The 125,055-nt window shown below is 43.3% G+C and overlaps 2 protein-coding genes across 10 annotated transcripts in view; both read left to right on the top strand.

Annotated features, from left to right (window-relative positions):
• The window catches only part of u2af1 (U2 small nuclear RNA auxiliary factor 1), a 90,336-nt gene extending 74,866 nt beyond the window's left edge, over window positions 1–15,470 (top strand). For 3 of the 5 annotated variants that reach the window (XM_073044738.1, XM_073044739.1, XM_073044743.1), the window contains 3 exons: window positions 6,473–6,565; window positions 9,715–9,798; window positions 15,195–15,470. In XM_073044738.1, the coding sequence (XP_072900839.1) occupies window positions 6,473–6,565; window positions 9,715–9,798; window positions 15,195–15,324 (307 nt within the window). In that variant the 3' untranslated portion in view covers window positions 15,325–15,470. The remainder of the gene's footprint in view (window positions 1–6,472; window positions 6,566–9,714; window positions 9,799–15,194) is intronic. The other 2 variants (XM_073044740.1, XM_073044742.1) reach the window with 1 other exon arrangement.
• Window positions 15,471–63,420: 47,950 nt separating this feature from the next.
• cbsa (cystathionine beta-synthase a) lies at window positions 63,421–124,754 on the top strand. 5 transcript variants are annotated; one of them, XR_012098855.1, is made up of 17 exons: window positions 63,421–63,501; window positions 63,881–63,998; window positions 64,192–64,298; window positions 84,516–84,650; window positions 92,767–92,846; window positions 97,971–98,105; window positions 103,261–103,330; window positions 103,755–103,846; window positions 104,437–104,562; window positions 107,880–107,964; window positions 108,163–108,268; window positions 108,349–108,426; window positions 108,541–108,675; window positions 109,410–109,518; window positions 110,258–110,318; window positions 122,023–122,101; window positions 124,283–124,754. XR_012098855.1 is itself a non-coding variant. In XM_073044737.1 (17 exons), the coding sequence occupies exons 2-16, from the start codon at window positions 63,883–63,885 to the stop codon at window positions 122,057–122,059; spliced, it is 1,509 nt and encodes a 502-aa protein (XP_072900838.1). In that variant the 5' UTR covers window positions 63,421–63,501; window positions 63,881–63,882; the 3' UTR covers window positions 122,060–122,101; window positions 124,283–124,754. The 5 variants fall into 5 exon arrangements, 4 of the variants coding, with proteins under 4 accessions (XP_072900838.1, XP_072900835.1, XP_072900837.1 ...); XM_073044737.1 differs by having other exon boundaries at window positions 110,221–110,318; XM_073044734.1 differs by lacking the exon at window positions 110,258–110,318.
• The last annotated feature ends 301 nt before the right edge of the window (window positions 124,755–125,055 follow it).

Here is a 125,055-nt window from a genome sequence, read left to right as displayed (position 1 = left end):
TCAGCCTTTCACACCAAAATAGTTCCAGTGAATCCTGGGAAAGTTGAAATCCCCACCTGCTCTGCTTTTGTGTGTCTCTATGATCTTTGTCTACATATCTCTGTTCAGAGGGTTATGTGTCTGTGTATACACAGCAAAGTGATTGCCCCTTTCTCCCTACTTTCCATCCATAAGCTTTCATTGGATAAGTTTTCTAGGATTTTCTCCCTCTGTACTGCCACAATCAGTAATGCAATGATGCTGCCTCCGTCTTCAGAGATTCTGTACCCTGCCAGTACAGCAGCAGTATCATGTTTCTGTGTGTTGATCAGTTGTCGGCTGTGCTGGATTGGATGTTGTGCAATGATCTGGAGGTGATAAGAGAGCTTAAGGTTAAGTAACCCTCAAGGAATAGTGATCACAATATGATCGAGTTCACTTTGAAATTTGAGAAGGAGAAACTAAATTCCAATGTGGTGGTATTTCAGTGGAATAAAGGAAGTTACAATGGCATGAGAGGGGAACTGGCCGAAGTTGACTGGAAAGGGAAGTTTGCAGGAAGCACAGCAGAGCAGCAATAGCTGGAGTTTCTGTGAAAAATGAGGGAAGTGCAAGGCAGATATAAGTTCCATGTACCTATCCAGGAGTCTCCTAAAAGAGCTTATTGTATCCCCCTCCACCACTCTTACCAGCAGCCCATTCCACGTACTCACCACTCTCTGCGTTTTTAAAAAAAAACTTACCCCTGATTTCTCCTCTGTTTCTGCTTCCAAGCACCTTAAAACTGCTGTCTTGTGTTAGCCATTTCAGCCCTGGGGAAAAGCCTGTGACTATCCACACGATCAATGCCTCTCATCATCTTGTACACCTCTATCAGGTCCCCTCTCAAACTCCATCACTCCAAGGAGAAAAAGCCGAGTTCACTCGAACTATTCTTATAAGGCATGCTCCCTAATCCAGGCAACATCCTTGTAAATCTCCTCTGCACCCTTTCTATGGTTTCCACGTCCTTCCTATAGCGAGGCAACCAGAATTGAGCACAGTACTCCAAGTGGGGTCTGACCAGGGTCCTATAATAGCTGCAACATTACCTCTCAGCATAGCAGCTTTGAGTGTCCTATGGATTCAGACCCCAAGATCCCTCTCATCCTCCACACTGCCAAGAGTCTTACCATTAATACGATATTCTGACATCATATTTGACCTACCAAAATGAACCACCTCACACTTATCTGGGTTGAACTCCATCTGCCAGTTAGTTTTGAATCCTATTGCTGTCCCACTGTAACCTCTGACAGCGCTCCACATTATCCACAACACCCCCAACTTTTGTGTCATCAGCAAATTACTAACCCATCCCTCCACTTCCTCATCCAGGTCATTTATAAACATCACTGAGTTAGGGGTTCCAGATCAGACCCTGAGGCGCACCACTGGTCACCAGCCTCCATGCAGAATATGACCCGTCTACAACCACTCTTTGCCTTTTGTGGGTAAGCCAACTCTGTATCTATAAAGCAAAGTCCCCTTGGATCCCATGCCTCCTTACTTTTTCATTAAGCCTTTCATGGGGTACTTTATCAAATGCCTTGCTGAAATTCATATACACTACATCTACTGCTTTATCTTCAATGTGCTTAGAAAAAAAAAGTAATTCCATCAGGCTCGTAAGGCACGATCTGCCTTTGACAAAGCCATGCTAACTATTCCTAATCATATTATGCCTCTCTGCATGTTCATAAATCCTGCTTCTCAGGATCTTCTCTATCAACTTACCAACCACTGAAGTAAGACTCACTGGCCTATAATTTCCTGGGCTATCTCTACTCCCTTTCTTGAATAAGGGAACAACATTTGCAACCCTCCAATCCTCCGGAACCTCTCCTGTCCCTATTGATGATCCACAACACCTCATGTAGATGTGCTCAGCGATGGGGAAGGGCTTTACCTGTGATGGACTGGGCCATATACACTACATTTTGTAGAATTTTTTGTTCAAGGGCTTTGGTGTTTCCATTCCAGGCTGTGACGTAGCCAGTCAATATATTCTCCACAACATATCTATAGACATTTGTTGAAGTTTTAGATGTCATGCCAAATCCTCACAACTCCTGAGGAAGTAGAGGTGCTGATGTGCTTTATTCGTCATTGCATTTGTGTGCTGGGCCCAGGACAGGTCCTCTGAAATGATAACACCGGGGTATTTAAAGTTGCTGATCCTCTCCACCTCTCATCCTCTGATGAGGTCTTGCTCATGGACCTCTGGAAGGCAATAGTCATCTCCTTGGTCTTGCTGACATTGAGTAAAAGGTTGTTGTTGGTGTGTTCTTTGTTAAACCTGAAGTAGCTTTCAATACTGAGTCTATATTTCAATTAGTATAGCCTGAGCTGGACATGCCCACTCTTCTCATTAACAACATGACAACATGGCTCACAGCCTTTCCATTAACAACACGGCATCCATAAAAAGTTAAGAGTTAGGCCATTTGGTCCATCATCTGCTTTGCCATTTCATCATTGTCAATCACCTCCAATATTCTGCCTCCTCTCTCTCCCCCCCGCTAGTACCCCTTCATGCCTGACCAATTAAGAATCTATCAACCTCTGCCTTAAATATACATAATGACTCGGCCTCCACAGCTGCCTGCGACAATGAATTCCTCTTCATCTCCATTCTAAAAAGACGCTCCTCTGTTCTGAGGCTGTGTCCGCTGGTCTTAGACTCTCCCACCATAGGAAACATCCTCTTCATATCCACTCTATCAAAGACTTTCACCGTTCAACGGGTTTCAATGAGGTCACCCATCATTCTTCTGAATTCTAGTGAATACAGGTCCTGAGCCATCAGACATTCTTCATAGGACAAGCCATTCAATGCTGAAATCATTTTTGTTAACCTCCTTTGAACCCTCTTCAGTTTCACCACATCCTTTCTAAGGTAAGGGGCCCAGACCTGCTCACATTACTCCAAGTGAGGCCTCACCAGTGCTTTATGAAGTTTCAATATTATATCCTTTTGTATTCTTGTCCTCTTCAAGTGAACACTTAACATTGCATTTGCCATCCAAACCACCAACTTAATCTGCAAATTAACCTTTTGGGAATTCTGCAAAAGGACTCCCAAGTCCCTTTGTGCCTTAGATATTTGAATTTTCTCTCCATTTAGAAAACAGTCTGCACCTTTATTTCTTCTGCCATGCACATTGTATTCCATCTGCCTCTTCTTTGCCCATTCTCTTAATGTCTCAGTCCTTCTGCAGCCTCTTTGCTTCCTCAACATTACCTGCTTCTCCACCTATTTTCGTATCCTCCGCAAACTTGTCCACAAAGCCATTAATACCATCATCCAAATCATTGACATATAACATAAGAAGTGGTCCTACACAGACCCTTGTGGATCACCACTAGCCACTGTCGATGAATCAGAAAAGTCATCCTTCTTTCCCTCTATTTGCCTCCTGGCAAAATCCTGACAATTCTAGACAATGTTTATCACCCTCTGCATGCTCTATCCATGCTAGTATCTTGCATGAAATATCATGGACAGCCTAATGTGTGGCACCTTGTCAAAGGCCTTAAGAAAATTAAAATACAAGATCCATCAATTCTCCTTTTTCTATCCTGCTCATAATTTCTTCAAAGAATTCCTAGAGATTTGTCAGACAAGATTTTCCTTGAGGAAACGATGATGACTGTGGCCTATTTTATCATGTGCTTCCAAATACCCTGAGACCTCATCCTTAAGTAAACAACTCCAACATCTTCCCTACCACTGAGGTCAGACTAACTGGCCTATAATTTCCTCCTCCTTCTGCCTCTCTCCCTTCTTGAAGAGTGGAGTGACATTTGCAATTTTCCGGTCTTCTGGAACCATTCCAGATCTAGTGATTCAAGAAAGATCATTACTGATCCCGCCACAACCACTTCAGCTACCTCTTTCAGAACTCTGGAGTGTACACCATCTGGTCCAAGTGACTTACCGTAGATTCCGTACTGCAGAGCGCACCTGATTAAAAGCCGCAGGCTCTAATTTTAGAAAGAAAATCAATTTTGTACTTGTACAAGCCGCACCGGATTTTAAGCCGCAGGTGTCCCACGTTGTAATATGAGATATTTACACAGAAAGATATTACACGTGAGGATTTTTTAACTTTTAATTAAATCCGTATGGTAACATAAACAAATACATATTGCAAATGCTTTTTTTCGAACCGTGCCTGTAACACGGCTACTTTTAAATATACATACGTATCGGTAACACACAAATTACGTTGCGTATACTTTTTTACTGAACAGTGCACGAACAACATTCCAATATCTCCTAACGACTGGTGAAAAAATATATACTGCAGCCTACCAGGAAAAGTTATTGATCGCCTTTAACTTAAAAGCAGCGTTTTCGCTCGGGTCTAATGCGCTCGCCCCCACCTTTCCGTTTATCGCAAACCGGTATTTCCCACAAGACGCGGCGAAACCGGATGTGACGTCATAGCATCCCGGGATGTAGTACAGAAAACAAATATACTTAAAACACTTCTAACTTTAACTAGAAAATACTAACAAATGAATTACTAAGCAAAAATATTATAAACTAAATAACTGCCATAAAGGCAGCACAATGCTTTTCTTCGAGTGTTTTCCATGTTGATGAGGGTGAGTACAAATGACTGATTTACAATAATTTAATTGTGAAAGTGCGCTTGATTTATCGTACAATTTCATTGGACCTCTGTGAACTACTCATCAATTTTATTGGTCTACTGTTACGAGGCAAAATGTTTTTGGCGGCATGAAAAAAACCATGCATTAGCCGCACCGTAGTAAAAGCCGCAGTGTTCAAAGCTGTTCAAAGCGTGGGAAAAAAGTAGCGGCTTATAATCCGGTATCTACGGTACCTACCTTCATGTCCCCTTACATCTGGAATTTCCGCCATACTGAATACAGATTGTCACCTCTATTATATCCTAGATAATGGACTACCTTACAAGCAGACCACAGTATGTGTGACTTCAGAGCTGTGTGTCAGACATGGCTATAAGCAGCACCGGGGATTGTATTGCCTCCCTCCCTGCTTACCCTGTATACCTCACTGAGTCATGTCATCTGCAGAAATTGAGAATCTGACTCCCGCAATAGAGTGAATGGGAGGATAGATACAGGTCCCGGTGAAGGATTTTGTCAAATGGTGCAAGCTGAATCATCTGTTGCTGAACATCAGTAAGACAAAGGAGATGGTGATGGACTTTAAGAAGACTAAGCCTGCACTGCTCCCTGATACATTTGATGATGTGGATGTGGTGAGGACCTAGGAGTACCTGGAGTGCACCTGGATGACAGACTTGAGTGGAGCACCGGCACAGAAGGGCTAGAGTCACCTCTACTTCCTGAGGAGACTGAGGTCCTTTGGAGTAAGCAAGCCTCTCCTTCACGTGTTCTACCAGGCTATTGTGGTCAGTATAATCTCCTAATCGATGGTGTGCTGGGGCAATGGCATCAACTCAGTGAATGCCAACAGGCTCAATAAACTGTTCTACCCCAGCCTCCAGTGTGTCCAGTTTGACTCCTATAACAGAGACAACCTTTCTAATCAAAGGACCCTGTGGAAAATCCTGATAAACCTAGGATTTTTCTCACCCTCTGCATGCCACCTTAGCTAAACAGGGGAGCAGTTTTACTAATAGACTAAGGCAACTGCACTATATGAAGTCATTCTTATCCTCAGCCATTAGGTTCTATAATGAGTCAACCTACCTGTATATCCAGGAAAGTTATGACCCCCCCCCCCCCACCCCCCATTAGACTTTGTAGTAACTTATTTTTATTCTTTCTACTTTTCTAATATTTATATTTGTGCACTTGTAATGCTACTGTGACACTGCAATTTCCTTTGAGATCAATGAAGTATCTCTCTTATCTAGTGTCTTCCACGGAGAAGACTGATGCATAATACTTATTCAGCTCGTCTGCTATTTTGTTATTCCCCATTACTACCTCCAGCATCGTTTCTCAGTGGTCCAATATCCACTCTTGCTTCTCTTTTAAGCTTTATGTATCTGAAGAAACTTTTGGTATCCTCTTTTGCCTACTTTCATATTCCATCTTTCCCTTCATGACTTCTTTAGTTGCCACTCCTCTTCCTATTAACCACACAGTACCACCTTCCAGGTGGCCCCTGGAAGCCAGCTGACCTAGCAAGTGGTGCAGGTGGAGTTGCTGGCAGTGTTTAACAAGTGTTTAGGTGAGCACTTTGGTTGTGTAGGCATAGCAGGCTACAGGCTTCTATTGGGAGCTGGGATTAATACAGATGGGTGCCAACTGATTGGTGTGGATTTGTTGAGCTGAATGGCCTCTCTTTGCTTGGTATGAATTAGATGGAAAAGCAGGAGGTGGCAGGATAAGGTGAATGGGATTGGAGCATGATGGAGTGAAGGGCTGAAGGGCTTTGACTATACCTGTCTTGATTTTGCTAAGCCGTGTAATGTTTGTTTTACAGGGAATGCACCCGGGGGGGCTTCTGTAACTTCATGCACCTGAAACCGATTTCACGGGAGTTACGCCGTGAGCTTTATGGACGCCGTCGCAAGAGGTCAGTTTTATGTTTTTTTTCTCGTGGCCACTCGTGCATGTGAATGCTGCAAGTGCAGTTTTGGCAGTAGTGCATGTGTGACAGAAGTCTTTGAATCATGTGCAGACACAGTCAGAGGCCCTGCAGTCTGCATCGGGCATACGTGAGGATATAACTATTTAACTGTTATACAAACTCCCCTCCCCTTCCTCCATGCATGCACAAACTGCAGACAGATATGCTGAATGTGTGGAACTGGTCCAATAAACTCAGTACAAATTGCAGTGTGGGAACAACCCAATCTGATAGCCAGTGTTTAACTTTCTGACCAAATAGTCCACATCCATTCATTAGTCACTTTCCCACATTCCTTTGGCCACCTGCCAACTGCAACCTCTGCAAGAGACTCCTTTCCTCTGAGCTCCAAAGACAATACAGCTATCCTGCATTTAAACTTGCCTCTATCTTCATTCTGAACCCATTGTAAACTATCTGCTAACCATTTCAGAATTGTCATTTCTTTGTCATATTGCCCCATAATCTGCATTCTAATAACAGACGCCTCAGTCTTGCGTTTCTGTATTCCAGGCAACATTGCAGTCCATCCCATATCTTCTCTACCTCCAATTCAATACTGAAGTATCTGGTGCCTAAGGATTTAAATTAAGATGTTGCTATCATCAGTATTAGTCTGTCTTGCACTAAATTCACACTTATATCAAGATCAGCTGAATGAGCTGCCCCTTGAAGATAATAGCCATGGCCACTCTCTTCAGACAGTATCTGATCAAATGTGACCTTCCACTGGAACAGGAAAACCCTTGGCGAGTTAAATGTTTGAAGTGAGGGAACGGAATGACTACATGGTGGATGACTGGATAGGCAGTGTGTGGGAACATTAAATGTACAAAGGGATGGTGTAATGGGATAAAATGAACTGGAATGAATTTTGGAATGTAAATGGGACTCAGTCACAGAAAAGTACAGTGCAGAAGCAAGCCTTCCTTTTTAAATGGTAAACCATTTAAACCGCCTAGTTCCATCAACCTGCGCCCAGAGATCATAGCACTCTATACCCCTGCCATCCATGCATGCACCTATACAAATTTCAAGAGAAATGTTGAAATCAAGCTCATATACACCACTTGCACTGGCAGTTTGTTCCATACCCACAGCCCTCTGAGTGAAGAAGATAGTTTCCCTTAAACATATGTACCTTTCACCCTTTACCCATGATCTCTAGCTGTAGTCCTACCCAACCTCTGTAGAAAAAGCCTGCTTGCATTTTCCCCATCTACCCCTTATAACTCTGTATACCTCTATCAAATTTCCTCAATCTTCCACATTCCAGGGGATAAAGTCCTAACAGAATAACTCCAGTCCTGCAGTCCCAGCAACATCCTTGTAATTTTTTTCTGTACTCTTTCAACCTTGTCTACATCTTGCCTGTGACCAAAGCTGCACACTATACTCAAAGTTAGGCCTCACCAACATCTTGTACAACTTCAACATAACATCCCATACACTCAATACATTGATTTATGAAGGCCAATGTGCCAAAAGTTTTCATTAGGACTCTATCTTTTGTGGCACCACTTTCATTGAACAAATGACCTGTATTTCCAGATCCCTTTGTTCTACCACACTCCTCAGTGCCCTACTGTTCACTGTGTAAGATCTACCCTGATTGTTTGTATCAAAGTGCAACCCCTCTCACTTTTATGCATTAAATTCCATCTGCCTTTTTTCCAGCTGATCCAAATCCAACTGCAAGCTGTGATAGCCTCCTCACTGTCCACTACACCCCCAATCTTGGTGTCATCCACAAATTTGCTGATTCACTTAACCACATTATTATCCAAATCATCGATATAGATGTCAAAACAATGGATCCAGCACCAATCCTTGTGGCACTCCACTAGTCACAGGCCTCTTGTCACGCTTTATTACCACTCTCTGGCTTCTCCCAAAAAGCCAATGCCTAATCCAGTTTACTACCTTATTTTGAATGCCGATGGACTGAACCTTCTTGACCAATCTCCAATGCCGGACCTTGTCAAGTGGCCTTGCTAAAGTCCATGTAGACATCTGCCTTGCCTTCATCAACTTTCTTGGTAATTTTCTTGAATAACTGTATTGATTAGATGTGACCTACCATGGTCTTGTATTGGCAACCATTGTTAAATGGTTCAGTCAAGCTTGCTTTGAGAGGTTATGAGGTGCAGAGTGGGTGGAATTTTAGTGACAAGCAACTGGAAGCTTGATTCTGTTCATGCACTAAACACGTTCTACAGACTGGGTACCAAATCCCCATTTGGTCTCAGTAATGTAGAAAATACCACATTGTGAGCAGAGTCAAATAATATCACTGAATGAGGAAGAAAGGTGGGTTGTAGATGCCTGTATTTGTTTTTAGAGGTGCAGTGGGATTTGGGGTGACCGTGTACACCATGGTATTGTAGAAGGAACTGCTCTACAGAACATGGGGTGATGAGGGAAAGGAGTGTCTGCTAGTACTGCAGATTGGTAGTGGTTGGTGATAACAAAGACAGTGAAGAATATTGGATGGAGAACCCTGTTATGTTTCATTGAGGGAAGCGCAGTGGTGAAAGTGCACTTGGAAGTAGGCAGATGTGGTCAGTGATGGGGAAAGAAAGACCTCTAGAATAAGGAGAGCAGGCTAATTCAGAATGGACTGGCATCATGGCATGTTCTGAATGTTTCTGGAGATGGAGGGAGGAGTGAGAGACCAGTCAAGGGGGAGAAGGTGCCAGTAAAGTTGAAAAGTTTGTAGTTCTGATAGAGAGAAGAAAGCAATCATAAAGCCCACTGGTCCTTTAGATAAAAAGAAGGTATACAATGTTTCACTGTCCCAGGGGGCATTGCTTGCACTCATCTGGACTCCAAAGATGGGGTGAATAGTGTTTACTGTGAGGCAGATGGAGGAAGGTGATGGGTGAGGATCAGATCAAGGAAGAAGCAGAGACCTTCAGACTGTCCTGATGAGACGGCAGTTGATGGTGGAAGTCAGATACTTGGACTGGAAAATCGATAGTGAACCTGCCTCTTGCCCCTCTGCTCTCCCACTCATCGAGGCTACCTCCATTCCAAGTGTAATTACTGATGTTATGTTCTAACCACAATGCATCACCATTTCCCATGTATTTCAGCCAGCAGCACGGTAGCCGTGTGACCTCGTCTGGGGACAAACGGCTGCTAACCATCACCCCAAAGCACTTAATGGCTGCCATCAGGTGAGTAAGATCCTTCTTCAGTCTGAATGGCAATGACATGCATCAGACTAATTCCATTCTAGTTAAGTATTTGGGAGGAAGGGAGATGAGTGCCCCTAAAGTGGGTTGGAGATGACTGGGAATCAGACAGTGATCCTGGCTGGCACACCACTCACACTCAGTATGGAGATGCCCGTAGAACCCCTCATTGTCCCAATTTCAGTGATTACTCCCAACTCTGCTGTGTTATGTGTCAGTGAGCACGGCACCGGCCTGTCTCGGGACCGATGCTGTGTTGTGCTGAATTACATGCTTACTGTGGTCCCCTGCTCCACTCTGCTGAGACTACAGGGCGGCGGCTGAAAAGCAGACAGTGAGTGTCTGGGGCTGAAGGGCAGACGGTGAGTGTCTGGGGCTGAAGGGCAGGCGGTGAGTGTCTGGGACTGAAGGGCAGACGGTGAGTGTCTGGGGCTGAAGGGCAGACGGTGAGTGTCTGGGGCTGAAGGGCAGACGGTGAGTGTCTGGGGCTGAAGGGCTGACGGTGAGTGTCTGGGGCTGAAGGGCAGACGGTGAGTGTCTGGGGCTGAAGGGCAGACGGTGAGTGTCTGGGGCTGAAGGGTTGGCAGTGACAGTGGTCCTTTGCTACGCCAGTGCACTGTGTAGGTGAAAGCTTATGGGTGACTTTGATTCCCCTGACTTAAGTATGAATCAGGGCCAGCAATGATGTCCTTGCCTGCCTGTAAGGCTGAGATTCCTGTATCTGAATCAGCCATATTTACATTGAGCATCAGGGAAGCCAACGTGTTTGCTCACTAATGTGATTGAGAGTCTTGAGCAGATTCCCAAGTTCATCAGTGATGGCCTCTGTTGGGAGAGGCAGTGGTGTGGTCTGTTCAGGGACCTTGTGCTTGGAGATTAGACTTCTGGGCAGTTGTGGTTCATGCATGAACTTCAGGAAGGACTTGGGAGTGTGTTCTGGCACTATGCACAAAGTGCTATTTTCATCTCCCCGTTTCCTCCATTATCAAAAGGATATTTCAACTATATGGAATGGTGCAGAGTAGTGTTACTGAGGTGTTAGCAACAATGCAACACTAGAAAAGTTTGAAATCAGATGGGAAGAAATTGAATCAATTCTTGACTGTTTGATGTTGTACTGGAGATGGGATACTTCTACTAAAGGATTTTGGTAGATATCTTGTAAATAGTGTTAGAAATATTCTTGTTCAGAGGTGTAGCAGGAGGTGAAGCTGCTGATATAATGAGTGTGCTTTTCAGTGTAGAGAATGATAGTTGAACCAGGGGAAAATGTGCTTGTCCACAGGGAAAGTACAATGGCATCAGTTTGGGCTATGGATCTGAGACTGAGATGGAAATATTGGAGAGCAGGATACTACCGTTCACCAGCATGCTGTTGCGATGAGAGACCGTTATAAGCTGTATTATTAGCTATAAGGTGGGATTGGCCAAGTCTGAATTGTTTTCTCTGGAGCTTCAAATGCTGATGGGAGACCTGATATTTAATGCAATGCTGTGAATAAAGAAAACATTGGCTGGTGTTTTCTGGGACTTTCAGGTGTGGAGCTGTAAATGTGCTGCCTTGCTGTCTGTACTTGTAGTTGAGGTGATAAGGGTGGCAGATTGTGCCTGGGCTGTGGGCTGTCAGCTAGTGGGCACAGTGGGAGGACAAAGTGCTGTCCTACCTCAAGTTGCAGAATATTTCTGCCCGTCTAACCAGGAAATTGGAATTTGTTCTTTATTGTCACATGTATTGAGATCCAGTGAAAGGCTTGTTTTGCATACTGTTCATAAGATCAGTTCATTACACTGAACAATGGGAGTGGGTAGTACAAGGTAAAACAATAAAAACAGAGAAAGTGCAGGTAAACGATAAGGTGCAAGATCATAATGGGGTATGGCACATGGATGAAAGGAAAACAGAGAACTATGTTGGAGGGAAGTGTTAGAGTAGATCATGGGACAAAGGGCCTGTTCTGTGAGGTAGATTGTGAGGTCAAAAGTCCAAGTACTTGGGAATTATTTAAACGTGTTATAAGCTGTCCTTGTGTATGTGCTTTCAGGCTTTTGTATCTGCTCTGCACAATGGGAGAGAGGAGAACAGAGACTGTCTGAGATGATTGTGGTCTTTGATCATACTGGCTGCTTTACTGACAATAGACAAGTGTCCATATAGGGAAGACTGCAGTTTCTTGTGGTCAGTAACCAAGCAGATACCATACCAAGCCATGATGCATCTGGATAGAATGCTTTCTGTGGTGCATTGATAAAAATTGGAGCAGGTTGACAGGGACAAGCCAAATTTCTTTATCCTTCTGAGGAAGTAGAGGTACTGATGAGCTTTCTTCCTAGTGGTTGGACCAGGAACCAGGACAAGCTCTTGGCGGATGTTCACTTCTCGGAATTTTACAACCTAACATGGGCCGTGGGCATGCCCTTCTGGATGTTGCTTTCCATCACTAACCCCATACCCTATTTCTCTGAGAAATGTCACTCGTAGAGCATACCACATCCATATTGGCCATCTGTCTCTGCATTACCTTGGCAGTCCAAGTGCTTGTTTAGATCTTGCATAGATGTGAGAGTTCCTGCCTCCACCCAACCAGGCAATATGTTCCAGACTGCAATCACCCACTGAGGAATTATTCCTTAGCTGCCCAATGATCCTCTTCCCCATTGTCATCTAGTTTTAGCTGCTTTTAAAGTAGGAATGCTTCCTATATTTACATTATTAATTTCCATTCTAATTCTTCATACAGTACTGTGCAAAGATCTTAGGCACATATATAAATGTGCCTATTCTATTCTATATAAATATATATAGAATAGAACTTTATTGTCATTGCTCGATGAGATTGTGGTGCCAGGGTGCCTAAGACTTTTGCACCATACTGTATTTGTCAGTGTGGAGTGGAGTGAGTCTGTAAATCTGATGGGAGCGAAAGATGTTGGGAATGGCGAAGAGAGGTGGGCAACAGCTGGCAGAAAAGGAGTGCCAGTGATTGGGAGGGTGGCACAGATGCAGACACACTCAGCCCTGAGACACCAGGCAAGGTCATTTGATTAGAAGCAATTGGTTTATTGATCACTACAGAATGTCTCTCTGGCGCTTCTGCTCCCTCTGCTCTCCATTTCCTACTTTCCCAAATATGATTCCCCTCTCCCTGCCCCTTCCCACTCTTCAGTCCATAATAGAGTCCCTTATCTCAATCAGGTTTATTATCACTCACATATGTCGTGAATGTTTTTTTTGTGGCAGTAGTACAGTCAAAGTACATAAAATCACTACAGTACTGTGAAAATGTCTTGGGCACCCTAGCTATATATACAGTTGCATGAAAAAGTTACCTGGTTTTCTGCATTAATTACACATAAAATGTGGTCTGATCTTCATCTAAGTTCAGACAAACACAATCTGCCTAAACTAATAGCACACAAACAATTGTACATTTCATGCTTTTAGTGAACACATTGTTTAATCATTCACAGTCCAGGCTGGAAAAAGTATGGTTACCTTTGTATTTAATAACTGGTAGAATCTCCTTTAGCAGCAATAACCTCCACCAAACGCCTCCTGTAGCTGGTGATCAGACTTGCACAATGCCGATGAGGAATATTAGATCATTCTTCCACAGAAAGCCATCTCAGTTCATTGATATTTCTGGGATACCTTGCATGAACAGCCCTTTTCAGGTTGTGCCATAGCATTAGAGTTGGGTTAAGGTCTGGATTCTGACTTAGCCGGTCCAAAACACCGATTTTCTTCTTTTTAAACCATTTTGTTTTTGATTTACACTTGTGTGTATTTTGGCTCATTGTCTTGTTGCATCATCCAAATTATATTAAGCTTCAGATGATGGACCACTACCCTGACGTTCTCCTGTAAAATGTACTGTTCCCTCAGAACAGGATTGCAAGCTGTCCAAGCCCCGAAGCAGCAAGCAGCCCCAAACCATGATGCTCCTTTCACCATGCTTCACAGTTGGGATGAGGTTTCAGTGTTGGTGTGCATATCTGCCAAGAAGTTCAATCTTGTCCCATCTGTCCACAGAACATTGTCCCAGAAGTGATTTGGAACATCCAGGTGGTTGTTTGGAAAACTTGAGATATGCAGCTGTGTTTTTTTGGAGAGCAGTGGTTTTTTCCGTGGTTTTTCACGAACACCATTCTTGTTCAGTGTTTTCCTTATAGTGGACACATGAACAGAGACTTCAACAAGTTCTAATGATTTCTGCAGGTCTTTTGCTGTTATCATTTAGTTCATTTTCACCTCCTTCAGCATCGAACACTGTGTTCTTGGTGTGATCTTTGCAGGATGCCCACTCCCAGGGAGAGTAGCAACAGTACAGAATTTCTGTCACTTGTAGACAATTTCTCTTACTGTGGACTGATGAACACTCAGGTCTTTAGAAATGTTTCGTAGCCTTTTCCAGCTTCATGCATCTCTACAATTCTTCTTCTAAGGTCCTCTGGAAATTGTTTTGATCGAAGCATTGTGCACATAAGCAGATCTTTCTTGAAAAGCAGGCTCTGTCAGTAACCTGACTTGATCTGTCTTTTATAGGACAGTGTGCCTTGACAACCCGCACCTCCAATCTCATCTCATTGACTGGAACACCTGACTCCAAATAGCTTTTGTAGAAGGTCTTATCCCAGAGCTTCACATCCTTTTTTGAACCTAGACTGCAGTTGTTTGAATTTGTTGACAAGTAGTACAATTATTTGTGTTATTAGTTTAGGCAGATTACGTTTCCCTATTATTGTGACTTAGATGAAGGTCAGACCACATTTTATGATTGATTAATTAATGTAGAAAACCAGGTAATTGTAAAGGTTTCACAAAAAATTTTCTCGCAACTGTATGTATGCCTAAGACGTTTGTGTAGTACTGTACCTGTCTGGTTCTCCCTCAGCTCCATTCCAAGTATAACAAACCCAACCTATCCAGTCCTCCCTTCTAACTGAAATGCTCCACCTAAAGCAACAGTCTTCTCTGCACCCTCTTCAGTGCAATCACATCTTTCCTTTGGTGTGGTGACCAGAATTGTCCACATTTTGTTTTATATGATTGTATTATATTCTGTGCTCCAGATAATGAAGCTAAGTATTTTGTATGCCTTCAACAACACCCTATGCATCTTGCCAACTTTAGAAATAGTTGGGTTTGTGTTCCTTGGTGCTCCCCAGGACCCAGTCCATTATTGTGTCTGTCCTGCCATTACTATTCTTACTTGACTTTGTCATGTCAATTATCAGAATTAATTTCAATCTGCCATTGCTCTGCCCACCAGGGCAAGCATAAGCACTGTTACTGTTTCCAGTCAGCATAGTGACCAGAGTACTTTCAGCATTTTCTGCTTGTTTTGATGTTGTTTTAATGGCTTTGTACTTTGTAATAGACACAGATCAAGATCAAGATCTCGTGAGCGCAAGCGCTCCAGGTCACGTGAGCGTGGAGGCCGCGGTGGCCGGGATCGAGACCGTGATCGTAGGCGTTCCAAGGATCGTGAACGATCTGGGAGGTTCTGAGCATCTGACAACAGTGTGCATGACAGCTCTTATAGAAGGACCACAAACCAAGATGTGATTGGAATTTAATACTTTTTATGTTCAAGTTTAACATAAACCTCAGTTTGTTTCTTTTTGATGTCCAATAAACCTTTTTAAAATAAAAACAGAGCTGATGCTAGCTGATTTGCAATACCAGTTCAGCTTCTTGCTAATAATCTGGTTTTATGTCTGAATGGATATCTAATCCCTCCTGTCTTGTTCTCCCTCCTCAAACTCACCTCCTGTCATTTCTCCCCCTCCCCTCCAGCCATCTTGTCTCTCTGCTTTTGCTGTCTCTCTCTTTCCTCCTTTCTTTCTCTCTCTTCTCTTTCCCTCCCTTGTTCCTCTCCCTCATTTTTCATTTCCTTCCTTTCTCTCCCTGTCCACTCCCATGCCCCTTACAATTAACTGATTGCCTGAACAGGTTCAGGAGAAAGTTTCCCATTTTCTTGGCCTTGCACATAAAGGTCATCCTGCAGAATGGTGGGACCTGATTTGGAAAGTGTGTTACTACTACAACCTGACACCAATCCTCTAATTTTGCTACCTGTACCATTTCCGTAATTAGATGATGCAAAATGTATCCATGCAGGTAATGTAGTCCTGGCAACACACACAAAATGCTGCAGAAACTCGGGACGTCAGGCAGCATCTGCGGAGGGAATAAACAGTCGACGTTTTGGGCCAAGATCCTTCAACATGCCTTCCTTGAGATGCTTGAATAGATACTTGACACTTTGTTGAAGCAATATGTCAGAATTGGAGCTTGAAGTCCAAAGCCGTTTGAATCTGGGGTTTGGCAGCCTACTCACTATATCCCTCTGTATTTGTGTGCACACATGCAACCCAGAGTATCTTGGAGTCTCATTAACTGGCAATTGATATACTAACATCTTAAATGAATGTTGTACAGAAATTAACACGAACAATATGGGTGGGGGGGGGGGGGGGGGGAGACTTACATGATCCCACCAAATACTGGATGTGCTGATAATGTTAACAATGGGTTACTGTGCAGAAGTCTTGGGATCTATGTTTCCAGGATTGATAAATGAGTGTTGACTTGTTGTGGGGGAATTTGAGGTTTATGTTGCACATGTTTCTGGATTCTGGTTACTTTTGTTTTTGAGCAGTTTGATCAGGGCAATGGATATGGACTGGGGTGCTTCAGCATAGAATACCCTACATTGATTAACAGCACAGTGCTGAACTGAATACTACTGGTTTGATGTTTGATATTTGTGTTCCCTTGCTGTTTGCGCAATTTGTTCCTTTTTTCATGTTGGTGTTTGACGTTTTCTTTATGGGCTCCACGGTGTTTCTTTGTTTCATGGCTGCCTGCGGGAGGACAAATCTCAGCGTTGTATTCTGCATACATACTTTGACAATAAATATACTTTGACGTTGACTTCACCCACTAGCAGTTCTTTCCAACATTGGACACAGATCCGTGAGGTCTCACCATTCTTTGCATGTAATAACACCTGGTCAGCTCAGCACACCAGGGCACCAAGTGTTTGAAGTCCTGCAAAACTGTTGGCAAATGCAGACAGGCTCTCCTAGTCCAGAATAATAGTAGTGGAGTGAAGATTGGCTCACTACTGAAAGGCATCCTACAGAGGAGGTGTCTAGCTTCAGTTTTGATGCACCACTTTGTTCTGCTCAATCACTTTGAACTGACTGGATTAGGACTTAGTAATGAACCAGATCAGGTGATCTCTCTCAGTGGGAGACTATTTCAGAGACCGTTTCAACTCCCTGACCAGATGGGAAAATATTTAATTGGGGGAGGGGAATTATTATGCTATTAGGCAGGAACTTGGGGGATAAACTGGGAACAAGTGTACTCGGAAATGCACGGCAGGAATGCAAAGGTTCTTTAGGGAGCACTTGCTGGGGACTCTGCTTCTTCCATTGAGGCGGGGAAAATGGTAGGGTGAAGGAATCGTTGATGAGATGTGGAGCAACTGGTCAAGAGGAAGAAAGTTTATGGTTTAGGAAGCAAGAAGCAGACAGGGTTAGACCATAAGATATAGGAGCAGAAGTAGGCCATTTGGCCAACTGAGTCTGCTCAGCCATTCAATCATGGGCTGATCCAATTCTTCCAGTCATCCCCACTCATCTGCCTTCTCCCCATACCCTTTGATGCCCTGGCTAATCAAGAACCTATCTATCTATTCCCTAAATACACCCAATGACTTGGCCTCCACAGCCTCATGGTAACAAATTCCACAGATTTACCACCCTCTGATGAAAGTAACTTCTCTGCATCTCTGTTCTAAATCCTGGAGCCAGGCCTTTCAACATTTGAAATGTTTCAATGAGATCCACGCTCATTCTCCTGAACTCCAGGGAATACAGCCCAAGAGCTGCCAGATGTTCCTCATATAGTGACCCTTTCATCCCTGGAATCATTCTCGTGAATCTTCCCCTAACCCTCTCCAATGTCAGTATATTCTTTCTAAAATAAGGAACACAGAACTACACACAACGAAGTGTGGTTTCACAATTGCCTTACAGACCCTCAACATCTCATCCCTGCTCTTGTATTCTATACCTCTGGAAATGAATGCAAACTTTGTATCCGCCTTCTTCGCCATCGACTCAACCTGTAGTTTAACTTTTAGGGTATCCTGCACAAGCACTCCCAAGTCCCTTTGCATTTTGAATTCTCTCTCCATCTCAATAATAGTCTGCTTGTTTATTTCTTCCACCAAAGTGCATGACCATACACTTTACAACATTGTATTTCATTTGCCACTTCTTTGCCCATTGACTTAAACTATCTAAGGCTCTCTTTCCTCGACACTACCCACACCTCCACCTATCTTTGTATCATCGGCAAATTTAGCCACAAATTCATGAATCCCATTGCCCAAATCATTGACATGCATCATAAAAAGCATCAGTCCCAACACCGACCCCTGTGGAACTCCACTGGTAACTGGCAGTCAGCCAGAATAGGATCCCTTCATTCCCACTCTGTTTTCTGCCGATCAGCCAATGCTCCACCCAAGCTAGTAATTTCCCTGCAATTCTATGGGCTCTTACCTTGCAAAGCGACCTCATGTGTGGCACCTTGTCAAAGGCTTGAAAATCCAAGTGCACCTTTGTCTACCTTGTAATTTCCTTGAAAAATTGCAGTAGGATTTTCCTTCAGGAAACCATGCTGGCTTTGTCCTATCTTGTCATGTGCCTCCAGATACTCTGTAATCTAATGCAAGCATGGAACGTGTAGAGCACAAGACACAGAAGATGTCCTGGTCATCCACTGTGCCTATTCCCATCTCCAGCCATCTTGGCTCTTGCCACTGGATCCAGATGGGAATTGGGAAGAGAGAGAGAGGCTGATGCTGCGCAATTCTCCCTCACTCAAATCCAAATCATGCGCTAGTTTTGACACCGTTGTCATCACCACCCTCATAACCTTTGAAGTCCTGTGGCGATGGGTGAGTGATGAAACAGCAGGTGTAGGTACACTGGGAGCTGTAGTCACACAACTGCACACAGGCGGCTCAGATCTAATGGTCGTTTTCGCTGACTGAAGCAGTAGTGAAACTTGGCGTCTACCTGGGTGACTGAGCAGCCCTCTTTAGGAATGCAATAGACAATAGGTGCAGGAGTAGGCCATTCGGCCCTTTGAGCCAGCACCGCCATTCAATGTGATCATAGCTGTTCATCCACAATCAGTACCCCGTTCCTGCCTTCTCCCCATATCCCTTGACTCCACTATCTTTAAGAGCTCTAACTCTTTCTTGAAAGCATCCAGAGAATTGGCCTCCACTGCCTTCTGAGGCAGAGCATTCTACAGATCCACAACTCTCGGGGTGAAAAAGTTTTTCCTCAACTCTGTTCTAAATGGCCTACCCCTTATTCTTAAACTGTAGCCTCTGGTTCTGGACTCCCCCAACATCGGGAACATTTTTCCTGCCACTAGTGTGTCCATCCCTTAATAATTTTATATGTTTCAATCAGATCCCCTCTCATCCTAAATTCCAGTGTATACAAGCCCAGTTGCTCCAATCTTTCAACGTATGACAGTTCCACCATCCCGGGAATTAACCTCGTGAACCTATGCTGCATTCCCTCAATAGCAAGAATGTCCTTCCTCAAATTTGGAGACCAAAACTGAACACAATACTCCAGGTGTGGTCTCACCAGGGCCCTGTACAGCTGCGGAAGGACCTCTTTGCTCCTATACTCAAATCCCCTTGTTATGAAGGCCAACATGCCATTAGCTTTCTTCACTGCCTGCTGTACCTGCATGCTTACTTTCAGTGACTGATGAACAAGGACACCTAGATGTCATTGTACTTCCCCTTTTCCTAACTTGACACCATTCAGATAGTAATCTGCCTTCCTGTTCTTGCCACCAAAGTGGATAACCTCACATTTATCCACATTAAACTGCATCTGCCATACAGTTTCCCACTCACCCAACCTGTTCAAGTCACCCTGCATTCTCATAACATCCTCCTGACATTTCACACTGCCACCCAGCTTTGTGTCATCAGCAAATCTGCTAATGTTACTTTTAATCCCTTCATCTAAATCATTAACGTATATTGTAAATAGCTGCGGTCCCAGCACTGAGCCTTGCGGTACCCCACTAGTCACTGCCTGCCATTCTGAAAAGGACCCGTTAATCCCTACTCTTTGTTTCCTGTCTGCCAACCAATTTTCTATCCAGGTTAGTACCCTACCCCCAATACCATGTGCTTTAATTTTGCCCACTAATCTCCTATGTGGGACCTTATTAAAGGCTTTCTGGCAGTCCAGGTACACTACATCCACTGGCTCTCCCTTGTCCATTTTCATAGTTACATCCTCAAAAAATTCCAGAAGATTAGTCAAGCATGATTTCCCCTTTGTAAATCCATGCTGAGTCGGACTGATCCTGTTACTGCTGTCTAAATGTGCCGCTATTTCATCTTTTATAATTGACTCCAGCATCTTCCCCACCATTGATGTCAGGCTAACTGGTCTATAGTTCTGTTTTCTCTCTCCCTCCTTTCTTAAAAAGTGGGATAACATTAGCTATCCTCCAATCCTCAGGAACTAATCCTGAATCTATAGAACACTGGAAAATGATTACCAATGCATCCATGATTTCTAGAGCCACCTCCTTAAGTATGCTGGGATGCAGACCATCAGGCCCTGGGGATTTATCAGCCTTCAGTCCCATCAGTCTAGTCAACACCATTTTCTGCCTAATGTGAATTTCCTTTAGTTCCTCCATTACCCTAGGTCCTCTGGCCACTATAACATCTGGGAGATTGTCTGTGTCCTTAGTGAAGACAGATCGAAAGTACCTGTTCAACTCGTCTGCCATTTCCTTGTTCCCCATAATAAATTCACCCGTTTCTGTCTTCAAGGGCCCAACTTTGGTCTTAACTGATTTTTTCCTCTTCACATACCTAAAGAAGCTTTTACTATCCTCCTTTATATTCTTGGCTAGCTTACCTTCGTACCTCATCTTTTCTCCCCATATTGCCTTTTTAGTAATCTTCTGTTCCTCTTTAAAAGTTTCCCAATCCTCTGGCTTCCCGCTCATCTTTGCTATGTTATACTTCTCTTTTATTTTAAAACTGTCCTTGACTTCCCTTGTCAGCTACGGTGGCCCCCTACTCCCCTTAGAATCTTTCTTCCTCTTTGGAATGAACTGATCCTGCACCTTCTGTATTATTCCCAGAAATACCTGCCATTTTTGTTCCACTGTCATCCCTGCGAGAGTATCCTTCCAGTCAACTTTGGCTAGCTCCTCCCTCATGGCTCCATAGTCCCCTTTGTTCAACTGTAATTCTGCTCTGTAATGCACTGCTCACCTCCGTAGTATGAGGAAGGAGCTAGAATCAGTGCCTTAAACATTGCCTGCTTCATTACACCGTGGTCAGCTTACCGTGGCTGGCGGGGATCCCATCTTGGCGGTCGAACAAACACAACAAAATGCAAGTTGACACCGCTCACCTTTGGCACTTGGAATGTGCACACGCTTTTGGACAACCCTACAGCAAACAGACCAGAGAGAACAGCCTAAGTTGCCAGAGAACTTGCAAGATACCACATGGACATTGTGGCCCTGAGTGAGACTCATCTTGCCAACGTAGGTCAGCTGACTGAAACTGGAGGTGGATACACTTTTTTTTCTGGAACGGTCGCGGCAGCTGAGTGTTGTGTTGCTGGAGTTGGATTTGCTGTCAGGAGTCACCTTGTTCGAAAACTTGCCAGTCTCCCCAAGGGTGTGAAAGACTGGTGCATGACACTACAGCTTCCACTACAGAACAGAAGTCAAGTCACCCTGATCAGCGCCTATGCCCCCAGAATGACCAACCTGGACGAGACTGAAGACGAGTTCTATGAAGAACTGGACGCCCTTCTATCAGTAGTGAGCAGCATTGACGAGCTGATCTTGCTCGGTGACTTCAATGCAGAGTAGGGTGCAACTCTACAGCCTGGCAGGGAGTCATGGAGTGGACAAATGTAACAGGAACGGCCTACTCTTATTGAAGACCTGTGCAGCACATGGCCTTCTCTTCACCAACACAACTTTCCATCTGCCTACCTGTAACAAGACCTCCCGGATGCACCCCCACTCTAAGTATTGGCATCTTATTGACTATGTCATTGTTAGGAGAAAAGACAGGCAGGATGTCAGAGTGACCAAGGCCATGTGTGGCACTGACTGCTGGACAGATCACAGGTTCATTGTCTCCAAAATGAAGCTCCACATCAGACTCAAGAGGTCACCACAAGGACGCAAGGCTGTGAAAAGAATCAATGTGGCCAGGCTGAAGAACCCCAGCATTGCTTCAGCACTGGTTGAAGACTTAGAAACCAAGCTTGCTGACCTAAACCTTGCAGGCAGCGCTGTGGACAACAGGGATGCTGTCCATTCATCTGCACTGAAGATGCTAGGGCCTTCTCCCTGCAAGCAGCATGACTGGCTCAATGAGAATGATGAGGAGATACAGGCTCCACTTGTTGAAAAGCACCACCTTCGTCGTGACCATCAGAACAACCCATCATCAGCTGCCAAGAAAAATGCCTTTACCAGTGCTTACAGGACAGTCCAGAATAAATTGCGTAAAATGCAAGATGCCTGGCTGAGCGCCACGGCAGATGAAATACAGGGATACGCTGACAGAAGTGACTTGAAACGATTCTATGGAGCCCTCAACGCTCTCTACGGACCTCGGTCTCTCGGTTCCCCCTCCTGAGTACAGATGGTGCAACTCTCTTTACAGAGAAGGCTCAGATCCTGCAGAGATGGGCTGAACACTTTGAAGCCATTCTCAACCAACCGTCATCTATTAACAATGAAGTGATAGACAGGATTCCCCAGGTCGACATCACCAGCGCCATGGACGACCCACTGGTGGTAGCCGAAGCCGCGAAAGCTGTCAGCCAGCTATCCAGTGGCAAAGCCCCAGGGGCAGACGCCATACCTGCAGAGATCTACCAAGCCGGTGGTCCTGTACTTGTAGAGAAGCTCACCAAGTTGTTCCAGTCTTTTTGGAAGCAAGGATCCATTCTTCAGGAACTTAAAGATGCATCCATCGTACACCTCTAAAAGAGGAAGGGCAATCGACAAGTTTGCAACAACTACCGAGGAATCTCGCTGATCTCCATCGCAGGAAAAACTCTTGCAAGAGTCCTGCTAAATCATCTGGTCACTCATCTGGAGCTGGGCCTGCTGCCAAAGTCACAGTGTGGCTTTTGCAAAGGCCGCGGGACTATTGACATGATTTCTGCCGTGTGCCAACTTCAGGAGAAGAGTCAGGAGCAGAATCACAAAATCTACACAACTTCTGTTGACCTCATGAAAGCCTTCGACACTGTCTGCCAACAACGCCTGTGGAGGATCATGTCAAATTTCGGCTCCCCCGCCAAATTCATTCAGATGGTACGCCAGTTCCATGACGGCATGATGGCCAGAGTGCTGGACGGCGGAGCATCCTCTGAGGCATTCCCAGTCACCAATGGCGTCAAACAGGGCTGCGTGCTCCCACCCACGCTGTTCAGCATGATGTTCACTGCCATGCTGAATGATGCCTTCCAGGACAGTGATGCTGGAATCAGCCTCAGGTACAGAGTGGATGGGAAGCTCTTCAACCTGAGGAGACTTCAAGCCATTACCAAAGTGAAGGAGACTGTTCTGAGAGACTTCCTCTTTGCCGATGCCTGCGCCCTGTACACTGGTTCAGAGCCAGAGATGCAAGTCAATATGGACAAATTCTCCACAGCTTGTGACAACTTTGGACTCACCATCAATATCAAAAAGACCGGGGTTCCGGTGACGTCATTGTCCAGAATGGCAGCTTAAGTCAATAGCTCCTCCGGAAAAATGTATATTTTGCTCTGTTAATCCATCAAATACAAGATCTTTTGAAAATATCTGAATTGATAAGGGGGACAATAATGGGTAAAATGAATGAAATAAAAAAAGCAAACACGAGGAAATCTGCAGATGCTGGAAATTCAAACAACAACACACACAAAATGCTGGTAGAACACAGCAGGCCAGGCAGCATCTATAGGAAGAAGCGCTGTATCTACAGTGCTTCTCCCTATAGATACTGCCTGGTCTGTTGTGTTCTACCAGCATTTTGTGTGTGTTGTTGAGATAAAAAAAGCATCACTATAGAGCCTGTGGACGAGAGGGGTGCAGCGAGCGGCTCTCCTACCCAAACGTGTGGTAGAAAGGCTGACGATGGGCCTCGTTCAGGTGAAGCGGCAAATATGATAAAAATTCTGGAAGAGATACGGGAGTTCCAAAAAGATATAAAACATCAGCTAAATGATATCAAGTCAGAGCTCGCCAACGTCAATCAAAAAATAGTGGTGGCAGAGACACGAATTGAGAAGGTGGAAGATCGGGTGCGAAATGTGGAACAGATACTAAGTAAGATGATAAAAATATTAAATCAACAAGAAAGTAAACTGATTGACCTGGAGGGAAGATCACAGTGGAAAAATATCAGGATATACAATGTTCCCGAAGGAGTGGAGGGTTTATCTATGACGGAATTTGTACAAAAGTTGCTGCGGGATGCGCTGGGGCTTCACTCGAGTATGGAGCTTGAAATTGAGAGGGCACATCATGCGCTCACCCCGCGGCCTACTGGAGACAGAGATGATAAGCCACGCTCAATAATAATTAGATTCCTTTAGTACAATACCAAGGTGGAGATTCTACAAAGGGACTGGGATAAGAAGAGGGTGTAATTGGACGGTAAATTAATATACTTCGATCAAGATTACCCCCCAGCGGTCCTGCAGAGATGTAAAGAATACTCTGAAGTAAAGCAAATATTAAAGCAAGGGAAGATTAGTGTTCTCGCACAGGTGTAAAAACTCTGAACTAAATACCAAGTATAAACCGGTCACTGAGGCACGATCCCAGTAAGATTAACTGTTTACTGTTCACTCTTCCACATTAACGTATGGTGAAAACTGTTGATAAAACAATACAAAATATATACAGTATTTGTTTCCTTCTTGGCATCACATTTACATCATAAATACTTGCAAAAATAATACTACAACAAACTATATTACATTAAAGTACAACATAGTCAGAATCTACCTACGCCAACAACTGGCTTTAAATACACTTCAACACAAACTATCCACAACTCTTTAAATAACGAAGAACATAAACTTTATCAACCGTCATTACTTTTAACAGAATCAGCATTAACATTTTTACTTCAACATATCGATTATCTTATGAACTTACGGCGTTGCTTCTATGATGTTTCTAGTGCGTAGAAAGAAAACTTTTCTCGCGCTGATCCTGCACACACAAGCCCCCTCCTTCCCGTTTCTCCAAACCGGTATTTTCCCACAGGACGCAGCGAAACCGGGTGTGACATCATCGCATGTCGCGATATATCACAGACAATGAATTTACTTTCAACAACCTTAACTTTAACTAGAAAACGATTACAAAAGAATTACTAAAGCAAAAATATAATAAACTAAACGAATGCCTTAAGCGCAACACAATTAGATTCCAGACTCCATACCCTGCTAAACTGCGAGTGATTTATAAAGATGGAATTCAACTGTATCAGACAGTGGAAGAGGCGACTACAGACATGAAGAGGGTTGCCTGTCAGCGTGATCAAACCGAAGGAAAGCTTGGCTCAGCAGTTATCCCGCTCTGCTGGGGAAATAGTGAGAGAATTGAGAAAGCAGGCGACGGGAGGAGGGCAAGAGAAATATATCAGGAAGAGACCGGGAGTTTTCCGAAGACAGCCCTCACACCCTCCAGAAGAGCCATAAGATTTCGCTAACTTTAAAAGTTTTGAGAAGCTAAACGGAAGCAAAAATAGACGATGATATACCTATCTCGAGAAATACTTATTATAATGTGGATTTTATATTACTCAATTATTCTTTTTTATTTATTCATTCACTCCTTTCTCCCCTCCTAAATGAAAATATATATATAGGAGGAATATACAGGGAAATCTTTTCTGTGTAATGGATATAGATTTGTTCACTTTTATGGGTACTGCAATGGGGGCCCTAAACTCACAGGTAGGAGGGGCCATCCCCCACAGCTAGACGTTTCCTCTAGCTCAACCCAGGGTCATCTACTAGAGACCTCAGCCTTGGAATCACACCTTTGTTGCCTTTTTTTAAATTATTATTTGCATTTCTTGGGTCTTATTTGTTCAGGGAGTAGACCAATTAAGCCTTATTCTGCTAATTTCAATGATACATTGACAGATAAATACACATGACTAAGGACTAAGTAAAATTAATTTCTTTTAATGTCAATGGGCTGTTAAACCCAATCAAATGTAGTAGAACTCTATCCAAAATGAAAAAAGAACAAGCCCATGAAGTATATTTACAGGAAACTCACTTAAGTGATAATGAGCATAGAAAACTAAAGAGAATGGGCTTCATTAATTTGTTTATCTCCTCATATAAATCAGGACATAGGAGAGGAGTTGCTATTCTTATCTCAAACAAGCTAAATTTTGAAAAAGTATTCGAAATGGGAGATAAGGAGGGCAGATATATTCTGGTAAGGGGGAATATAGATGGAAATTCAATTACTCTATTGAATATATACACACCCACATGAAGTGATATTAGTTTTTTTCATAAAATTATTAGTATTATGTTAACGGAAACAGAAGGACTCCTGATATGTGGGGGAGACTTAAATTTACAATTACAACCAAAGTTAGACTCTTCCAATAGAAAAATCTATGAAACAAAATCCTTACTTAAGAAAGTTAATACACTTTTTGAGGATGTTGGTCTAATTGATATATGGAGGGAACTTTCCCCCAACAGAAAGGATTACACTCATTCTTCTGCCTATTCTGTATATACAAGGATAGACTATTTCATAACATTTGGAAAAGACAAAGACAAAATAAACACCTGTGGAATTGGGACAATAGATGTAAGTGACCATGCACCTATATATTTATCTGTTGATTTTGACCTACAACCAAAGAATACTATTTGGAAACTAAATTCAAGCCTACTCAATGATCTGTACTTTAAGGAACAAATTAAAAAAGAAATTGGTCTTTATTTAGAATTCATTGATAATGGAGAGGTTTCACCTCCCATTCTATGGGATACTCAGAAGGCAGAAAATTATAGCAATATCTTCATATAAGAAAAAAATAAGGAATAAAACATTAGAAGAATTACAAAATAGGCTGAAAAAAACACATTGAATTTGGCACAGGATACATTAGATGAAATTTTAAAAATTAGGAATTAAATTAATAGTTTAGCTACTCAAGAAATCAGGAAAAATTTAATGTTTCTGAAACAGAGACATTATGCAAGTGGATCTAAGTCTATGAAAATACTGGCATGGAAAATGGAAAAAAAAGATAGCAGAAAATACAATTCAGAGAATTAGGAATCCAAGAATAAAAATGATTAAAAAAATTCAAGAAGCTTTTGAAGTGTTTTACAAAACTCTATATTCCAAAGTTCCAGGGGGAAGCATCACCCAAATTGACACCTTCCCGAATTCTCTGGAGTTACCCACTTTAAGCAAAGAACAAAATAGAACAATGACTGCTGACATAACTGAAGTTAAATTAAAAGCTGCAATTAGTAGGCTTAAATTAAGCAAGTCACCAGGATCAGATGGGTACACGGCAGAGTGGTACAAAGAATTTAAAAATTAATTAATTCCTGTCTTACTCCCCACACTGAACTGGGCTCTAAAAAAGGCACAAATGCCACCCAGCTGGAAGGAAGCCATAATCTCAGCTATACCGAAAGACGGCAAAGATAAAATGGAATGTAGGTCATTTAGACCAATATCCGTTCTTAATGTAGATTATGGTTTATTTACCTCCATCATGGCCAAACGATTAGAGGAGTTTCTACTCATACTGATACGTAATGATCAGATCGGTTTTATACAACAATGCCAAACACAAGACAATATACAAAGGACACTTCACATTATGGATCATATACAAAAAAAAAATCGAAGCAATAGTGATAAGCGTGGATGCTGAAAAGGCATTTGATTCAGTTAATTGAAATTTTCTTTACAGAGTTTTACATAGATTTGGTTTCCATGACACAATTATTAAAAGTATACAGGCACTATATGACAACCCTACCGTTAGGATTAAAATCAATGGATATTTATCAAATAGTCTTACCCTAGAAAGGGGCACGAGACAGGGTTGTGCATGGTCACTGCTACTCTTTGCATTATATCTGGAACCGTTAGCTCAATACATCAGACATAATGAAGATATCAGGGGAATTACTATTAAAGGGACAGAGCATAAATTGGCCTGTTACGCAGGTGACATTTTGATCTATCTAGGACAACCAACATACTCTTTACCTAAATTGATGCAATCCTTTGAACAATATGTTCAATTATCAGGATACAAGATAAACATAGATAAAACCCAATTACTTTCATATAACTAGAGCCCACCAAGAGAAATTGAAAGTAGATATCCTTGGGCATGGCAAACAGAGCCTTTCAAATATTTGGGCATCATTATGCCAAAAGATTTGGCAAAATTATCAGAATGCAATTATCAGCCTATATATAAAAAAATTAAGGAAGATATAATCAAAAAGATGGAACCTAATTCCTTTTTTTTGGTTTCAGTTCAAGGGTTGAATCTATTAAAATGAATATACTGCCCAGACTATTATATCTCTTTCAAACCCTACCAATAAAGATTAATCAAAATCAATTCAATGAATGGAACAAAATGTTATCAAGAGATATTTGGCAAGATAAAAGGCCTAGAGTTCATCTCAAAACTTTGCAATTAGCCAAGGAAAAGGGGGGATGAGGCTAGAGATTATTATTTTGCAGCACAGTTGAGAGCTGTGAACAACCCATCATATGATGCTCAATGGAAAAACATTGAGGAGCGGGTACTTCCCATCCCCATCCAGGCAATTTTGGCTGATAACAACCTGCAAAGGTACATAAATACTATTGATAACCCATGGGTGAAATGGACTCTTAAAATATGGAAAACTATTATAAAAGAATATAAACTAGAAGGAGTTATTGCAATTCTTAAATGGTGTGCATATGACTCAGATTTTACATTGAATAAACTGGATGCCAGATTTAAGGACTGGACAGCTGAAGAAATAATAATTCTTACAATATAATGAAAGAAGGAACACTGTTCAGTTTTGAAATGCTTAAAGAGAAACACGTATTAGAAAAACAAGTCTTTTATCAGTATTTACAGATGCAACAAAATGTTAATAGGACGGTTAAAAATATAACCAAGGCAAGTACATGTTTGATAGAGCTATTTTGAAAAGCATATAATTCAGGTTACAGTAGTAGAATCATTTCAAGCGTATATAAGGTTTTGTCAAATCTTAAAACACATTTGACTTCATACATTAAAACAAAATGGGAGAAGGAAGGAGGTATACAAACACTAGATTCTACTTCACTATTAAAAATACATTGCAACCTTAACATCTGGAAAGACAATTGGCAATTATATTGTCCTTGCCTTTTATATGAGTTATCATAAGATCATATTCTTGCAAAATCAGACTCCAGTTTAACAACCTTCTGTTTTTGTCTTTTACCTTCATCAAAAACACCAATGGATTATGATCTGTATAAACCACAAGTGGTTTCTGAGCTGGAAAAACAAACATCAAAATGCTGCAAAGCCAGAATAAGTGACAATAACTCTTTCTCTATAGTAGAATAATTTTGTTGATGCTCATTAAATTTCCTTGAAAAGTAAGCTACAGGATATTCAACATCATCATTACCCCTTTGTAACAAAACTGCTCCTGCAGCTTCATCACTGGCATCCATGGCTATAGAAAATGGCTTTGCAAAGTCAGGTGCCCTGAGCACAGGTTGATGACATAAAATGGCTGATCAAATGCCTCCTGACAAAGTTCTGTCCAAACAAACTTTTCACCCGTCTTCAGGAGGTTAGTCAAAGGAAGAGGAATATCAGCAAAGTTCTTATAGAACTTACGATAATATCCAACCATTCCCAGAAACCTTCTAAGAGTCTTTTTACCCGTTGGAATGGGAACTTCAGAAATTGCCTGAACAGGAGCTAATTCACCTTGACCCACCACATAACCAAGATAAGTCACAGTAGCACAGCCAAATTCACTCTTAGCCAAGTTAACTGTAAGGCTGGCCTTGGAAAACCTATCAAACAGCTTTTCTACTGCAGAGATATGAGCTTCCCAAGTGTTATTTCCCGTGACTAAATCGTCAATATGGGCACCTGTGTGTTCTCACCCTTGAATTACAGAATTAATCATTCTCTGGCATGTTCCTGGAACATTTTTCATTCCAAACAGCAAAACATTGTATTCATATATTCTCTACCTCTGTCCATCAAAGGAACACACCAATATCCTTTCAACATATCAATCTTTGTAAGAAACATAGCTTTTCCAACCTTATCTATGCAATCATCCACCCTAGGAATGGGATAAGCATCTGTTTTTGTTACAGCATTCACCATTCTGTGGTGGTGGTGGCATCCGTCGGTCTCGAGAAACCATGGATCTGCACCTGGAGTTTCCAGGGTGCGGGCCTGGGCAGGGTTGTATAGGAGACCGGCAGTTGCCCAAGCTGCAGGCCTTCCCCTCTCCACGCCACCGATGTTGTCCAAGGGAAGGGCACTAGGACCCATGCAGCTTGGCACTGGTGACGTCGCAGAGCAATGTGTTGTTAAGTGCCTTGCTCAAGGACACACACTACCTCAGCTGAGGCTCGAACCAGTGACCATCAGGTTACTAGTCTGATGCCTTGCCCACTAGGCCACTCGCCAACACACACCTTTCTGTAATCAGTGAAAAACCTGATACTACTATCTGGTTTAGGTACCATAACACGTGATGAACTCCAATCTGAAGTTGAAGGCCTAATAATACCATTTTTCAGCATATACTCAATTTCTTGTTCAGCCACTTTACATTTTTCCATGTTCATGAGATAGGGGTGTTGCTTAATTGGTTTGGCATCTCCAACATCCACATCATGTGATGTGACTGTGGTTCGGTTTGGAACATCAGGAAATAAATTTTTAAACTTCAAAATTAATTCCTTCATTTGTTGTTGCTGCTGTGGCTGTAAATGGGCCAACTTGTTATCAATGTTTTCTAAAATAGTCGAATTTGTTAATCTTATGGAGACAATGTTTGTCTTAGAATAAACCTCAGCTGGATCGACTAATTCATTCCCAGTGTTGCTGGACTCATTTGCTTTGACAAAAACACTCACAGATGGTGCCTGCTTGTCAAAATAAGACTTCAACATATTTATATGTACCACCTGTGTTGACCCTCATCGGTCGGGTGTTTTGACAACATAATTTACATCATTCGAGAGACTATTTCATATGGTCCATTGAATTTCGCCTGAAGTGGGTTTGTCAACATTGGAAATAATACCAATACCTTATCTCCTACTTGGAAATTCCTTTTACGAGCCTGTTTATCAAACCAATGCTTCATTTTGTTTTGAGAAACCTTTAAGTTTTGTTTTGCTACCTCGCAAACTTTGTACAGTCTGTCCTTGAATTTCAAAACATAATCTAACCAACTGACATGCATGTCCTCATTAATTCACTGTTCCTTGAGTCAAATTTCCTGAACTCTATGACCAAATACAAGTTCAAATAGGCTAAAGCCCAGTGATTCCTGTACCAATTCTCTGACTGCAAATAAAGCAAATGAACTCCCTCATCCCAATCCTTCTCATTGTCAACACAGTATGTCTTAATCATTGTTTTGAGGGTAGAATGGAATCTTTCTAAAGCCCCTTGTGATTCCGGATGGTACGCAGACGACGTAATCTGCTTTTCTCCCAATTCATAAACTACCTGCTGGAAAAATCCAGATGTGAAATTACTTCCTTGATCAGACTGGATTTCCTTAGGCAAACCAAATAAAGTGAAAAACTTCATAAGAGCCTTTGACACAGTTTTAGCCTTTATATTTCTGAGAGGTATGGCTGCTGGAAATCTGGATGCTGTACACATGATAGTTAGTAAATACTGATGGCCAGCTTTAGTCTTTGGCAATGGGCCAACAAAATACCCAATAACTTTGGATAAGGGTTCACCGAATACCGGTATAGGCTGGAGTGGGACCACTGGGGTGACCTGATTAAGTTTACCCACAACCTGACAAGTGTGACAAGTCCTGCAAAAGGTCACAACGTCTTTCCTCAAATTAGGCCAGTAAAATTATTTCATAACCTTGTTTACAGTTTTATTCACACTGAAATGGCCACCTAAGGGTATACTATGGGCTAAATTTAAAATCTCATTCCTATAAACTTTAGGAACTACAACTTGGTGAATGATTGCCCATTCCCCACTTGCAGGTATAGCAGGTGGCCTCCACTTCCTCATTAACACTCAATCCTTGAGATAATACCCTACTGGCACTTTCCTAATCTCATCATTTGAGAGAGCTGTTTCTCATAAAGCTTCAATCTCAGGGTCTCGGTTCTGTTCTGCTTTAAACTCCTTCCTTGACAGACAGAAATCCTTCACGTCAAATTTAATACCTGAATCCTGATGAAACAATGAAGGCAGAAAAGTCCCTGACAAGTCATCATAACCTGAATCCCGATTTTGGCTGTCATGGGTAGCAGAACCATGCTGCACAGAACTATCTGCATTGACTGACTTTTAGCCATACTTCGAGTTACTGCACAGGAGGGATAAATGGTAGAATCCATCTTTGCATCATCAGTGATTGGCTTAGTTGTCAGCTGCACTGCAGGAACAACTTTACCATCTGCTAGGTCATTCCCTAACAACAAAAAACATCTTCCACTGGTAAACTGGGGCATAGTCCTATCTTAACAGGTCCTGAAACTAACCCTGACTCTAAAGTTACCTTGTGCAGCAGCATAGAAACCATGCCACCCCTGATGCCTTTAATAAGATTTACCTCACCAGTGTCAGTCTCATCACCAAACTTTAGAACATTGTCTAACATAAGTGACTGAGAAGCCCCAGTACCTCGAAAAATTTTCACTGGTACCTGGGTTGGCCTTTTATTCACTGACACAAACCCATCTGACATATAAAGATCGAATCCTTTCCTAACTCAGTCAGACATCTCAGTCCTTAACTGAGCCTCATCAGAATGTGCAGACCCTTGTGGGTTTATAGGGATTTCACAATGCTGAATACAAGCATCTGGGACTGCCTCCTTTTCCTTCTTCTTCAGGATGGACCAATTAGCCATAACATGACTAGCTTTCTTACAATAGTAACAAGTAAGGAAACCACCTCTGTCTGTAGATGGAGTAGCAGTAATTTTGTGCTGTTCTTAGTTTTCTCTCTCTCCCCCTAGTTTAAAATTTGAATTTAAATCTTTTACTTGCTGATTCTTGAAGGGGAGTAATATGTCTATGTCTATGAGGAGTGGGAAGAATCTGTCTGAACCTAGTGACAAAGGTAATGGAAAAGGAAAGATGCCGAAGGAAAGATCTGATGAAGTGCCATCATGGGCTGAAGATAGCGTTCAGACACTGAATTCAATACAAGATCAGAATAGATCAACTAAAGACCAACTGGAAAAGAATAATAATGAAATGAAGTCATTTCTGGGAAAACTTAAAGACGTTGTAACTCAATTTATTACACATAAAGAGGAACTGAAGTTAACTAAGCAAAGATTGTCTGAAACTACAACCCATTTGGAAAGATATCAAGATAAGATTATAGACCTGGAAACTAGGTCTCGCCGAAAGAGCATATGAATAGTTGGATTGCAAGAAGGAGCTGAAGATGGAGATTTAATGGTTTACTTTGGTAAGCTTTTCCAACTCTATTTCCTACTATTTTATGACAGCCACCTGCTATAGAAAGAGCACATAGAGCATTTACTTCGAAATTTAAGGATTCAAGTAGACCAAGATCCATTCTGGTTCATTTTCATCACTTTAAAATTAAAGATCAAATAATGCGACAGGCAAGAAAACAGAGAGTTTTTAGATTCAAGGAGTCTGAGCTCCGTTTTTATGAAGATTATCGGAAAGAAGTAATGGAACAAAGATCAAGATTTGCTTTGGTAATAAAACAAGCATATGATAAGAAACTGTTTCCCTCTTTGTGTTACCCGACAAGAATTAAAGTTTTTCCTCCTAATTCCCCTCCTCGCACATTCTTTGATCCAAAAGTCACACTGGACTTTGTTCAGACTATACCTGCCGCCGCTACTGACGCCACTACCGAATGAACTATCTGAAGAGTTGTTTGATTATCTGTATATTATTTACGTTTTGAAAAGAAGATATATGAAGGTTATTTGGATATTTCATTGAGAGAATAATAAGAGAAGATAAGAAGACTTGTTCATTATTGCATATTATTTGATTTTTTTTGGAAAAAAGATTTATGGTTTAAGTTTGACTGTTTAAATGGCTATTCAGATATTTGACTGAGAAAAGAGGATAAAGGGATTTGTTCCTTTCATCTAATATTTGGTTTGATTTTTTTTGTTGTTTCTTAATTAACTAATTGGTAGTTTTCTCCTATTAATAGGGTTTATTTTATATATTTGAATTTGGGAGGGTTTAATTACTTATATTATTTATTAATATTTTTGCAAATTTAGTTTGGTTAAATATACTATTAACCTTTTTTTCTCTGTTTTATTATAGCATCTTATAACCTAATTTAAAGCTTTTTTAGAGATTTAAGAACTGAAGATGGTGCTGGTTGTTCTCTCTAAGAGATTATATTATTTTGGTTCTTTTTTGTTTAATAGATGATGGAATGTAAATACTTGCTGAGACTTTACTGTCTTACTTACAAGGTCATTTTATTTTTTTGTACTGGCTGGGGGGAGGAACAGAGGAGACCAATAGAGCGGTCCTTGGCTTTGTAATCTATCTTAGTTCGCTTGCCTTTTTATCGGGCTTTCGGGAGGGTGGGTGGGTCTAGAGTTAAGAGTTTTTTCCCATTGGGTGGTTCCAGAGCATGCATGTTTTTTATGTGGTTGTATTCTTCATCACTATTTTTGATCATCCCGTATTGGTATGTGTTCTACGCATGTATAAAGTAAATTAGAATAAAATTATAGTATGGCATATAAACAGATTAATGTAATAAGTTGGAATGTACATGTTTGGAATCATCCTATCAAATGAAAAATGACTTTTAAAATTATTAATCGATTCCAACCTGATATAATTTTTGCTCAGGAGACGCATATCAGGGCGGGAGATCAAAATAGGCTTTTTAGATGGTGGAATGGCTTGCAGTTCCACTCTACTTCTCAGAGTAAAACTAAAGGCGTGTCTATCTTTATTAAATCCAATATATTTATTCAAGAGGATATTGAATCAGATTCTAATGGTAGATTTCTAATTGTTAAAGGAGTGATTTGTAATAGAAAAGTTGTTTTGGTCAATTTGTATGGTTCTAATTTAAATGATCCTTTTTTAAAAAAGATATTTGCTTTATTGCCTGATTTAAATGAATATATGTTGATAATGGGTGGGGATTTTAACTGATGTTTAAATCCTATGGTTGACAAGAGCTCAACTAATCAGCGACTTCCAAATCATTCCGTGTCACTTATTAATTCCTTTTTGATTGACTTTCGGTTGATCGAATTATGGAGGCATTTGCACCGCGATAGCAGAGAATATTCCTTTTTTTTTTGTATTTCTATAAAAAATATTCGAGGATTGATTATATTATAATTGATCCCCGCTTTTTGCCTGGTGTTAAAAACTGTAAGTATGAGCCTATTGCTATATCTGATCATGCGCCTCTGAGTCTGTTTTTTGAATTTGATTATGTCATTCTTGCCTGTCCACCATGGTGCATGTCTCAGACTTTATTGCAAGACTCTGATTTTGTCAGTTTTATTGAAAACCAGATAAAAGAATTTTTTTCTTTTTAATGATATAAGGGGTACGTCGAAATTAATTATATGGGATCCATTTAAAGCATTTTTACATGGTCAGATTATTTCTTATACAGCTAAACTTAAAAAACACACTACAGTAGAATTAGATAAAATTTCAAAACAAATTAAAGATTTAGATAATATCTCTGCGACTTCCCCTAATATTGATTTATTTAAACAAAGGGTGGAACTTCAATCACAATATAATCTATTATTAACTCATCCAATTGAAGGCTATTTGCTTAAGTTAAAGAGCAAATTTTATATGTTTGGAGATAAAAATAACAAACTGCTTGCATCTCAATTAAAAACGGCTGGAGCCAAAAGGCAAATTTTGAAAATCCGTAGAAAGGATGCTACCCTGGCTCGGGAATATGAAGAAATTAATAAGATTTTTCAAGATTTCTATACTGCACTTTATAAATTTCAATGTCCAGTAGATTCTTCTGAAATAAATGGTTTTTTAATGAAAGCTTGCTTTTCCTAAAATTTCTGCTGAGGATCAAAAAACTCTTGATGCCCAAATTACTGAATCCGAAATTCATAAAGCTATTTTTTCAATGCAGTCTGGTAAACCCCCTGGACTTGATGGTTATCCTGTAAAATTTTATTAAAAATTTGGAAAACTACTTTCTCCATATATGTTGGAGATGTTCAAAGATTCTTTTGTGAAAGGTGATTTACCCTCTACTTTTTATGAGGCTTCTATTTCTTTAATTCTTAAAAAGGATAAAGATCCTACTGATTGTGCCTCATACAGACCTATTTCATTATTAAATGTTGATGCTAAGATTCTGTCAAAGATAATGGCCAATCGGTTGGAGAGTACTTTGGGTAAAATTATTTTTAAAGATCAAACAGGCTTTATAAAGGGTATTTATTCTTTTTCAAATGTTAGGAGACTATTTAACATTATATATTCACCCTCTTCAAAAACTCCACAATGCGTTGTATCTTTGGATGGAGTTGAATGGAAATATTTATTTAATGTTTTAGAAAAATTTGGTTTTGGTGCTAATTTTAATAATTGGATTAAAATGATATATAAAACTCCTATTGCTACTGTTGTCACCAACAACTGTAGGTCTCCTTTTTTTCAGCTATCACAGGCAAGATTGTCCATTAAGTTCTTTTTTTATTTCATTTAATATTAGAACCCCTTGCTATTACTCTTCGTGAAGCCAAAAATATTCATGGGATTTTTGTGTATGAGACCATGCACAAGATCTCTCTTTACGCTGATGATTTATTGGTTTATATATCTAAGCCTGACGAATCTATTCCTGCTTTGCTAAAATTATTTAACAAACTTGGAGATTTTTCAGGATATAAATTTTTTTTTAGTAAAAGTGAATTGCTTCCTTTAAATGAATCTGTCTTTATATATAATAATATTCCCTTTAAAGTTACGCATTCTTTTAGATATTTAGGTGTTATAATTACTGAAAAATATAAGGATCTTTATAAAACCAATTTTGTTCGCTTAGTGGGCTTTATGAAGTATTTATTTAGTAGATGGAGTCCACTTACATTTTTACTTGTTGGTCATATTCATATAGTTAAAATGATGATTTTACCAAATATTTTATATTTATTTCAGAATATTCCTTTTTTTTTACTGAAGGTTTTTTGATCAGATTGATTCTATTATTCTATCTTTTATTTGGAATAATAAAAGTCCAAGAATTAGTAAATGTCATTTACAAAAGTTGAAAAAGGATGGAGGTCTTGCTTTGCCTAATCTAAGAATGTATTACTGGGCTGTTAATTTGCAATACATGTCCTTTTGGTTATATTGGGTTGATAGGAATGATCAGCCAGTTTGAGTAGACCTGGAACTGAGAGCTGTGAAACAGTTTTATATATACAATTAGCTAAAGTTGCTAATTTAAACCTATTTGGCTCCAGTTCCACAATTTTTTTAATCTTAGAAAATTTAAACTTTGTAGTTTAATTTATCATAATTACTTTTTTAAACCTTCTTTGAGTGATCCAATTTTTTTACTTTGGAAAAATAAAGGTATTAATTCTATTTTGGATTTATTTAAAGAAGGCAGATTGATGTCTTTTGAACAATTAGTTGATAAATATTCTCTCTCATATTCACACTTTTTACAATACCTTCAAGTTAGACATTTTTTACAAAAATATTTAAGTAATTTTCCTTACATATGGGAGGCTGACCTGTTAGATACTATTATGAGTATGAACCCTTCAATGAAGGGTTCTATTGGAAGAATTTACAATTTATTATTACAATGGGATAAGCATCCTTTATTTAAGATTAAACAGGATTGGGAAAAGGAATTCAATTTGACTTTTATATGGGAGGATTAGGCGTGGATTCTGAACCAACTCTTCTTCAATCTGTGCTAGTAATTCAGTGATTCAATTTAAAATTGTACATCATTACCATTTGATGAAGGAGAAGCTCTCCAAAATATTTCCTAATGTTGATAGTTATTGTGATAGATGTAAAACTGAGATAGCTACATTGACACATATGTTCTGGTCATGTTCAATACTGGAACAGTTCTGAAAGTCAGTCTTTTCGACAATTTCTAAAGCACTCAGAATTAACCTACAACCTAATAAATTGACTGCACTTTTTGGAATAATTCCTCAAAATATCCATGATATTTCTGTATCTGACCAACATGTTATTGCATTTGTTACATTGATAGCTTGGAGGGCCATTTTGTTGAAGTGGAAGGATAAATCAGCTCCTACTTTGTCACAATGGTTCTCTCAAGTGATGATATGTCTTAGTTTGGAAAAAATTAGAAGTCGAACCTTTGAACTTTTATTTGATTTTGAGAAAAGATGGGGCTCATTTGCTCGCTATTATCATTTGAGCTAATTGATAGATCTTCTCCATGATCTAATTGTAAATTTTTTTGATCTATTTTTCTTTCTTGCTGGCGGTTTGATGTCTATTTTTAGAAGCTTTTTGTATGACGCATTGCTCCAGGGTTGTACCCCTAATGGTTTTTCCCCACTTTTTTGATTAGTAGGGTTTTTTTTTATTCACAAAATTTTCAAGCTTTAAGATAATTTTTTTCCTTGAGGCATTGTAAGTGTTGTTACTTTGATGTACTTGTGTTATTTTTTAAAATAATATAATAAAAAGATTTGAAAAGAAAGAATAGTAACAAGTAAGACCAGAATAGTTCTCCTTTACTTGCTTCCCTTCATCCTTACTTTTATCACTAGTCCCAGATTTAGTTTCTGGTTTACCCTGACTATTCATGCTACTCTTTTGGAAACTTTTACTCTGGGTAAACTTAACCTTGTGGGTTAAAGCAAACTCATCTGCTAATTTAGCAGACTCCTGCAAAGTGGCAGCATCCTTTTCATCTAAATATGCCTTTATGTCATTAGGGACACACCTCTTAAATTCTTCAGTTAAAACCAACTCTTTCAAGCAATTAAAATCATCATTCATATTTTTAGATGTGCACCAACAGTCAAAACACATAACTTCTCATCAGCAAATTCCACATAAGTCTGGTTCACAGATTTGTCTATAGGCTTCTGGAACCAATTCATAAGCTTTAAGTAAAGTCTGTTTCACTATCTCATAATCAACTGCCTCTCCAATTGATAAGGCAGAGTAAGCTGGTTGAACCTTACCCTTAATAACACTCTGTAGCAAGAGAGACCAGCTTTCTTTCAGCCACTTTTGACTCTAAGCCACTTTCTCAAAATGCTGAAAGTATTTATCATCCTCAGTCTCATCAAATGGAGGGACCAGTTTAACTTTCTGGCTGGCAATAAACAGTACAACCAGTTCCTTAGAGCCATCAACTTCTTTCTTGAGCCTTAACATATCCAATTCAAATCACCTCTGTCTTTCTGCTTCTCCCCTCTGTTTGTCTGCCTCTCTGGCATCAAACTGCCTCTGTCTTTCTTTTTCCATAGCCTCTGCTTTAAACATATCAAACTTCAATTGTTCCAGTCATAATTGGATCTCCTGTTTCCTCTTTTGATATCAAACACCTGCTGTTATGGTCCAGCAACAATGAATATATGATTAAGACAGGTTTTTTATAACAAATAAAACATTTATTAAACACTGCTAAAAAAAAAACCCCAAAAGTAAACAAACGACTAACTTAACCGGAAGTCAGCTGCGATACAGCAACTCGAACAGTCCTTAAAGTGAGAAATGCAAACTCAGTTTTTTAAAATAGTATTACAAAGAGTCCAAAATGATTTACAGTCTGTTAAAGGAGAGACTTTCCTTGAATTAAATCCTCTTTCACGACGTTACTGCTGATCCCAGCCAAAGCATGCTTTGCCGAGGGATTTACGATTGAAGGAAATAAAGCAGCTTAAAGACACTGACCTTTCCTTGGCGAAACTCTGCATCCAACTCTTTCTGCTCTTTTTTGGCAAAGCAGGAGTTAACACGGACACAGGTTACTAATTCCTTGTGTGAAGATTAAATAAAGGTTGAACCTGCTTCACAGCCGAAATCAACTTTCTTCGATCTTTCAGCTTTCCGAACTTCGATGAATCTTCACTCTCTGACTACTTTAACTGGCAGTATTGTAGCAAAACTGCCAGCAATAACCTTTGAGACTTAAAACAGAAAGTAAAACTCCACTTTTAAATGAAACTATGTCATAACATCGGAATACGCAGCAACATGGAGTCAATGGCGAATTCAGCCACGAACTGCCCCACCTCACAGGGAGGTGTTCTCCTTTTATACCCGGTTGAAAAAAACTATCAGATGACTTCTCACTGGTGGGAAAATGACTTCACTCCACCATCACAAGACCATTACCTCATGTCCAGCATAACTTCAATACATCATGGTCTTGTGACAGGTACGAGATACCCACGGGTACGTAACACCTCCCTCCAAAAAAAAAAAAAATTTTGGTCTGTCAAGAACAAAATTTTAACAATTAACTATTTACAAGAGAAGAAATACAAATGCATAAAATTTACAATGTACACAGTATACATAGTATTATCATATAGCATCTTATAACTTACTATACAGTAGGAGTGTTACAAATGTTAAAAAATATCACTCCATAAAAAATTACATTGTACATTCAACATCAAGATAGACAATCAGCAATCACATTATCTTTACCTTTAATATGAGTTATTAAAATATTGTACTCTTGTAACATTAAATTCCAATTTAATAACCTTCTATTTTTGTTTTTCATCTTACTCAGAAACACTAATGGATTATGGTCGGTGTAGACTATAAATGGTTTTTGAGTTGTACCAACATACACGTCAAAATGTTCTAAGGCTAAAACAAGAGATAACAATTCCTTTTCTATTGTCAAATAGTTTCTTTGATGCTCATTAAATTTCTTAGAAAAGTAAGCTACTGTTTAATCAAACAACATACACAAAATGCTGGTAGAACACAGCAGGCCAGGCAGCATCTATAAGGAGAAGCACTGTCGACAATTCGGGCTGAGACCCTTCGTCAGGACTGGATAATCAACCTCATCACCCTCATTCCTTTGCATTAATACTGCTCCTGCAGCCTCATCGCTAGCATTTACAGCTAATGAAAAAGGTTTTTCAAAGTCAGGTACCTTGAGTACAGGTTGTTGACATAGCATAGTTTTCAATTTCTCAAATGCTTCTTGACAAGGCACTGTCCACACAAACTTTTCATTCTTCTTCAAGAGGTTAGTTAATGGAAAGGCAATATGAGCAAAATTCTTACAAAATTTTCGGTAATATCCTACCATTCCCAGGAATCTTCTGAGAGTTTTTTCCCAGTTGGAGTGGGAATCTCTAAAATTACCCGAACTTTTGCCTGAACAGGAGCTACCTTACCTTGACCCACAACATAACCAAGGTAAGTTACAGTGGCATGTCCAAATTCACTTTTAGCCAAGTTAATAGTTAAGTTAGCTTTTGAAAGCCTTTCAAATAATTTCTCCACCGCAGTAATGTGCGCTTCCCAAGTATCATTTCCTGTCACTAAATAGTCAATATAAACATCTGTATCTTTCAATCCCTGAATCACAGAGTTAATCATCCACTGGAAAGCACCTGGGGCATTCTTCATCCCAAATGGAAGAACATTATATTCATATAACCCAGATGGAGTTACAAATGCAGAAATCTCTCTACCTCTATCCGTTAATGGAACACACCAATACCCTTTCAATAAATCAATCTTTGTAAGGAATTTTGCTTTTCCTACTTTATCTACACAATCATCTACTTTAGGAATTGGATATGCAACTGTTTTCGTCACAGCATTCACCTTCCCATAATCTGTACAAAACCTAATACTATCATCTGATTTTGGCACCATACCACAAGGTGAACTCCAATTCGAGTTAGAAGGGCAAATAATATTATTCTCTAACATATATTTTATTTCTTTCTCAGCAAGTTCACATTTTACCATGTGCATCCTATATGGATGTTGTTTAATGGGTTTGGCATCTCCAACATCTACATCATGTGAAGCTACAGTGGTTCTCCAAGGAACGTCTGGAAACAAATCCTTATATTTAAAAATTAATTGCTTCATCTGTTGCTTCTGTTCTAGCTGTAAATGTGCTAATTACTCATCAATATTTTCCAGAATGGTTGAGTTTGGTAATCTGGCAGAAACAATATAGGGTTTAGAATGAGTTTCAGATGAATCATCTATTATGCTCCTAGTGAGATCAGACTCATTATCATTAACCACAACAGTCATAGTAGCAGACTGTTTCTCATAATATGGTTTTATCATATTTATATGGCAAAGTTGAGTTGGCCTTCTACGATCTGGAGTTTTTATCACGTAATCCACATAATTGATTTTAGACACAATTTCATAAGGACCATGAAATTTAGCTTGTAAAGGATTCGTTTGCACTGGGAAAAGAACCAGCACCTTATCTCCAGGCTTACTTCATCCTAGCTTCTTTATCGTACGAAGTTTTCATTTTCTCCTGAGCCAATTTTAAATTTTCCTTGGCTAAGCTACAAGTTTTATGTAACCTGTCCTTAAATTTTAAAACATAGTCCAACAAATTAGTGTGTACCTCTTTTATTAAGGTCCTCTAACTCTATGCCCAAATACAAGTTCAAATGGACTGAAACCTAATGATTCTTGTACCGAGTCCCTTACTGCAAATATAAGTGTATACCCTCATCCCAATCACTTTCATTTTCCACACAATATGTCCTAATCATAGTCTTGAGGGTAGAATGAAACCTCTCCAAGGCACCTTGCAATTCTGGATGGTATGCAGACCAAGTGATTTGCTTAGCTCCCAATTTATAAACTATCTGTTGAAACAATCCAGACATAAAATTACTGCCTTGATCAGACTTTATTTCCTTAGGCAACTCAAAATAAGTGAAGAATTTTATAAGAACCTTTGTTACAGTTTTAGCTGTTATATTCCTAAGCAATACTGCCTCTGGAAACCTAGATACCTAGATGCAGTGCACATGATAGTCAACAAGTACTGATAACCAGTTTTTGTTTTTGGTAATGGACCTACACAATCTCTAATAATTTTAGAAAATCGTTCACCAAATGCTGGAATAGGTTGCAATGGAGCCACTGGTGTAACTTGATTTGATTTACCCACAATTTGACAAGTATGGCACATTCTGCAAAACATCGCCACATCTTTTCTTAAACCAGGCCAGTAAAAATGTTTTAAAATCTTGTCCACAGTTTTCCTTACCCTTTGCTGTCCACCCAAGGGCACACTATGAGCTAAAGTCAAAATCTCATTTTGATAAACTTTAGGAATAACTACCTGGTAAACTACATTCCATTCATCACTTGCAGGAACTGTAGGTGGTCTCCACTTCCTCATCAATACACCCTTCTCAAAATAATATCCTACTGGCACCTTATCAATTTCACTATCTGGAAGAGCTTGTTCTTTTAATTTGATAATCTCTACTCTGCTCTGCTATCATCTCCTTCCTGGACAGAGACAAATCTTCATAGTCAGACTTACTCCAAGAATCTTGTACAAACAATGAAGGTAAGAAAGTTTCTGACACATCCTCAAAACTCGAATCCTGAGTTGAACGGTCATGGGTAACAACCTCATTCTGCACATCAATCTTTTTAGCCATAGCTCGAGTTACAACACAGGAAGAATCTGTGTTAGAATCCATCCGTGGTTCCTCTGACTCTATTGTCAAATGCACTTTAGGGAAAACTTGTCCACCTGCCAAATCATTACCTAACAATAAAGAAATATCCTTCACAGATAAGCTAGGCTGTAGTCCTACTTTAACAAGTCCTGTAACTAACCCTGATTTTAAATTCACTTTACGCAAATGTACAGGCATAAGGGCACTCCCAACACCTTGTATATAATTTACCTCACCAGTGTCAGACTCTTCATTAAACTTTAACACACTGGCTAACATCAGTGATTCAGAAGCTCCAGTATCCCTAAGGATTTTTATTGGCACTGGAGTAGATCCTTCTTTCAAGGATACAAACCCTTCAGTTATAAAATGATCATATCCCTTCCTAACTTGATCAGACTCTAACAAAACTCCATTTGTGTTTATCAAACCCTGTGATTTTACAGGTGTTTCAGTATGCTGCACACAAGCATCTGGGACTGCTTCCTTCTCCTTCTTTTTTAATCGTAAACAGTTAGCTACTATGTGACCAGGTTTCTTACAATAATTACAAATGGGACCAAATTGTCTTTCCTTCACAGGTTTTCCTTCCTCCTTACCTTTCTCGCTAACTTCTAATTTAATCTCTGGTTTACCTTCATTCACTGTGTTATTTTTCCTTTTAAAAGTTCTGCCTGAAGAAATTTATTCTTATGGATTAAAGCATACTCATCAGCTAATTTAGCAGAGTCCAATGTAGCAATGTCTCTCTCATTTAAGTATGTCCTTACTTCAACAGGGATGTTCCTTTTAACTTCCTCCATTAAAATCAGCTCTTTCAATTTATTATAGTCCCCATTTACACTTTTAGAGGAAACCCATCTCTCAAAACACACAGCTTTATCATAGGCAAATTCCACATAAGTTTTGTCCACAGATTTCTTCAAATTTCTTAATCTTTCTCTATAAGCTTCTGGGACTAACTCATACGCCTTCAATATGTGCATTTTCACAATATCATAATCGAGTGCTTGCTCAGCAGTTAAAGCTGTATAAACCTGTTGTGCTTTGCCTTTAATTACACTCTGTAACAACACTGACCATTTCTCTTTCGGCCTCTCTGAAATCAGAGCAATCGTTTCAAAATGTTGAAAATATTTCTCTACTTCTGTTTCACTAGATGGAGGGACCAATTTAATTCCCTGACTAACAACAAACGTTTTTCTAGAACCAGGAGACTGATTCTCAGACTTTAATTCCACTATCTTAAGTTTAAATTCCCTCTGTTTATCCTCAACTTCTAACCTACATAATTCCAAGTTAGCTTCCAACTGTTTCTTTTTATTTTCAGCTTCTAATCGACTTAGTTCCAAGTTAGCTTATAATTCCTTCTGTTTTAATTCAGCTTCTATTTTTAACTTTTTTAAGGCTACCTGTTCCAAATGTAACTGAATCGTTGCTTTACTCACAGGAAACCGATCTAAAACCGATACATCAAACACACCCGAATCTATATAATGTTCCACAATTTTCCTCTGAACTACAGGCTTTGTTGTATCTTTCAAAATACCTTTAAGTTCCAACCTGCCAGCAATCTCCAATACATCTTTTTTTTTTTCGCCTTCGCTAATAACTCCGCGTCTGGCAAAGCCAGGAAGTCATCAATATTCATTGTTACTGAATACCACTCACAAACCAATCAAACAAAAGAATCGAGTATTCCCCTTTTCCAAAACACCGATCAAAAATTAAACAAGCATTTAAACTCAAAAATGGATTCAGATCCTGGACGAGCCCTCAAATGTTATGGTCCAGCAACGATGAATATATGATTGAGACAGGTTTTTTTTTATAACAAATAAAATATTTATTAAACACTGCTAAAAAAAACCCCAAAAGTAAACAAACAACTAACAACTGGAAGTCAGCTGTGATACGGCAGCTTGAACAGTCCTTAAAGTGAGAAATGCGAACTCAGTTCTTTAAAATAGTATTGCAAAGAGTCCAAAATGATTTACAGTCAGTTAAAGGAGAGACTTTCCTTGAATTAAATCCTCTTTCACAATGTTACTGCTGATCCCAGCCAAAGCATGCTTTGCCGAGGGATTTACGATTGAAGGAAATAAAACGACTTAAAGACACTGACCTTTACTTGGCGAAACTCTGCATCCAACTCTTTGGGAAAGATCAGTTTAACTCATATGAAAATGTTGAATAAATGGTCTCCAGGTTTCTTCAAATTTGACTGAAAATGATACTTCTGATTTTTTCTAAACTCAGACAAGATATAGTTTGGGAAAACCATTGAAATGTAGTTGGGGGGTTAATTTCTTTCCAGTTCAGTAGAATAGATCTTCTAGCCATTAGTGTGACAAATGCAATCATCTGCCGAGCTGAGGGGGATAAACAACTGTTATCCACCATTGGTAAGCCAAAAATTGCAGTAATAGGATGAGGTTGCAAATTAATACTCAAAACTGTTGAAATGATACCAAAAATATCTTTCCAGTATTTCTGCAAGCAAGGGCAAGACCAAAACATGTGGGTCAAAGAGGCTACTTCAGAATGGCATCTATCAATTGGATTAACATGGGAATAAAATCGAGCAAGTTCATCCCTGGACATATGGGCCCTATGTACCACCTTGAATTGTATTAGAGCGTGTTTGGCACAAATAGAAGAGGAGTTAACTAACTGTAAAATTTGTTCCCATTGCTCTGTAGGTAAGAGAAATTGAAGTTCTTTTTCCCATTCATTCTTAATTTTATCTGATATCCCTGGCTGTATTTTCATTATCATATTATAAATGACGGCTATTAAACCCTTCTGATAGGGATTTAAACCTAATTTTTTTTCCGTAATATCAATTGGGCATGAATTCAGAAAGGACTGTAACATATTATTCAAAAAATTTCTAATTTGTAAATATCTAAAATAATGGGCTCTAGGCAAATTATATTTATTAGACAGCTGTTCAAAGGACATGAAACAATTATCTAAAAATAAGTCATGAAAACATGTTACACCCTTCGTTTTCCATAACACAAAGTCTTGGTCCATAACAGAGGGCTGAAAAAGAAAGTTAGATATAATAGGGCTTGATAAAATGAACTTATTCAAACCAAAAAATTTACAGAATTGAAACCATATTCATAATGTATATTTAACTATAGGGTTAGTCAGTTTATTCAGTTTAGAGAGGACAAAGGGGAGTGAAGACCCTAAGATAGAAACCAATGAAAAACCTTGTACAGATGTACACTCCAGATTTACCCATTGTGGACTTTGTATTGCCACTGAGTCCTGTGTCCAAAATATTAAATATCGGATATTAACTGCCCAACAATAAAGTCTTAGGTTTGACAAAGCCAAACCACCTTCCTTCTTAGACTTCTGTAAATATTTTTTACTTAATCAAGGATTTTTATTCTGCCATACATATGAAGATATTTTAGAGTCAATAATGTTAAAGAAGGATTTAGAAATAAAAATTGGTAATGCTTGAAATAAGCATAAAAATTTAGATAGAACTATCATCTTATTAGCATTGATTCGACCGACTAATGACAAAGACAATGGGGACCATATAGTAACGAGTTGTTTAATCTGGTCAGTTAAAGGTAAAAAAAAATTAACTTTGAATAAATCCTTATGTTTCTTAGTAATTTTAATACCCAAATAAGTAAAGTTATCTGTAACTACATTAAATGGTAGATGTTTATAAATTGAAACTTGTGTATTTAATGGGAACAATTCACTCTTATTGAGATTCAGTTTATAGCCAGAAAAGCTACTAAACTGAGCAAGCAGAGATAAACCAGCAAGAATAGATCTCTCAGGGTCAGAGATATATAGTAACAAATCATCTGCATATAACGATAGTTTATATGTCCCTTCCCCACGGGTAATACCAAAAATATTAGGTGAATCACGACTAGCAATGGCTAAGGGTTCCAAAGCAATGTCAAATAGTAGAGGACTTAGAGGACAGCCTTGCCTCGTGCCGCGAAACAACTGAAAAAAGGGAGATCTTTGATTATTGGTAAGAACCGAAGCCAAAGGCATATAATATATTAATTTAATCCACGATATGAATGTTGGGCTAAAATTAAAATTCTGAAGTGTACTAAATAAATATGGCCATTCAACTCTGTCAAACGCTTTCTCAGCATCCAAGGAAATAACACATTCTGGGATTCTAGATGAAGGAGTATAAGCTATATTAATTAATTTTCTAATGTTAAAAGATGAATAACAATTTTTAATAAATCCATTCTGATCCTCAGAAATGATTTGAGATAGTATATTTTCCCATCTGGTGGCCAAAATTTTGGTGAAAATCTTGGAATCCACATTCAGCAAAGATATAGGCTGATATGATGCACATTCAATAGGGTCTTTGTCTTTTTTAAGAATTAGAGAAATGGAAGCGTCATAAAAAGATTATGCTAATTTACCTACAGTTAATGCGTCCTTAAAAATTTTACATAACCAAGGAGAAAGCTAGAAGAAAAAGATTTTAAAAATTCCAGTGTAACCATCCAGACCAAGGGCTTTACCTGAATTCATTGAAAAAATAGCCTCTTTTATTTCAGCTTCCATAATGGGTGCATCTAATGATACACAATTCTCAGCTGATAACTTTGGAATATTCAGTTTCCTTAAAAATTCATTCATTATGGAAGAATTGTCAGAAAATTCTGATTGATATAAAGAGTTATAACATTCTTCAAAGACTTTGTTTATCTCTTTATGATCAACCGTCAGAGTACCATCTCATTTACAGAACTTGATGATCTGATGTTTAACCGAAGCAGTTTTCAATTGATTAGCCAATAATTTACCATATTTATCCCCATATATATAAAACTGTCCTAGTTTTAATTAATTGATTTTCAATTGGAGGATAATAGCAAACTGTGCTCCATTTGAAGTTCAACTCTCTTTTTATAAAACTCTTTACTAAGAGTCACAGAGTATGTCTTATCAATTTCTTTAATCTTATCAACCAACATAACATAAGTATTTCAGTGTTAATTCATTTTCTGACTCCAGTAGAGTATGAAATAATTTGTCCACGGATAAATGCTTTAAAGGTGTCGCATAATATTCCACTAGAAATCTCTTCTGTAGAGTCTGTTGAAAAGAACAAATCAATTTGTTGTCTAATAAAGTTGAGAAAGTCTGAATCCTGAAGTAGAGTTGAACTGCCATGATTTAACACTTGAGGATGAATCCGTTGTCTTAATAGATAGTTTCAAAGGTACATGGTCAGAGATAGTAACAGAATCATAGTTACAGTCAATAATGGCTGTAAGTAAACGATGATCAATAAAGAAATAGTCAATTCTTGAGTAATTATGATAAACATGAGAGAAATATGAAAATTCTTTATCCTTAGGATGTAAAACATTTAATTAGTAACTTTCAAAATCAAAAGATTAGTAATAAAAAAAAGTCTCAAAAAGAAACCAAAAATGAATGTTTACTTGGACATATAAAAAGTAGTTGCACTATCAATCAACACATACAGATCTTCAAATTATGAAAGGTCCGAGTCTATAAGCTAATTGTTAGCTTAAAAAAAATAGCAAAAACAAAAAAGAAACTGTTAAAAACAGATAATAAAACTACAATACGTTAATCAGCTCGCAGCAGAAGGATGATGTTTCTCGAGAAACCTTTGGGCATCAGCTGGAAATTTAAACAGCTGGCAAGAATTATTGGGAAAAACTACTCTCAGATGTGCTGGGAATAACAGCACTTGTTTGAAGCCTTTTCGAAAGAATTCTGACATCACCGATTTAAAAGCCATTCTTTCCCTCAAAACTTCAGGACTAAAATCTTCCACGATATGAAATTTGAATTCTTGAAAGTTGATCATGCCCTTCTGTCAGGCAACTTGAATCAGACAGTCTTTAATATGAGCATAGTGAAGGTGGAGGATAATTGGCCTTGGTTTTTCGCCTGGAGCTGGTTTTAAGCGAGAAATGTGATGTGCACAGTCGATCACTGGAGGGGTATCCAGAACCTTTGAGCCGAACACCTCCATTAAGAATTTAGAGAAAAATTCAACAGGATCGTCTTTCTCAACATCTTCTGGGAGCCCTATTATCCGCAGGTTCTGTCTTCGAGATCAGTTTTCGAGATCAATAGTTTTGGATTTGTAGCGTTCCAACACTAGAGAAGTCGAAGACAGCTTTTGTTCCAAAGTTTCAATTCTACAATCCCTCTGACGAGCGGCTTCATCGAGATCTGAAATTCTTGCTTCTTTTTGTTGTATTTCCAATTTAAGCGATTGGAGACTTATGTCGACCGTCTTTAAAGTTTCGTCAAGCAGGGAAAGTTCTGGGTTAAGTTTTTCCTCCAGTCTCTCATCCAGAAGTTTCCCGATTGCATCCAGAGTTAATGGTTCTTTAGTTGCTTTTGCTTCTTTAGTTTCTCGTGCTCTCCCAGCCATTTTAACAAATTGAAAGTAAAACTCAATAAGTTGAAAAGTATATCTTAAATATCAATCCCTTTAGTGTAGGTGTAAGTAGGTCAGTTAGGGGGTGATTGCAGGTAAGAGAAGTAAAAGGATTGGAGCGAAGCCTAATTCAGCTTCACACCATGAGTGCCATCTTGAGAGACCCCTTTTTTGCTTTTCCTAATGCCTCAGGGGTTGGCTCTTCCAGAAATGACTCATCACTAATATCCATTGCTGCTGATTTCCACACACAAATAAATCAAAAGAGTGGCCAATGAGATTGATAATCAATCAATCAATCAATCAATCAATAAGCTCCAATGTTTGTTTATATCCTGGACAAGCCCCCAATTCTGTTATGAACTGTAACATTGTAGAAACGAACCAGCAGCAATAGACTACACCTGGAGTCTGGTTTTGATGCTAAAAACCACTATCTTTATTAGTAACTACTTAATATAGTAACTTAAACCAAGATAAACAAAAGTTAACAGTGTTATATGTACATATGTGTGTAAATATTACTCCTAAATTATATTGAGCTTAGAGGGGAAACAAGGCTTAGAATCTTGAGACGGTTAAGTAGGGAAAGTTCAGTTCATCCACGGAATAAATGATAGGAGAAAGATATTTGTAATCCAGGGTAAATGTAGAGAGAAGGCAATTACACCAAATTCCACAGGTTCCACAATGGTAAAATGAGATAACAGTCGCCGTAGATTTTATCCGTTGTATCATTCTAAATCCACATACAAATTATCACCAAAAGTGACTTGTCACTGGGATACCGTCTTCCAGGGATTACCACACCACATACCCAGGCAAGGGTTAACACATAAGTGACACGCACAACACGCTGGAGAAACTCAGCAGCTCGGGCAGCATCTGTGGAAATGAGCAGTCAACGTTTCGGGCTGAGACCCTTCATCAGGACTGAAGAGGGAGGGGCAGGGGCCCTATAAAGAAGGTAGGGAGAGGGTGGGATGGAGAAGGCTGGTAGGTGCCTAGTGAAAAACCAGTAAGGGGAAAGATCAAGGGGTGGGGGAGGGGATAGGTAGGAAAGGTGAAGAAGGAATGTAAGGGGAAAGCACTATGGGTAGTAGAAGGAGGTGAAACCATGAGGGACGTGATAGGCAGCTGGAGGAAGCAGAGTGAAACTGGAATGGGGTAAGGGAGGGGGAGGGAATTACTGGAAGTTGGAGAATTCCATGTTCATGTCAAGGGGCTGGAGACTACCCAGATGGTATATGAGGTGTTGCTCCTCCAACCTGAGTTTGGCCTCATCATGGCAGTAGAGGAGGCCATGTATGGACATATCCGAATGGGAATGTGAAGCAGAGTTTAAGTAGGTGGCAACCGGGAGATCCTGTCTGTTGTGGCGGACGGAGTGGGGGTGCTTGATGAAGCGGTCCCCCAATCTGTGTTGGGTCTCACTGATGTAGAGGAGGCTGCACTGGGAGCACCGGATGCAATAGATGACCCCAACAGACTCACAAGTGAAGTGTTGCCTCACCTGGAAGGACTGTTTGGGGCCCTGAATGGTGGTAAGAGAGGAAGTGTAGGGACAGGTGTAGCACTTACGCTTAAGTGCCAGGTGGGAGATTCGTGGTGAGGGATATGTGGACCAGGGTGTCACGGAGGGAACCATCCCTGCAGAAAGCAGAGAGGGGTAGTGAGGGAATGATGTGCTTAGTGGTGGGGTCCTGTCGAAGGTGGCGGAAGTTGCGAATAATGTGCTGGATCCGGAGGCTGGTGGGGTAGTAGGTGAAGACATAGGGAACTCGGTCCCTGTTGTGGTGACAGGAGGATGGGGTGGCCAAAGTGTGGGAAATGGAGGAGATCTGGGTGAGGGCATTATTGATGACAGCAGAAGGGAAATCATGATCCTTAAAGAAAGAGGACATTTGAGATGTCCTGGAATAGAAAGCCTCATCCTGGGATCAGATGCGGCGGAGACGGAGGAAATGGGAATAGGGAAAAGCATTTTTGCATTTGGCAGGGTGGGAAGAGGTATAGTTAAGGTAGTTATGAGAGTCAGTGGGTTTATAGAAGATGACAGTGGACATTCGGTCTCCAGAGAAGGAGACTGAGAGATCGAGAAAGGGGAGAGAAGTGTCCGAGATGGACAAAATGAATTTGAGGGCTGGGTGGAAGTTAGAGGCAAAGTCAATGAAATTGACAACCTCAGCATGGGTGCAGGAAGCAGCACCAATGTAGTCGTCAATGTAGCGAAGGAAAAGTTGGGGAGCAGTACCAGTATAGGTTTGGAGCATAGACTGTTCCACATAACCCACGAAGAGGCAGGCATAGCTGGGGCCCATGTGAGTGTCCATAGCTACACCCTTGGCCTGAAGAAAGTGGGAAGAGCCAAAAGAGAAGTTATTAAGTGTGAGTACCAGTTCCACCAATCAGAGGAGTGTGGTGGTGGTGGGGAACTGCTGAGGTTATTGTCAAGAAAGTAGGGGAGGGCTTTGAGGCCTTCTTGATGGGGAATGGAAGTGTATAAGGATTGGGCATCCATGGTAAAAATTAAGCGGTCGGGACTGAACTGTGGGTGACAAAATGGAGTCCAGGTAGTCAGATACGAGTTTGGTGGGGCAGGAGCAGGTCGAAAGTATGGGTCTACCGGGACAGTTAAGCTTGTGGATCTTGGGGAGGAGGTAAAACCAAGCAGTGCGGGGTGTGGGAATTATGAGTTTTTTGGCTGAGGATGGAAGGTCTCCAGAGTTGATAAGGACAGTGATGGTACGGGAGACAATGATTTGGTGTTTTTTTGGTGGGGTCCTGTTCCAGGGGTAAGTAAGAGGAGGTGTCAGAGAGCTGCCATTTGGCCTCAGTGAGGTAGAGGTCTATCTGCCAAATGGCAGCTCTCTCCAACTTCCGGTAATTCCCTCCCCCTCTCTTCTCCCATGCCAGTTTCCTTCTGCCTCCTCCTCCGGCTGCCTATCACCTCTCTCATGATTCTGCCTTCTTCTACTACCCATAGTGCTTTCCCCTTACATTCCTTCTTCACCTTTCCTGCCTATCCCCTCCCTGCTTCCCCTCCCCCACCCCTTGTTCTTTCCACTGATTGGTTCTTCACCTGGCACCTACAGCCTTCTTCCCACCCTTCCCCCACCTTCTTTATAGGGTTCCTGCCCCCTCCCTCTTCAGTCCTGACGAAGGGTCTCCACCCGAAACATTGACTGCTCGTTTCCACAGATGCTGCCCCACCTGCTGAGTTTCTCCAGCGTGTTGTACGTGTTGCTTTGACCCCAGCATCTGCAGAGTATTTTGTGTTAACACATAATGGTCTCCACAGGATATCCCAAACAAAATCCACTCCTATGGATTATACGAGGTGACCATCACACATTCGTTGTGCACCGTGTGCCAATGATCAACCCACCCTTGTGGGCATAGAAGAGTTCCAGCCCCCAGCTGCAACAAGCTGAAGCTACTGGCTTTTCCAGTCTCTCTCTCTCAGTGTTTTAAATATCCACATCCAACGGTGTCAGCCATACCCAACAGTGATGTCATAGCCCCGCCTCACTTAGACACCAGTTATGGGTTCGTAACAACCATGGAACCAGGCTTAGTGCCCAGACACCCAATCGTTGTGGTCGTCCTCTGTCAGGTCACCCCTCTCAACAGCATCCAAAAAGAGATGACGATTACTGAGGGGTGATGGCCACAGGGGTGCTCTCTACTATCTGAGCTCTTCCCATCCCTTCCCTGACAGTCACCCATTTATCTAACTCCTGCAGCCTCAGGATGACTGACTCCCTGTAGCTCCTCTCTATCTCCTGTTCACACTCCCTAATAAGCTGTAGGTCATTGAGCCACAGCTCCAGATCTCTCCAACTCACGACTGGTGCGTTGGTTATAGCCAAGTTCCCGTGAAGCTTTCCTCTCTTATATTTCGCTCTCGGACCTGCGTGCTGCCTCCTCTCTCATAGCTCTCCAACTCACGATTGGTGCATGGTTATCTCAAAAAATGCAAGGAAATATGAAGAGCACTTGCCCACTTACCCCACCGAAGCCCGAATGAGCCAAAGCCCTACCACTCCGATGATGACTGCTCTGCCAGGTAGTGTCTCCTTGTTAAGCCAGAACCTTCCCTGCTCTCCAACTCACAATTGGTGCGCAGATTATAGCCGAGTTCCCGCGCTGCTCTCCCTTTTAAACTTCACTCCTGCACCTGTGCACTCCTCCTTTATCGTAGCAAGAGAGTAACAAGGTGGCAAGGAAGAGGCTGAAGAATGGACTAAGGAGAGCTGGAAGGAGCATAAGAAGACCTTGGTAAATAGGATTACGGAAATCCCTAGGGCGAAGAACAGGGTGACTAGACTGAGGGTAGGACCGGTCAGGGATAAAAGTGGAAATGTGCCTGGAGTCGGAGGGTGTAGGCGAGATATGTAATGAAAACTTTGCTTAAGCACCCCCCAGTGTGAGGGGCCTTGACGATTCTGAGGACAGTGTGAAACAGATTGATACACAAGAACAGGATAAACGTAGAAATCTACAGCACACTACAGGCCCTTCAGCCCACAATGTTGTGCCGACCATGTAACCAACTTCAGGAATTCCCTAGAATTTCCCCAGTGCTTAGCCCCTTATGTTTCTAAGCTCCATGTACCTATCTAAGAAGCTCTTAAAAGACCCTGTCGTATCCGCTTCCACCATCACCGCCGGCAGCCCATTCCATGCACCCAACACTCTCTGTGTGAAAAACTTACCCCTGACATCCCCCCCACCTCGGTGCCTATTTCCAAGCCCCTTAAAACTGTGTTTCCTCATGTTAGTCATTTCAGCCCTGGGAAAATACATCATCGATGGAGTGATCTGAGGCAGAGTGGTAGGACTTTGGCTTATTTGGGTTTCAGCAAAAACGGTTTGAGGCGAGGTATACCAGTGAGGAATAGAAACAGGAAGTAAGGCTGGTGTTCTGCACTGGGTGTCAGATGTGGGAAGTTTGGGAGACTCCCAGCCTCTCGGATTGCCACATCTGCACCAGGTGCGTTGAGCTGTAGCTCCTTAGGGACCGGGTTAGGGAACTGGAGATGCAGCTCGATGACCTTCACCTGGTCAGGGAGAGCGAGGAGGTGATAGGTAGAAGCTGTAGGCAGGTAGTCACACCGGGGCCTCGTGAGTCAGGTAAGTGGGTCACAGTCAGGAGGGAAGTGGAAGAGTCAGGTACTAGAGAGTACCCCTGTGGCTGTACCCCTTGACAAGAAGTACTCCAGTTTAGGTACTGTGGGGGGGGGGGAACAGTTTACCGGGGGAAGCGACAGTGGCCATGCCTCTGGCACAGAGTCCGGCCCTGTGGCTCAGAAGGGTAGGGAAAGGAAGAGGAAGGCAGTAGTGATAGGGGACTCTATAGTCAGGGGGTCAGACAGGCGATTCTGTGGATGCAGGAAAGAAACGCGGATGGTAGTTTGCCTCCCAGGTGCCAGGGTCCAGGATGTTTCTGATCGTGTCCAAGATATCCTGAAGTGGGAAGGTGAACAGCCAGAGATCGTGTTACATGTTGGTACCAACGACATAGATAGGAAAAGGGAGGAGATCCTGAAAACAGACTACAGGGAGTTAGGAAGGAAGTTGAAAAGCAGGACCTCAAAGGTAGTAATCTCAGGATTATTGCCTGTGTCACGCAACAGTGAGTATAAGAACAGAGTGAGGTGGAGGATAAATGTGTGGCTGAGGGATTTGAGCAGTGGGCAGGGATTCAGATTTCTGGAACATTAGAAACATAGAAAACCTACAGCACAATACAGGCCCTTTGGCCCACAAAGTTGTGCCAAACACATCCCTACCTTAGAAATTACTAGGCTTACCTATAGCCCTCTATTTTACTAAGCTCCATGTACCTATAGCCTCCACCACCATTTCCGGCAGCCCATTCCACGCACTCACCACTCTGAGTAAAAAACTTACCCGTCATCTCCTCTGTACCTACTCCCCAGCACCTTAAACCTGTGTCCTCTTGTGGCAACCATTTCAGCCCTGGGAAAAAGCCTCTGACTATCCAAATGATCAATGCCTCTCATCATCTTGTACACCTCTATCAGGTCACCTCTCATCCTCCTTCGCTCCAAGGAGAAAAGGCTAAGTTCACTCAACCTATTCTCATAAGGCATGTCCCCCAATCCAGGCAAAATCCTTGCAAATCTCCTCTGCACCCTTTCTATGGCTTCCACATCCTTCCTGTAGTGAGGCAACCAGAACTGAGCACAGTACTCCAAGTAGAGTCTGGCCAGGGTCCTAAATAGCTGCAACATTACCTCTCAACTCCTAAATTTAATTCCACGATTGATGAAGGCCAATACACCATATGCCTTCTTAACCACAGAATCAACCTGCACAGCTGCTTTGGGCGTCCTGTGGACTCGGACCCCAAGATCCCTCTGATCCTCCACACTGCCAAGAGTCTTACCATTAATACTATATTCTGCCATCATATTTGACCTACCAAAATGAACAACCTCACACTTATCTGGGTTAAACTCCATCTGCCACTTCTCAGCCAAGTTTTGCATCCTATCAATATCCCACTGTAACCTCTGACAGCTCTCCACACTATCCATAACAGCTCCAAACTTAGTGTCATCAGCAAACTTACTAACCCATCCCTCCACTTCCTCATCCAGGCCATTTATAAAAATCACGAAGAGTAAGGGTCCCAGAACAGATCCCTGAGGCACTCCACTGGTGACCAACCTCCATGCAGAATATGACCCATCTACAACCACTCTTTGCCTTCTGTGGGCAAGCCAGTTCTGGATCCACAAAGCAATGTCCCCTTGGATCCCATGCCTCCTTACTTTCTCAATAAGCCTTGCATGGGGTACCTTATCAAACGCCTTGCTGAAATCCATATTTACTACATCTACTGCTCTTCCTTCATCAATGTGTTTAGTCACATCCTCAAAAGGTTCAATCAGGCTCATAAGGCACAACCTGTCCTTGACAAAACCATGGTGACTATTCCTGATCATATTATACCTCTCCAAATGTTCATAAATCCTGCCTCTCAGGATCTTCTCCATCAACTTACCAACCACTGAGGTAAGACTCACTGATCTATAGTTTCCCAGGCTATCTCTACTCCCTTTCTTGAATAAAGGAACAACATCTGCAACCCTCCAATCCTCCGGAACCTCTCTTGTCCCCATTGATGATGCAAAGATCACCGACAGAGGCTCAGCAATCTCCTCCCTGCCCTGCCACAGTAGCCTAGGGTACATCTCATCCAGTCCCGGCAACATATCCAACTTGATGCTTTCCAAAAGCTCCAGCACATCCTCTTTCTTAATATCTACATGCTCAAGCTTTTCAGTCTGCTGCAAGTCATCCCTACAATCACTAAGATCCTTTTCCATAGTGAATACTGAAGTACCTCTGCTATTTCCTCCGGTTCCATACACAATTTCCCACTGTCACACTTAACAGGTCCTATTCTTTCACATCTTATCCTCTTGCTCTTCACAAGCTTTTCAATCGAAGCAAGAGGCTGAGAGTAGAAGACTGAAGCATCATGGAGGGAAGGTAATTTTTCTTTTAACTGATCAGGGAAAAGAGGCTAGACTGCGCAGGTGCGTGACATAGTGTGCCAAGGTTTAAAAAGGAGAAAAAAACTTTCAGCAGTCTTTTCAATCGAAGCAAGAGGCTGAGAGTAAAAGACTGAAGCATCGCGGAGGGAAGATCGTTTTTCTTTTCTTTAACTGATCGGGGAAAAGAGGCTAGACTGCGCAGTTGTGTGATGTAGTGCGCCAAGGTTTAAAAGAAAGACCGCCATATACAGTGGCCATCGTTGGCGTGGACTGAGTCGGAGTGGGATGGCTTTGGCTCAATCAGGCTTCGGCGAGAAACAGGCAGAGGCGAGGGTAGGTTCCGGTAAGTTTCTGTTTTCTTCTTTTTTTTGTTCAGACTACAGAATATGCCAGGCAGGATGTTGGAATGCTCCTCTTGCAGGATGTGGGAAGTCAGGGAGACCGCCGGTGTCCCTGACAACGATACCTGCAAGAAGTGCATCCAGCTGCAGCTCCTAACGGACTATGTTAGGGAACTGGAGCAGGAGCTGGATGACCTCTGGATCATTCAGGAGACTGAGCAGTTTATAGATAGTAGCTTCCAGGAGGTAGTTACACCTAAGGAACAGGGCACAGGTAACTGGGTTACCGTCAGGCGAGGGAAGGGGAAAGGGCAGTTGTGCAGGGTTCCCCTGTGGCCATTCCCCTCCAAAACAGGTATACCGATTTGGATACTGTTGCGGGGGAATGGCTTACCTGGGACAAACTGTGACAGCCGGATCTCTGGCACTGAGTCTGGTTCTGCAGTGCAGAAGGGAGGGAGAAAGATGAGGACAGTGGTAGTGATAGGGGACTCCATAGTCAGGAGTACAGACAGGAGATTCTGTGATCGTGACAGAGACTCCCAGATGGTTTGTTGCCTCCTGGGTGCAGGGTCAGGGATGTCCCTGATCGCGTGCACAGCATTCTGAGGTGGGAGGGTGATCAGCCAGATGTCGTGGTACACATCAGTACCAATGACATAGGTAGAAAGAGTCAGGAGGTCCTGAAGAGTGAGTACAGAGAGCTTGGTAGGAAGTTGAAAAACAGGACCTCGAGGGTAGTAATCTCCGGATTGCTGCCTGTGCCACGTGCCAGTGAGGGTAAGAGTAGGATGCTCTGGCAGATGAACACGTGGCTGAGAAACTGGTGTAGGGGGCAGGGTTTCAGATTTCTAGATCATTGGGACCTCTTCTGGGGCAGGTGGGACCTGTACAAGAGAGACGGGTTACACCTGAACTACAAGGGGACCAATATACTTGCAGGGAGGTTTGCTAGTGTTATTGGGGAGGGTTTAAACTAGATTTGCAGGGGGATGGGAACCAGAGTGCCAGAGTAGATAGTGGAACAGGGGTAAAAATAAATGATGTTAGTAGTTCATGCAAAGTCACAAATAGAAGGGTTGTGGGTGGTGGTAATAATCTTCTGAGGTGTGTATATTTCAATGCGAGGAGTATTGTGGGAAAGGCAGACGAGCTGAGGGCCTGGATTGATACATGGAATTATGACATTATAGCCATTACTGAAACTTGGCTACAGGAGGGGCAGGACTGGCAGCTCAATGTTCCAGGGTTCCGATGTTTCAGACGTGATAGAGGCAGAGGGATGAAGGGTGGGGGGTGGGGGGTGGCTTTGCTAGTCAGGGAAAATATTACAGCAGTGCTTCGGCAGGACAGATTAGAGGGCTTGTCTACTGAGGCCATATGGGTGGAGCTGAGAAACAGAAAAGGTATGACCACATTAATAAGGTTGTATTATAGACCACCCTATTATAGTCTATTGGAGGAGCAAATCTGCAGAGAGATAACAGACAACAGCAGGAGACAGGAAGTTGTGATTGTAGGGGATTTTAATTTTTCACACATTGATTGGGACTCCCATACTGTTAAAAGTCTAGATGGGTTAGAATTTGTGAAATGTGTTCAGGAAAGTTTTCTAAACCAATATATAGATGTACCAACTAGGGAGGATGCCAATATTAGATCTCCTATTAGGAAATGAGTTAGGGCAGGTGATGGAAGTGTGTGTAGGGGAACACTTTGGTTCCAGTGATCATAACGTCATTAGTTTCAACTTGATCATGGATAAAGATAGATCTGGTCCTTGGGTTGAAGTTCTAAACTGGAAAAAGGCCAAATTTGAAGAAATGAGAAAGGATCTAAAAAGTGTAGATTGGGACAGGTTGTTCAATGGCAAGGATGTGATTGGTAAGTGGGAGGCCTTCAAAGGAGAAATTTTGAGAGTGCAAAGTTTGTATGTTCCTGTCAGGGTTAAAGGCAACATGAATAAGAATAAGGAACCTTGGTTCTCAAGGGATATTGGAACTCTGATAAAGAAGAGAGAGATGTATAACATGTATAGGCAACAGGGAGGAAATAAAATGCTTGAGGAGTAGAAAAAGAGTAAGAAAATACTTAAGAAAGAAATCAGGAGGGCTAAAAGAAGACATGAGGTTGCTTTGGCAGTCAGGGTGAAGGATAATCCTAAGAGCTTCTACAGGTATGTTAAGAACAAAAGGATAGTAAGGGATAAAATTTGTCCTCTTGAAGATCAGAGTGGTCGGCTATGTATGGAACCAAAAGAAATGGGAGAGATATTAAATGGGTTTTTTGCATCTATATTTACTAAGGAAACTGGAATGGAGTCTGTGGAAACAAGGCAAACAAGTAGGGGGGTTATGGAACTTATACAGATTAAAGAGGAGCAGGTGCTTGCTGTCTTGAGGCAAATCAGAGTAGATAAATCCCCAGGACCTGACAGGGTATTCCCTTGGACCTTGAAGGAGACTAGTGTTAAAATTGCAGGGGCCCTGGCAGAACTATTTAAAATGTCGATATCCACGGGTCAGGTGCTGGAGGATTGGAGGATAGCTCATGTAGTTCCGTTGTTTAAAAAAGGCTCAAAAACTAAGCCGGGAAATTATAGGCTGGTAAGGTTGACATCAGTAGTAGGCAAATTATTGGAAGGAATACTAAGAGATAGGATCTACAAGTATTTGGATAGACAGGGATTTATTAGAAAAAGTCAGCATGGCTTTGTGCATGGTAGGTCATGTTTAACCAATCTATTAGAGTTTTTCGAGGAAGTTACTAGGAAAGTGGATGAAGGGAAGGCAGTGGATGTTGTCTACATGGACATCAGTAAGGCCTTTGACAAGGTCCCACATGGGAGGTTAGTTAGGAAGATTCAGTCACTAGTTATACATGGAGAGGTAGTAAATTGGATTAGACATTGGCTCAATGGAAGAAGCCAGAGAGTGGTAGTGGAGGATTGCTACTCTGAGTGGAGGCCTGTGACTAGTGGTGTGCCACAGGGATCAATGCTGGGTCCATTGTTATTTGTCATCTATATCAATGATCTGGATGATAATGTGGCAAGTTGGATCAGCAAATTTGCTGATGATACAAAGATTGGAGGTGTAGTGGACAGTGAGGAAGGTTTTCAAAGCTTGCAGAGGGATTTGGACCATTTGGAGGAATGGGCTGAAAAATGGCGATGGAGTTTAATGCAGACAAGTGTGAGGTATTGGACCTCGGAAGGTCAAATCAAGGTAGAACATACAAGGTAAATGGTAGGACACTGAGGAGTGCAGTACAACAGAGGGATCTGGGAGTACAGATACATAATTCCCTAAAAGTGGCGTCACAAGTAGATAGGGTTGTAAAGAGAACTTTTGGTACATTGGCCTTTATAAATCAAAGTATTGAGTATAAGAGTTGGAATGTTATGGTGAGGTTGTATGAGGCATTGGTGAGGCCGAATTTGAAGTATTGTGTGCAGTTTTGGTCACCGAATTACAGGAAGGATATTAATAAGGTTGAAAGAGTGCAGAGAAGGTTTACAAGGATGTTGCCGGGACTTGAGAAACTGAGTTACAGGGAAAGGTTGAATAGGTTAGGACTTTATTCCCTGGAGCATAGGAGAATGAGGGGTGATTTGATAGAGGTGTATAAAATTATGATGGGTATAGATAGAGTGAATGCAAGCAGGCTTTTTCCACTGAGGCCAGGGGAGAAAAAAAGGTCATGGGTTAAAGGTGAAGGGGAAAAGTTTAAAAGGGAACATTGGCGGGGGGGGGGGACTTCTTCACGCAGAGAGTGGTTGGAATGAGCTGCCAGATGAAGTGATGAATGTGGGCTCACTTTTGATATTTAAGAAAAAGGGAGTTTTGGAGGGATATGGCCCAGGTGCAGGTCAGTGGGATTAGGGCTGTTTCTGTGCTGTAATGTTCTATGGTTCTATACTTGTAGAATGCCTTGGGGTTTTCCTTAATGCTGCCTGCCAAGGCCTTCTCATGGCCCCTTCTGGCTCTCCTGATTTCCTTCTTAAGCTCCTTCCTAGTATCCTTATAATCTTCTAGATCTCTAACATTACCTAGCTCTCTGAATCTTTTGTAAGCTTTTCTTTTCTTCTTGACTAGATTTATTACAGCCTTTGTACACCACGGTTCCTGTACCCTACCATAACGTCACTGTCTCATTGAAATGTGCCTATACAGAACTCCACACAAATCCTGAACATTTGCCAGTTTTCTTCCATACATTTCCCTGAAAACATCTGTTTCCAATTTAAGCTTCCAGTTTCCTCTCTTTTACCGCGAGTAGTAAAACTGCTTTTACTCTGGAAATTCTTAGCCGTTCACTTGCAGCCTTCTTGCTTTGAATCAAGAGGAGCAGATAGGGAGACAGATTCTGGAAAGGTGTAATAATAACAGGTTTGTCATGGTGGGAGGGGTTTAGATGGGGTGGAGTTTGTTAGGTGTGTTCAGGAAGGTGTCTTGACACAATATGTAGATAAGCCTACAAGAGTAGAGGCTGTACTTGATTTGGTATTGGGAAATGAATGGTCAGGTCTCTTAGTGGGAGAGCATTTTGGAGATAGTGATCCTAATTCTATCTCCTTTACCATAGCATTGGAGAGGGGTAGGAACAAGCAAGTTAGGAAAGTGTTTAATGGGAGTAAGGGGAAATATGAAGCTATCAGGGAGGAATTTGGAAGCATAAATTGGGAACAGATGTTTTTAAAAGAAATGTATGGCAGAAATGTGGAAAACGTTCAGGAGATATTTGCATGGAGTTCTATATAGGTACGTTCCAATGAGACAGGGAAAGGATGGTAGGGTACAGGAACCGTGGATGTTGTAATCTTATTCAAGAAAAGGAGTACAGATAGCCCAGGAAATTATAGACCAGAAGATCCTGAGAGGCAGGATTTGTGAACACCTGCCCCCACACTCCTACCCCTCTGTCCCCCACCATCTCCCTGCAATCCTCCCCTCCTCTCTCTTTCCCCACTCCTCTCCCCTCCCCTCTTCCCCCGCCCCGCACCTTTCTCCTCACCCTCCCCCTCTTTTCCCCCGCCCCTCACCTTTCTGCCTACCAGTTCCTCTCTCTTCTCCCCCACCCCCACGGTCGGTATTCGCTTCCTCACTCTCACGTGGTCCGGACCTATCCATTACCAGACGCTGCCCCTCACCACACCCACGACGGTGATTGGAGAACAGTGAACGGAATTTACCAATCAGTAAAGAAACTGTCAGTGGGAGGCGGAGCGTATACTTTTCCTCAAGAGACGGGCAAACCGGAAGTAGTATCAGAACAGGATCGGAGCAGGCGGTGAAAAGACTGAAAGGTTGTGGGGGTGGTGAGGGTGATGGAGGATGGGGGGGGAAATGCGAATGTGCTCAGAGACTGGGGTGGAGGGGGTAAGGGAGGATTAAGAGTTTGGGGTTTCCGGGAGAAAGAGTGCGCAGGGGACGGTGGGTGCACGGGTTTCGCTGGAAGAGAAAGGGGCCCGGGGGAACCCCAGATGAAGGGTTCGGGACCAGAGAGCGTGGAGAGAACAACGGGCACCGGTAGGGAGAGAGGCGCCTTGGTGGGGGGATTAGGTGACGGTGTTCACGGGAGGTTGTCAGGTGGTGACCGGTTTCGCCGGGATGGGGTTATCGGGTGAAGGGTTACAGGGGCTGTGGGGGGTGAATGACGCCGTCTTACTGCTCCTATGCCCGCAGGCATGGAACCGGAGGTGAACGGGGCGGAGCGCCACTGGATACGGCCCGACCTGCCGAGCCGCTGCACCTGGAGCCTGGGGACACCCCCGGGGCCGAGCCCCCACCCGCACCGGAGCGCGTAAGTGTTTGTCGGGGGCGTGCGTGCGCTGCTCGTAAGCTGTGCCACAACCGGATCTCAGGGTGAAGGGCCGCCCCTCACAGTAATTGGTTCGTGTGGGTCCTCCGCCCTCTCTCTGATTGGTCCACGTTGGGGCATCTGTCCCGCTCACTCAGTTTGGTGAGCTGATTTGAGTGGTCTCTCGTTTTCACAGGTCTGCGCTCCCGAACATCCTGCCCAATATCCTGGGTAAAGTGGGCAACACTCCAATGGTGCGTCTGAACAAGATCCCCCAAGCACATGGACTACAGTGTGAGCTGTGTGAGTAGCCAGTGGGAGTTTGCCTTTCGCCTCCTGCACCCCCCCTTGGCACACGCCCAACTCCTCCATCTGTGTATCTAAGGCAGTTGTTTGTCCGTATTAAATTTCATCAAAGTTCAAAGCAAGGTAATTATCAAAGTGCATACGCTGGAATTAAGGAGATTGAGAGGGGATGTGATTGCAGCATATAAGATTATTAAGGGATTGGACAAGATAGAGGCAGGAAATATGTTCCAGATGTTGGAGAGTCCAGTACCAGAGGGCATGGTTTGAGAATAAGGGGTAGGTCATTTAGGACAGAGTTAAGGAAAAACTTCTCCCAGAGAGTTGTAGAGGTCTGGAATGTACTGCCTCGGAAGGCAGTGGAGGCCAATTATCTGGATGCTTTCAAGAAGGAGCTAGATAGGTATCTTATGGATAGGGGAATCAAGGGATATGGGGACAAGGCAGGAACCGGGTATTGATAGTAGATGATCAGCCATGATCTCAGAATGACGGTGCAGGCTCGAAGGGCCGAATGGTCTACTTCTGCACCTATTGTCTATTGTCATATCAGATTCAGATTCGGTTTATTGTCATTTAGAAACCACAAATGCAATGCAGTTTAAAAAATGAGACAACGTTCCTCCAGAATGATATCACAAAAGCATATGACAAAACAGACTACACTAGAAAATCCACATAACGTTTGGCAATCCCCAATCCAGAGTCCGGAGAAGCTCTGTATATAGTCATATACAATCCTGAGATTCATTTTCTTGCAAGCATTCACAGTAGAAACAAATAAACACAATACAATCAATAAAAAACTGAACACAAGATGGACAAACATCCAAAGTGCAAAAGAGGAGAAGAAAAACAAATTCTGTGATGGGGGAAGTGAAATTATCTCTTCTGGTTCAAAAGCCTGATGGATGAGAAGTAACAAATGTTCCTGAACCTGGTGGTGTGAGTCTTAGGGCTCTTGTACCTTCTTCCTGATGGCAGCAGTGAGAAGAGAGTGTATCCTGGGTGGTGGGGGATACTGATGGTAGATGCTTCTTTTCTGCAACAACACTCTGAAGATGTGCGTGATGGTTGGGAGGGTTTTATGCAGGACAGCAGTATCTACTACGTTTTGCAGGATTTTCTATTCAAGGGTATTGGTATTTCCACACTGGCTATGATGTAGCCAGTCAAAATACTCTCCACTACAAATCAAAAGAACTTTTATCAAATTTTTTGATGGCATGCTGAATCTTTACAAACTTGTAAGGAGGCAGAGGCGGTGTCATGCTTTCTCTGACCATATTGTATCGGCACCAGATCTCGATCCCGTTGTATCCTTTGGCAACCTTCTACACCATCCACAACACCAGCAATGATGTCACTGCAATGTCTGTTTATATTTTAATACAATTCATTGGTATAAGTCACAAGCAATAGAGGTGCCAGTACAGAACTTCACTAGTCACGAATCTCTAGAACACAACAGAACACCACTGGTCAGACTACCAGAGCCCTACAGAACACCATTAGTCAGACTACCAGAACTGTACCATTAGACATTGGAGCAGTAATTGGCCATTTTGCCCATCGAGTCTACTCCGCCATTCCATCAAGGCTAATCCCAGATCCCACTTAACCCTATACACCTGCCTTCTCAACATAAACTTTGATGCCTTGAGCGAAGAAGGTAATGATCAAATTCTGCCTTATGTACTGTATTCCTATGGATTTGGCTTTCACTGCAGTCAGTGGCAGAGCATTCCACAGATTCACTGCTCTCTGGCTAAAAAATTCTTCCTTACCTCTGTTCCAAAGGGTAACCCCTCAATTTTGAGGCTGTGCCCTCTAGTTCTGGATACCCCACCACAGGAAACATCCTCTCCACATCCACCCTATCTTGTCCTTTCAATATTCAGTAGGTTTCAATGAGATTCCACCCCCCCCCACCGCATTCTTCTAAATTCCACTGATAGAGGCCCAAAGTTGCCAAACAATCCTCATATGTTAACCCTTTCATTCCTTGTATCATCCTCATGAACCTCCTCTGAACTCTCTCCAATGACCACACATCCTTTCTGAGATATGGGGCCTAAAACTCTTGGCAATACTCCAAGTGCGGCCTGACTAGTGTCTTATAAAGGCTCAGCATTATCTCCTTGCTTCTATATTGGAGCAGTGACTCCTACTGCGGTCACTTTGCTGAACAGTTAACTGCCGGTTAACTGTCAGCTAACTATTACTTGGATTGCACTACCTGTATGTACAATTTATATTTTCATTTATATTTATCATTATTATTGTTATGAGCAGAGAGACAACATCTGCCGGAAGTATATTCCTTGTATGTGCATAGGTACTTGGCAATTAAAGTCTGATTCTGATTCTGATATTCTATTCCCCTTGAAATATATGCCAACATTTCATTTGCTGCCTTCACTACAGACTTAACCTGTAAATGAAACTTCTGTGAGTCTTGCACAAGCTCCTAAGTCCCTCTGCACTTCTGAAGTTTGAAAATCTTCTACCCATTTAGATAATACAGTCAGCCCTCCTTATCCGCGAGTCCGCATGCACGGATTCAACCAACTGCAGATCGGGAAAACCCAGAAGTTCTCTCTCCAGCACTTGTTGTTTGAGCATGTACAGACTTTTTTTCTTGTCATTATTCCCTAAACAGTACAGTATAACAACCATTTACATTGTATTAGGTATTATAAGTAATCTAGAGATGATTTAAAATATACGGGAGGATGTGCATAGGTTACTACGGATCAGGAATTGAAAAAAAAACGAAGTTCTCTAAGTCAGAACAGGTACATCCGGTATTATTTAGCGTCAGTCAAACGTTTGTCTCAGTATATAGTATGTATTTTACCTTTCTATGCATATAAAACGCTTAAGAAACGTATGTATTTCAATAATTAAACCACTGCATTGCTTAGTAATAATTGTAGCTTTCATTGGGGCAGGGCCTTCACATGTTCCATTATTCTCAATTTATCCTTTAAAATTGTTCCAATTGTTGACCGACTGTAGCCTAACGCTTTTCCAATGACCAATGGCGTTTCACCTCTTTCCGATCACTTTATTATTTCCACTTTATTTTCAATCGTGATCTTTTTCCGTCAATGAAACACTGTGGAAAAGTCCACCGCACTGAGGCAGGTTAAGTAAAGGACTTGAGCATCCGCGTTTTCTGGTATCCACGGGGTGTCCTGGAACCAATCCCCTGCGGATAAGGAGGGCCGACTATAGTCCATATTATTGTTCCTTTTACCAAAATGCATTATCTTACATTTCCCAACATTGTATTCCATCGGACACTTTTTAGCCCATTCTTCCAATTTGTCTTAAGTCTTGCAATCGCATTGCTTCCTCAGCTCTACCTACCCCATCACACATCACTAGTCATAGACCTCCAGAACCCTACCGAACACCTCTAGTCACAGATCTCCAGAACCTGACAGAAGATCACTACTCACTTTCATACAGAAGAACCACTAGTCACAGTCCTCCAGAACCCCATAGAACGGCACAAATCACAGACCTCCAGAAGTCTGTCGAACACAACTAGTGACAGACCTTGAAAACTTTACAGAACAATAGTGAAAGACCTACAGAGCACCACTTATCACAGACCCCAAGAACACCACTTATCACAGACCCCAAGAACACCACTTATCACAGACCCCAAGAACACCACTTATCACAGACCCCAAGAACACCACTATTCATGGACCTCCAGCAACCTAAAGAACACCACTAATGACAGATTTTCAGAACCCCACAGAACACCACTTGTCACAGATCTGCAGAAAGCTATCACATACCACTGGTCAGAGACCTCCAGAACCCAACACTACACCTGGTCACAGACCTCCAGAACACCACTTGTCACAGATCTGCAGAAAGCTATCACATACCACTGATCAGAGATCTCTAGAACCTTAAATGAACAATGCTAGTGACAGACCTGCAGAACCCAACAAAGCACTATTAGTCATAGACATGCAGATTATCACTAGTTATAGACCTCCAGGACCTTACAAAACAGTACTCATCACAGACCTCCAGAACTGTACAGAACACCGCAAGTGACAGACGTACAGGACCCTTCAGAACACCACTAGTTTCAGAGCTCCAGAACACATCGTTAGTCACAGACCTCCAGAACACCACTTGTCACAGATCTGCAGAAAGCCATTGATCACCAGAACACCAATAGCCACAGACCTCCAGAATCTTTTAGAACACTGGTCACACCTGCAGACCTTTGAGTTTACCTAACACTTTTCCCTTTGTAATAGCATTGGCACTCACTCTTACTCCCTGACACTCATGGACCTCTGGCATACTAGTGAAAACAGATGCAAAATACCCATTAAGTTCATGTGCCATTTCTTTGTCTCCCATTACAACCTCACAAGCATCATTTTCCAGTGGTCCAATATTAGCTCTCAACTCCCTTTTATTCTTTATATAACTGAAAAAAAACTTTTGATATCCTGTTTTATATTATTGGCTAGTCTGCCCTCATTTCTTTTTTCTCTTATAGCTTTTTTAGTTCTCTTTTGTTGGATTTTAAAAGCTTCCCAATCAACCAACTTCCCACGCACTTTTGCTACTGAAACCCCCTGTAGTTTCCTTGGCTGTATAAGTCTAGGGAAAACACTCTTCTGTCCTGCTGAACTCTTGAGATTGAGACAGCTCTCCTGCTGCCTCAAACCCCGGTTTGTGTAGTTGCTGTGTAATTCGCTACCCTATTACCAGTAGTGCCACAAAATAACAGAGTTATTAAAGCAATTATATACGGTGGCATGCAAAAGTTTGGGCGCCCCGGTCAAAATTTCTGTTACTGTGAATAGTTAAGTGAGTAGAAGATGAACTGATCTCCAAAAGTCATGAAGTTAAAGATGAAACATTCTTTTCAACATCTGAAGCAAGATTAGTGTATTTTCGTTTTGTACAATTTTAGAGTGAAAAAAAGGAAAGGAGCACCATGCAAAAGTTTGGGCACCCCAAGAGATTTGAGCTCTCAGATAACTTTTACCAAGGTCTCAGACCTTAATTAGCTTGTTAGGGATATGGCTTGTTCACAGTCATCGTTAGGAAAGGCCAGGTGATGCAAATTTCAAAGCTTTATAAATACCCTGTCTCCTCAATCCTTGTCCCAACAATCAGCTGCCATAGGCTCCTCTAAGCAGCTGCCTAGCACTCTGAAAATTAAAATAAATGATGCCCACAAAACAGAAGGCTATAAGAAGATAGCAAAGTGTTTTCAGGTAGCCGTTTCCTCAGTTCATAATGTAATTAAGAAATGGCAGTTAACAGGAACGGTGGAGACCAAGAAAACTGCTCGTAGGATTGCTAGAAAGGCAAATCAAAACCCCTGTTTGACTGCAAAAGACTATCAGGAAGATTTAGCAGACTCTGGAGTGGTGGTGTACTGTTCTACTGTGCAGCGACATCTGCACAAATATGACCTTCATGGAAGAGTCATCAGAAGAAAATCTTTCCTGTGTCCTCACCACAAAATTCAGCATCAGAAGTTTGCAAAGGAACATCTAAACAAGCCTGATGTATTTTGGAAACAAGTCCTTTGGACTGATGAAGTTAAAATAGAACTTTTTGGCCACAATGAGCAAAGGTATGTTTGGAGAAAAAAGGGTGCAGAATTTCATGAAAAGAACACCTCTCCAACTGTTAAGCACGGGGGTGGATCGATAATGCTTTTGGTTTGTGTTGCAGCCAGTGGCACGGGGAACATTTCACTGGTAGAGTGAAGAATGAATTCCAATTAAATACCAGAAAATTCTGGAAGCAAACATCACACCATCTGTAAAAAAGCTGAAGGTGAAAAGAGGATGGCTTCTACAACAGGATAATGATCCTAAACACAACTTAAAATCCACAATGGACTACCTCAAGAGGTGCAAACAGAAGGTTTTTCCATTGCCCCCTCACAGTCCCTCAACCTAAACATCATCGAAAATCTTTGGATAGACCTCAAAAGAGCAGTGCATGCAAGACGGGCTAAGAATCTCACAGAAGTAGAAGCCTTTTGCAAGGAAGAATGGGCGACAATCCCCCAGACAAGAATTGAAAGACTCTTAGCTGGCTACAGAAAGCTGGGATACTTGCTCAAGGGCACATCATGCCTTACGAACATGATTGAATTCTTTGAGGATGTAGCAAAACACATTGATGAAGGTAGAGCAATGGACGTAGTGTTAATGAATTTCAGTAACGTATATGATAAGGTTCCCCATGCAAGGCTCATTCAGAAATTAAGGAGGCATGGGATCCAAGGAGACAGGATCGGTAGGATGCAGAACTGGGCTGAGAAGTGGCAGATGGTGTTCAACCCAGGTAAGTGTGGTGGTTCATTTTGGTAGGTCAAATTTTGAGACAATATAATATTAATGGTAAGACTCTTGGCAGTGTGGTGGATCAATTAGATCTTGGGGTCCATGTCCATAGGACACTCAAAGCTACTGCAAAAGTTGGCAGTGTTAATAAGAAGGTGTATGGTTTGTTGACCTTCATCAGCCGTGGGGTTTGTCATGGTTTCTTGTGCCCCACAAACGACCAGGGGACGCAGAAGATTCTTCAAGAAGTGTTAAACTTTAATTTGCAAATCAAAGCTGAGACAGTCAGTGAGCTAGTTGCTGATTGTCCACCGATCCTTGTGCATAGCATTTTTTATAGCAATCTCCTGGTTTAGTTGCATTAGCACATCCAATCGGTCTACAATTGCGTATCACCAGTACATCAGCTCCTGACTTCCCACTGTTGTTTCTACCCATTAACTTAATCATGTTCTAATCTACTTTTTGGGCCACGTGTTACCTCATCCCTGGCCACAGTTATCTCTTAGCTAGCCTCTCATTAACACACCATTATCTTCTTATTTGGCTACATTCTTAAGTTACTGATGTGTTCAATAGTACAGAGACAATACAGAGATTTCATTCTGGCTGATAAGTTGGATACATAGTAAGTATAAGTTATTACATTCTCAAGGCATTGATGTGTTCAATAGTACAGAGACAATACAGAGATTTCATTCTGGCTGATAAGTTGGATACATATTAAGTATAAGTTAGCTACATTCTCAAGGCATTGATGTGTTCAATAGTACAGAGACAATACAGAGATTTCATTCTACTAAATTGGATACATACATAGCAAATAGCAAACACAAAGCTGACTACATAGTTTTGGTTACACAGCAAACAATGCAACTTTATACTCCAATATATCCCCCTTTGAGACCCATAGGGTCTCACACAGAGAAAGAAGACTAAGAGTCCGCGCACAAAGCCCCAATAAACTCAAGCACTTATTCCCAAATCTCGGGTTAAACTATAATTTTCTGCGCCAAGACCTCAAAGTATTCTCTCCCTGTTACCCTGGGCCACTGAGCCAAAAACCTGTCCCTTTGTACCTGAGAAAGGGGAAAAAAAACTCAGAAGCCCTTACAATCTACTCCCACACTGTCGTTTTGCTCTTGTTCATCCTGCAGGCGTTGTAGGCTGTAACAATACATCTTCGGTGCTTCTTTCTCCACTAAGCTTGCTTCAGTAATTGCCACGAGCATCGGAAATTGTTTGGTTGCAGTACGCACAACAAGAGACTTGAGACAAGGAAGAAAACAGCACAGCACAAGCGCACAGCTCAACAATACAATACTGACAGTTATTGCTATTTTAGTCAGCCATGCTCCCCATCCTCCGAGTCTACTTTCTAACCATTCAAATGTCCGATGTCCGAGCCCTGCATTCTGTTTAACTTCCTTTCTTAGACTTTTCAACTTGTACATTGCCTTAGTAAATGATCCTTCTGGACTAGTGTTATTTGGTATAAAAGTACAGCACTTCTCTCCAAACATCACATAAACTCCTTTTTCTGCCAACAGCCAGTCCAATGCTTGTCTATTCTGCCACGCCATTTTGCTAGTTGCATCTAACTGTTCTCCCAAGGCCTCCAGTGCATCATCGGTGTAGTTGATAAATCTTTGCTGATTGTAATATATATAATTTATCCATTCAACATTCTTAATAGTTCCTATCAAGGGTAGAAATGTTTCGAAGCCTGCAGCAATCTCATTTCTGGCCTTAAATTCGTTAGGTATACCTCTCGGCTGTCCTATACTATCTATCCAGATCGTCGAGTCGGGTTCATATTTTCTCCTTTTCCGCAATAGTGTCTGCTGTTCAGAGATATCAGTGTTGAAGTGTACTTCAGGGGATACTATAACTTCTTGAAGCAGCATAACACGTGTACACGTACCTGCCCAATTGATGGGAAGCGTGGATCTTAGACCTCCTTCCTTACCACACAGCCACCAGGTGTCCGCTAAGGGGATGGTCTGTGCGTCCAATGCACCTTCGGGTGGAGGGGAACCTACTATGTGTCTTTTGCCTGGGGTTACATACCACATCTGAGTGCAGCTACCTCTGAAATGACCCACTGGACGAGCACCTTTCCTCGTAAATCATTCATAGCTCAACTTACACTGCATTATAAGCTGTTCCAGTGTAGGTGTCTTGCTCCTTTTGTTTACAGCCCATGGTCTGCTGTAGTTGCAGTCAGAGGCAAGCTTGCGTTGATCAAACTGCGAGGAAGCCTGATATAACATACACCAATATGGGCACATTGGTGCGTTTCTCATACAGCTTTGATAGCAGGGATCTGTTATAACACAAAGCTTCAGGAAGCAAGCCTTAATCGAACCTGGACACTGTCGTTCACATTGCTCCCTATACTCTCTTCGCCACCGCATGCAAGTGGAGGAGTTATAAGGCATAGGAACGACATGCTGAGTGGGGCTTTCCCTTGAGCACAGGTAACAATTCTGTCTCTTCATCATTCCTGTCGTGTAAGTTGCCCATTGATACCACTGAATAGTACATGTCTGTAACCATGGCGAGGACGTAAGTGTTGTGCTCCTCTTACTTCTTTTCTGTAGGTTCTGTGGGGACTTAACAGTCCCATTCCATATCTGCCACACTAATGGTTTCCAAGTCTGCACTGGAGTATGTGGGTGCTTTGTCCCCAGGGGCACGACTGGTCGTTCCCAGGTCATCCCCATTATCTGAAGAAGCACTACTATCCACCACCACATCCTGAGGGTCTTCAGGCCCGTCCTCAGAATCAAAAATTTCCCTTACTAATTGATCAAACTCCTGCGGTGCAGTGTCAGCTTCTTGTTCCCCGTCTGTCTCCTGCTAACTGCTCTTCCGCATCACTTACCTCGGACACCTCACCTGATTGCCCTTGCGGGACTGCCCTCGTGCAGTGGTTCAGGTGGAGCGTCCTTCTACCTGAACTGCGGTGGGTGATTCTTTGATCACCATAAAGGGTCCTTCCCTTCTTGGCTCGTTCCACTTTCTCCGAAAAATTCGCACGTAAACCTGGTCTCCTGGTTTGATCGGTCCTTCCCCTTGTACGGTCTCCGGCTCTTTCTGTTTTTCCTGTGCATAAATAGACCTATGTATCATAGTTAGCTGCTGCATGTATTGTTTCAATTCTATTTCCAATTGTTCCAAACTAGGTCCCTTATACGGCCCTCTCCACTGGGGCACTGGCATGGGCCTCCCAGTGAGCATCTCATGCGGTGTCAGGCATGTCATTCGATTAGTTTGCATGCGGTAACTCATCAATGCTAATGGTAAAGCATCGACCCAATTAAGTTTGGTGTCTGCACAGATTTTGTTCAGTTTGGCTTTCAGGGTTCCATTAATTCTCTCTACCATGCCCTGCGACTGAGGGTGGTATACACACCCAAATCTTTGCTTTATCCTCAGCGCTTGTAGTACCAATTTGACCACTTTCTGGATAAAAGCTGAACCATTGTCTGAGCTAACTTCTGTAGGTATTCCAAACCTTGGGATCACTTCATTTGTCAGAAATTTTATCACTGTCTTTGCCCCTTGATCTCTTGTAGGTACCGCCTCCACCCATCTGCTAAGTCGATCAATTACTACCAGCATGTATCTTTTCCCTCTCACTGTCTTTATCATGTCTACGTAATCGATCACTAGATGTTTAAATGGTCCTTCAGGAACAGGAATGTGACCTATTGGGGTTGTAACTCCCTTCCGAACATTATTCTGTGCGCATACCTCGCACTGTGACAAGACAAAGTCCACTGAAGCCTGTAAATAAGGTGACCAAAAACCATCCTTTATTTTCTTTAACACTTCCCCCCTTGCACAGTGGTCAATCCCATGTGCTTCTGAAATCAGAATCGTCAGTAGAGGGGTGGGCGCTACCAACAAACCGTCTTCCATACTCCACAAGCCTTCCGGGTTCTGCTTGGCCCCCCTTCGTCTCCACATTGTTCTCCCAAAGTTGCCTTACCTTGTATTTCAATTAGGTCCTCTACCACAGGTTCTGGAGCTAGGCTTACCTGGGGGGCAATGACAGCTGATGTACATCCAGATGCTTTTCTGGCTGCCTCGTCCACAGCTTGATTTCCCTTTGTTATTACATCATTTCCCTTTTTATGTGCCTGGCATTTTACTATAGCCAATGCTTTAGGTTTCATTATGGCTTTTATTAAGTCGAGAATTTGCTGACAATGTTGTATGGGATCTCCACTGCTTTTTTAAAACCTCTCTGTTTCCACACTGCCCCGAACAAATGGCATACTCCATGAGCATATGCCGAATCAGTATAGATGTCTACTTTCTCACCTTCCATCATTTCACATGCAGCTGTCAGGGCTTTGATTTCCGCTAGTTGGGCGGAACACGGTTGGGGACAGGACTCCATCCTAATAATCTTATAGCTCGACTGATCCTGCTGCACTACTGAGAACCCTGCATGATTTCCATCATAATCCCTATAACAAGAGCCATCTACAAATAGAACCTTTTTATCTGCATCCTCTAGTGGTTCTGACCGTAAATCTGCTCTCAATTTGGCAAATGCCATCGTCTTCCCTACACAATCATGGGGTTCTCCTTCATAGCCCAAAGGGACAAAATCGGCTATATTACTGGTAGTGCATCTCTGTATAGTTATGTCTGGAAATGTCAATAGCATCTGATACGCTGCTATCCTGGCTGGCGTCAGCACAAATTTCCCTCTTTCCAGCAATTCTGCTACTTCGTGATGTGTGTACAGTGTCACAGGATAGCCCAGGGTTACAAATGATGCCTTTTCATATGCATAGTACAGCGCCGCCAATCCCTGATAACAGGGTGGATACCCCTGAGCCACCTCATCTAGTCTCGTACTGTAGTATGCTATCGGCTGCTTTGCTTTTCCTGTGCCTGTCTCTTGTGTTAGAACCGCTGTGACATAACCCTCCTGTCGGTTGGATACATACAAATGAAAAACCTTCTCGTAGTCAGGCAAAGCTAATGCTGGTGCTGACTGCAATTCCTGCTTAATAGTATTGAAAGCTATCTCCGCCTCTTCATTCCACTGTAAGCCGTTCTTCAAATTTGTATGTCCTGCTTCTTTCATTATCTTTCTCAAAGGTGTCACAATCTCAGCATATTCTCCAATCCAATCTGAGCTGTACCCTGCCATTCCCAAAAACGTCATCATCTGCCCTACTGTCTGGGGTTTTGGGGCCTTAGTTATTGCCTCAATCTGATCTGGTGCTATCGCCTTCACTCCCTTGGATATTACCCTGCCTAAGTATTCCACTTGCTGCGTGCAAAATTGCAGTTTCTTTTTTGATGCTTTGTCCTCCGTGCGCCAGCTTCTCTAACAGAGTTATAGTGTCCTGCTCACACTGTTCCTTGCTGTGGGAGCAAATCAACAGGTCATCCACATACTGTAACAATGTACTTTCCAATGGTATGCCCACTAGGTCTGCCTTCAACACCTGATTAAAAACATGTGGTGAATGTTTAAACCCTTGCGGCATTCTGGTATAGGTATACTGAGCACCTCTGTAAGTAAATGCAAACAGATACTGACACTGGTCGGCCAGAGGAATGCTGAAGAAAGCCAAACACAAATCAATCACTGAAAAGTAACTTGCTTCTGGTGGAACATTAGTCAAAAGCATGTGTGGGTTGGGGACTACCGCTGGCCAGTCCTCTACCATTTCATTTACCGCTTGCAAATCATGCACCAATCTCCACTTAGATTTATCTGCTTTTAAGACCGGCAGCAATGGGGTATTGCATGGACTGTTTGTTCTTTTAAGTACTCCTCCTTCAAGCAACCCCTGCACTGTCGACGCTATTCCCTCTTCTGCTTCTGGTCTTAGAGGGTATTGTGGTCTCCTGGGTGGAATTGCTCCCCTTTTTAGCCTTATTTCCACCGGACTAGCTGTTTTTATTTTCCCTACGTCCGTGTCATGCTGCGACCACAGAATAGATGGCAACTCATCTAACCTTCTATCTTCTGGCCTCTTTCCTTTCCCAGCAATGGCATGTGTGGTTGGGGAGTTATTTCGACCTCTTTCACTGTCCCTACCATATCTACACTTACCATTATTTTAATGCAGTTGTTGTCTTCTGATATCCACACCTCTGGCGTGATTTTCCTCCACACTGTTACGGTTTCAGCACTCTTAACTAAGGGTCCTAAGTCTTTAGACTGATATCCCTTGTTTACCAACAACGTTACATGGGGCGCAGCCTCCGGTATCCTGTACCATTTTTCTAAAAAGGTGTTCCACTTAACTTGTAAAGCTGCCCCTTGCTTTCCAATTATCACAGCCTCCCCTTCCAGGTGCTGTTGGGTACATGCCTCCATGTGCCATCTCTCCTCTAACTCCCTATTCTGAGTCTCGTCAAAAATCACTGTACAATGTAGCTCAGATTTGGGCATTACAGCCCTGGGTAATATAGCCTGCACGCCCTTTTTCCATTTTTCCCAGGTTTCCTGAATCTGATCTGCTATGTCTCCTATCCAAAAGACATTAGCCTTCTTGTCTTCTCGCACTATCAATTGAGCCCCTGCTCTTTCCACACTCAGCCCATTTCTGGTGCATTCTAATTTTAATTACAGTTTCAATAAGGCATCTCTGCCTAACAAATTAATCGGAGTTCCTTTAGATACTAGCACCGGCAAAACAATTCCTTTATTTCCCATTCTCAACTGCACTGGAGCCATGCACTGTGTCAACTGTGTTTTCCCCGAGAACCCTACCGTCTTAATAAACTTTCCTGACATGGGAAGGTGAAGGGCATACTATGGCTGTACACAAGTGTATGTGGCTCCAGTATCTATCATCACTGGTGTCAGTTGCCCTTCTAACATAACCTGAACAATGGGTTCCTCGTCTGCCTCCCTTGTTATCATTGGGTAATGTCCCTTCCCACTCGAGTTCTCGGGGCACCCCTAATACCTCGCATAGGGGTTCACAGGTCCACTTGAGCCTGTTGGGGCTGGTCCTTGGCTAAACTTTAGTTCCCTTCTTATCGGTTCCTGCTGGTGTGTGACAGGCCATAGTATAAACGGACAATCTCTTTTCATGTGACCTGGCTGATTACATCCCTAGCACAATCTCTCTACCTCTCTTTTCCCCTGTTTCCTCACTGGTCCCCTCTGCCCATATAGCTCCTCTGTCCCCCTCCTTGGGACTTCCAGCCCTGTCTGGGCTGTTTGAATTTAGTCTGTTCCTGATAGGGCATTTGTGGGAATGCTCCTCCAAAGACGTTGATTATTGGCATGAGGTTTTCCGGCCCTTGTCTTACAGTATGATTGGTTCCTCCATATAGTGGTGCTTTGTCCAGTTCGATGGCTGTACTCGGACTGGTGGTTGCTGGCAGCATCTTTTTGCTTTTCTCTTTTTCCTTCTTTTTGAGTTCTTCGAGCTGCATTTGTATTAACTTTCTTTGCACCTCTTCCTGCTGCTCAGCCAACCTTCGTTTGTCTTTCCGGTATTTCTCAACCGCATGGACTACGTGGTCTCTAAATTCTTGTGGGGCATTGACGTCAGCCCAACCACTTACTCCAGTTTGGATTTTACTTGCGGAGGCATTGCATCCAAAATGCTATGTTGGAACAGTGTGGTGATAAATAAGCTATTTTCCACCTCTTGCTCAGTCTCCAGTCTCCACCTTTTCAACTGGTTTTCTACGTAGGCTGCTGGGTTTTCAGTGTCTCCCAGTGGATCCCCCTTTAAGGCTTTGGGGTCCACTTTGGGTGGATAAAGCTTCCTGAGGGCCTGCCATACCCTCTGCCTCACTCTGTCAAACCCATCTCCATCAGTTCTCGGGTCGTTTGAGTTTACTATGCCAGCCATTTCCATTAGTTCGTTAAATTTGGAGGTTCCCATCAACCTTATCAATAGTGCCTTCAAATCTCCCATAGCCAATAATCGTCCCGCCATTTCTTCTTCAAAGGCTCTAATCCATTTCCCTGCTCCTTCATGTAGATTGGGCAGAGTGTTTTTCAGCCCTTCTAGGTCCTGGGATCCCCAAGGGATATACTGCACTTGTCCTGATCCTTTAACTAACAACGGCATCATTCTTCCTCCTCCTTCCCACCTGCCCTGGCTCTCCTCCTTGCCTGACTCCCCATCTGTCTCAGGGTATGTCTTTACTGCCTCCCACACAAATTTCTCCCTGGTCCTCTTCTTCCCTCGGTCTCCCTGTGGAGTCCTTCCTTTCTGTCCTGATTCAATACTTGGTTGGCCCCTGGAGTATTTTTCGCATCTCCTCTGGCAATCCCCTCTCAGTAACTTATCTAGCTCTCTCTCTACTTCCGCAAGTTGCTTCCCTACCACCTCCTTCTGCTCTTCTAGGCTTCTGCCTCCTACCTCTTCACCACAACTTCTCGCATCCTCTCTCTCTCCACTTAACTCTTGCTCCTCCAATGAGTCACCTTCTCTTTTTTCCTGTCCGTGTCTGTACACCTGTGGCAGGGACTCCTCATGATCCTTACTCGTGCTTGATTCCCTTCTCTCTTGTGTTTCTCCAAGACTCTCATCTCCTATCTTTTTTCCACTTCCTCTTGAATGCCTCAGCTCTTCCTGCCCTGATGAGCCATTTTCTTTCCTAGTCTGTTGATTTCTATGGTATAACCGATACTCCTCATACTCCTTTTCCTCTCTCAAGTATTTCATCCATTCAATCTCTTCTTTCATTTCTCTCTTTGCCTGTTCCACCTTTATCCTTTCTGCCTGTATCTCCTTCCATATTGCCGCTTTTTCCTTCTGGTATTGTCTTTTTTCCTCCTCATTATCCCAAACTTGTACTTCTCCCTGCATGTTTACTGTACCCGTCAGCAGGGGGCACTGCTTAGGGGTTCCTTCCTCATTATAGGGAAGGGGCCTTTCTGTTTCTTTCACGTCCAGGTACGGAGCTGAAGGCAGCTTCTCACTGTACCTCCCTTTAACAGGCTGTTTCTCCAGCACCTTAGTGTCTTCCTCGCTTGTAATCAATTTTCTACCTGTCCTCCTCAGCCTTTCTCCCTCCGTTCTGAAGAGTTTTAGCACTTCCATTTCTCGTTCTTTTTTTTGCCCTCTTAGATTTTTCTTTTGGTTTGTAATTTTTAATTAGTGCCTCCTTTTCTTCGCACAAGCTTACATCAAATGTTCCTTCTCTTGGCCTTTTTGTGACCAGGTTTTTGGTTCTTTTTTCCCATTTTTCTGAAGTTTTTGTGATCTCATATTTATTTACTGGGATTTTTTTGCTCAGTATCTCTACTGCCATTCCTTTACCTGAAATGTTGTTCTCTCTTTTTAAGGTATTTCAGAGATTCACAGTTCGTTTACTGGATAACATTATTTACTCTAATTCTATGCCTAGTCTATCGTCTATCTAACAGCGCTTTAAACTATATATTGGACTGTCCTTGTTTCCTATTCTGTTCTGCCTGTACAGACCTCTACTTAGAGTGGTATCCACAGAACTTTCTCTTTGCACCTCGTCTATTCAGACCCTTATCTCTTAAGGTGGTATCCACAAGGATTTTCTCTATTTTTCCTTTCCCTGCCCGTTCAGACCTTCGTTTCATACGAAGCGGTATCCACGGGGACTTACCAACACTATGTGGAATTTTTCTTCACTTAACTTCTTATTAGCTTATTTGTACTTACCCTCACTGCAGTGTTCTCGATCAATCCTCTGAGCCTCCTGTTAACCCCCAATTCTGCCGGATTCTTTGGACCGGAGAGACCCTTCGGCAGTGGTTCCACACTTCTGAGACTCCAAGACCTCCCCAAAACCAACAAAATTCTTAGTCCAAATTGTCGCAAAAAGTGCTTACCTTTTGTTTGGGTGCACCCTTAATTCTGTTAGCCTTATGGGTGTCCCTAGAGGACTGGGAAGTGTCCCCAATCTGCTGTTTCCTTTCCACGGGTCTCTTTCCAATCCTGCCGATTACGCCAACTTTTGTCGTGGTTTCTTGTGCCCCACAAATGACCAGGAGACGCAGAAGATTCTTCAAGAACTGTTAAACTTTAATTTGCAAATCAAAGCTGAGACAGTGAGCTAGTCGCTGATTGTCCACTGATCCTTGTGCATAGCATTTTTTATAGCAATCTCCTGGTTTAGTTGCATTAGCACATCCAATCGGTCTACAGTTGCGTGTCACCAGTACATCAGCTCCCGGCTTCCCACTATTGTTTCTACCCATTAACTTAATCATGTTCTAATCCACTTTTTGGGCCACGTGTTACCTCATCCCTGGCCACAGTTATCTCTTAGCTAGCCTCTCATTAACACACCATTATCTTCTTATTTGGCTACATTCTTAAGTTACTGATGTGTTCAGTAGAACAGAGACAATACTGAGATTTCATTCTCCTACTAATTTGGATACATACATAGCAAATACAAAGCTGACTACATAGTTTTGGTTACACCTCTCATTAACACACCATTATCTTCTTATTTGGCTACATTTTTAAGTCACTGATGTGTTCAATAGTACAGAGACAATACAGAGATTTCATTCTCCTACTAAATTGGATACATACATAGCAAATAGCAAATACAAAGCTGACTACATAGTTTTGGTTACACCTCTCATTAACACACCATTATCTTATTTGGCTACATTTTTAAGTCACTGATGTGTTCAATAGTACAGAGACAATACAGAGATTTCATTCTCCTACTAAATTGGATACATACATAGCAAATAGCAAATACAAAGCTGACTACATAGTTTTGGTTACACAGCAAACAATGCAACTTTATACTCCAGTAGGTTGAGTTCAAGAGCTGTGAGGTAATGTTACAACTATATAGGAACTTAGTCAGACCCCACTTGGAGTACTGAGTTCAGTTCTGGTCACCTCACTACAGGAAGGATGTGGAAACCATAGAAAGGGTGCAGAGGAGGTTTACAAGGATGTTGCCTGGATTAGAGAGCATGCCTTATGAGAATAGGTTGAGTGAACTTGGCCTTTTCTCCTTGGAGCGATGGGGGATGAAAGGTGACTTGTTGGAGGTGTATAAGATGATGAGAGGCATTGATTGTGTGGATAGCTGGAGGCTTTATCCCAGGGCTGAAATGGCTAACACGAGGGGGCATAGTTTTCAGGTGCTTGAGAATAGGTACCGAGGGGATGTCAGGGATAAGTTTTTCACATAGAGAGTGGTGAGTGCGTGGAATGCACTGCCAATAAAGGTTGTAGAGGCGGATACAATAGGGTCTTTTAAGAGAATCTTAGATAGATACTGGGAGCTTAGAAAAATAGAGGACTATGCGCTAGGGAAATTGTAGGCAGTTTCTACAGTAAGGTACATGATCGGTACAACATTGTGGGCCAAACGATCTGTAATACATTGTAGATTGTTTCTATGTTTCTAAATCTGAATCCCTGCCCCCTGCTCTAATCCTTCAGCCACACATTTATCTGCCACCTCATTCTATTCCTATCCTCACTTTTCTGTGGTTCAGGCAGTAATCCTGAGATTACTACCCTCGAAGTCCTCCTTCTCAGCTTCCTTCCGAACTCCCTTTTTTCAGGACCTCCTTCCTTTTTCTATGTATGTCATTGGTATCAATGTGTACTACAATCTCTGGCTGCTCACCCTCCCTCTTCAGGATACTGTGGACACATTCAGAAACATCGTGGACCCTGCCACCTGGGAGCCAAACTACCATCCATGTTTTCTTTTCACATCCACAGAATTGCTTGTCTGTCCCCCTGACGATAGAGTCCTGTATTACTGCTGCCTTATTTTTCATTTCCCCACCCTTCTGAGCTATAGGCCAGACTCAGTGCCAGAGGCCCGGACGATGTTGCTTCCCCCTCCCCCAACAGTTTTCAAAATGAAGTACTTATTGTCGAGGTGGGCGGTCACAGGAGTAGCTCTCCACTATCTGACATATCCCCTTCCCTCTCCTCAGTCACCCTTTTATCAGTCTCCTGTAGCCTTGGGGTGACTACCTCCCTGTAGCTCCTGTCTATCACAGCTTCACTTTCTCTAACAATCTGAAGGTCATTGAGCTGCAGCTCCAGTTCCCTAACCCGGTCTCTGAGAAGCTGCATCTCGATACACCTGGTGCAGATGTGGCCATTGGGTAGGCTGGAAGTCTCCTGGAAATCCCACATCCTGCACCCAGAACAGAACACTGGCTCTGTAGATATGTCCCCTATTCTCTCAAGATTCATGTAAGAAATAAGAAATAAACTTACCTTGCTTCTGTCTGAACTCGCTGAAGCCTTGTTGAGACAAAGCCTTACAATTCTGCCTCAGACTACTCCAAATACGACCGCTCCGCTAGGCAGTATTTCTCTTTAATGAAGACTTTTTTTTAATGCTCTTCACCAGACCTGTGGAGGACCACCTCTGTTGTGTCTGCGTAGTACTCCAATCACCAAAAAAAGTCCAAAAGCTTCCTGCTTTTTAAAGTTCTTTGCTGGACCTGCACAGTAGTGCTTTCTGTTAAGGGTAAAAGGTGAAATGTTTAAGGGAAACATGAGAGGGAGCTTCACTCAGAGGGTGGTGAGATTGTGGAATGAGTTGTCAGTAAAGTAATGAATGCAGGTTCGGTTTCAACATTTAGGAGAAATCTGGATAGGTACATGGATGGGAGGCACTATGATCCAGGTGTAGGTCAATGGGACGCAGCAGAGTAATAGTTTAGCATGGGCTGAAGGGCTGACTGAAGTTCTATGACTTTCATAGAAGCAGGTTAGAAGCTATTCTTCAGCCTGTTAGTAGTGTTTTCAAGCTTTTGTATTTTCTGCCAATGGAAGAGTATGTGTCTGGGGTGGGTGGGGTCTTTGAATTGGCTGGCTGCCTTCCTGAGGCAGTGAGAAGTGAGACAGAATCCAGGCTGGATTCCATGATGTGCTGAGCTGTGTCTCCAAGCCTCTGCAGTTTCTTGTAGTTACCATACCAAGCTGTTATGCATCCCAATAGGATGATTTCTATGGTTTTGGTCCACAGGGTCATGCTAAATTTCTTTTACCTCCTGGGGAAGTCGAGGCATTTGTGAGCTCTTGAACGTGGCGTCAATGGGTTTGGTCCAGGATAGTTTATTGGTGATGTTGAGTCTTCATAACCTGAAACTCTCAATCTCAATACCACTGATGTAGACTGTACTGTCTGCCTTTCTAATTCAATGGCCAGCTCTTTTGTTTTGCTGACATTGAGGGAAAAGCTGTTGTCATTGCACCATGTCACTAAGCTCTATCTCCTTCCTATATTCCAACTCATCATTATATGTGATACAGTCCAATTTGGTGGTGTCATCTGCAAACGTGTAGATGGAGTTAGAGCAGAATCTGGCCGTGTAGGCATGAATGTACAGGGAGTGGGGTAGGGGCCTGGGGATGTAACCTTCTCGAGCCCCATTGTTTAGAATAATTCTGGTGGAGGTGTTTCTGTCTGTCCTGACTGATTGAGGTATGCTGGTCAGGAAGTCAAGGATCCAGTTGTAGAGGGAGGCATTGATTCCCAGGGTCTGGTGTTTGGTGATGAGTTTGCTTGGAATTGTAGTATTGAAGGTGAATGTGAAGTCAATAAACAATAATATGACCGGGTGTCTTTACTGTCCTGATGCTCCTGAGATGAGTGTAGGGTCAGAGGGATGCCATCTGCCATATACTTTTATGCAAATTACAGTGAGTTAAACTTACTGGAAGGCTGTAGTTAATATGTGATTCTGCGGAGTTCAAGGCAGTGGGGAGCTGGCAACATATGATTGGTGACTCCCCACTGTGGTGATCTGGACCGTCAGAAAACAAGCTGACAGTGGGAGGGGTGGGGTTGACTACAGGTCTGTCTATCCCTGCACTTGTGTGACCCACACTGCCCTGAATGGCTGCTTGCTTTTTTTTTTTGTCAGTGGTCAAGTGCGAATTCTTTAATGCGGGTGGCAGTGTGAAGGACCGAATTGCCATGCGAATGGTGGAAGATGCAGAGAGAATGGGGATTCTCAAACCCGGTGACACCATCATCGAACCCACCTCAGGAAATACAGGTAAAAGGGAATGTGGTAGGTCTGTATGCTCACCCTCTGAACCTTCATGGGACTGAGTTCTGGAAGTATGCTACAGAGGGAGAGAGTACTGGAGAGGGTGTGAAAATGACTTACCATGATGAAACTGTATACACATTGAGAAAGGAAGAACTGACCACGTCTTGGGCTTTTTGAGGTGTCTGACGAGTGACCTGTTGAGGGTACCATGGTTTAATGGAGTGGAGAGAATGTTTCCAATGTGCGGTCGAGAATAACCAGAAGCCGTCAATTTCAGATCATCACCCAGAATACAAAAGGGAGCTTGGAGCAGCGTTAATTATCTCAAGGGAGGTGAGAATGGGGAAGTTGGTGAGGAGCATGGACCAGCATGGGAGGGGGAGGAACGGGGGCTGTACAGATGAATTCAGATGATGTTTGAGTACAGCATAAATCCCAACATAGGCTGGATGGGCCAAGAGGCTTTTTTCTGTGTAGTGTCACCTAGGTAGAGTAACTGGTGGTGATCACAATCAGCTGTCTGAGGGGAGCAGGAAGTGTCAGGCTTTGAATTGAATTGACTTTATTTCTTACATCCTTCACATACATGAGTTAAAATCTTTACGTTACGTCTCCATCTAAATGTGCAATCATAGTAATTTACAATCAATAGAACCGTTAGTGTAACATAGAAATACATTCAAATCAATGTGAGTTAATCAGTCTGATGGCCTGGTGGAAGAAGCTGTCCCAGAGCCTGTCGGTCCTGGCTTTTATGCTGCCGGACTGTTTCCTGGATGATAGCAGCTGGAATAGATTGTGGTTGGGGTGGCTTGGTCCCCAATGATCCTTCGGGCCCTTTTCTCACACCTGTCTTTGTAAATGTCCTGAATCATGGGAAGTTCAGAACTACGAGGCATTCATGTGGATGGTCAGAGGCTTTTTTCCCAGGGCTGAAGTGGCTAACACGAGAGGGCACAGTTTTAAGGTGCTTGGAAGTAGGTACAGAGGAGATGTCGGGTAGGTTTTTTACGCAGAAAGTGACAATAGACGCAGAAGTAGACCATTCGGCCCTTCGAGCCTGCACCGCCATTTTGAGATCATGGCTGATCAATTCCTATCAATACCCGGTTCCTGCCTTGTCCCCATATCCCTTGATTCCCCTATCCATATGATACCCATCTAGCTCCTTCTTGAAAGCATCCAGAGAATTGGCCTCCACTACCTTCCGAGGCAGTGCCTTCCAGACCCCCACAACTCTCTGGGAGAAGAAGTTTTTCCTTAACTCTGTCCTGAATGACCTACCCCTTATTCTCAAACCATGCCCTCTGGTACTGGACTCTCCCAGCATCTGGAACATATTTCCTGCCTCTATCTTGTCCAATCCCTTAATAATCTTATATGTTTCAATCAGATCCCCTCTCAATCTCCTCAATTCCAGCGTGTACAAGCCCAGTCTCTCTAACCTCTCTGCGTAAAACAGTCCAGACATCCCAGGAATTAACCTTGTGAATCTACGCTGCACTTCCTCTACAGCCAGGATGTCCTTTCTTAACCCTGGAGACCAAAACTGTACACAATACTCCAGGTGTGGTCTCACCAGGGCTCTGTACAAATGCAAGAGGATTTCCTTGCTCTTGTACTCAATTCCCTTTGTAATAAAGGCCAACATTCCATTAGCCTTCATCACTACCTGCTGCACTTGCTCATTCACCTTCAGTGACTGATGAACAAGGACTCCTAGATCTCTTTGTATTACTCCCTTACCCAACTCTATACCGTTCAGATAATAATCTGCCTTCCTGTTCTTACTGACAAAGTGGATAACCTCACACTTATTCACATTAAACGTCATCTGCCAAGTATCTGCCCACTCACCCAGCCTATCCAAGTCACCCTGAATTCTCCTAACATCCTCATCGTATGTCACACTGCCACCCAGCTTGGTATCATCAGCAAATTTGCTGATGTTATTTTCTATGCCGTCATCCAAATCGTTAATGTAAATAGTAAACAGCTGTGGTCCCAATACCGAGCCCTGTGGCACCCCACTAGTCACCACCTGCCATTCCGAGAAACACCCATTCACCGCTACCCTTTGCATTCTATCTGCCAACCAGTTTTCTATCCATGTCAATGCCTTCCCCCCAATGCCCTGAGCTTTGATTTTACCCACCAATCTTCTATGTGGGACCTTGTCAAATGCCTTCTGAAAATCGAGGTACACTACATCCACTGGATCTAAACCGTCTAACTTCCTGGTTACATCCTCGAAAAACTCCAACAGATTAGTCAAGCATGATTTACCCTTGGTAAATCCATGCTGGCTCGGCCCAATCCTATCACTGCTATCTAGATATGCCACTATTTCATCCTTAATAATGGACTCTAGCATCTTTCCCACCACCGATGTCAGGCTGACAGGTCGATAGTTCTCTGTTTTCTCCCTCCCTCCTTTCTTAAAAAGTGGGATAACATTAGCCATTCTCCAATCCTCAGGAACTGATCCTGAATCTAAGGAACATTGGAAAATGATTACCAATGCATCTGCAATTTCCAGGGCCACCTTTAGTACCCTAGGATGCAGACCATCTGGACCTGGGGATTTGTCAGCCTTCAGTCCCATCAGTCTTCTCATCATCGTTTCCTTCCTAATGTCAATCTGTTTCATTTCCTCTGTTACCCTATGTCCTTGGCCCATCCATACATCTGGGAGATTGCTTGTGTCTTCCTTAGTGAAAACAGATCTAAAGTACTCATTAAATTCTTCTGCCATTTCTCTGTTTCCCATAACAATTTCACTCAATTCATTCTTCAAGGGCCCAACATTGTTCTTAACTATCTTCTTTCTCTTCACATACCTAAAAAAGCTTTTGCTATCTTCCTTTATATTCCTGGCTAGCTTGCGTTCGTACTTCATTTTTTCTCCCTGTATTGCCTTTTTAGTTAAGTTCTGTTGTTCCTTAAAAACTTCCTAATCATCTGTCCTCCCACTCACCTTAGCTCTGTCATATTTCCTTTTTTTTTTAATGCTATGCAGTATCTGACTTCCTTTGTCAACCACTGAGGCCCCTTTCCCCCCTTTGAATCCTTCCTTCTCTGGGGGATGAACTGATCTTGCACCTTGTGCATTATTCCCAAGAATACCTGCCATTGCTGTTCCACTGTCTTTTCTGCTAGGCTATCCATCCAGTCAACTTTGGCCAGCTCCTCCCTCATGGCTCCATAGTTTCCCCTGTTCATCTGCAACACTGACACCTCCGAGCTGCCCTTATCCTTCTCAAATTGCAGATAAAAGCTTATCATATTGTGATCACTACCTCCTAATGGCTCATTTACTGCGAGATCGCTTATCAAATCCTGTTCATTACACAACACTAAATCCAGAATAGTCTTGTCCCTGGTCGGCTCTTGTACAAGCTGTTCCAAGAATGCATCCCGTAGGCACTCTACAAACTCCCTATCCTGTGGTCCAGCACCAACCTGATTCTCCCAGTTCACCTGCATGTTGAAATCCCCCATAACTACTGCGACATTACCTTTGCCACATGCCAATGTTAACTCCCTATTCAACTTGCACCCAATATCCATGCTACTGTTTGGTGGCCTGTAGATAACACCCATTTGGGTTCTTTTGCCCTTACTGTTCCTCAGTTCTATCCACACAGACTCTACTTCTCTTGACCCAATGTCCCCCCTTGCAAAGGACTGAATCTCATTCCTCACCAACAGGGCCACCCCACCCCCTCTGCCCACATTTCTGTCCCTACGATAGCACGTATACCCTTGTACATCCATTTCCCAGGTCTGATCTCCCTGCAGCCATGTCTCCGTTATCCCGACAACATCATAGTTACCCATTCGCACCTGGGCTTCAAGCTCATCCGCCTTATTCCTGACACTTCGTGCATTCAGATATAGAATTTTTAACCCATTTCTCCTCTCTCTGTTTGAATCGCTGCCTATTGTGCTTAACCCAGCTCTCCGAACTCCCATCGGGCTATACGCCCCTAGAATTTTGTTGTCCTTCCTACATTTACTTATTCTTTCAACACATTTAACTCCATGTTCCGTCAGACCATCCCTCTGTACACGAGTCCTCCTTATCACTTGTTCCGCCCCACCTTCCTCTACTACACACTTAATATTCCGGAACCGTGTAGTCCCCACCTGTCCTTTATTCTTCCTCTCGCTATCCTCTCTCACATTCTGGATCCCCGCCCCCTGCAAATTTAGTTTAAACCCCCCCCCCCACCCCAAGAAGCTCTAGCAAACTTCCCTGCAAGAATGTTAGTACAGCTCCAGTTCAGGTGTAAACCGTCCCTTTGGAACAGAGCCCACCTTCCCTGGAACAAGGCCCAATTATCTACAAACCTGAAGCCCTCCCTCCTACACCATCCTCTCAGCCACGTATTAATCTTTATAATCCTCCTGTTCCTTGCCTCACTCGCACGTGGCACAGGTAGCAATCCTGAGATTGTTACCCTGGAGGTCCTGCTCTTCAGCTTCGCACCTAACTCCCTACGCAGGACCCCCTCACTCATCCTACCCACGTCATTGGTCCCTACATGGACCACAACATCTGGATTCTTGCCCTCCCTCTCGAGAATAACCTGCACCCGATCTGAGATGTCTCGGACCCCGGCACCAGGGAAGCAACATACCATCCAAGACTCCCGATCTTCCCCACAAAATCTCCTATCTGCCCCCCGACTATAGAATCCCCTATCACTACTGCTCTCTTCTCTTCCCTCCCCCCTTCCTAGTCGCGGGTCCAACCTCAATGCCAGAGACAGGACCACTGCAGCTTGTTCCTGGTAGGTCATCCCCACCAACAGTATCCAAAACGGTATACTTATTTTTGATGGGAACGGCCACAGGGGTGCTCTTCTCTCTCTGTCTGCTCCCCCTGCCTCTCTTGACTGTCACCCATTTGCCTACCTCCTGTCTTTTCAGTGTGACTGCCTCCCGATAACTCTTATCTATCTCTGCCTCTGTCTCCCGAATGATCCATAGTTCATCCAGCTCCTGCTCCAGTTCCTTAACTCGGTCTGATAGGAGCTGCAGCTGGATGCACCTATTGCAGGTGTAGTCATCAGGGACAACTGTGTTGCCTGACCTCCCACATACTGCATACGTAGCACACCACTGGTCTAACCGTCTCCCCCATTACCTGATCCCAGATTAGTCAGAATAAATGAAAAGCAGGCTTCTTGCTGAAGTCCTCTTGCGCCGAAGCCCGCTGAGCCAAAGCCCAGCACTCTGCTCCTGCGCACTCCGCTGCCCGCTCCTGAAAGTGGGTCGCTTTTTAAAGCCCGCGCTCGCCACTGACGTCACCTGCGCTTGTGTGAGTGTGTGGAATGGTCTGCCGGCAGCGGTGGTGGAGGTGGATATGATAGGGTTTTTTAAGAGACTCCTGGATAGGTACATGGAGCTTAGGAAAATAGAGGGCTATGGGTAACCCTAGGTAATTTCTAAAGTAAGTACATGTTCGGCACAGCGTTGTGGGCCGAAGGGCCTGTATTGTGCTGTAGGTTTTCTATGTTCTATGTTTCCAGATGTGTTGGGCTGTCCACACCACTCTCTGCAGAGTCCTGCAGTTAAGGGAGGTGCAGTTCCCATACCAGGCAGCGATGCGGCCAGTCAGGATGCTCTCAATAGTGCACTTTAGAAAGTTCTTAGGATTTGGGGGCCAATAGCAAATTTTCTCAACTATCTGAGGTGAAAAAGGTGCTGTTGTGCTTTTTTCACCACACAGCTGGTGTGTACAGACCACGTGAGGTCCTCAGTGATGTGGATGCCGAGGAGCTTAAAGCTGTTTACCCTGTCAACCCCAGATCCATTGATGTCAATGGGGTTAGCCCTTCTCCATTTCTCCTGTAATCCACAACCAGCTCCTTTGTTTTTTTTTGCGACATTGAGGGAGAGGTTGTTTTCTTGTCAGAGAGCTGACTTCTTCCCTGTAGGCCACCTTGTTATTGTTTGAGATTAGGCCAATCAATGTACTGTCGTCGGCAGATTTAATTAGCAGATTAGAGCTGTGGACGGCGACACCATCATGGGTATACAGGGAGGGGACTTAGGACATAGCTCTGAGGGGCACCTGTGTTGATTTGACAGGAAGTCCAGGATCCAGCTGCGCAAGGCAGGGTCAAGGCCGAGGTCTCTGAGCTTCTTGTCAAGCCTGGATGGAATTATGGTGCTGAATGCTGAACTGTCGTCCAAGAACCGCCTTCTCACATAAGCATCCTTCCTCCAGATGTGTAAAGACGGTGTGTAGAGCAGCGGCTATTGCGTCGTCTGTTGATCGGTTGGGCCGGTGGGTGAATTGTAGGGGATCTAGTTTGCAAGCTGCAGATGTAGTCCTTGAGCAACTTCTTAAAGCATTTGCTTATTATTGAGGTGAGTGCGACAGGATGCCAGTTGTTCAGGCATATTACCTTGGTCTTTTTTGGTACAAGGACAATGGTGGATGTTTTGGAGCAGGAGAGGGAGAAATTAAAAATGTCAGTCAACACTCCTACCAGTTACGCTGTGCACATCCTGAGTACTCGCCCTGGGATGCCGTCTGGTCCCGCAGCCTTGTGACTGTCCACTCGTTGGAAACATCTGCGTACCTCGGCCTCACAGATAACCAGGTTGCAGGTTGTAGCGGTGGCTTTCCTTGGAGGTTCAGAGTTAGCGACATCAAACCGGGTGTAAAAGTGATTGAGCTCATCCGGGAGAGAGGCCAGGATGTTGGCGGCACCACAACGTTTGGCTTTGAAGTCTGCGATGGTATGTAGCCCTCGCCACAAGTCACGTGTGCTATTCGATGTGAATCTTGACTCAGTCTTGTCCCTGTATTGTTGTTTCGCAGCCTTGATAGCTTTGTGCAGATCGGAGCTGCTTTTTTTCTGCTCCTGCTGATTGCCGGCAGCGAATGTCGCGTGGTAAATGCTGCTCACTCGGAACTACTGATCCAGGGTTTCTGGTTCGAGAAGACCCTGACCGACTTCTGGGGGACATCATCATCAATGCACTTCTGGATGAAGCATGTGACTCCATCCGTGAACTTGGAGACATCCTCATCATGGAAAACATTCCAGTCAATGTCATCGAAGCAGTCCTGCAGCATGGAGGTCGAATGGTCGGACCAACACTGGACGGTTTTAACTATGGCCGCCTCTTGTTTCAGCTTCTGCCTGTACATTGGCAAAATCAGGATCGAAGAGTGGTGTGATTTTTCAAATGCTCAGCGAAGGAGGGCTTTATAAACGTTGTAGAAGGGAGTGTGGCAGTGGTCAAGTGTCTTATCTCCACGAGTGCTCACCTGGATGTGCTGACAAAACTTGAGAGACCTTCGTCAGTGATGTTAGATTAAAGTCACCGGCAACGATGAAGGCAGCCCGTGTGCAGTCTCTAATGTGTTGATAATCTCATACAGTTCCTTGAGGGCCAGGTCAGTATCAGCCTGCAGTGGAATGTACACTGCTGTGACGATGACAGCCGTGAACTCCCTAGGCAGCCAGTAGGATCTGCACAGCAGCACCAGGTAATCCAGGTCTGGGGTACAAAAGGATTTCAGTGCATGCACATTCTGGGGGTCGCACCAAGCATTGTTGACCATGAAGCATACCCCTCCTCTCTTCCCAGTGAGGTTTTTCAACCTCTCCACCCGGAACAGGGAGAATCCAGAAGGCTTGATGGCATGATCCGGTACCTGCTCCAGCCAGGTCTCCACGAAGCACAAAACATCACATTCCTTTGTTTCCTACTGATAGGAGATTCTGGCTTGAACGGTAGCCAGGAGTACATTAGGGAGCGGCCTTATCCTCACCAGGACATTGGCCCTTCTCCCTCGCCTCCAGCGCTTCTTCCGAGGTAGTGGTGGTGTAAGAGATGAGTTTCCCATGCATCGCGCAGGCAGGAGTTCCCAGTGTAGGAAAGGTGACACATAGTGGGTAAATTCCATCCTTCTGATGTTCAGAAGGGTCAGTCTATCATATCTGATGTGACTTTTAGCTACTTGAACAGAAAAATGCTAAGAAAATCGTAGAAATTGGTAGTATATGGTAGATTTGGAATGGAGCTCACAACACGGCCGGTGTACACGGTTCCATCTTTGTGAACGTTGACTTAGTCTCTGTGTTGTTTTCAGGAATCGGTCTGGCTCTGGCAGCAGCAGTGAAAGGGTATCGCTGTATCATCGTGCTGCCGGAGAAGATGAGCTCAGAGAAGGTAAAACCCAAGTGCATTTCACTGACTGCTAAAGTGTAGGCAACTCCCACGTGTGTGCATGTTCATGTGTGTACGTTGCTCCCTGGTTGAGTGATTGTGTGTGTATGTATGTGCGTGTACGTGCGCTCCCTGAACTTTGCTCCGGGGGGGTGTGTGTGTGTGTGTGCTCTTCTAGGTGGGTGTAGGTCAGCAGGAAGACGTGAAAGAGTCAGGAAAGGGAGGGTGACATTTGAGTGGGAATTGCAGCTCAACATTCTGGGGTTCTGCTGTTTTGAATGTGACAGAAATGGAGGGGTTAAAGGAGGAGGAGTGTGTCAGGGAAAATGTCAGGGCAATGTTCAGCCAGGACAGACTGGAAAACTTGTCCAGTGAGGCCTTAAGGGTGGAACTAAGTAATAAGGAAGGTATGACCACGTTAATGAGGATATATTGCAAACCACCCAACAGTCTGCATGATTTAGTTTGCAGAGAGATTGCAGACTGTTGCAAGAAACATAAGGTTCTTATTCCTTCACGACCTGGATCAACACGTCTTATGGAGGCTTGTGTGCTTCAAGGACTCCATCAGGCGATGCCACTTCAGGGCCACCCATTTGGAACGGCTGTGGGTGAGATGCCAGATGAAGACTGATCCAACTCCATCCAGCTCCTGAACAGACAGACTCACATCTGTGGGCCGAAGGGCCTGTAACATGCTGTAGATTTCTATGTTTCTGACTCTGGTGAGGAAGGCAAATGCAATGTTAGCATTCATTTGAAAAGTACTAGAATATAAAAGCAAAGATGTAATGTAAAAGCTTTATAAAGCACTGGTGAGGCCTCACTTGGAGTATTGTGAGTAGTTTTGGGCTCCTTAGAAAAGATGTGCTGAATCTGGAAAGGGTCCAAAGGAGGTTAAATGAAATGCCGTGTGAAGAGTGCCTGTCTGTATTCACTAGAATTCAGAAGAATCAGGGGTGACCTCATTGAAACCTAGTGAATGGTGAAAGGCTTTGATAGAGGGGATGTGGAGAGGATGTTTCCTACAGAGAGTCTTAAGACCAGAGGACACAGCCTCAGAATAGAGGGGTACATTTTAGAATGGAGATGAGGAGGAATTCCTTTAGCCAGGGGGTGCTGAATATGTGGAATTCTTTGCCACAGGTAGCTGTGGAGGCCAAGTTTATCTATCTATATATATATTTTTTAAGGCAGAGGTTGATAAATTCTTGATTGGTCAGGATCCTTCTGAATTCCTGTGAGTACAGACTTAGGCGATTCAATCTCTCTTCATAGTCTAACCCCCTCATCTCTGAAATCAACTTGGTGAACCTCCTCTGCACAGCCTCCAAAGCCAGTATACCCTTCCTCAATTAAGGAGACCAGAATGGCACACAGTACTCCTGGTGCGGCCTCATCAGTACTCTAGACAGTTGCAGCATAACCTCCCTGCTCTTAAATTCAATTCCTCTAGCAATGAAGGCCAACATTCCAATTTGCTTTTCAACTCAAATTAGTGTAGATCACTACACTCAGTCCCCTCTTTCAGATCGTTAATGTATATTGTGAACAGTTACAGGCCCAGCACCGACCCCTGTGGCACACCACTCACTGCTGATTGCCAACCAGAGCAACACCCATGTATCCCAACTCTCTGCTTTCTATTAACCAATTCTCTATCCATGCTAATACATCACCCCCAACTCTATGCATCCTTATCTTACGGATAAGTCTTCTGTGTGTCACCTTATCGAGCGCCTTCTGGAAATCCAAGTAAATAACGTCCATCTGTTCCCCTCTATCCACTGTGCTCATTATATCCTCAAAGAACTCTGGTAAGTTTGTCAAACAGGACCTGCCTTTGCTGAATCCATGCTGCGTCTGCCTGATGGATCCATTTAGAAGTATAGAAACAGAAAATCTACAGCACAATACAGGCCTTTCGGTCCACAAAGCTGTGCCAAACATATCCTTACCCTGGAACTACCTAGGCTTACCCATAGCCCTCTATTTTTCTAAGCTCCATGTACTTATCCAGGAGTTTCTTAAAAGACCTTATCATTTCCGTCTCCACCACTGCCAGCAGCCCATTGCACGCACTCACTACTCTCTACATAAAAAAAACTTGCCCCTGACATCTCCTCTGTACCTACTTCCAAGCACCTTAAAACTATGCCCTCTTGTACTAGCCATTTCAGCCCTGGGAAAAAGCCTCTGACCATCCACACAATCAATGCCTCTCATTATCTTGTACACCTCTATCAGGTCACTTCTCATCCTCTGTTGCTTCAAGGAAAAAAAGCCGAGTTCACTCAACCTATTCTCATAAGGCATTCTCCCCAATCCAGGCAACATCCTTGTGAATCTCCTCTGCACCCTTTCTATAGTTTCCACATCCTTCCTGTAGCAAAACGACCAGAACTGAGCACAGTACTCCCAAGTGGGGTCTGACCAGGGTCCTATATAGCTGCAACATTACCTCTTGGCTCTTAAACTCAGTCCCACGGTTGATGAAGGCCTTCTTAACCACACAATCAACCTGCGTAGCAGCTTTGAGTGTCCAGATGCCTCACTATTTCTTCTTTAATGATAGCTTCAAGCATTTTCCCAACTACAGATGTTAATTTACAGTTTCCTGCCTTTTGTCAACATCCATTTTTGGCAGTGCGTGGCATTCACTGTCTTCCAATCCGCCGGGACCTGCCCAGGATCCAGAGAATTTTGGTAAATTATACCCAAAGCTTCAACTATGATTTCTGCCGTTTCTTTCAGTACCGTGGGATGCATTCCGTCAGGAGCAGGAGACTTGTCTGTCTTTCAGTACCGTGGGATGCATTCCATCAGGAGCAGGAGACTTGTCTGTCTTTCAGTACCGTGGGATGCATTCCGTCAGGAGCAGGAGACTTGTCTGTCTTTCAGTACCGTGGGATGCATTCCATCAGGAGCAGGAGACTTGTCTGTCTTTCAGTACCGTGGGATGCATTCCGTCAGGAGCAGGAGACTTGTCTATCTTTCAGTACCGTGGGATGCATTCCATCAGGAGCAGGAGACTTGTCTGTCTTTCAGTACCGTGGGATGCATTCCATCAGGAGCAGGAGACTTGTCTATCTTTCAGTACCGTGGGATGCATTCCATCAGGAGCAGGAGACTTGTCTGTCTTTCAGTACCGTGGGATGCATTCCATCAGGAGCAGGAGACTTGTCTATCTTTCAGTACCGTGGGATGCATTCCATCAGGAGCAGGAGACTTGTCTATCTTTCAGCCACAAGTTTGCTTAGCACTGCCTCTTTATGGAGCCAAAAGAGATGGGGAGATCTTCAATGGATTTTTTGCACGTGTGTTTGTTCTGGAGATGGACACAGAAGTGAGGCAAGGCAGCAGTTTTGGACCCTGTACAGATTACAGAGGAGGAGCTGTTTGCTATTCTAAGCAAATTAGGGTGGATAAATCCCCAGAGGCTGACAAGGTGTTCTCTGAGACCCCATGGGAGGCAAGTGCAAAAATTGCAGGGGCTCCAGCATAGATATTTCAATTATCCTTATTGAAAGGCAATGTGCCAGAGGATTGGAGGATAGCTAGTGTTGTTCCACTCTTTAAGAAAGGTTGTAAAAATAAACCAGGAAATTATATGCCAGTGAATCTGCTATCAATTGTGGGAAAGTTGCTGGAAGGTATTTTAAGAGACTGGATGTATAGCTATTTGGGTAGATGGAATGATTAAAGATATTTCAGCATGGTTTGTGTGTGGTAGGTTGTGTCTAACCAATCTTCTAGAATTCTTCAAGGACGTTACCAGGAAATTTGATGAAGGCAAAGCAGTGGATGTTGTGTACATGAATTTCAGCAAGTCATTTGACAAATTCCTGCATGGGAGATTGGTCAAGAAGGTTCTGTCGTTTGGCATTCAAGATGAGGTAGTAAATTGGATTAGACATTGGCTTTGTGGGAGAAGCCGGAGAGCAGTATTAGCTCACTGCCTCTCTGGCCTGTGTTAGTGGTGTGCCACAAGGATCATTGCTGGGTCTGTTGTTGTTTGTCATGTATTTCAACAATCTGGAGGATAATGAATTGATTAACCGGATCAGCAAATTTCCAGATGACACCAAGACTGGAGGTGTGGTGGACAGCGAGAAACACTATTGGAGCTTGCAGTAGTATTTGGACCAGCTGGAAAAAATGGGCTGAGAATGGCAGATGGAATTTAATGCAGACAACTGGGAGGTGTTGCACTTTAGGAGCACCAACCAGAGAGGGCCTTACACAGTGAACAGTAGGGCACTGTGGTGTGCAGTAGGACAGAGAGATCTGGGAATAAAGGTCCATAATAAATAGAAAATGGTGTGGGAGATAGATATGGTTGTAAGAAAACTTCTGGCACATTTGCCTTCATAGATCAAGGTACTGAGTACAGGAGTTAGGATGATATGTTTAAATTGTATAAAACATTGGTGAGGCCTAATTTGGAGTATTCTGTGCACTTTAGATCACCTACCTACGGGAAAGATGTAAATAAGATTGAAAGAATAAAGACAAAATTTACAAATGTTGCTAGGTCTGGGTTCTAAGGAAAGGTTGAATAGGTTAGAACCTTTTTTCCTTAGAATGTAGAAGATTGAGAGGAGATTTGATACAAAATGATGAGCGGTATAGATACGGTCAATGCAAGCAGGCTTCTTCCACTGGGGTTGGGTGGGACAACAACCCAACCTCAACGATTTAAGGGTGAAAGGTGAAATGTTTAAGTGGACCGTGAGGGGAACCTTCTTCACTCAGTGGGTTGACAGAGTGTGGAATGAGCTACCAGTGTAAGTGGTGGATTCAATTTTGATTTCAACATTTAAGAGAAGTTTGTATAGGAACATGAATGGGCAGGGTATGGAGGCTAAGGTGCAGGTCGATGGGACTAGGCAATTTAAATGGTTTGACATGTACTAGATGGGCCAAAGGCCATGTTTCTGTGCTGTAGTTTTCTATGACTCTATTTGGTTCAGTAGGAATTGAGGTGTTGTGTGTGATTGGAGGTCAGTGTTGTCCTGGTGTGAATGGGGTTAGAGTCCAGACCATTTCTCACCCTCTGATGTGCATTCGGTAAGCTTGCCTTTCATCTCTCTGTTGAAATCAATGACGCACATTCCTCCTCTGCAGGTGGATGTACTGCGAGCACTTGGTGCCGAGATTGTTCGAACACCCACCCAAGCGAGTTTCGATTCACCAGAATCACACGTTGGTGTTGCTTGGAAGTTGAAGAATGAAATTCCCAACTCATGTATCCTGGACCAGGTGGGTATTGAGCTAACACCTGGCCCTGGTTCCACTGGCCCAAGGTTGACTCTGAATAATTGAACTGAATTGGTGAGACATGATGTGAGGTGGTGAATCATAGACTCACAGAAACATCAGCAATAAATGGGAAACCCAAAGTACACAGCAGATGCTGTGGTCAAATCAACACGTACAAAAGCTGGATGAACTCATCAGGACTGGTCTTGGCCCGAAGCGTTGACTGCTCATTTCAACGGATGCTGCCTGACCTGCTGAGTTCATTCAGCTTTTGTACGTGTTGCAATGAATGGGTCCTGGACCAGCTTGTTCAAACTGACTGATAACAATCTTCAGAATGGCAGTAATTGGGGGTGATATCTCAGGAAATTCCTCAAATCAGACCTAATGGGTTGGATTTCAAATAAAAAGGGACCCACAATGGTCAGTAAGTTTAGAGCAACAGGAATGTAAAGGTGTAATAACAATTCTGGCTATAGGTTAGAAATCACGGGGCCCAAGACAACTTCAAGTTCAAGTTTAATTATTCAACCATACACATCAATGCAGCAGTGTTCCTGTGGGGCCAAGGTGCCCCCCAGGAATGTTGTACACAGTAGTCACAGCACAGAAAACACGTTATAACATAAGGGTGGATGTAGAAAATAAGACTGCACATTAGAAAATAAAATACAGTCACAAAAAATATAATGAAAACAATCTTGGATCCAGGACCAAAAGTAGACTGCTGGGGAAGTCATTGGGTTGAGGTGCATCAGTCAAAGTTTCAGCTCAAACCCATGCATCAGGCCTGTGCGGGGAAACCAGAAGGTGTAAGTAAGGGAGAGACCAGGGCTGGTGGCAACAGGTAGAAGCAGATAGAGTGGGGATAGGACTTGTAGCCCAGGGAGTGGTGGGGGACGGATGTCGAAGGTAAGTGAAGGGGATTACTGATGGAAATGAGAAATTAATTGATTCCATTTTTGGCTTGGTAAGAGAGGCTCAGGGTTGCAGGCTGAGGCCTCAATAAAGGTCTTGATTATGAGGAGGGATGAGCACCTGCAGCACGAGTTCAGTGAGCCTGGTTCCAGATGACAGAGCAGGACGTCGATGGTTATAGTCTCGACATTACTTCAAAGTTCAAATTAAGTTTATTACCAAAGTCTCCATATACAACCCCAAGATTAATTTTCTTATGCCCATTCACAATAAATCCAATAACCAAACTAGAATCAAAGAAAGACTGATTGGGCATACAGTCAGTGTGCAAAAGGTAATAAACTGGGCAAATACAAAAAGAAAGCAGAAGAAATAATAAATAAATAGGTACTAAATATCAAGAACTTGAGATGAACAGTCCTTGAAAGGGATTCCTTAGGTTGTGGAAACAGTTGGACTGAGTGACGTTGAGTGAAGTTATCCCCTTTGGTTCAAGAGCCTGATTGTTGAGGAGTAATAACTGTTCCTGAACGTGGTGGGATGGATCCTCAGGCTTCTCTACCACCTTCCTGATGGCAGCAGCAAGAAGAGAACATGTCCTGGGTAGTGGCGGTCCTTAATGATGGATGTTGCTTTCCTAGTGCTTTGTATTGATATGCTCAGTGATAGGGGTGCTTTACCTGTGGTGGACCAGGCCGTATCTAGTACTCTGAAGGATTTTCCGTTCAAGGGCATTGGTGTTTCCATACTAGGCTGTGATGCAGCCAGTCAGTATATTCTCCACTACATCATATCTGTAGAAGTTTATCAGAGTTTTAAATGTCATGTCGAATCTTTTTATATTACTGTATTCATTTACAGAATGTGGGTGTTGCCAGCTAAGCCAACAATTATTACCCATCCCTAGTTGCCCTTGGAGAAGGTGGTGATGAGCTGCCTTCTTGAACCACTGCAGTCCCTGAGGTGTTGGTACACCCACAGTGCTGTTAGGGAGGGAATTCCATGATTTTGACCCAGCGACAATGAAGGAACGGCGATATGTTTCCAAGTCAGGATGGTGAGTGACTTGGGGGGGGGGGGGTTGAATTTCCAAGTGGTGGTGTTCCCAGGTGTCTGCCGTTCTCGTCCTTCTAGATGGTAGTGGTCGTGGATCTGGAAGGTGCTGCCTTAGGAACTTTGGTGTGTTGTTGCAGTGCATCTTGTAAACAACTGTTTGTTGATGGTGGAGAAATTGGATGTTTGTGGAAGGGGTATCAATCAAGTGGGCTGCCTTGTACTGAATGGTGTCAAGCTTTTTGAGTGTTGATGGAGCTGCACTCATCCAGGCGAGTGGCAAGTGTTCCATTACACTCCTGACCTGAATGCTGCAGAACTTTGTGCAGTCATCTGCGAACATCCCCACTTCTGACCTTATGATGGAAGGAAGGAAGGTCATTGATGAAGTGACTGAAGACGGTTGATCCTAGGACACTCCCCTGAGGAACTCAGGATGAGATGATTGACCTCCAACCACCACAACCATCTTCCTTGTGTCAGGTATGATTCCAACCAGCAGAGGATTTTTCCCCTAATACCCATTGACTCCATTTTAGCTAGGGCAGCTTCATGCCATACTCTGTCAAATGCTGCCTTGATGTCGAGGGCTATCACTCTCAGCTTATCTCTGGTATTTAGCTCTTTGGTCTATGTTTGGACCAAGGAGGTGATGAGGTGAGGAGCTGAGTGGCTTTGACGGAATCCAAACTGGGCATCTGTAAGCAGGTTATTGCCAAGTAGGTGCTGCATGATAGCTCTGTTGATTACCCCTTCCATTACTTTGCTGAACTCTTCGAAAATGCCTAAGGAAGTAGAGGTGCTGCCGTGCTTTCTCTGTAATTGCACTTAAGTACTGGACCAGAATAGGTCCTCTGATATGATAATGTAGTTGACCCTCTCCACCTCTGATTCTCCAATGAGGACCGGCTCATGGACCTCTGGTTTCCTCTGCTTGGTCCATAATCAGCTCCTTGTTCTTGTTGACATCGAGTAAGAGGTTGTTGTTGTGGCACCACTCAACCAGATTTCTCCCTCTTATAGGCTTGATTGGTTACTTCTGGCTCAGGCTACAGGAACATATTCCATCAGGCGGTTAATTAGGCAGGGCATTGGTAACTGGGATTTATTCCAAATGCGTGAAAGTTTTCTAGTTTGGGAGGTCGTATTAGGTAGGGCATACTCAGTGAATAGCAGGGCTGTAGGGAGTGTGGTGGAACAGAAGGACTATTGTGCAATAAGCCTAAGGATTCCTGTGGATAAAACATGGGTACGTAAGGTGGGAGAGAGGCCATACAAGATGTTGTTTTGATCAGCCAAGGTACTGAATAAAAGAGCAGGGAGCGTAGTACAGCCTTGTGAAACACTGGCTAGGCCACAGCTGGAATACTGTGATGGCTACACTGGAGGAAGAATGGAGAGGTTCATCAAGATGTTACTTGGGATACAGTGTCAGTGACCAGACAGGCTGTGTTTGTTTTCTCTGGAGCAGGGGAGGCTACGGTGGGGAGAGGAGCCAAATTGTGGGCCAATAAGAGCCACTTCCCCATAACCATGAAGCCTAAAGCCAGAGAGAGAGAGATTGAAGGTCAGGGGTAGGGTGTTTGAGGATCCAAGGAGTTTGGGTTTAAGGTGGGGGCAGAATGTTTAAGGGGGATTTAGAGAACTAATTTTTTTTTTTAAACACAGATTGGTTTGTATCTGAGCTGCCAGAAAGCTGTAAAGGCTGGTATAATTAAAAACATTTTAACAGGTATGTGGAAAGGTAATGTTTAGAAAGAAATGGGCCAAGCACAGGTAAACAACTTGGTCAGTAGGGATGAGGTGCATCTATACCATGAGATTCTGCTAACACAGGAGACAACTTGGTCAGCGGGCATGTATTGGGCTGTGAACAGTCAATGTGAGTGAGTGTGGAAGCAGAGGTACCTTTCAGTCAGGGCTGCAATCAAGATTTAAAAATGCAGAGCTTCATGTCAGTTTCTCTGAGTTGGGCTCTGACCAATCAAGGAGAGAATTCATTAGCAAGGGCGAATAAAAATAATGCAAGTACAAGCGAAGCGACCATTCTTTTGAGTATGTCTGTGTTCAGAGTAGTTTTGGCTCATCAGGCTTTGGTGAGGTAAGTTTCTCTCTTTTTGTTCTTATTTGTTCATTCATTGTCTGTTAGGGCATAGGAGTGTAGTGAGAATGGCTCTAGAGCCAGTATTTTATACCGTGCGTGAGATTTGTAAGTCTGGGAGACCTCCATTCCCCTGGATAAACACAGCTGCATCGAACTGCAGCGCCTGAGAGAACATGTTAATGAACTGAAGCTGCAGCTCGATGACCTTCAACTCATAGGGGAGAATGAGGAGATGATTGGAGCTACAGGGAGGTATTCATCCCTAGCTTGCAGGAGGCAGGTAACTAGGTGACTGTCAGGAGAAGGAAGGGAAATGCACCGCCAATGCAGAGTACACCTGTGGCCGTTCCCTTCAATAATAATTATACAACTTTGGATACTGTTGACAGGGACAACCTACCGGGGGGGAGCCTCAGTGACCAGCACTCTGGCACTGAGTCTGTTGCTGTGGCTCAGAAGAGCAGAGAGGTGAAGAGGACTGTTGATAGGAGATTCAGTAGTCAGAGGAACAGAGACGAGGTGCTGTGGGCACGATAGAGACAGCTGGATGTATGTGGCCTCCCAGGTTCCAGGGTCAGGGATGTCTCGGTTCAGGTTCATGGAATTCTAAAGTGGGAGAGTGAGCAGCCTGAAGTCTAAGTGCATTTGGCACCAGTAGCATAGGTAGACAACGTGAAGAGGTCCTGAAGAGAGATTTTGGGGAGCTAGGTAGAAAGTTGAGAAATGGGACCTCTAGGGTAGTAATCTCTGGATTACTAACTGTGCCATGTGCCAGTGAGGGTAAGAATAGGGTGATTTAGTAGGTGAATGCATAACTGAAAATTGGTGCAAGGGAGAGGGTTTCAGATTTATGGATCATTGGGATCTCTTTAGCAGGGATATGTTGTTTCAGTGCTGTGCAACACTGATCTTACTGAAACTGACTTTGTGTCCTGGTGTGGTCTATGCCATTTTGAGGTAGGGGGCCCTCCCACACTCTCACAGTCTGGTTGCACTGGGCAGACGCAGTGTCCAGCTGCCATTAGCCTGCACGTAGTCGATGAGTATCAGCTCCTTAATCAGCTCTTTCCTCTCTTGCAGTATCGGAATGCTGCTAACCCTTTGGTCCATTATGATGAAACTGCGGAGGAGATCCTTTGGCAGTGTGATGGTAGGAAACATACCCCTTGCTCTGGTCTATGCTGTGTTGCCCAGGATCACCCTCGGGAGGGGGGAGGGTTGGACCATGGGAGACTGCGGAGTAGGTTGTGCTGAGGGGGAGGGTGTAGATTGGACTGTGGGGGAGGTCTATGAGAGTAGGCTGAGCTGTGGGTCAGGTCAGCAGGGTTCTGACTCTTAGCTGTCAGGGTGTAAGTACGGTTTGGGCTGAGGAATGTGACATTGAATGGTGGGAGGTGTAGAACCAGTGAAGAAACAAATGATGTGAAAATCTCCTTGGTCCTGATAGAGGTTGGGCAGAGATGAGGAACAGAATGAAACTTGCATCCAGCAGTTCAAATAGAGTGATCCAACTCTTGGGAAGAACGTGAGGTGGAGACTACCAACAAATCATTCCCATGTGCTCCTTTTGACAGGAAAGGTGGACATGCTTGTTGCCGGAGCAGGAACTGGAGGAACCATCACTGGGATTGCTCGAAAGCTGAAGGAGAGATGTCCAAACTGTCAGGTAGTGAGGGGGATGATGGAGTCACCTGTGGGTCCACAGGACTGGGGAGCCGTGGTATGTGGGATCTATCTATGGACAGTGAGACCAGCTCTTATTGCCCATCTGCAAGTGCGTTTGGGAAGGTGTTTGAGGCTCCACGTGTGTGCTGGGAGAGAGAGCCAGGTTTAATGAAGGAATGAAATGGAGTGGCTGTGGAGAGTCATAAGATGATCTTGGACTATTTCCCCTTGTTTTCCCCTACCCTCATCAATCATTCATGGTTAGATCAGCCATGATCTTGTTGAATGGCGGAACAGGCTCGATGGACCAGATGGCCTACTCCTGCTCCTATTTCTTATGTTATTATGTCCTCAAAGTAACTCGTTCAGTTTTGTAAGAAATGAAGTTTGCCAGAACAAAGCCAAGTTGACTGCCCCTCACTACTTGTCCTTTGTCAGATGTGAGTAGATCCTGTCAATGACTGGCTGGCATGTCTGCGGGGCGTTGCGTAGCCCAAGTGTGAGCTGTTTCACTTACTGAGACATTGTGCCAATAGGGAGTAGTACTTGCTTTGCTTTTGCTGGGTGTCTCACAGTGACGTTTTTCTTCAGATTATTGGAGTGGATCCAGAAGGTTCCATCCTAGCAGAACCTCAGCATCTGAACCAAACAGATATCAGCACATATGAAGTGGAAGGAATAGGCTACGATTTTATCCCTACGGTTCTTGACCGATCGGTGAGTCTCTCTCCGGGGACGGGCAGGTTCTCCAGACATGGCTCTGAACAGGAACAATGGTTGCACTTTGTTTCATTGTGCAAGTCACATCAGTGGTAGGAGGGAGGGCATAAGATTTTTGGATAATTGGGCTCTCTTGCAGGGAAGGTGGGGCCAGTACAGATGGGATGGTTTGCATCTGATCTGGAGCAGGACTAATATTCTAGCAGAGGGGGTTTGTTAATGCTGCACTATGGAGTTTATCTAAAGTTGCAGAGCGATGGGAACCAGAGTGTCAGAACAATTAGTAGAGAGATTGGGGAGGCAGATGTTGGAAAGACCTCAGACAAAGTCAGGAGTTAAAAAGTTGAGCATGTTGCGACTAATATATTTCAATGTGAGAAGTAGCATAGGAAAGGTGGATAATAGTGCTGAAGATGAGGTACAAACAGGCAATGTGAGGTACAGGAAGTATGGAATACAGAGAGAGATGATGAGAATTAATCTAAGGGAATTGGGGATGCAGGAATTCACATTAAGAGGGTTACTGGGCATGGGTGAGAGGGCAAAGATCAGGGTACTTTTAGCTTTCTGAAGGGATACAGGGTTTTTTTAATAGGATATGATTAATAAGCAGGAACAGGGTACTAGGATGGCCAAAGAAGGAAGGATAAAGTGTAGATTAGTGTGGGTGGGTGTGTGTGTGAATGTGTGAAGGGATTTAGAATGTAAGTGTAATGCTCAGCTATATCGGCTTGTACACATCTAGGGGAGACCCCGTCCCCACCCATCCTTGTGTCTCGGTTGTGTCGGTTGCTGTGCAATGCCCCCTGATATGGCCTCAAACATCAATCATCAGCCAGCACACAATGTACATTTTACAAATTACACTTTATAAATCCTACCTAGAACTAGGTAATTAATAGTGATACAATATATATGAAAGAAAAGAAAGAAAAGGCGCCAAAACTTATCAGAGTTTTCAGTCAATTCGTGCACACCTGTTAGAGCTCAACTATCGAAGTCTTCGGTCCATTATTCAATCTTCTCCGACCTCGACCTGCTGCCTGGGACCAACCTCGGTAGTCGACCAGAGCACATCCAGTACGTCCTCCTTCCTCGCAATCTCCCCTCCAACTCCCCAAAAGTCCGTGCAACACTAGTTTACGGACCCACAAGAAAGAATAACATCTATCCCAATTGGTTAACAAATGAATACAATCTTCGTTATCAGTAATTATAACCCAAACAAGCTGCGAAAGCGCTCTCTCATCAATTACCATAACAACGAAGCATTCTTACTTTTAACATAACAAAGAAGCCATTTTGATTAACATTCGCAGTAACATAAAGAAGAAACCCCTTACATAAGTCTATCATCTGATCCACACTCCGGAGCAGAAGGTGGTGGTAATGCACCATTAAGCTGGGTACCAACTGCCGTAAAACAAGAAGAAGAAAGGCTGTTGATAGGGAAAAATTGCAGTCAACAGGATGAGTGGCAATGTAAAAGGCAGGCAAATATACTGTCATATACATTAATGATTTGGATGATGGCATGGTAAATTGGATTAGTAAGTATGCAGATGATACTAAGATAGGTGGCGTTGTGGATAATGAAGTAGATTTTCAAAGCTTGCAGAGAGATTTAGGCTAGTTAGAAGAGTGGGCTGAACGATGGCAGATGGAGTTTAATGCTGATAAGTGTGAGGTGCTACATTTTGGTAGGAATAATCAAAATAGGACATAGATGGTAAATGGTAGGGCATTGAAGAATGCAGTAGAACAGAGTGATCTAGGAATAATGGTGCATAGTTCCCTGAAGGTGAAATCTCATGTGGATAGGGTGGTGAAGAAAGCTTTTGGTATGCTGGCCTTTATAAATCAGAGCATTGAGTATAGGAGTTAGGATGTAATGTTAAAATTGTACAAGGCATTGGTGAGGCCAAATTTGGAGTATTGTGTACAGTTCTGGTCATCGAATTATAGGAAAGATGTCAACAAAATAGAGAGAGTGCAGAGACGATTTACTAGGATGTTACCTGGGTTTCAGCACTTAAGTTACAGAGAAAGGTTGAACAAGTTAGGTCTTTATTTGGAGCGTAGAATGTTGAGGGGGGACTTGATAGAGGTATTTAAAATTATTAGGGGGATAGATAGAGTTGATGTGGATAGGCTTTTTCCATTGAGAGTAGGGGAGATTCAAACAAGAGGACATGAGTTGAGAGTTAAGGGGCAAAAGTTTAGGGGTGACTAAAAGGGGAACTTCTTTACTCAGAGTGGTAGCTGTGTGGAATGAGCTTCCAGTAGAAGTGGTAGAGGCAGGTTCGGTATTGTCATTTAAGGCAAATTTGGGTAGGTATATGGACAGGAAAGGAATGGAGGGTTATGGGCTGAGTGCAGGTCAGTGGGATTAGGTGAGAGGAAGTGTTCAGCATGGACTAGAAGGGCGGAGATGGCCTGTTTCTGTGCTGTAATTGTTATATGGTTATATATGGTTAAAGGGATTTGGGAGTCCTTGTGCAATGTTAGCATTTATTTCAAGAGGACTAGAATATAAAATCAAGGATGTAATGTTGAGACTAGATTAAACACTGGTGAGGCCTCACTTCAAGTATTGTGAGCAGTTTTGGGCCCCTTAGAAAGGATGTGCTGAAACTGGGGAGGGTTCAAAGGAGATTCACAAAAATGATTCCAGGATTGAATGACATCATATGAAGAGTGTTTGATGGTTCTGGGCCTGGACTCACAAGAATTCAGAAGAATGAGGGGTGACCTCATTGAAACATCGAATGGTGAAAGGACTTGATAGAGTGGATGGGTAGAGAACACAGCCTCACCATAGAGGGGTGTCCTTTTAGAATGGAGATGAGGACGAATTTCTTTAGCCAGAGAGTGGTGAATCTGTGGAATTCTTTGCCACAGGCAACTGAGGAGGCCAAGTTTTTATGTATATTTAAGGCAGAGGTTGATAGATTCTTGATTGATGAGGGCACGAAGGGAGAGGGCAGGAGATTGGGACTGAGAGTGAAATTGTATCAGCAATGATGAAATGGCAGAGCAGACTTGATGGGCCAAATGGCCTAATTCTGCTCCTGCATCGTGTGCTCTTGTGTTCAGCTGTTAACCATTTACTGTGCTGAAGCCTGAATGACTGCTCTGCTCTTTGCCATTTCCAGACGTCACTTTGTGTAGTTTGGGCTTTCTGGCCTGGGAGCTCTGGGTTGGAAGGATGGAGATTCAGATGGGTTCCACCTCACACAGTTAGGTTTGTGGCCCCTGTGTTTTGGGCGTTTGATATGTGAGTTAGGGTGTCTAACCAGTGTGTGTCTCTGCAGGTTGTGGACAAGTGGTACAAGAGCAATGACGAATGTTCATTTCAAATGGCCCGCCAGCTGATCAGAGAAGAGGGACTACTGTGTGGTGAGAAACCGGTTAGAGTGTGGTTGTGGATAGGAATGGATGGTGAGGTCCTTGGACCAGCCCTTGATTTAAGGGGGGGGGGGGGGTGGGTGGGTGTGTGTGTGGGGAGCTGGGGGTTTACTCTGTATACAGTCTGTTGGGGAATGTCCTTTGACTGGTCTGCACTTCACCGTCACTAACGTTTGGCTGTTCTTTCAGGTGGAAGTTCAGGGAGTGCTGTTTCTATTGCTGTCCAAGCAGCCCGAAGCCTGAAGAAAGGACAGCGATGTGTGGTTATCCTCCCGGACTCCATCCGAAACTACATGTAAGCCCTTGGGCCTGGGTACTGGCAGTGACAGGCTGAGAAAAGGTGGAGCTTTGCACTGACCATTTCTGTTCCTGCAGGTCCAAGTTCCTCAGTAATAAATGGATGGTACAAAAGGGATTCCAACAGAAACTTGCAGAACCTGGCCAGAAGCCCTGGTAAGCAATTTGACTCTGTAATGGGAGTAGATGCCCTTGGATGAAGGCTGTAGAAGGACAGGTCTTCATTTAGAGACATCTGAGGATGCTTATGGTGCTTCTGTACTTTTTCAGGTGGTGGAAAGTTCGTGTTGAGCAGCTGAAAATTTTAGCGCCTCTGACTGTGCCACCATCTGTGTCCTGTCGAGAAGCCATGGAGATTCTACATGAGAAAGGATATGACCAGGCTCCTGTGGTCACTGAGGCAGGGTGAGTGAAGCCATTCTCTGCTGCAGGAGACTGCACCCTGCCCAGATAGACGATAAGTTGGTGTCCCTTAGGCTGGCAGTGTAAGAGGGTTTGGTCAGAGGGAGTAGGACGGGGGATTCATGAGGCAGCTGTTTGGTGTCTTAGGGTCCTTCTCAAATCCAGATTTTCATCTGAGTTCAGATTTGGTAATGCAGAGAGCATGCTGTGAACATGGAATGCTGGTCACTAGATTGGAATCACCAGGAAAGACTGTGTGTCTGTGTGGAGGGAAGGGAAGAGGTTACAGAGCAGATGGTAGATCCCCCAGAAGGGACATGCTTGATGGTATATGGAGAAATGAGGAACAATCCCTGTGAGGAGCTGAAAGGGGGAGGGGAAGACGTGGTGGTGGGATCTCATAGAAACTATGAATGGGGATACTGCTGTTGATATATATAGGGGCATTGGAGCTCTATATTTTGCCTAGCAGGTGGAGTGGAGTGGTGGGAGCAGGATGAGAAGAGGTCTGCAATGGTAGAGGGGAAACCGTGGTTCAGGGAGACGGAAGAGACATGTGGAAAGTCTTATCAAATCAAATATGCTGGCTTTGGTGAAAGGTGGGGGCGTGTGCGGTTTTCACTCCATCGTCCTGTATTCTTCTGCCCGTTCATTGGGCTGGGGTGATAATGTTTCCACTCAGGAGTTTTCTAGCAGGTGCTGTCTGCTTTGTGAATCTTGTATGTTTGTGTTTTCAGGCAGGTTCTGGGAGTGGTGACTCTCAGTCACATGCTCAGTTCCATCCTGACTGCGAAAGTCCAACGTAATGATCCAGTCATTCAAGTTCTTATCAAGCACTTTCCACAGGTACTGATCCTCACTTGCTTTGTAGGGCTCAAGTATTTGAAGTTAAAGTGGGAAACTGTGCAGTGACCCATTTGGCTCATCTTGCTTGCAGAGACTCTTGCAAAGAGCTCTCTGAGAAGTCCCATATCCCTGCTGTCTTTGCAAAGCCCTTGGCAGTGTATGGATTGTTCCTTGTTCTCTGCTCACTAACTCTCCTCCTTTTATTAAAATTCTTCAGGATTATTAGTGCCTCTTTCCTAATCAACTCAGTAAGAATCTCAGTCTGGAGTTCCCTTCCGCCTTCTGCCCCTTCCTTACCAATCCTGATGAAGGATCTCAACCCGAAATGTCAATTTATTCCCCTTCATAGATGCTGCCTGGTCCACTGAGTTCCTTTGGCATTTGGTATGTGTGTGTGCTGATACCTCATGCTTGGGACTGTTGTGATGCCTTCCTACCCTGCTTGGTGTTGGATGCAGTAATCTCATTTCAAAGACTCCTTGGTTTTCATTCAGTCCAAGTTAAAGCTGAGGATTACATTAGTAACCTCTCGGCTTGCCTTGCCCCTTGTGGGACGGTTCCATGCTTGTTCAATCACAATCATTGTAATACCTGCTCTGCTGTTCGGAGTAATTACTGTTAATTTTGCTTTCAGTACCTGTTGTTTCTGTACTCTGGCTCTGACACCTTTCTAAGTTCCTCACAATTTACTTTTTTTCCAAGTTTCGTGTCATCATTATGGGTGGTTCTTTGTTATCAGGTGTCAACCTTGCGAGATCTGGTGCTGGACATGCTGAACAGTCAGACAGCTCTTCCCATCGGTAGGAATGATACAGAGTGGGGAGGGGCATTGTTTGTTGCAAATAGTGAAAGATTTCCATCTCTATATCACACAATTGGGATGACCCAGAGCATTCTGAGATCTTAGAACTGTGGTAACTGTACAAATGCAGGTCATGCACTCTCCAATTCGCAGAGAAGATCCCACAAAAGCAATGTGGTGATCACTAGAAAACTTGTTTGGCAAAGGCAGGTCGAAGCCAGCGCTCTGGCTTGAGCCCTTGCACCTATTTACATCAGGATCCTGTGAGTTTACTTGAGACATCAGACTCTGTCGAAGTCTGGTCTAAGAGATGCAGTCCTGGGGAAGGTTCTCAGCCTGACATGTCGACTGTTTATTCCTCTCCATGTTTGCTGCCTGACACGCTGAGTTCCTCTGGCATTTTATGTGTGTTGCTAAGAGATGCAGCTCTCAGTATAGACTTCTAGCACTGCATTGGAGTGCTTGCATTAATGTCACTGGACTGAGTGAGATGAGGGAAAGTGAAAGAGTGCTGTTTCTCATTGACAAACATAACAGGAAAGCAGAGGTTGGGTCAGTGCAGCAGAATGAACCTTTCCCTACACAATGACATTGTTCACTCACAGGGCAGACACAACACTGCCTGTGTCTGATCAGTGCTCTGGCTGCTCCAGGGAAGTGTGCTGCAAACTGGAGTTGGAGAGAATTTCAGAAACCGCTGGTGAGAGCAAGAACAAGTATAAAGGCAGTTGGCAGGCAGCAGCTGACTCTCAAATATGGGGAAGGGAGACGTGGGCTCGGCGGCAGGAAAGGAGATGTGAGCCCGACAACGGGGAGGGAGACGTGGACTGGTCAATCTACCACAAGTGTTCAGCAGATGGTGAAAGAGAAAGCAAGGGCAAAGTTTAGCAGTAGGCAGATTGTTGTTGCATCAAAGCAGGGAAACATGAGCAAATGTAAATGGTGAGGAATAGAAGCTTTCATTACAGAAAGGAAAGAGAGATCCGGGTAAACACTGCACCTTTGAAAATTAGATTAGTGGTGAGGAGTTAAACAGGCAATCATTTGGCACATTGTGAACATTCCAAGGATGAGGATAATGCTGAATTGAATTAAATACCGTCACAATCATGAGACAATTGGTATTGGGTAGATTGATAGAATTGAAGGTTGATGCAGGTGTCTTGATCCTGTGATCATTAAAAAGATGTGGCAGCTAAGATATTGGATGCATTAGTTGTAATATTCCAATAATCCGTGGAAAAGAGGATCAGCCATGATTGAATGATGGAGCAGACTTGATTGCCAAATGGCCTAATTCTGCTCCTATTTCTTATGGATTGGAAAACTGCCCATATGATACCACTGTACAAAAGTGATGGAGGCTTAGGGAGGGTAGCTCAGACTGACTACTCTAACACGCACTATTAGAGAATTATAGAACATGGAGCCATACCGTACAGTACAGGCCATTTGGCCCATCTAGTCTGTGCTGCACCAGGAGGGAGACTAACTCAGACTGACTAATATGCGTTATTGGATATTATATAGTGTGGAACCGTACAGAACAGTACAAATCCTTAGGCCCACAGTGTTGTAACAGCACAGTCCAGGCCCTTGAGCCGTGGTGTACCAACCTTTTAACTTGCACCAAGATCAATCTAACACTTCACTCCTGCAAACGTTAGACTCAATTCAGGAATGTAATTATAAAACAGTAATCTAACTGAGCAGAATCAGCAAAGGGGGAAGCCTTGAGTTTTTTGAGGAAGTGTCGACTAAAGTGGTGAGAGGAGAACCAATAAAATTAGAAATGTTTGACAAGGTGCCTCACACAAGGTTAAGTCTCAGGATAAGAGCCCATGGTGTTGGAAATAGATGAAAGATTTCTTACTGAGCACGAAGCCAAGATTAAAGAAAGGGGTTCATTTAGTTGTGGATATTGGGATTCTGCAGTGATTGGTACTACGATCCCAACTGTTTATATACAATTTGTTGATGATACAACCATTGTTGGCAGAATCTCAGATGGCGATGAGCGTGTACAGGAGTGAGATACGCCAGCTAGTTGAGTGGTGTTGCAGCAACAACCTTGCACTCAATGTCAGTAAGACCCAAAGAGCTGACTGTGGACTTTAGTTGTATATGTATATTAACTGTTTTACACACACACACTTATTATTTTTTGCTATTTTATCATGTATAGCATTGTACTGCTGCCAATAAGTTAACAAATTTCACAAGATTTGCCTGTGATATTGATTCTGATTCTGTTACACATCACTGACGAGGAAGAGGATGTTAGTTAGATGACACAAAAATATGTGGAAAGGCAAATGCCACAGGCTCTGGTCACCATGTTACAGGAAGAATGTGGAGGCTTTGGAGAGGGTGCAGAAGAAGTTCATCACAATGTTGCCTCGATTAGAGTATTAGCTATATGGAGAGGATGGGCAAACTTCGTGTGTTTTCTCTGGGGCGCTGGAGGCCAAGGGGAGACCTGACTGAGGTATCTAAGTCCCTGACTGGATAGACAGGGACTTATTAGAAACAGTTGGCGTGGCTTTGTGCGTGGTAGGTCATGTTTAACCAATCTATTAGAGTTTTTCGAGGAAGTTACTAGGAAAGTGGATGAAGGGAAGGCAGTGGATGTTGTATCCATGGACATCAGTAAGGCCTTTGACAAGGTCCCGCATAGGAGGTTAGTTAGGAAGATTCAGTCGCTAGGTATACATGGAGAGGTAGTAAATTGGATTAGACATTGGCTCAATGGGAGAAGTCAGAGAGTGGTAGTGGAGGATTGCTACTCTGAGTGGAGGCCTGTGACTAGTGGTGTGCCACAGGGATCAGTGCTGGGTCCGTTGTTATTTGTCATCTATATCAATGATCTGGATGATAATGTGGCAAATTGGATCAGCAAATTTGCTGATGATACAAAGATTGGAGGTGTAGTGGACAGTGAGAAGATGTTTCAAAGCTTGCAGAGGGATTTGGACTAGTTGGAAGAATGGGCAGAAAAGTGGCAGATGGAGTTTAATGCAGACAAGTGTGAAATATTGCCTTCGGAAGGACAAACCAAGGTAGAACATACAAGGTAAATGGTAGGACACTGAGGAGTGCAGTAGAACAGAGGGATCTGGGAGTATAGGTACATAATTTCCTAAAAATGGCATCACAAGTAGATAGGGTTGTAAAGAAAGCTTTTGGTACATTGGCCTTTATAAATCAAAGTATTGAGTATAAGAGTTGGAATGTAATGGTGAGTTTGTATAAGACATTGGTGAGACCGAATTTGGAGTATTGTGTGCAGTTTTGGTCACCTAATTACAGAATTACACCTAATTAATAAGATTGAAAGAGTGCAGAGAAGGTTTACAAGGATGTTGCTGAGACTTGAGAAACTGAGTTACAGAGAAAGGTTGAATAGGTTAGGACTTTATTCCCTGAAGCGTAGGAGAATGAGGGGTGATTTGATAGAGGTGTATAAAATTATGATGGGTATAGATAGAGTGAATGCAAGCAGGCTTTTTCCACTGAGGCCAGGGGAGAAAAAAAACAGAGGTCATGGGTTAAGGGTGAAGGGGGAAAAGTTTAAAGGGAACATTGGGGGGGGGGCTTCTTCACGCAGAGAGTGGTGGGAGTGTGGAATGAGCTACCAGATGAAGTGGTGAATGCGGGCTCACTTTTGACATTTAAGAAAAACCTCCATGCAGCATATGATCCGTCTACAACCACTCTTTGCCGTCTGTGGGCAAACCAGTTCTGGATTCACAAAGCAATGTGCCCTTGGATCCCATGCCTCCTCACTTTCTCAATAAGCCTTGCATGGGGTACCTTATCAAATGCCTTGCTAAAATCCATATACACTACATATACTGCTTTTCCTTCATCAACGTGTTTAGTCACATCTTCAAAAAATTCAATCAGGCTCGTAAGGCACGACCTGCTGTTGACAAAGCCACGCTGACTATTCCTAATCATATTGTACCTCTCCAAATGTTCATAAATCCTGCCTCTCAGGATCTTCTCCATCAACACTACCAACCATTGAAGTAAGACTCACTGGTCTATAATTTTCTGGGCTATCTCAACTCCTTTTCTTGAATAAAGGAACAACAACTGCAACCCTCCAATCCCCCGGAACCTCTCCCATCCCCGTTGATGATGCAGAGATCATCGCCAGAGGCTCAGCAATCTCCTCTCTCACCTCCCACAGTAGCCTGGGGTATATCTCATCCGCTCCTGGTGACTTAACCAACTTGATGCTTTCCAAAAGCTCCAGCAGATCCTCTTCCTTAATATCTACATGCTCAAGCTTTTCAGTCTGCTGCAAGTTATCAGTACAATCACCAGGATCCTTTTCCATAGTGAATACTGAAGTAAAGTATTCATTGAGTACCTCTGCTATTCCCTGCAGTTCCATACGCACTTTCCCACTAGATAGGTCCTATTCTTTCACTTCTTGTCCTCTTGTTCTTCACATACTTGTAGAATGCCTTGAGGTTTTCCTTAATCCTGCCCGCCAAGGTCTTCTCATGGCCCCTTCTGACTCTCCTAATTTTCTTCTTAAGCTCCTTCCTGTTAGCCTTATAATCTTCTAGATCTCTAACATTACCTAGCTCTCTGAACCTTTCGTAAGCTTTTCTTCTTGACTAGATTTACTACAGCCTTTGTACACCATGGTTCCTGTACCCTACCAGAACTTCCCTGTCTCATTGGAAGGTACCTATGCTGAACTCCACACAAATATCCCCTGAACATTTGCCATATTTCTTCCTTACCTTTCCCTGAAAGCATCTGTTCCCAGTTTAAGCTTCCAGGTTCCTGCCTGGTAGCCTTATAATTCCCCGTACTCCAATTAAACACTTTTCTAACTTGCTGTCAGTAGGTTTTTAAAAGCTTGCCAATCCTCTGTCTTCCCAGTAATTTTGTTTTGTTCTATGGCCCCTCTTTTGCTTTTACATTAGCTTTGACTTCCCTTGTCAGCCACAGTTGTACCATTTCACTATTTGAGTATTTCTTTGTTTTTCAAATATATTTATCCCATACCTTCCTCATTTTTTCCCAGAAACTCATGCTCTGCTGTCATCCCTGTCAACATCTCCTTCCAATTTATTTTGGCCAACTCTTCTCTCATACCACTGTAATTTCCTTTACTCCACTGAAATACTGCTATGTCAGTCTTTACTTTCTCCCTGTCTAATCTAATTTAAGATTGAACTCAAATCATTGTGATCACTGCCTCCTAAAGGTTATTTTACCTTAAGCCCCCTGATAGCATCTGGTTCATTACATAACATCCAACAGTATAAGCAATCCCCAGGTAGACTCAACAACAGACTGCTCTGGAAAGCCATCTCGTAGGCATTCAACAGAATCACTCTCTTGGGATTCATTTCCAACCTGATTTTCCCAATCAACCTGCATGTTGAAATCTCCCATGACTATCATAACATTGCCCTTTTGACACGTCTTTTCTATTTCCTGTTGCAATCTGTGGTCCACGTCCCAGCTACTATTTGGATCCTATGTCACATCTTTCTTCTAATTTGATGGCATTCTGTACCAGTAGAGTCATGCCATCCCCTCTGCCTACCTTCCTATCCCTCTGATACATTTAACCTTGGACATTCATCTCCCAACTACAATCATCCTTTAGCTACGATTCAGTGATGGCCACAACATCATACTTGACAATCTGTAATAGTGCAGCAAGATCATCCACCTTGTTTCTTATACTCCGTGCATTGAGATATAACACTTTGAATACTCTATTTGTAACCCTTTTATGATTTTGCATCCCTAATATCCTCACCCTGCTGGCTGCAATTATGTCCCATCACCTGCCTGCCTACTATCTGTCTGACTGCATGCTATCTTTACTATTTTACCATCCGTCCTACCCTGAGTCCCATCACTCCGGTTCCCACCTCCCTGGCAAATTAGTTTAATTTGCCCAAAAAGCTCTAACAAAATTTCCCAGGAGAATATTGATCCCCCTCGGGTTCAGGTGCAAACTGTCACTTTTGAACAGGGCATTCTCAATGATCCAAGAACCTGAAGCCATGCCCCCTGCACCAGTTTCTCAGCCATGCATTAATTTGCTAAATCATCCCTGACCCTTTCACCTGGGAGTCAACATACCATCCGGGTGTCACGTCATGTCCACAGAATCTCCTATCTGTTCCCCTCACTATTGAGCTCCCTATCACTACCACTCCCTTCTTCTCTCTTTCCCCTCTGCACCACGGACCCATGCTCAGTGCCTGTAACCTGGTTATCATGGCATTCTACCAGAAGGTCATCACTCACAACAGTATCCAAAGCAGTATACTTATTATTGAGGGGAATGGCCACAGGGCTGCTCTGCACTAACTGTCTGTTCCCATTTCCGTTTCTCCTGATGGTCACCCAGTTACTCACCTCCTGCAACTTCAGGGGGACTACTCCCCTGTAAGTCTGATCGATGATCTCCTCACTCTCCCGTACAAGCCGAAGGTCATCCAGCTGTTGTTCCAGATCCCTAACACAGTTCACTCTGGTTTCCCTTCAGATTGAATAAATCTTTTGCCTAACAGAGTCTTCAAGGAGCTGCAGCTGGGTGCACTTCATGCAGATGTAGTTCCCTGGGAGACTCTGGGTCTCCCAGGACTCCCAACATCTGGCACGAAGAACACACACAGCCCTTTACTACATTAGATGCAGAATGTGGAAAAAAAGGGGAACCTTAAAAGAAGCTTACCCAGAGCCAATGCTTCCTTTGAGCTGAAGCCTGACATGCTGCTCTCACCATTGGCCTAATCCCAACAATGGTGGCCCTGCTTGTCCCTTCTGTGCTTCACTGACCTGTAAGAAACCTCATTGCTGTGGCCTGCTTCTGCCATTGAATGGTCCATTGGAATGAGCCTGAATGGCCACAGAACTCTTCTTTTAATCCAATGTCACTGACCTGTGAGACTTTTCAATATTCAATAGGTTTCAATAAGATTCCCCTCCTTCACCCATTCTTCTAGACTCCAGCGAGTACAGACCCAGAGCCACCAAACGTTCCTCATAGGTTAACGCTTTCATTCCTGGGATCATTCTTGTGAGTCTACTCTGACTCACTTTAATGTCTAATTCTTTGATACGAGGCCCAAAACTGCTCACAATATTCCAAGTGAATTCTGACCAATGCCTCATAATGCCTCAGCATTACATCCTTGCTTTTGTATTCTAGTTCTCTCAAAATTCTGTTAGCCTTCCTTACCATGTATTCAACCTACAACTTAACCTTTAGGGAATTCTGCACAAGGACTCTCAAGTCTCTTTGCACTTCTGATTTTTGAATTTTCTCCCCAATTAGAAAATAGTCCATGCCTTTATTTCTCTAAGTACCCCAAAATCTCAACCTTAATAATAGACTCAAATCTTTCCAACCACTGAAGTCAAGCTAAGTAGCATATAATTTCCTTGCTTCTGCCTCCCTCCCTTCTTAAAGAGTGGAGTGACCCCATCCCATCTGCTTACTTGCTTGTCCTTTAGATACAAAGTTTATCCTTGGATGTTAACCTTCCAGCTATGATCCCCACAAGCCACGATTCAGTGATGCCCACAATGCCATACCTGCTAATGTCTTAACTGTGCAACAATATCATCTACCTTATTCTGTAGACTGTGTTCAAATATAACATCTTCACTCCTGTATTTGTTTTTGTCATTCTGGCCCCGTTGCTCTTCATCTCATCCCATTGACAACAATTTTGCCCTGTTTTCTGTCTGTCCTTCCTCGCAGTCTCACTACACATTGCATCTACTTGAATACCAACTACCCTATCCACAGTCCTATCACTCCAGCCCAATCCCCCTGCCAAATTAGTTTAAACCCTCCCTAGGAGCTTTAGCAAACCTGCCCACAGGAATATTGGGTCCCCCATCGGGTGCAGGAGTAACCCGTCTTTTTTGCTAGGTCAAACCTTCCCCAGAAGAGATCCCAATCATTCAGAAATCTGAACCCCTGCCCTTCCCTAAAATCTCTCTTCAGGACCCCCCCACCCACTCCATTTTCCTAACCTATATCGTTGGTACCAATATGTACCATGACTTCTGGCTGTTCACCCTCCCCATTTAGAAAGCTATTGACCTAATGTGAGACATTCCTGACCCTATCACTTGCGGGAAAACGTACCATCCAGATGTCTCTTTCATGTCCACAGAATCTGCTTCCTGTTCCTCTAATTATGGAAATCCCTATCATTACTGCACTCTGTTATCCCCTTTCCTTTCTGAGCCACAGTGCCAGAGACCTGGTTGTTGCTGTGTTTTTCTCTGGTAGGCCTCCCACTCCCCCACCAACAACAGTATCCAAAGCGGTCTACTTATTATTGTGGGGAAAGTCACGAGGGTACTCTGCATTGGCTGCCTATTCCCTTTCTGTCTCCTGACAGTCACTCAGGTACCTGCATCTTGCAACTTGGAGGTGAACTTCCCTGTTGCTCCTAGCTTTTAGCTTCTAGATTTCCCGTATGAGTTGAAGGCCATCCAGCTGCAGTTCCAGCTCCTTAACAAGGTCTCAGGAGGTGCAATTTGGTGCAGATGGAGGTCTTCGAGAGTTCCTACATTGCACACAAGGAATATACCACTAATTCTGAATCCATTCTCAGTGCACTAGCTATGTACTACTAGAAACATTTTTACATACTTAGACCCTCCCCTGTGTTTGCCCAAGCCAGTTGAGCCAAAGCTGGACCACTCCTTAACAATGGCAGCTCCACTTACACCTCCTTTCCTTTTATTGGCCCTACGTTGATTTCAGTCCACAGAGAGCTAGAAGGAGACATGAGAAGACCTTGGTGAGTAGAATGAAATAAAACCCCAAGGTGTTCTATACATATGTGAGGAACAGGATAATGACTAGATTGAGTGTAAGACCAATCAGGGATAGTAGAGGAAACAGGTGTCAGAGGAGGTAGGGAAGGTCCTTAATGAATAATTTGCTTCAGTCTTCAACAATGACAGGTACCCTGAAGAATGTGAGGACAGCATAGAGCAGGCTGATATACCGGAACATCTAGAAAAGTGTAACATGATATACTTTGGAAGATCAAACTTGAGTACAGGATTACTGGCAGAATTGTTAGTACTGTGGAGGTACAGGGGGATATTGGGGTCCATGTCCTTAGATCCCTCAAAGTTGCTGCATAAGTTGATAGAGTAGTTTTGAAGACGTATGATGTGTTGGCCTTCATTAGTCAGAGGATTGAGTTGAAGAGGTGTATAAAATTCTGGTTAGGTGCACTATAGTTCATTTTAGAAACATGGGGGAGCTTTAGAGAGGGTGCAGAAGAGATTTACCAGGATGCTGCCATAAGATACAACGTGTCTTCTGAGAGCATTGTTGTAAATGGTGTAGGATTGCTGAGTGCAGAGGAAGACTAGGAGAGGCTGCAGTTCCTTGGGTGAGATCATGGGTTCCAACAGACCACATGCTGCATTCCAATTCAAACTCCTTCCACACCCCAGTCTGCTCCAGAGCTGCCTAGATGAAAATAGTTTTTAAGGGCTGGGCATTGTCCCCACCTTCACAATTTCTCAGACTGTTGAAGGATTGATTCTTATTTCATAAGACGTAGGAGCAGAATTAGGCCATTCAGCCCATTGAGTCTGTTCCGCCGTTCCATCATGGCTAATCCCAGATCCACTCAACCCCATACACCTGCCTTCTAGCCAAATCCTTTGATGCCCTGACCAATCACCTTCTGCCTTAAATAGACACATGGACTTGGCTTCCACTGCAGTCTGGCAGAGCATTTCAGTTTTACTATTCTCTGGCAAAAAAAAAATTCCTCCTTAATTCTGTTCTAAAGAATTACCCTTCTATTTTGTGGCTATGCCCTCTAGGTCTGGATACCCCCACCATAGGAAACATCCTTCCATATCTACCTTATCTAGTCCTTTCCACATTCGGTAAGTTTCAGTGAGATCCGCCCCCCCCCCCCTCCCACCGCGTTCTTCTAAATTCCAGGGAATACAGGACCAGAGCTGCCAAACACTCTTCATATGTTAACCCCTCTATTCCTGGAATAATCTTCGTGAAACTCCTGTGGACTCTCTCCAATGACAACACATCCTTTCTGGCATATGGGGCCCAAAACAATACTCTTAAGCGTGGCTTGACTAGTGTCTTATAAAGCCTCAGCATTATCTCCTTGTGATTATATTCAATTCCCCTTGAAATGAATGCCAACATTGTGTTTGCATTTGCCTTTACCACAGACTTGACCTGTAAGTGAACTTCCTGGGAGCTGTGCACAAGGACTCTGCACCTCTGATGTTTGAACCTTCTCCCCATTAGATAATAGTTTTCACTATTGTTCCTTTTACCAAAATACATTATCATACATTTCCCAACATTATTTCATCTGGCACTTATTTGCCCATTCTTCCAATTTGTCAAATTCCTGCTACAATCGCAATGCTTCCTTAGCACTACCTACCCTCCACCTATCTTCATATCACTCACAAACTTTGCCACAAAGCCATCAATTCCATTATCTAAATCACTGACAATGTGAAAAGTAGTGGTTCCAATACTGACCCCTGAGGAACTCCACTAGTCACTGCAGCCAACCAGAAAAGGCCTCTTTTATTCCCACTCGCTGCCTCCTGCTTGTCAGCCATTCCTCTATCCATGCTAGTATCTTTCCTGAAACACCAGAGGATTTTATCTTGTCAAGCAGCCTCATGCGTGGCACCTCATCAAACGCAATTCCTGCTCCTTCTCTGAGGAATGAGAATAATGTTCCTGCTGGTTGTCTAGTTCTGCGGTGGAACAGCAAACCAGAAATGACAACAGATGAGGACTTTTATTTATCACAAGCTGATTTATCCCAGTCTCCTAAGATAGACACTCTCTGAACTCCATTATGGAAACAGATTACAAAGGGAACAGTGAAGATTCGAGTGTGTTTTCCTGAAGAAATGCAACATACCATAAGACTCCTGACAGTGCAAAAGGAATGCACTAAATAGCTGTAGGAAAACAGCCCAGTGTAATGTGGGGTATAGTACAGTCTCTCACCACTAGCCCCGTCCTGTCAGCCTTCTCTGCCCTCGCTATGGCCCAAACTGCTTACCACATTGAGCACATTAGCTATCTCACAGCCTACTGTACACGACTGGAGTGGAGCCCAAGTTCTGCGATCTTGTGGGGTGATTGATGAAGAACAGTGGTAGATGTAGGAGCCCCTCTTCAGATATGCTCTACCATTCATTAGATCATGGTTGGCCTTTACCCTGATCCCTGATTCCTATACCTGTTGAATGAACACAGTAACTGGGACGCCACAGTGCACTAGGATTAAAATCCGGTCATTTGGTCAGAAGAAATGGGTTAGGAGGTTTAAGGTGTAAAGCACCCTGAACAACCTCTTCCGGGACAGACAGCATGGATTAGGTAGAGTCTGGTCCTGGGGTTGGGTGATAGCACTCTCCAGAACCCGGGGATGGGCGACGTCACAGACAGATACCCGGGGATGGGCGACGTCACAGACAGATACCCGGGGATGGGCGACGTCACAGACAGGTACCCGGGGATGGGTGACGTCACAGACATTCCTAGGCTGTTCTGATGGTTCCTACAGCAAGGACAAGTTAAACAACTTCCCTCCCTGTCCTCCTGGGAGCGATGGTTTGTCCTTCTCACAGAGTGATCCTCACTGCAATACCTGTCATTTTGTGTTTAGGTTGTGGGGACAGATGAGCTGGGAGAGCTGTCCGTAAAACTCGACAGTAACCCCTTCGTCCTGGTCATGGATCATAAGGGTGAGTGTTACCCATCGCTGACGTCCGTAATCCCTCCCAATAACACAACAAACCCCAGTACAACACCCACCTCTCCCATAGACACAGACACTTCATCCCTCCCCCACTGACTCGCACACCTCATCCCTCCATCCCTCATCCATTGCCCACTGATCCTCACATCCCTGTCCCTCCCCCACTGATTCCTCTCACACCCCTCATTCCTCCCTCAGTCTCTCACACCTGTCATCCTTCTTCCACAGATTCTCAAACATCTCATCTCTCCGCCAATGACACATACCCTCGTCTGTCTACCTTGATGAATCGTACTCCTTGCCCCATCCCCTGACTACTCATGCCCCTTGTCCCTTCTCCAATCACTGGTACCCCTCGCCCCATCCCCTGCTTGTGCCCCTTGTCCCTTCTCCAATCACTGGTACCCCTCACCCCATCCCCTGCTTGTGCCCCTTGTCCCTTCTCCAATCACTGGTACCCCTCGCCCCATCCCCTGCTTGTGCCCCTTGTCCCTTCTCCGATCACTGGTACCCCTCGCCCCATCCCCTGACTACTCGTCGTGCCCCTTGTCCCTTCTCCGATCACTGGTACCCCTTGCCCCATCCCCTGACTACTCGTGCCCCTTGTCCCTTCTCCAATGACTGGTACCCCTCGCCCCATCCCCTGACTACTTGTGCCCATTGTCCCTTCTCCAATGACTGGTGCCCCTCGCCCCATCCCCTGACTACTCGTGCCCCTTGTCCCTTCTCCGATCACTGGTACCCCTTGCCCCATCCCTGACTACTCATGCCCCTTGTCCCTTCCCCTGACAATTCATAGCCCATGTCCCTCCCTCAATGACTCGTCCCACTCTTCACACCCCTTCCACCCAGTTCCACAGACTCTGAAACAGATTGGACACTCATGTCAGTGGTAGGGAAACTATTGGAGATGATTATTGAGCATTTTTTAAAGTATGGCCTTACTGGGGATATTCATTGTTGTTTTCTGTGTGACAGGTCGTGTTATTGTTTTAATTGAGTTTATTGAGGAGTTGATGAAGGTAGAGCTGTGTATGTTGTCCACATGGATTTTAATAAGACTTTTGACATGGTTCCTCATATGAGGCTTCTCCAGAAGATTTAGCTACATGGGGTCGAAGATCCGTTGGCTATTTGGATTCGGAATTGCCTTGTCCATAGAAACCAGGATAGTGGTGAAAGGGCTGACTGGATTAGTGGTGTTCCTCTGGGATCTCTGCTGGAAATAAAAGTGGATGGGTTACTAAGATAAAGGTGATAGAGGAGTTGGTAGTGTTGTAGATGGGATGGTGCTGAAGGACACAGGGCAAGGTATACAGTAGATCAACACAACAGAGTTGTGGGGGGAGTAAATGACCATTTATCCAGCCAAGTGTGAGATATTGTTCTTTGAGAGATCAAATGTAAAGGGAAAATACACAACTAATGGCAAAACTCTGAAGGGGGTGGGGTTCTTGGGCTCCAAGTCCATAGCTCCCTATGCAGGTAGATAGTGGTAAGGAAGGTATATGCCTGCTTGCCTATATTAGTTGAGGCATTGAGTTTGACTCAGGAAGTTGTGTTGCAGATTTATAAAACTGGTCTGCATCTGGAGTATTGCCTTTAACTCTGGTTGTTCCATTATAGGAAGGATGTTGAGGGTGCAGAAGAGGTTTACTAGGATGCAGCCTGGTTCAGAGGGCATGTGCTATAATGAGAGGCTGGACACACTTGGGTTGTTCTCACTGGTGAATGAAGGCAGAGAGGAGATCTGATTTAAGTTTATGAAATTATGGGTAGCAGCTGTTCCCAGGGTTGAAATATCTAATACCAGAGGGCATGCAATGAAGGAGCAAGGGGCAAGTTCAAACAAGTTGTGCAGGGCAAGTTTTCTGACTGAACGGTGGGGCCCTGGATTGTGACATGTGGTTTGTGATGAAAGTGAATACTACTGAGGAGTTTAAAAGGGTCTTAGGCATGTGAATGTGCAGAGAATGAAGGGATTTGAACCATTTGCAGACAGAAGGGGTTAGTCTGATTAGCTTAGTTTGGCATGTCATTGTGGGCCAAAGGGCCTGTTCCTATGCTATACTGTTCTGTGTTTACACACCAACCACAGCGCCCGTTACATTCATCCCCTTCCCACTGCGTCTGTGCCCTCTGACCCTTGACTCTGCTCCGCTTCCAGCTGCGGTGGGTGGCAGATGCCCAGCCCAGTCTGTGGTCACTGGTGTGGTAACTGCTGTGGACCTCCTGGACTTCATCACGCAAGAGGGAGTTACCTGTGCAGAGTGAGATTCTGGGATCTCTGCACCCCACCATGCACAGGTTATCCATTCTCCACTGAGGTGCAGTCCCACTGCTGTCATTCAGCGCTGCCTCTTGGTGGAATTCTGGAATAAGGTGCAGGGCTCGTTTTTTTATGCTGGAGTTCCATCGTGTGAACCTGGACTCTGATGTGATCAGTGCTTCCTCCTCTCACTGTCCATGGGCTTTATCCACTCTGTTGTCTGTGGGGCTCTGATGTAGCCTCTCAATTCTCCAGCCAGTGCCAGTACTCAACAACAATAATGAAACGTTAATTAATGATGATTTCTGTAAGTCTAATCTCTGATGTAATGCAAATGGATTTAATAAAGTTGCCCTGTTTCTCAATCTGATTCCTAACCTGAGCTGTAGTCACATACGATTGTGTTTTCTCTCTCCTGCAGGTGGAATGACTGAGGCAGTGCTGAGTCATGATTTCAGCCAGTCAGTCTGTGGCCACTCTGCAGTCAGCACTTGGATACATATTCACAACCACCCTTTCCTGTGTCACAAGCAGCTGCTTCCCTAAGATGATCCACCTTCATCCTAACTGCCTTCTCCCCTTCATTTCCACACCTGCTCTTCTGCATCTTTAACATGGTTAGAGCATATGCTGATGGGTAGGAGGCAGTGAGTGGGAATAAAAGGATCCTT

Source organism: Hemitrygon akajei, chromosome 5 (assembly GCF_048418815.1).
Source record: "Hemitrygon akajei chromosome 5, sHemAka1.3, whole genome shotgun sequence".
In the NCBI taxonomy this organism is placed as follows: Eukaryota; Metazoa; Chordata; class Chondrichthyes; order Myliobatiformes; family Dasyatidae; genus Hemitrygon; species Hemitrygon akajei.
This window is presented reverse-complemented; position numbering and strand designations above follow the sequence as displayed.

What these genes read in the sequence shown, in the direction of transcription:
- cbsa (XM_073044734.1), top strand. Translation starts at nt 63,883, where the DNA reads ATGGAACCGGAGGTGAACGGGGCGGAGCGCCACTGGATACGGCCCGAC. An exon ending in TGGACTACAGTGTGAGCTGT is followed by an intron (nt 64,299 to 84,515) that starts GTGAGTAGCCAG and finishes TTTTTTTGTCAG; the next exon opens with TGGTCAAGTGCGAATTCTTT. An exon ending in ACCCACCTCAGGAAATACAG is followed by an intron (nt 84,651 to 92,766) that starts GTAAAAGGGAAT and finishes TGTTGTTTTCAG; the next exon opens with GAATCGGTCTGGCTCTGGCA.